Source organism: Cupressus sempervirens, chromosome 7, assembly GCF_028749045.1.
Source record: "Cupressus sempervirens isolate cs-2001-9-10 chromosome 7, ASM2874904v1, whole genome shotgun sequence".
Classification (NCBI taxonomy): Eukaryota; Viridiplantae; Streptophyta; class Pinopsida; order Cupressales; family Cupressaceae; genus Cupressus; species Cupressus sempervirens.
Window position 1 is genome coordinate 813,924,003 of NC_143124.1, and position 144,179 is coordinate 814,068,181.

A 144,179-nucleotide genomic window follows, 5' to 3' on the forward strand; every position below is an offset into this window, starting at 1 on the left:
TTTCGTAGCTTTCCATCAACAAATGCACATGTCTAATTATCGACCATCATGGTGGATATGGGGTATGATTGATTTTCTTGCTATTTTTTCTGAATTATTTTACAATCAGCAGGATTAAAAGAGTAACATTATGCACAGAGCAATTGCATAAGAAAGGATGATTCTTGAATAGATATATAGAAATATAATGGAGGAGAAATTTTTATAGGAAATCATTTGATTTAAAGATAGAGGAAAATGAAATTAATAAAAAAAATTAGGAAAAATTCACAAATGTAAAAAATAGACTGTTTTTATATAACAATTTGTAGTTTTATACCATTAGGATGATGAATCACTACATCAAAGTGTTTAAACATTGCTTCCACTTGCAAGGGCTTGAGCATTAATAGAAAATACAAGGAAATTTGGTTAAAAATTGGTCTGTTAAACACTAAAACTGTGGTCCGGAAGATCAATAAACTAAACTCAACCAATTACGCTAAGGTCTAAGAAGTATAACTAAACTCATAATCATAAAACATTAAAATAAATCCCACCATGATCAAAACACGAGGGAAATCCTTAACTATGGTCAGAATAATGGAAAGCGAAAGACACAAAACATTTGAAGGATATCTATGCAAACAACGAAGTATGGAAACCAATCTAGGTGTTTAGGGCAAGAAGATGCTAACCTTCAAAATTTTAGACCTTACTGTTTGAGATGGTTACCTCCTCTCCTGACAATGCAAATCTAATCTTAATGCAAGACAAAAACATGAATTGATTCAAATCTATTGCATAATTGAGTGCAAGGTGAAGTAAATATATAAGCACAATGCAACATCTTTTCCAGATCATTGATTTATCTATTTCCAAACAACAAAATTTCAATGTAGGAGTATTATTTTTTTCTTTAAAAATACGCTTAAATCATGCTCACAAAACAAGAAACCCCTCCATTTAATTATCCAACATCGGCCAATTGAATTTTAGAAATAATGCTAATAGTAAAACACCTTTAAAATAAATAGGTTCAAGTTCTTATTGTAGATTGTAATAACAAAACATTTAATCAGTCCATTTAATTTAAACTTTAAAAGTGAAAAATAATTCCACTCTCAAATATTTCAATTAAATTTTAAAAATTTACTTCAGAAAGGAGATTCCTTCAATGCATAAACAAGAATTAATCCATATAATTCTTCCAAAAATGGATGGAAGATGCATTTAGAAATTCTTAATCTACAATTTGATACCATTATTAGCAAAATAAATGATTGTTTTTTAATAGCATACAAGAATCTATTCTATCTGAATACTTAAATTCACTCTATATCTTACTATATGAATCATTTTGTTGGACCCGTAGAGCCAGATGAGAGTGATGTTTAAGAATGATTAAAGGAAATATCACAAAAGGGCTATAGATGTTGATTATATTTTCCCTCAGTATTGCAACATTCTAAGACTATGCAACATGTGGAAGGATAACAAAGGCACGTGGAGGATTGCAAAGACAGGTAGATTGTGAAGAATTGTCATCGTATGTAGTGGAATATTTATACAATGCCAAATGTCAATGTTTTTAGTAGTCCTTTTTTTTCTTAATTTTCTCACTAAAAATAGAAAAGACCCCTAGAAAAAAGGCCCACAATCAATAGGAGAAAAGAAACAAAAAAACAATAATTTATATTTAATAGGAAAATTAGCACAAACTATAAAATAAATGGTTATTTTTGCCATCTCTTGAGCTGAATTAATATAAAAAAGGCATTCAAAAACTTTAGTCTCTGCCTTTACAACAGGGACTAAAAATTAATTAAATTATTAGATATGCTAGTTATTAGTCCCTGCCTTATAAGGCAGGGAACTAATGTTTTTAGTAGACCCCCTACATTAATTTGATGGCAGAAATATAATGTTAAAATCTAATTTACACATGTATTTTAAAATTGAATTATTAGCATCAAATTTCTATTTTTTTATTGGTCAGTGACCAATTTCCTGAGGTATAAATGTTTTTTTTGAATGAAAAAAAGCTAAAAACAAACAAAAGATAAGCATGTATTTAATGCTTGTCAATGTCATACTATCATGTATTTAATGCTTGTTAATGTCATACTTTCAAAGTATTAAAATAAAAGTAGTTGCATTCGATCGCTTTGAAACATTAAAAAAATATGAAGATTTCTTCGTACTAAACAAAATCAATGATGAAATTCATGTCAATGTGTAGAGATAACTTACGAAGCCTCTTTGGTGGATTCTTCAGTTTTGACGTTCGAACTCCGCAACAAATGAAAAAGATATTGACTTTGTTAAAGCTAATGAACTGCAATTATACTAATGTATGAGAATCCAAATGTAGTTTACTCTTCTGAAATCCATAATTTTGTTAGAAGTGAGAAAATTGTCAGAAAATTTTGTATAAAAGAGATTGAAACTTAATACTAACTCCTATATAAAGATTAAATAGATCCTAGACTGCCACTTGCATTGCCTGAAAGGAGGAAGGCCTTCTGCTCTACATTAGCTAAGCTTGGCGTTGCTTTGCTTTTTCCTCGCCTCTGCAAAATCGGCCCCAGTTCTCCTGAATATTTTCAGGAGATTAATATACCAAAAAAAAGTGCAAGATTTACACAGAATATATATTCTTTCGACGAAGGCGTATTTATACACACATGCTTAGGTATTACAAAAATTAATTTGATTATATAAGTAAATATTTTAATTATAAACTTCAAACTAATAATAAAGTAAAAACATTAAAACTTGTTTAAACTAATTTGTGTCGATGAAAGATTTTAGTTTTGCAAATTTTATTGCAAATCATAAATGTTTTTTAAATTTATATAAAATGACTATTAAATGTTAGTAAAAAATGTTTTGTTATTTGATTAAAAATTAAAAATAATTAAAATATAGAACAATAATTTTTCGGTATTAGTTTATAGTGTTTTATTAGTCTTGTCTAAGTTATTTTATTTTCTCTTAATTGATTTTCATTTTTTAGATTTCTATTTTTTTCAATATTTCATTTATTTATATCTAATTAAAAAATTAATTGATGTTGTAGTTGACATTTTATAAAATAAAATTTGAAACTTTACTAATTAATTATTGTCTCTAAATATTGGCATAATATTTTATTAATTTTGAATGCATAATATTCTATTAATTTTGAATATAATTATTTATTTATAATTGGTTAATAAATTTGTTAAAATTTGTACTATTTTATGCATATATGAAAATCTTGAAATACATACAATTAGCATTACAATTTTTAATTAAATTATATTTAAATTTAACAATAAAACTACAATTTATTAAAAAATGTGAGTTCAGTCTATTGAAATAAAGCTTAGTCAACTTCATCGTTGCTCCCATTTTTTGCATAAGACAAGAGAGGGACTCCAGCTCACCAAGAGCTCTTGTTATTATTAGCTACGTTGTATGACTTAATATTGTTATTTACGACACCGTTTAGTTTTCTACTGCGTTCCTGATTAGTCGTCCTATCAAAGGTCTGCGGGTTCAAATCACCATTTCTTCTGTCCGCAGTAGATCAGGGGCAAGACATCTTTAAGCAATCAGCGAACTATTTAGAAATTCATTTGCAGATTCAAAGAAGGATTTGGCTGTTTCGAAAGTCTCAGCAATTCGATCCTTTTTAGGTATTAAATTCTTTTCCTGTTTCTTCCTTTCGTAATTTGCTTTTAAACTCGTTACACGAACATTAATACTAGTTTTTCAAAGCTACACTGATTTTTTAATATATTTTCGTAAGTGGATCTGGCAACTTCCATTGGAAATTAAAGCTCAAGAACTGTATATCTGTTTTCTGATACTTTAGTTTTAACCCAATTAGGTTTTTCTAATATATAAGCTGAGTTTGTAATTTCTCCGATTCATTATTTCATTATTGGGCTTTCTAAAATAGAAACTCATTGACACCAGGCTTACACTCGCTATCAAATTGTTATTTAGCCGTTGCGTGGCAAAAAGTGACCAAATTAGGTCAGTTACAAAAGGCGGCGGATAAAAAGAGTGTGGCAAGGGGGAATTGAGGGTTCGCGGCTGGAAGAAGGCTGAGGAAGCAGAAGATTTAGAAGACTTAGCTACCACGAGCACAGGTTCTTTTCTTTAATATGCTAGCTGTCTTATTTCCTTACTTCTTCATACTCGACTTATGAGAGCTGGATGTTATTTTAATTAATGTATGAAACAGTTTTCTTTGAGCATCATTATACATCTTTACTTAAAAATGTGCTTGAATTGTGAGGAAGATTGAATTCATTCTTTCGAGGGCAAATCTTGCCCTTGCGAAACCCTTTTTAACCTGTATTTCCTTTCTGCGACTGGTTTTTGTGTGTTAAATGAGAGACCATCTGCGCGTGAGTGTCGGTAGCCTCTCCCATAACAGAGCTGAACCTTAACCTTGGACGTTTGCAGTTCATATTCTGTTGGCTGACAATACACATTTCCCTGAGGTATGTGCTGGTGCGAAACCAAGCTGTATGGTTTCATCTTGGCATCATTTTTGTTTTAAACGGAAACCCCTCTCTTTCAATGGGTCAAGAGAAGAAAACCTCACCTTCCACCGAGGATTCTGATTGCATTGACACAGCTACCTCTTGCCATTCAACCATGTTTCACAGTCCCAGACCCTTAGCATAAAATACATAGATCGAATATTATCGTACATAAATTCAGTTGCTTAAAACGAATTCCTCCTTGAGACAGCTCTATATTGTCTAAGTTTGAATATTATAAGACAATCTTATGTGTCAAATTCAATTCTGGTCTTAGAAAGATGTGTTCTTGATGTAAATAGGAGGGTGGAGTAAATAACGGAGTTCTTGTTACTCTCCTCATAACCGGAACAGCATCTTAATTGAACAGCCGATGTGTAATTTGAAACTCTGTTCCTCAGAAATTTTTCATTACTGTTGCTGGAGATAAGGTGTATTGTTGCTGGTTTTAGAATTATAGTGAACCTTTGAAACATGCTAGTTGCTTAGGATGAAATCTTTGTTCGAAGTATTATATTTGTCATTAATTGTTGAGAACAACCCTTAAATTCTGGTTGTACCGAAACAAACATCCATTGTGACAATGAATCTGTTGTGAATTTGGGACTATGATGCAAATTTCTGAACCTCGACGTATATTGAACAAGTAATTGTAGACAAGTTTCCATAACATCTTGTGAATGCAAACTTCTCGGCATACTTCAAATTCCCACAAAGAAGAATTGCCTAACTGACATCTCATTCACTAGGACTGGGAATGAACTGTACCAAGTAAATACAACCTTATGAGTACCTAGCAGTTGGATGATTATTAAAGCATAAACTTTGGACAGAGGTGGTGTGAACCCAAATCTATTACAGCAACTCTGAATTTAAACCTAGCTACGTCCTTGGAAAGAAGCCTTAAACTTATGTGTTGTATTCCTTAGAAAGCATTAATTATAGAAGTTTTGGCATAGATACCTTCTTTATATTGCTGATGCTAATCTGTAAGTAAGTGAATGATATTGCATTAATGTCTAAACTGTAACCCAATGAGTACTTTTTGGTATTGTTGTTGCAATGTGCTGGGTTAGAATTGGGTCTTCTTCCTGAGTGCTGACTTGAATAAAGTTTTCTGTGTATAATACATTGCTGCTCATAATGCAATCCAAGTACATAAATTACTTTATGCTGAATATGAACAAGTAGATTCAGAGGTAGATGGTTATTAATTGCTGAAGGCCTAAGTGTTGATGTTTAATTCCTTATGGAAGGGTGTAATGTGGCATTTGGGAGGGTGGAGATGGATACATTGTATTTTTGCTTCTCTCAACTTGTCAGATTCAGAAGATAGGATTCGTTACGTTTTGTCTCTTATCTCAGTAATTTTGACAAATTCAGTGCTTGGCCAAGCTATTTATCTATTGCAATTAAGTATTCTTTTTCTGACATGAAGCATATGTTTGTGACTGCTTATTTTTATCTCGCATATAACTAGATATGCTATAGTTTTTCTTTCACTGCATATGAGTAGATGTGTAGTGTTCTTTTCTTTTCCCTGCCACATTTCGTGATTAGGCTACTAGGCACATGGTTATATGTAGTATGTTTCATGGTTGCATCAGATCCATTTGATCCATCGTGTTTTGGGAAGCTAGGCTTCTCATGTTAAGGTTGGGGCATTCTTCGTGTCAAGAAGAATTCCGGGGGAGTAAACACTCATGGTTGGTGAGGTAAAAGTGCTCGAGCCACACTCTCGTCTCATATAGCAAATGGACGACGTCCAATGACTTTGGAGACCAAATACACTGAAGGACACATGTCAAGATTGAGTAACCTATCTCTTGGTCTTGTACCTTCATCTTGATGATGAATATGGTGGTGTACACTTGATGTAAGTTTGATAAATGGATGATGGATGCTGGATGTGTAGATCAACACCATAGACATTGTTGTGTTATAGTAGATGACAAACTAATGATGCACTGGATCCATCCGATCCATCTTGTTCTGGGAAGCTAGGTTTCTTGTTTTAGGGTTGGGGCATTCTTCGTGTCAAGAAGAATCTTGGGGGAGTAAACACGTCATGGTTAGTGAGGTAAAAGAACCCGGGCCACACTCCCATCTCATATAGTAGATGGACGACATCCGATGGCTTTGGAGACCAGATACACTGAAGGACACGTCAAGATTGAGTAACCTACCTCCTGGCTGTGTACCTTCATCTTGATGATGAATATGGTGGTGTACAATTGATGTAATTTTGATAAATGGATGATGGATGTTGGATGTGTAGATCAACACCATAGACATTGTTGTGTTATAGTAGATGAAAAACTAATGATTATTGTTTAAATTTAATTGCTTAATAACAAATGATTTACTTGGCTTTTCAACTTTCTGTGATGTCCCCTTCTAGCTAGAGACATCACTTTAGCTGGTGATTAGCCTATCAGAGACCCTCGTAGGCTAATAAGATTGGATAGAGGGTCACCTTGGTGTGGAGATCCTCCAAGGACCAGAGCAGGGTACTCTTCTGGGTTGCCAGAGTTTGTTTATGATGAGTTTTGCTTTGAGTTTGGCTTGGTCAGGCTATTTTTAGCAGTTTTGGAGTTATAAAGATAGACCCCTGCTATTTTTAGAAAAGGGGTATGGTCATATGCAGTTCTATCATGTTAGCTCCCAATCCAAACGACATTCAAAAATGTTGAGTAATAATGGAGATATTAATGTTTATTTAGTTAAAATAAACATTATTGGTTTTGAGCCTATATTGTTAAGTTATAATATATAACTTAAGTGAGGGTCATGATATCATAAAAGGGGCCATTGTTTCAATTAATTGTGGGTCCAAGCTTATGGAAAAATTAAAAAAGATTTTCTAAGTTTTAATGTAATAACATTTTTTATGTTATTATTATATCTTTTATCCCACATTGAGCATGGAGACTCATTCTGGAGTTGAGGAGTCCTTATAAACAAACCTTGTCTTCCTTCAAGAGCAGGTTATGAGAATTGCTTAAAAACTTTGCCTTGTGAAATTTCTTGAAGTTGTGGCAACAGGGGTTTCTACAAGTTTGAGAAGAATTCAGACTGTGGAGAACGTAGTATCTTCAGAGTTGATGCAATTTGAGGGTGTGAAATATCACTGGAATTTTGCCTGTGAGTTGACTTCATTCTGGAGTCAATATTGTGTTTTAGTAGGAAAAAAGTGAATGAATCTGTTTACAGGTTGGAAGGGGTTATAACAGCAGCTACAGTGCTGTGAACAGTACAGCGCTACAGTGAATTAAAAATCAGAGATTTAATATTGCGGTTTTTGATAGGCGCTGCCCAAGGAGGAAGCAACCAGCAGCGTGGTTGCGTATTGGAGACAAAAATCAGGTTTTTTCCAACTATTAATGATGATGTTTTTAATGTATTCTTCCAGCAATAAGTATTGTACATACATTAGGAGCCATCTGAATAAATGAATTTGATTAGCATTATAACCAGATTTGAGTTATAATTTTAGGTAAGATTAGTTTTCAATATTAGTTTTTTCTTTTCATCAACTCAAAAACCCAAAAACAGCTTAAAACATTCAAAAACAAACCAAAAACAATCATTACACCCAGGGAAACAAACAGTGATCAGCGTAGAGCCTATTTGGGGTTCTTACATTCTGATTGGTGCTTTTCTGCATTTTTCGTATGTATGATGTGGCATTCTTTAATAGGACATGGTTCTTACATTGTGCCTGATGTGACTTGGTCGCTTAGTTTCTGAGTAGTATTCTAGTCTAGACTAGGGTTCAGCAGGATACTATCACTTGTATCCAATTCTTGAAGTGACAGATATGAAAATTTCCTTTGTTCAAATCCACACAATTGCAATTGGATTACCTAGAGAAAATTGGTCTTTGTTTTGGGGTCTCTATTGTTTAGGTTTTGGGTGGATGCACATTTGGTGTATGCAAAAGCCATATAATGTGGAGGCATAGACAATGTACACGAATGCCGCTAACAAATGATGTCTCGTTAAATGCTATGGTTGGAGGGTATATACAAAAGGAACTTGTTGAACTTTCAAACAAATGCAATCAGCAAGTGTACAACAAGATTTCACCACCTTTGCTAGCATATTGCCAATACGTGCCAAAATGGGAGCTTTGGAACAGTGTACGAGCATCCATCAAAGCATAATGGAAGAGGGTTTCTTTACAAAGCATGTGAATTGTTTAACAAAATGCCTCAAGGAAATGTGGTATCTTGGACTACAATAATTGTAGTATATGTAGAAAGTGGATTGTTGAAAATGCTTTAGAATCATTCAAGCAAATGCAGTTGGTAGGTGTAAAACCAAATTCCACAATAATCACTAGCATCCTACCTGGGTTTGTCAAAATTGAGCTTTTGAGTAGGGTATGGCCATCCATCAAAAAACAACTAAATAGGAATGTTTAGTTGCAATTCTCAAAAAAGAAATGCATCCTATCTATTTGAAAGATGAGCTTGTTAGCCTCAACTTAACTATCATCTTGAATTTCCTCATTGAATCTCAAACCAATGCTCTGAGTGCTAAAGTGTATGTCACAAATAATAATATTCTTCAAACCTCATCTTGCAAGGAAACTACCTCCAAGTGGAACAATCTATAATTGTTAAAAATTGGAGATATAAAGAGAAGTAGGTGATTAGAGCAGTGAAAGATGCATTCATTAAATGGAAAGAAACTTTAGACCTAATCAAAAGCCATAATGATTGGTTGGAAGAAATAGAAAGTGGGCTAGTTCTTGCTTTGTCTGAGCTTTATTGCAAGAGATCTAGAAAAAAATTCCTCTCTTCTGATACTGTGTAGTAAAACAAGGCTTTTCATTATATGTGTTTTGTATTTCGGGACCAGTTTGAAAGGAAGGAGAATGACAAGTATGGACATATTGAAGTATTTGTGGAAAAATATATACCCCATTACTTGGAACAAGAAAATTCTAAGCCTAGAAATATCAAACCTTGCACTTGCAAGTACAATATTAGTTTGGATCCTCCACTCACTGATCCCCATTTGACTTAGTTGCTTCATAATCATCTTTATCCAAAAGATTGTGTTAGGATAGGCAAGGGATGTATTAAATTAATTACTTCTTGGGCTCATTGATGTTTTAAACTCTCCTCAATTCTACTTTTAATTATTTCTTTCAAATCAATTGCTTAAGAAAAATGAAAACTGTTCCTTCAAAATAAATAGACACAAAAAAATTTGTTCACTTTAAAACACAACCCTAATGCAAAATGCACACAAATAAATACATACAAGCCATTCATGTAACTAAAGTCCCAAACTTAAAGGACAACCCTAATTGGTGATACCCCAAAAACAAAGTTCATTGAAGCTTTTTTCCATTCTTTCTAGTACACTAATATTGGAAAAGAAAACCATTATTTCCAAATCAATGGATAGATATTGTTATTCCAGTAACTAAAACTAAAATACGAAACATAAAATCTGAAATCAAGTGAACAACCATAAACAAATATCTAAGCTAACATCCATTTCCTCTAACTTAATAGATAGAGAAAACAAAATTTGACTTCACAAGCAAATGTAATTGATAAAATGAAATCGAAAACATAAAACAAAACCCCCCAAATAATGATTTTTGTTTGTAATTGTGTGTTAGTGTTCTCCTACGTCCTTATTTCCTTACCTTGCAATGTGCCATGTTTAGATAGGTTTGCAAAATGTTGAAGAGTAGAGGGCATATGGATTATCAATAAAAACCATCTAGTACTTAAACAGATTGAAAGAGATGTAACAAAATTCTTCATTGATAGTGATCTTTTTTTTGATATTTAAAATAACGTTGTTAATATGAATTTGTAGTTTGGTTTAAAATAATGGAAAACACACGGTTTATATAGAGAGAAATATATTTTAAGGTTAAAAATAAATATATATGATATTTTAGGTATTGATTATGTATTTTAACGTGTGAATAATATTTGGGTGTTTGAAAAAGTGAAAGAGTTGTAAAAGTGGATTTGGATTAAGATTGTATCTATAGGATAAGAAATTAATGTATATTGGAATGAGTTTAGATTGTTAAATGGATTTAGAAGGTTGAAGGATGTGTCAATTTTTTGTATAAATAAATCTTTTCATTTATATCCTTTTCTTTGTTTTCATTTTTGGTACCTTGGCATTTTGAAAATAAAATACTCTTCCTAGACTATTTCTTATAGTTTAATTGTTTGATTGATATTTTGTAAATAAGACTGAAATTTGAATAAAAATATTAATACCATCTTACACTAATTATAATAAATTCACTAATTTTTAAAAAATAAAAAATTTATTTGGTTTGAATTCAATTCTAGAATGTATTCACTTTGGTTCTTAGAATCTATTGATTGTGATTGTTATGTATATTTTGAATATTTAGTACATTTCTAATTAAAATATATTTTCTTTCTATCATTAACATATTCAGACATTTTACAAAATAAGAAGTATAAACTAATTGCAAATTGTAAATTAATGATTAATTTTATATTAATAAATAATTAATACAATTTGATGATATTGACATAAATAATATCTAGGCACTTAAAGAATAAAACATAATTTCTAGCTAGAAATTTTGTTGTATTCATTAGAAAATATATAGGCGAATTACTATACACCCAAATAAGCAAATACACAAAAATTACACAATCAAAGGCTTTTGCAGAATAACATACCATGGCAAATGATATCACCGAGACAACTTGCGGGATCACCTAGATAAGAGATAACCATTGCCAAACTTACCCCTTCTGAAACTACCACCATACACTTGATCTTTCGAGAAGAAGGGTCAAGTCTGTTTGGGAATTCTCTGCCATAGTTGACTATATAAATGATTGGTGTCGGTGTAGTTCACAGGATCACTTGTGTTTTAAAGGCTCCATCCCTACTTTGAAAGTCCTCAAGCAGGCGTGCCTGTAACCCCAATGCCCACTAATTGTTTAGTGTCATCAATGTATGTATATGTCTTTCCTCCGCCATGTCTAAAATCAAAAGTGAACAATACTCACGAATTGTACACAAAATGTACTTCACAATCGCAAATGTAAAATAATCAATAGATTATTTCTATTTCTAATATTATGTATTCTTTAGCAGTAAACAAATTTATAAATACATATATACATGACTACATGCATATACCTAAATGAATACACCTTCACAACTACCCTACTAAACAATATACAAATGTGTGTAATTATGCCTCTCCTTATTTCACAATTGTATATTCTTATTGTAAAATTGTTTACTTTCCTATATGACACAAGGTAGAAGGGGATGAAGACCCACTCCTAAGCCACTCTTGCTAGAGTTATACACAAAATCCAACAATATAGGAGAAACCACAAGAAATTATATAGATATCAATGCAGATATGATGAGACAACATTCTTTCAACGCACCAGACATAAGGCCTACATGGTTGCAGTCATATACGATCAAATTACAATCTTCGAGCTTAGAAGCTTGGGCTTAGAGAGCTAAATCTTTATTATTTTCTTCTATCCAACTTCATTCTACTTTTCCTAATCCTAGATCTCTAATTATATAGGCAACAAGACCACAAGTTGATCTGTTACGCAATTTATTACAAAATATAGGTCCTGCCTCAAAGGAGAAATCAACAATCTTATAATTTAGCAAATTAACTTGCGTGAGGACAAAGATAGGTCTACACATGATCCAAGAAGCAAACCCCAAGGTCGTAGAAAGCCTTGATGCCACACGAAACCTTGTTGAAGCCAAACCTACACATCATTTGAGTTGCTAGCAAACAACATGCCTCAAACAAAGAGAAGGATAACTCCCACATATAATTGAATTAGTTTTTGCGAGCTTAGGAACAAGATGCACGATAGGTCCACATTAAGTAGCCAACTGCTCGGAAAGAGGAAACACGAACAACAAAGGCCATTCTTTGAACAACAAATAGACACCAACTCTTCAGATGCCAAATTATCAGAATTGCAACTATCAATGATTGCCTTGCAACATTTTCCTTCAATCTTACATCCAGTCTTGAAAAGACTTTTCCTCCAAACAGGTTCTTCATCCAATTGTTCATTCCAGAAAGGTTCGTCCAATCATTAGTGTTTATCCTTTCTTTCCACAAAGGTTCTTCTAACTATTAGTTTTTCTCCTTTCTCAGGTTTATTAGGTGCATCAATAGCTTCTTCTTGGATCAAAGCGTTTCTGCTACTACTCCCTGTCTTCTTACCAGAAAATGTACATTCAAAAGCTCTATGCCCTCTTTTACCACACTTTAAACATGTTCCTTCAAACCGAGATCTATCTTCTCTCTTGCCAATATTGTTATTCCTAGAGTAACCAAAATAATTACCTCTAATGTAGCTACCTCTTCCTCTGCTTCCATTGTCTTCTTTCCATTTTGATTTGCCTTTGTCATTAGGTGTATTATTAGATCTACTACTTTCTCCTTAGGATCTTTTTCTACTTCATTGAAATCTTCCACCTCTTGCTCCTATCTATGCTCTTGCTTCTTCACCAACTTTTCTTCAGCTTTGAAGGCATAAAAATATGCTTCCTCAACACTTTCCATTTTCACAAAACTGATTTTATCATGTATAGAAGTTCTTAAACGATTTAAGCATCTAGCAACCTTTTCAACCTCATCATCAATATGTCCATATCTTATGTCCCACTTATAGAATTCTTAGTGTAATCTTTCACAGTCATGTCTTTTTGTCTCAAATTTTGCATTCTTCTCAACAAATTAACTTGATAATCAGCAGGAAGGAATCTATTTTTCAACTTAACAACCATTTTCACCCAAGTCTTGATCTTTTCTTTTCCTCTTCTTTGTCTATCACTTTTCAAGTGTTCCCGCCAAAGAGATGCATGCCTTTTCAACTTTGTAACTTGTATCCTCACCTTCTTAGCTTTAGAAATACTTTAATAATAAAAGAATTTCTCAACCTTAGAGATTTATTCTAACAAAGCATCATTGTCAAGCTTTGCACTGTACGAAGAAAGGTCAAAAACAAGTCTTGAATTCGTTTTGGCTAGAGCCTTAAAAAGCCTTTCATCATCCGTTTTTCTTCAGGTTTAGGATTGGGTGCTGCTTCTTCTTCTTCATCACTAACATCTTCAAGATGCACTCCTCTTCCTTGGGCTGTATCTATAGCTTCAAGTCTAGCTGCAATTTTTCCCAACATGTCTATGATAGCATTGTCCGCATTTCCTCTACCTCGAACCATTTTTACAATAGTTCCTGGAAGAATTGTAACCCTCTGCAATTTATAGGTAAAAAATTAGATCTGCCACCCTACAACCAATCTAATCAGGGTTCCCCACGATCCCAAAACTTCGCAAAGAATTATTCAAAATCAAAATAATAAAAGTGACATCATGGCAAGAAATGTTAAAGAGTTGAGGCTAGGCCTTATGCCTAGCATGTTGAAAGAAGATTGTCTCATCATATTTCCATTGATATCTATATAATTTCTTGTGGTTTCTCCTATACTATTGGCTTTCCTGTGTAACTATAACAAGGGTGGCTTGGGATTGTGGGGAACCCTGATTATTCAAAATCAAAATAATAAAAGTGACATCATGGCAAGAAATGTTAAGAGTTGAGGATAGGCTTGAAGGAGCAACAAGTTTCGTCTCATGGAAAATTGGAATTACAACTATCCTGGAAGAATTGGAATTAGAATCATTCATTGAAAAAGACACTCCATACTTCAAGACGAGATAGAAAAATCCACTTGGAAAAGGCGAAATAATAAAGCCAGAAAAATCCTTGTTGATTTTGTAAAATATCATATTCTTCCTTCCATATCAAATCTCAAGAAAGCATTTGAAGTATTTAAAACAATTAAGGATACATTTGAGATTAATAGCTCAAGTAGATTGCTCACATTAAAAATTCAACTTATGAATACAAAAATGAATAAAGGAGAGTCAATCTCATCCTACTTTGGATTAATTTCTGAAATAAAGAATCAACTATCTTGTATTGGAAATAAAGTTGAAGATCAAGAATTATCCATAATAGTACTTAGAAGGCTACCTATATCTTGGGAAGCATTTATCCAAGTCGTCAGCACTTAATACCAGCTTTTGATCAACTTAAAAATGATTGCACCTTAGAAGAATCAAGACTAATTTCTAGAGGGATCATTTTGAACCAAGAGGGAGAAAATCAAGCCCTTTTTTCAATCTCTAATAACAAAGGGAAGAAGAGGAAATTTAATTTTAATGGGAAGTAAAATGCCCAAAGAAAAGGAAACAATAATCACAATAGGAAAGACTTCTCCAAAGTTCAATGTTATGAGTGTGAGAAATTTGGACATACTTACAAATTTTGTCTAGAAAGGGAAAAAATTCTAGCCACCATAGCCGAAGCTAAAAAGGAAGGAAATCTATTATTTTACTTAGCTCTATCAAGTGAGATGAACTCCAACGAAAATGTGTGGATAATTAATAGTGGTGCATCTCATCACATAATAGGATTCAAAGATAAGTTTGAAACTTTTGAAAATTATCTCATTGAAGGCATCACCAAGGAATTAAGACTTGTTCTATACAACTAAGAACTGAGATCACTCTAAAATTGAAATATGTCCTCCTTGTACCTGGAATAAAAAGGAATCTAGTATGCATCTCAGGACTTGCAGATGAAAGGTATCATGTTACCTTTAATGAAGACAAAGTATTGTACTGGGCTAAAAATTGTTACCTTAAGAATGCCATCACCATAGGGTCTAGAGATGGAACTCTATATAAATTGTGTAACATTCAAAAGCAAGCCCTAAATCATGATGTATCAAACTCTAATGAAATATGGCATAGAAGGCTTGAACATTTTGGATTTAGTACACTATCGAATATAGAAAAAATCACCACTGGAACACCTAACTTAAAATCAAATCATATAGGCATTTGTAAAGGATGTGCTCAAGGAAAGAATGTAAAAATATATTTTCCCTCAAGTGAACACATCTAAATCTGTTCTGGAACTAGTTCACATTGATTTGTGTGGACCTATGCCAACACACTCTCTAGGAGATACTCATACTACATAATCTTTATTGTTGACTTTTCTAGGAAAACTTGGATTTACTTCCTAAAAGTCAAAGAATCAAATGAAGTTCTACAGAAATTTAAAGAGTTCAAATCAATTGTGGAAAATCAAACATCAAAGAGAATAAAAACTCTTTAGACAATGGGGGCGAATACACCTCTGAAAATTTCGAAGATTTCTACACCTCTGTTAGGATTAAGAGAGAGTATACTATACCTTATAATCCTCAACAAAATGGAGTGGTAGAAAGGAAAAACATAACCATTGTTGAATTAGCAAAAGCCATGTTACATGATCAAAATTTACACTTCTCATTCTGGGCTGAGGCCACTAATATTGATGTATATATTCAAAATAGATGTCCACACTCTATCCTAGAAAACATAACCCTTGAAGAAGTCTTTACAAGAATTAAACCTGACCTAAATCATCTCAGAGTATTTGGTTGCCCTGTTTACATTCATATACCTAAAGAAAAGAGAAGCAAGTTGGAACCATTTGGGAAGAAAGGTATATTTGTTGGATACAGTGAAAACACTAAAGGGTATAGAGTCTATATACCTGGGAAAAGATCAGTAGAAATCAATAGAGATGTCAAATTCGAAGAAAACACTACCTTCAAACTATCCACAAGTACAGAAGATGAGCCTGTTGCTCATTTTTGCGCCCCGCCAATATTCAAATTTTAAATGCTTGCCCGTCCAATGACTAGTTCCCAGATTTAATGTTATTTTAATGCTTGAGAAACATCGAAAAAATTAAATGATCAAACCTTATGATTTGTTTTCGCTGCGAGGATGTTATCTATAGCGACATAGCGCCTTGGTGACGTCATTTGCCCGCCCTCCTCGTAGGAAGAAACTTGATGAGCCCTCACTGTCCGATGTGATCTGATCCACGTTTGGCGTTATGTCACTATGGAAAGTAGCACGTTGTTTTGCCATAGCAACATAACGTTTTGTTGCCACATGTCTCTGCGGGACCAATTTCTCTGTGGATCGCTAGTTGGACGCTGTGTGTTGCCAAGTGTGTTACGGATTGCTGAGGTGGCACCAGGTGTGATGGGCTCGGGGCAAGAATAAGCGCAGATCTTCCACGATTGTTGATCTCGTGGAGATCAACGGTGGGCGCTATCTCGCTATGGAAAGCTGCGAGAATTTTAACCATAGCGACATAGCGCCTTAGCGACACGTGGCAGGGTGGGGCCGAGTGTTATGAAATTGCAGGGATGGTACCAGTTCGGACCGAGTCAGATGCCAGGTGTGCTGAGTTGTTTCGTGGGCCCAGAGGTTTTGAGGGCAAAGCGCAGTAATTCGGCGAGTCTTCATGATCGTCAAATTTGTCTGGATCCACGGCAAGCGCTATCGCGCTATGGGAAACTGCTCGGAAGATACGCATAGCGACATAGCGCCTGGGTGACACGTGTCTTTGCGGGCCTGGCCAGGGTTGACAGTTAAGGGCTGGCGGTTATGTTGTAAGCCGTTGCGGTCAGGGTTTAAGAGGTTGGCGCAGTTAGTAAAGAAAGGGGGCGGTCAACTCAGAAAGACCCCACGAGGTGGCAAAAAGAAAGAGGTTTTTTGGCCCACGTGGCTCCTCCTGCTTACGAGTCTCGTTTGACTTGCTGACTGTGTTGACTCCCAGTCCAGAAACAAGGGAAATCAAGAGTTTTACACGAATTTGATCTTCATGATTGATTCCAGCTACCAGAAGTGAATGCGAAACATACAGGAACACTCTACCACCTCGACCTATCTATCTACCTGGTTAGAGTGACTTAATGGCGCCGTTTCTGTCCCCTCAAGGCATTATTTGACACAGAGGATCAGATCTCCTCAGATCCCCATGATTGTTCTTGACAGAGCCTTGATGGCGGTAATTGTAGAGTAATTTTAGCTAGGGAAAATCTCAGTTATGCCTACACTATAAAGGCAAATTTTGTGGATTTTGTTCGGGTCGATCATTCTCTGTTGTTCTCTGCTATTGCTCTGCGATTCCAGTGTAACATTCCCTTTGCCTTTGAACTGCATGATTTCTGCCTTATCTCTTTCAGCCATTGGTGTGAAGTGCAAGAACTTTTGCCTCCACTAGTGTTTTGTGGAAATCAGTAATCTGCATGATTGTATCTCCTTGGCCTAGAATGATAATATAAGTGAATATCTCTTCCTTGTGTCATTCATCTTGGTTTCTGATCTGCATGTGGTTATTTGATTAAAGCAAGTCTGAATGTGTATATCCTTAGTTTCATTCTAGTTCAATAGTGCATATATGGGCAGAGATTGGTCTGAACACTCTATTTTGGTGCATCACCTCTTTAGATTAGATTAGGTAGATTTGCTTTCATGCTCTCCTTCTCCCTTTTCCTCTCCAAGAGTAGTTAGGTGCATCCTGATAGTAAGAGGAAGCCGGCCTTTTCTGGAGACTCAACCTCACAGTTCAAGTCGCACAGCTTGGAGGTTGTTTCCATGTTTCACTAGGTTGTCCTCATGCATAGGCTTTGGACAAGGGTGCAAACCTAAGTGACAACAGAGCCCATCACAGAATTGGATGAAAATCAGCAAACTGAAAATCAAAGGGAGAACATATCAGAAGGAAATGAACTATTATCAGATGCTAAAAATAGGGACATCTCTAATATCAAGAAAAAGGCCACTATGGGCAAGGAAAATGATTGAAGAAAATAATGTTGAACCGGATGAAATCTCCTGAGAAAGTAAGAAAACCATAAATAAATCATGCTACACTGTAGCAGTAACTGAGCTTACAAAATCTGAACCATCAATTGTTGCAGAAACTCTATCATGTCTAGCATGAAAAGATGCTATGGTTGAAGAATATCAATCCATATTACAAAATGATGTTTGGGTATCGTACCTAGGACAAAAGACAAATCAGTTGTTTCATCAAAGTGGTTATACAAAATCAAGTATGCTTCAGATGGTAGTATTGAAAAACATAAAGCAAGATTTGTTGCATGAGGTTTCTCTCAAAAGGAAGGTATTGCTTATGAGGAAACATTTGCTCCAGTTGCTCGATACACTTCAATAAGGACAATTATTGCAATTGCAGCATCCAAAGGATGGAAGATACATCAAATGGATGTCAAGATCACATTTCTGAGTGGTGTCATTAATGAAGAATTATGTATCGAACAACCTGAAGGTTTTACTATAAAAGACAAGAACCTATATGTATTTAAACTAAAGAAAGCTCTTTATGGCCTTAAACAAGCACCGTGAGCTTGGTATGGAAAGATAGATTGCTATCTCTCCAAACTAGGATGCTCCAAAAATGAAGCTATTCCTAACATATATTTCAAAATATCTTATGGTGACATGTTAATTCTTGTTCTCTATGTTGATGACTTATTAATAATAGGTGAAGATTATCTAATTGAAAAATGCAAACAAGATCTTGTGGCTGAATTTGAAATGAAGGCTCTAAGCCTACTACACTATTTTTTTGGTCTAGAAGTATGTCAAAAGAAAGATCATATTTTACTAAATATAGGGAAGTACACCCATGACATCTTGACTAGATTTGGTATGATGGATTGCAAGCCCCTAGCGACTGCTATGGAAATAAATCTAGACAAGTTAAAAGAAGCAACAAATTCAGAATCTATTGATACCACTCTCTAGAGTTAGATTATTGGATTACTTATGTATTTAGTAAACACTAAGCCTGATATCTGTTATGCTACCAATGTATTAACCCATTTCATGTGTGAACTAAAGAAGATTCATTTGATAGCTGCTAAACATATCTTGAGATATATACATGGTATTGTTGGTCTTGGTTTGAAGTACAAAAATGTTGAGATAAAACTTGAAGGATAGACTGATTCTGATTGGGCTGGTTGTTCCATAAACCGCAAGAGTACTATAGGGTGTTGCTTTAGTCTTGGGTCAACGATGATATCTTGGTTCTGTAGAAAACAACCAACAATTGCTTTAAGTTCCACCGAAGCTGAATATATGGCAGCCTCCATGGAAGCTTGCGGAGCAATATGGCTGGGAAAGTTATTATTTGGACTTTAAGAAAGAAACTAAGTCACAGTGATTTGTTGTGATAACCAAAACTGCATCAAACTTTCTGCTAATCCTATCTTTTAAAATCGATCAAAGTGTATCGAGACTCCATATCATTACATAAGAGACATGGTTGATAGAAATGTTATCAAACTGATTTATATCAGCATTGATGAGCAAAATGCAGACATCTTCACCAAGCCTCTTGCAAAGTTAAAAATAGAGTATGTCAGAGGTAAACTTGGCATGGCAAGTTTGTAAATACATTTTTAATTTAATATGTTCATAAAAAAATTGAAAATTGAATTTTTGCATGTGAGTTATGAAAGGTGACAATCTTTCATGTGTTTGAGGTCACTATTGTAAGGTGACGACCTTATCAATAGTTTGACCTATCTCCTAGATACACTACATCAACTTGTAGCACCAAAATGTGTTGGATGTCTAGGAGCAAGTTTTATTATGGTTCCTTGGGCCGGACTTTGCCGGACACCATGATAACCAACTCATCATGGTTCTTTGGGCTGGATTTTGCCGGACACCATGATAATCAAATTTTTATGGTTCTTTGGGCCGGATCTTGCCTGACACCATAATATAGTTACAAATCATAGATCACACTTAAGGTGGTGTTTTAAAGTTTATGGAAATTGCTTCAATTCCCTCCTTGCTAAAGAGGAAGTGTTGAGGAAGTTAGCCTCATAGTAAATTGAAGCAAATTCTATATATATATATATATATAAAATATATGGTAATATATATGTTGATGAAAATCTAATATATGAAAGTCTGATCTAATATATATATATATATATATATATATATATGTCATTATGATCAACTTATATATTTACATATATTATATATTAAAATACATTATTGAAATCATAATATGTATCAGTTGTTTTAAAGACTGAATGCCGGTCAAGAATGTCGATCGGAGTATTGACTATCGGGTATAATACATTGAAACGACGGTGACTTGGAACATGAGCACGTAGGGTCATGCCCCTTCGTGGGCATGTTACAATGTATTATATATATGCCCTCTTGAGACTGCAGATAAACATCAATCACAGCTTTAATGTAAATCTCAGTTCAAAACAAATACAGTCTGCTATATATCACAAGTTTGATCTGCCATATGCTTTCAGTATAGTCTGATATAGATCTGCACTTATCAAAGACAAAGTTATTATTCATCAGCACAATTGATTTATAAAAGAAAATCAATCAAACTTATATCAGAATTCAGAAAGAGAATTGTATACTGCTCCTATCATTATAGTATTCTGCCAATACAATTTAGTTTAGTCTCCACCAACAACAATGTATATATATTTAACATAATTGACAATCAAATATATTTAGTATTTAAAAAAAGTGAACTCTAGGTTGCTGCAAGCATGTCTATCCCTAAACAAGCTTGGAAACCAATTTAGGTAAATGTATAACAATGGTATATACATCATGTTGACATTTATTAAAGTCTAGATAAACCTGATCTTTTATTTTACAAGGTACACCAAACTAGATTTCAAGCTTGAAAGCTTGAAATCAGCTCAATTAATAACACCACATCTTGCCTTATGGGTTAGGCTCTCTTGATAGGTGAAGCTCCTCTCTCTTTTGACGTAGAGGCCAATTGCTAATTGATTGGGGGGTCCTTCATAATCTTAGCAGTATTCTTCAATTTCTTTGAATACAGTATTACTACTAACTTCTCACAGAATTCGTTAAATGGGGGGCCCTTCATAATCTTAGCAGTACTGTTCAATTTCTTTGAATACAGTATCACAATTAACTTCTCGTACAATATGTTAAATACAATATTTCAGAAAAACAGGCTGCAGGTCTCTGCAATTGTAAGTATATGTCTAAGGTTATCATAATAAGTTAATACCCCATTTTGGATAAATAGTTATGCATATTATTAATACTTTCATGGGTTTTCCAGTGTGTAATTGCTCTGCTACAACTAACTTCTCATACAATATATGTTAAATGCAATATTTCAGAGAAACAGTCTTCAGGTGTCTGCAATTGTAAGTATATGTCAGGTTTTCCAGTATTGTTCAATTTCTTTGAATACAGTATCACAACTAACTTCTCATACAGTATGTTAAATGCAATATTTCAGAAAAACAGACTGCAGGTCTCTGCAATTGTAAGTATATGTCTAAGGTTATCAAAAAAAGTTAATACCCCATTTTAGATAAATAGTTATGCATGTTATTAATATTTTCATGGGTTTTCCAGTGTGTAATTGCTCTGTTGCAATATTACCCTTTGCTTTTTTTTCACATAGGACAATTGTATGTCTAGATTGAAAAAGCAATGTTGCTCAATAAGTCAACTCTTTTTATAATTATAAAAGTTGCAGCCTTTGACTATAGTATTGAAGTTTCGAGTGGAGTTTTTAGCTCACAGAAGCTGCATCTTTGTTGACTAACAACTTTTCTTCAGGTGGTAGAGTACTTCATCAAAGATGGGAAAGTCAAAGAAGACACCCAAATTTGCGAGGATGAAAAAAATAATCAGCCATAAAGCAATCCGCAAGTAATACTTTTAATCCATTTTAATTTATTATAATGCCACCAGTTCATTTTTTTTGGTTTGGAAATATTTGAATATTTAGAATTTTATTTGAAATTGTTTCATTAGTATTTAATAAGAGTTTTGTGAAATAACTAATAGGCAAATATAGAGTTTTTAGTGGTTTAGCTAAGCATATAAATGCAGGGATTATTTTCTTCTTATAAGCTCTTATATTTTCTGTTATTGGTTGACAGTTACAAAGAAGAGGTTCTTAATCCAAACAAGAAGAATACAGATAAGGAGAAGCTTCCTAGAAATGTGTAAGAATTCTTATTCTTGTCAAGTCAATTGCATGTTGAGTCACCTTTTCTAACACTGTTGAACATTATCAAAAGTGTAGGCAATAAATGTAATGATAGTTTATATTATTATAATCCTAATCCTAAATCCTGAACCCGGAGTTTGATCCTAAACCTTAATCTTAATCCTAAACCCTAAACCCTAATCCTAACAATAATACTAAACATGATGTATACCCTAACCTCAACCATAATCCTAACTATAATCCTAAGCTTAAACCATAAACCCTACTCTTAACCCTAATTCTAAATCTAAATCCTAATCTAACCATAATTTTGACCATTATGTAAACTCTAACCCTAATAATCCTAATCTATACCCTAACCTTAGCCATAATCCTAACTATAATCTTGAGCTTAAACCATAAACCCTACTCTTAACCCTAATTCTAACCCTAAATCCTAATCTAACCATAATTTTGACCATTATGTAGACTCTAACCCTAATAATAGCCTTAATCAAAACCATAAATCTATCAAAGGGCCCTTGGACTACGGGTGAAGTTGAAAAGCTCACAAAGAGCCCACCAAGGATCAAGTCTTGTTGAGTGCAAGGCCCTAGACATCTAAAAGTAATGAGGTTGGGATCGTGCCCCGGGCGAATTTGGCGGAATGGATACCCCTCAATCCTTGGTTCTTAACCAAAGAGGCTAGGCGAAAAAGCTAACGGACAAAAAAAAACCCATAAATTTAATCATAATATTAAATCATGTAAACCCTAACCCTAACAATAATCCTAATTCTAATCCTAAACCCTAAACCATGTTCCTGTTGATGTTAGTTTTGTACCACTACATAACATATAGCAATTGAATACTCGATATGGAATATCAAACACTCAACCCTCTCTTGAAAAGTAAATACTCATGAAGAACATGAGAAAACTCCAAGTTTCCTTACGTTTGTGGATACTACCTCAGTTATATTAATGTGATTTGTTGGTTAATCACGTAGGTAGGCTTACGTTATTCATTCGAAGATAACTTGGTGGTACTTCACTTTGCTTGACTTGTTCTTTTTCTCCTTGATCACTTTCACTTTCAACTACTCCTACCACTAATTGCTTACTGCTCTACTACTACTCCTATGAATAAATTAGCAAATGGATGGGGATCCAACCAAATGAAAGCTTGTTAGCGACGCTACCTCTATTGATGCAATGATTCTAAGGAAAAAAGACTAAATTACCACGCAAGGCTTCCTAACAAGCTGCTAGGATGCTAGTGGGCCTAGTTTATGGATCCCTTTTAAACATCCACTAACATCACCATACAACTATCCATCTATTCTTACTCTTATTAACATGATATGAAATCTTACTCTAATTTGAGAGATGAGAAGAAACATGCAAATACACCAAAATGATCATGTATATCCACCATGCAAGCCACAACAATGAATAAAGAACAATTTTGACAATATTTTGGCAACAATTCTCCAACGTAACTCTCTTTTACAAATGAGAACAAAATGGCCTTATGTAGATTCTCAAAATTACGAGTGGCCAAGAGAGGCAAAATCAAGGGACAAGATTAAATCTTACAAACCCTAATTAGGGTTTCCATCATTCGACCAATTACATGAGGGCACCAACTTTGTGGGCCAATGAGAAAATTACAATAATTTGTCAGCCAATGAGAACATAGGACACTTGGCATGATTTGATTGCATGCACAGGAAATTGCCACCTCATCAACCTTATCTTATAAATTTATTTAATCTTTGAGATGAGGTGAAGCCTTGGATGCTTGAGCTCGTCCTTAGAAACTTTCTCATCACCACTTGAACTTGCTTGTACCTGATGTCTTAACCTTGAAAGGGTGAGGTCTCCATGCACTTGGGGTAATCTTGCCTTGGCCTCGGTGGCTTGCCCAGACGTGAACCTCCTTGCAATTTGAGAGTCTCGCTTTCCTCCATTATCCTTGCCTTCCATAACCTCCCTGGTCTTTTCTAACCTTCCTATTCGAATTTGGTTTGCATGAATAGCCAAGCCTTGTCTAGCCTCAAATATTTTCAAATCACTTCCTCCAAGTTTGCTCTTCCTTGAAATTCACTCTTCCTTGAGATTCACTTTTCAATTTTCACTGCTTCTAAATCAAATAAAAGAGGTAGGACCCCATATAGAATTGCTTTTGATTATGCACTGTTCTAAGTTGCAACTCTAAATTTTCACTTATAATTTTAGCCCAATCAAATTTTCTCTTTCCATTTTCAATTTTATCAATAAAATAATACATCTAGTTCTCGAATTGCATACCTTGAGCCATGCCCATGATCCGGCTGAGAAGCACAATAAGGTCGCTATACTCCGACTTGAAATTTGATCGGGTGAGCTTTGATGGCCTAGTAACTCCCTTCTTGCCTTTGTGTAACCAATTTTGCCTTAGATGAATGAAGTAGGCATCCTGATTATTCTGAAAGAACTTGGTTGTTTGATCCATCATTACCACTTTCATGCTTTTATGCTGGGGAATATTGAATACTGTGCAGATTGTTGGTGTCACTTACTTGCCTCACTTTCGTGAAGAAGGTGGTCTTTAGCATCATGTCTTCCTTGTTGTTTTTGGTATTCATTCCCTTTGGGTTCTTGCTTGTACTAATATCCACCATCCTAAACACTTATTTCCGCCCCTTTGTTCTAAATGATATGGACTACACTTATCATTCTCCAAACTTCTTTCTATAGATGGAATCTAGCTTATTTCTCCCTTTCCAAATCCTATCTCTATACTTATCAATTTCCAAACTTCAATCCTAGGGGTTGGACTACCACTTATTTTTGCCTCTTCGTTACCTTAGGATGGACTACACTTATTTCTTCCAACTTCAATCCTAGGGTGGTCTAGCTTATTTCTGCCTCTCCAAGTGTTCTATCATGAAATCTACACTTATATCTCCCAACTTCAACCTGCAATGGAAATGATAAAGTGGTGGATGAATAGTGCAAGAAGAAGATAAGGGGAACGAATCAAGCAAGAACAAGGAATAAAATCCGACTTTAAAATCAGTCTTCACCTCGAAAGATGAACCAAAATCTTACATTAAATCTGCATTCTACCAACAATCGAGCCTCTTCAAGTTCATATCTGATCTTAGAAAATTTAGTCCTCTTTGCAAATAATGAATCTCTAGCAAAAATCATGTCTTCTTTGTCTTTTTTGGTATTCGTTCCCTTTGGGTTCTTGCTTGTACTAACATCCACCTTCCTAAACACTTATTTTTGCTCCTTCGTTTTAAATGATATGGACTACACTTATCAATCTCCAAACTTCTTTCTATAGATGGAATCTAGCTTATTTTTGCCTCTCCAAATCCTATCTTTATACTTATCAATCTCCAAACTTCAATCCTAGGGGTGGGACTACCACTTATTTCTACCTCTTTGTTACTTTAGGATGGACTACACTTATATCTTCCAACTTCAATCCTAGGGTGGTCTATGTTATTTTTGCCTCTCCAGGTGTCCTATCATGAAATGTACACTTATATCTCCGAACTTCAGTCTATCAATGGAGATGATGAAGTGGGGGATGAATAATGCAAGAAGAAGATAAGGGAAACAAACCAAGCAAGAACAAGGAATAAAATTTGCCTTAAAACCAATCTTCACCTCGAAAAATGAATGATAATCTTATCTTAAATTTGCCTTCTACCAACAATTGCACCTCTTCAAGTTTAGATCTGATCTCAAAAAATTTAGTCCTCGCAAATAATGAATCTCTAGTGAAAATCAGAATTCACTAACCTTGTCTCTCTCGAAAGTTCTCCAATATGCAAAATCAGATTTATGCAAATTCTGCCCCCTTGTGAAATTCGCCCAGCTCTACAAAAATCAGACTTTTCAAGACAACCTTGCTGCCCTTTAACCAATTTTAGACCTTCAAAATCGCCCAGCTATGGCAGAACAATATTGCCTTAGGAAGAAATTGCAATCCCCCCAAGCAAAAATCGCCAACCTCCAAGATTCTGCCCTTAAAATTGCACCTTTACTGCAAATTCGGGTCTGCACTTTAAAACTCTGCCATACTGCAAATGTTGGCCAAATAGGGCAGAAAATTGCCCCCTAAAAAATCAGAATTGCTGCCTCCAAAATTCGCCCAGCTAGGGCAGAAAATTGCTGCCAAAAAATCGGAAAATCAGACCTCACAATCAACCATGCTCCCCTCCCAAACAAATTCGCTACTCCACAGAATGGAAGAAGTTGGAATGAGAAATGAAGAGGAGGAGCCTCTTCTTATACCAAACTTTTGCCTCCTTGAATAGGGCCTACCTGCATTGGAGGGAAATAAAATTAAATAAGGGGTTTAAATTAGCCAAATCATAAATTACCACAAACCCTAAAATTAATTTAAAAAAAGAAAGTCATGTGGACCCAATAATTTACCTTGAATTTCACACCTCTTAGGCCTTAAAATACATTGAATTTAACACACAAAGGCGGTCAAATTAAATTTCCAAATTACAAACACTCAAACCAAAAATATGATTTTAATTTCAATTTCACTTCCTTTTAAAATTTCAAAATCCCCCTCTAGGCAATTTAATATCAACTTAATCAAATTTTGCACTTCAATCCAATTTCAATTTTTGCTATACAATTTCAATTTGCAATCAAAATAAATCCTTATTTGGCAATTCAACTTCATTCAAAATTCAATTCCACCATAAAAAAATTCTTTTCACCATCAAATTTTTTTTTAAAGATTTCCAAAACAACTAAGTCCACAAATTCATTTTGAAAATGCTCAAGCTTATACAATTATATCAAATTTTCAAAAATCCATGATGTCCAAAATTTGCAAATTTATCTTGCCAGATATTATTTTAACTATCAAAAAAATGTTGTTGTTGAATTTTGTTTGGCCTAAGGACAAAATTACATGTTCCGGAAAATCAAGTTTAGCACCAGGTGAAAATAAACCGAATCCCTCGTAGAGACCAAGACGTCCAAGGTGTAAAATTACCAAATTCAAAGCCTCTGGACAACTCCGAAAATTCACTAAGGCAAAAAAAGACTTACAACACCCGCGAAAATTGCCAAGGCCTGCCCAAAAAAAGGGGGGGTCCCCAAAGTTTTGGTTTTTGGGTGATGGTGTGAAAACCTCACAACACTAGCCCTAACCATAATACTATCCATGACGTTAACTCTTATCCTAACTGTAACCCTATCCCCCATTATAACCCTATATAATAATGAAAACCCTAATTGTAATCCATAACCCTAACTATATTCCTACTCTTAATTCTAACCCTAACCTAAATTGTAACCTTTATCGAAACCCTAACCATAATATTGACTATGGTGTAAAGCTTAACCTAATCTATACTCCTAATCCTAACTCCTAACCGTAAATTCAATCTTGATAAAATCTAAAGCTCATTATATTCATTATATAATATAGTTATAAATTAAAGTTTATTTGATGTCTTCCATGTTACATTGTGACTGCAACTAGCACATATATATATATATATATATATATATATATTCTTGAAGTGTCTATAGTAGCTTACAAATTGATGAAAGTTGGTGCCTTGAGAAGTATATCTCTTGGTGTATTTTATGTAGTTACTGTTATAATATTATTACTTAAATCAATAGAGGTTGAACAGTCATCTTGAAGATGAATTGAATAGTCATTTGCTATTGATAAATATGTATTCCGTAAGATCATTTGAATTAATGATTTAAGTTTCACTTTTCCATTTTTTAATTCATTCATGATCCAATTCTTGACATTGGTATTAGAACTAGAACAAATTTTCAGTTGCAGTCAATTTATTTTTGGCACTTTTTCACTCCCCCAATTCTTGCTGTCAGGAATTCTTATTCTGGCATTCATTTTAGTGATCATTCCTTACATTTTTCCTTGTATGCTTTCCTCATCTTTATTAATGTGTAAGGGAATGAATAAAGGTAGTAGTAATCTTCAGTTAAGAAATCAAAAGATTGAATATGAACTCAAGCAGTGTTGATGGTCAATAAGAGAGCTGACTGAAATATTCCTTGATAAGAGTAATCAGAAAAATATTCAAGCGAAGTGATCAGATCCCTGTAGATGCATTGTTTTTTTTTCCAAATTATTTTTTGTATTTCAATTTTTTGTCTTCAAAACCATGGAAGCTGCATTGTTGTCTTTGAAAAAATGTTGTGTTACTTGGGGATGTGTCCCCGGCCTAAAAACCCCTATTCCCATACCAAAAACCTTTTAGGGACTTGGGGACGGCTAGGGGACGTCCTCACCCCGTCTTCCTTTTAGGGACTTGGGGACTTTGGGAATTTTTTTTGGGGACGTTCCTATGTCTCGGGGACGTCTTGGAAGTCCCCAGGACGGATGGGCGTCCCCAATTTTATAGACAACATCAGCTTTTATAAAATATTTTTCTTTTATAAAACATTTTCTTTTTTAATTTTAAAGTGGGCCCCTCCTAAGTTCACTCTAATGTGCTTATTACAGTTTGGTAGTTAATTCTTGCTATTTGAGGCCCTATGATTATTATTTGACAAGATTACGTTAAGAATCATGGAATTAATATTGTTGTTAGTCACGCTACGTGCTCAAAATTATATAGCAGATTGTTTGCAAGGTGCAAGGTGCTGGGAAAGTCTGGAAAGTGCATCATAGACTTGGAACATGCATTTTTATGCCATTTTTTGGCAATATATCAATGCTTGGTTGGTCTTTGGGTTGATTTGGGTCCTTTGTGGAAGATATGATGAATTTTGGAAGTTGCATCAAGATATCGTCTTAGTGTAACAAACTTATATCATGGTCAAAATTGTATATAGGACTTTTATTCTATTACTATCAGTCCACTTACAATGAACTAGAAGTAGTTTCAGAATTAAATGATAGTAGTGTGTTTCAAATTGGAAGGTGGGTTATTGTTTTTGTTGCTATATTGAAAATGAATTATAAATTATGTTCTTGGGTATATTTCAAAATTTTATGTTATTATTTAAATATTACATGCACATTGACAATAATGTTGGAAATATAAGAGGAGTAACTAAGAGGGGAGGGGTGAATCAATTACCACAAAAACAATTCCAAATTCCTTAGATGTCAATAAAAACTCCCTTTTAACTCACAACTCAGTTAGAACTAGACATTCACTATAACTCGGTTAACAAAGCAATCTTAAGATAATAATGTGTATTAACCTTTAGTAACTTAGTTGCAGAAAGATAAAGCAATAAACAAATAAGATGAACACATGAGACACCAAGATTTAACGTGGAACCTCAATTTGAGAAAACCACCAATGCAACTAGTTACAGCTTTTCACTCTTCTGAAGCGAGCCCTGTTAGGAGCCAACCCTGTTAAAGGTTACAAACACTGTTAGGTGTGACCGTGTTAAAGTATTTGAATCAACCCTGTTAGGAGTGGCCTTGTTAGAGGTCTTAAGACACTTCAATCTAGAAATGCCACCTAGTTAGAGGATTTACAAAATGACTGTTAAGTCAACTTTGTTAAGAGATTTCTTCACTGCTACAATTGTAGAGTATAACAATGATTGACCTGATTTATGAAGCAACTGGATTGCAGATTCAAAACATTGTTTTAATTTATCCTCTGGATCCTTCTTGATCAAAATATTCTTTGCAACTCCTTGGATATTCTGCCCTTAACCAGATATCCTTCTTAATTCGCATGTTATCTTCTTTATTACTATTCTATTTCATCCCACAACTTGATCTTTCATAATATGAAATACAATGTCAAGTCAGCTTGAATATCCTTACAGATAAACAATTAACATCCATTAAGTCGGTTTGCATAAACAAAATAAATAAAGAAAATTATTTTGATGCAGGTCAGTTTGAACTGAAACTGAGTCACTCGGTTACCACTGAGTTCCTTGGTAACCCACCTAACTCGGTTTAAACTGAATTTCTAACTTGGTTACAATTGAACTCCTTTGGTGACCGACCTAGCTTGGCTTCAACTATATCACTGAACTTGTCTTCTACTAGGCTTATACAAGAGTCTTCTGAGCTCGGTTGCAATTGGTAGTGCTCGGTTAGAGTATAACATTTGTGTAACATCAATGACAATATACAATTGAATAATTGTTATCAACAAATAAGTCCAAATTATGAATGCATTATAACATTTTGAGCATTGAGTTCTATTATTGAGATATTGTATGCCAAGGTTCTATGATGTTTAAATGGCATGGTTTATCCATGTCTTCATATGAATGTAATGTATATATGCAAATTTCCTTATATTTATGTAGCTGTCCCCAAAATTGGCAAAATTTTTTGCCATCCCAATAACTTGTCTCATCATCCCTTATTGTCCCCGTCTCGGAAACTCAGTTTAACATAGGAAAAATGGAAGTTGAATAATCATCACACATTCAATATCGTGTATAGTTGGTACAATTTTAATTGAAGCCATATGATAAGAGCCTTTGTTGGTAGAGATATATTTTGCCACTTTCAAGGATGTATCTTGCCATGGGAAGTACCTAAGAATTGATGGATTCATATGATTTTATACAATTAAAGTTGAATTTTTATAATCCTGGACTGGAGAATGGTGATGTTTTGAGTTTGGCTTTTAAGATCTGGGGAATCAAACATAATACTAATGTTATTGGTGGAATTTTTTATGTATAATATGACTGCCTTTAGAGAAGCTCTTTATCCTACATTTTTAATCTATTTGAAGTCATTGCAAGCAAGTGTACAATTGAAGCACCCATTTTTGATTGGTTGGCTGAAACATTAGCTGAATGAGAAAAAGGCTTTAGAAAAACCTGATAATGTGGGGAAAAACGTTTTCTATGTGGATGGTTTACATATTGCCTAGGTCATTAATCACAATAAACACCAAAAGATGCAGATCAAAGAATGAATATAGGACAAGGGTGAAATGATAGACTAAATATATTTTGCAAAATATGTGGTAGAAAGGGAGCTGTGAGGTTCATGGGAAAAGTTTGAGGCACATCAAAACAAAAGATTGCTTGCAAAGAAAAAGTGAGTGTTCATTCAGACCTGACTCAATTTGCTAGCTATCACCTTGTCCCCCTAATTGTAAGATGGTTCAAATTCAATTTAGTTTTTTAGTTTGCTAGCTTGACAAGTTGATAATTGTGCCTCGATGGAATAAATTTGATATGATGCTTGGGTTCTTGATATTAGTGCTACAACAAACTTAAAAAATCTGTTTGAAGAGTTTGAAAGCAGTTGTGGATCAGCATTTTTGGCAGCTAAATGTTCACCTTGAAGGAAGAGAAACAATTTGATTGAAGCTACCGGGTCTTATAAATTTTAGACATTGATAATGTATTATAACTTCTTCAACTAAACAAATCTTGTTTGCTTTAGTGGTTATTCAACAATAGAGTCACTTCATTGCAAGACAATGGAGACATACTAATTAGAAGGAAAAGTTGATTTTTCATTCATTGTGATTGATTTTGTTTAAGGAAAACTGCTAAAGACTCAAGATAGGCCTTCAGTTTCAAGAAAGTTCAGTCATCTTGTTGAAGAATACATGCTGGCTCGTCTTTTATTATTTGCATGATTTGGGCATGTAAATTACAATAGCAAACAACACAATAGAATGATTTTGTAGGTTTTCCAACTTTGCCGAAGGTCCAAAACAATTGAAAAATCAAATTGGAGAGCTAAAGAGAAATTGTAGTTCATTCACTCTAATTTTTATGGTCCAACACCGACTTCTTGTCTTGTTGAAAATAATTTCTTCATAGTGTTCATTCATAACTAAAGCTAAATGACCTAGGCATTGTTTTTGGCAGCACAACTAGAAGCTTTGAAAGTTTTCAAGTGGTTTTTACAGTGGATGAAAGTGATGGACAATATTATATTGGTACACTGAGGGTTGGTAATGGTGGTGAATTCACTTTAGATGTGTTTGAAGACTATCTTAAGAAAAAAGGGATCAAGCAATCTCCTCATAGTCCAATTCATTTCTCAACAAAATGAAGTAATTGAGAGGATGATTAAACTTGTGATGAAATGGTTTGAGACATAGATGTGAGTATCGCCGATTAATCGGCTATACGAGATAAAATCGCGATTTTTTGTGGCCGGCGATTTAGTCGCCCCAAAAATTGCGATTTTTTTTTGCAGATTTTTTCCAAAAAATCGCAGATTAATCGCCTAAAAAATCGCCTAAAAATCGCGATTTGTTGCAAAAAAATCACCCGTGCCCAGCAGTCACATAAAGTGATGAAAAAACACATTTTTTTCATTCTGTTTTTACATTGCTTAGGGCATTTTGGAGAGGAGAGGATAGAGGAGGAGTTCTTGGCAAGAAACAAGTGGAATCGAGTGCATTTGGAGGCCTTTTGATTCGATTTCTTCATTACTAGGTAAGTGATTTGAATCTTTGTTTTTTATTTTTGCAAGAGATTGTATTTTTTTTTTCTTGCATGTAAATGGATAAAAATACATTCCTAATTAGTTAGGAATGCATTTGATGAATGTAAGCAAGATTAAATGCATTCATTTGCATTTTTTTCCATTCTAGATCGAATTTATGTTAGAAGTTTGCACTTTTTTGAAAAATTTGAAACCCTAGCAGCTAGTTTGTTTGAATGTTGTTTGGATTTCAATTTATTGGCACTGTTATTGGAATGTTGCTTGAATTCTTTGTTTAATTGTTAACTTTGATCTTGTTATAATTTATTTATAGTTTTTTAAAAAAAAATTGTATGTGTAGGTAGCCGCAGCAGTCTTAAATGGCAAACAAATGGCCATTGACTCCATGCCCCTCAGGCTACATTGGCACCAGGCCAAAGAATGCGAGAGATCAGGCATGGAAATATGCCTATGAAGCACCCGATAAACCAACCAAAGTGATTTGCATTTGATGTGAAAAAGTAATATCCGGGGGCATTTACCAGTTCAAATATCACATCGTAGGGATCTCAAAACATGATACGAATCCTTGTGAGAGTACAACAAAAGAAATAAAAAGGTTTGCAAATGCCTTGCTCGCAGCTGGAGAGCAAAAAGAATTGCAAAGAGAGCGGAATAAATTGCATGTCTGGGCAGCCATAGTAGAGACCCAGGGCAGTTTCGTTGATGTTCAAGAGGAGGAGGCAGCCATTGAGAGCATGGCCGACTCTTATCGTGGGCTGCGTGTTCGCAAACAGGGTGGTTTTTCTTTCATGAGTTTCACTCCCACTCCCACTCCTACACCTCCTAGCACTTCCGCATCATCAGGATCAGTAGGTGCTTCTGGGATAGGGAGCTATTTTGTGCCGAGGCACACACCTGGTGCACAACCTTCATTAGAGGCCACTAGATGGAATAAGTAGGCCCATGACCAGTTGGACAATGCACTAGTTGATTCTTGGGTTTTCAACAACCTTCCTATTAGTGTTGTTGACAGTCCCTATTGGGAGGCTTTAGCCACAGGGTTGACAGTTGCAGGAAAGGGGTAGAAGTCCCCTTCTCGTTTTGTGTTGGGTGGCAGGTAAGCGAATAATTTTATTACACTCGATTTCCTTTTAATTTTTAACTTTTTACTTAGTTCTAAATTTTAATTAATTTATCTAGAAATTCTAATGTTGATTACTAAAGTCTAAATCAATTTTAAATTACTAAGAATCTAAGACAACTAAATTTTGTTTTTGTAGGCTTATTGGAAATGTTGTTGAGAGGGCCAAAGCATTTGTTGAGGAATAGAAACAAGAATGGACAAAATTTGGTTGCACCATTCTTTCTGACGGGTGGACGGATGGGAAGAGCAGGACCATAATTAATTTTTTGGCCTGTTGTAATGATAATGTGGTGTTCCTAAAATCAATCGATGCCTCCAACAAGGTAAAAAATGCTCAGACATTGGCATTGATGTTGGAGAACATGGTCTTAGAGATTGGCATTGAAAATGTGGTGCAAATCATCACAGACAATGCTGCTGCATATGTATCAGCAGGTAAACCGTAATTTTATGTTGCATGTGCATTGTGAATTTCACAAGAAGAATTTTTAATAGTTTGATATTTTTGAAAAGTTGGAAACTAATTAGTATTTTCTTTTACAATTGGCAGGAAAACTCCTATAGCAGAGGCACCCCACTCTCTCTTGGACCCCGTGTGCAGCACATGTCCTTGACCTTCTTTTGGAGGACATGGGCAAACTTGAGTGGGTCACTCCAATTGTGGAGGATGCAAGGCGGGTGACAAAATACATATACAATCACCCATGGGTCCTTAGCCTGATGAGAGAGCACACTGATGGCAAAGAAATTGTCAGGCCTGCCGCCACAAGGTTTGCAACGATTTTTTTGACATTGCAAAGCATTCTTGATAATTTGGCTTCTTTGAAGCAAATGTTTGTTTCCAAAAAATGGCTTGCTTCCACATTTTCAAAGAAGAGTGAAGGAGAGAATGTTGTGCGGATTGTGTTTGATAAATATTTTGAAGATAAGGCTGATGAAATAGTAAAGGTAACTACAAAACTTTAAGTTTTAGTTTACACTTACAAGTTTATAACATACTAAGTTTGTAACTCAAGTAAATAATAATTTTGTAACTTGTCAACTAATTTCAAATTTATATTGCAGATGTTTGAGCCTTTAGTCAGAGTTCTGCATTTGGTTGATGGAGACCAAACGCCAATGGGTGAACTATATGAGGCCATGGACAAGGCCAAAGAATCTGTCAAAAATTACTACAAGGGGGAAAGCATCAAATATGAACCCATTTGGCAGATCATTGATAGAAGGTGGAATAATTAGCTCCACCAACCCATTCACGCAGCAAGATATTTCCTCAACCCACGTTTTAGGTATACCGTAAGCTCATTCTTACTCAAATTTAAGTTAACGAAGACTTGAGTTCATTTTGCTTTTGTAGGGTGTTGGGTGTGTACTAAAATTGCAAGACTTATTTGTTTTTGGTTTTTGGTTTTAGGGCTGATGGTACATATGCAGATCCTGATGGAGACGTCATCAGAGGCCTAAGTGAGTGCGTCGAAAAGATGGTAACCAGCGAGGAACCAAGAGATAAAATCATCGCTGAGCAGGAGATCTTCACTTCAGCAGGGGGCAAGGTGTTCTCCACTTCTCTCTGCAAGAGAGCAAGGCTTACACAAACCCTAGGTAATACATTTGCAAACTTCTGAATCTCAAATGCTAAATTAACATTTATGTTTCACTTTTTGTTGTCTATTAGTATTTTCTAACTTGTACAATTTTTGTGATGAAGTGGCTTGGTGGACCACTTGGGGTGCAAGCACTCCAAATCTTGCAAAATTTGCTCTCAGAATCCTATCACAGCCTTGCAGCGCATCACATTGTGAGCGCAACTGGAGTTTGTTTGAGGCCATCCACACAAAAAAGAGAAACAGGTTGTCCCAAAAGAGGATGAATGACATTGTCTATGTGCAATATAATCTTAAATTGCGCATGAAAAAGGCACAACAAGATCCTCCTAGGCCAATCGATTTGGATGAGATAGATCCTTATTATGATTGGACGGCGCAGGAGCAGGCTCCCTTATTTACACAGGAGGACATCTCCAATTTGGAGAGGGAGGCCGCGGAGGAGGCTGTCGAGGAGGAAGGGGGTGGAACTGGATATGACATCGATTTGGATGACATCGAGGAGGGCGATGATGAGGATGATGACATTGAGCTTACTGCAGAGGACCTTGACATCTTGCGCGCAGCGAATGTGGAGCTACCGACATCTAGTTCTATAGCTACACCATCTCCTGCATTGGTACAGACACAGACACTGGCACAAACCCTACGGGGTTCTAGTTCTAGAGCTTTACCCTCTCCCGCACTCGCTAGTAAAGCGACTGGGAAGAGGAAGATGTAGTCCTATATTTGACATTTGTACTTATTTGTAGTCGTGTTGATGTGCTTATTTGAACTCTTTACACTTGACACTTTATTTATGAGAATACTTCTCATGTGTTGTGAACTTGTTAGTTGTTAGTAATTTACAACTTTGTCACTACTTGTTAGTAATTTACCGATTAATAACTCTTTTTGCATTGATATATATCTAAACATGATTGTTTCTTATGTATTGTTAGTAATTAAGTCATTAGATGCAAAAAAACATTGAATTCTGTAAAAAAATCGCATTTTTTTATTAAAATTTAGTGGTTTTTTAGTTCCCGATTTTTTCTCAATTTTTCCCGATTAAACTTTTTCAGGCGTAGGCGATTAATCTCCTCAGGCGATTTTTACATCAATGGTTTGAGCAATGCTATATTTCACAAGATAAGAATTGCCTTTCTATGTAGCGGCAATTCAAACAACAATCTACCTTGTAGCAAATAACCTTAAACTCTTCAAGATTCCATATGAAATTTGGTGTTATCATCTTCCATCAATGCGACATCTGTGGATTTTTAAATTTGCACGCTATTCGTTGATTCCTAAGGCAATAAGGAACAAGGTGGATCTCCAAGTGTCACAAATTCTTTCTTTTGGGGTATTTAATAGATTTCTTTCAAGGAATGTGGTATTTTGTGAAACCATAATAGATTTAACTAATATTGAGTGACAATTTAGCCCACTTGATAAATTTCCAAAAAATATATCAACTCATCATTGAGGTTATATGTTGGATTTTGAAAGGTTCAGTCCATCACCAAAGTGATAATTAGATGTTGACAATAGCTTCAAGCATTGCACAAGGATAAAATTATTGCTTAGGTGATACCTTTTACTGATGATTTTATTTTAGCTCTCGCACCAAGTGACACCTCATTTTGTTTCATCTATTCACCTAATGTTTTTTTCTCTATTTTTGTGGGTCTATAAATATCTTGTGCTGTTTGTAAAAAATGGCTTTAGAAATATTGCGCATCTATAAAAAACAAGGTTAAAAATGATTGCAAGATGTTTGCAAAACCATAGATTTTAATGTGGTTCTCAAAATTGTGACATCTGCATATACTATTTAGGGTTTGAATAGGCATAAAAAATTGCAGTCTATACCACTAGTTAGATTCAATACGGATCTCCAGAAAGAAGCTTGGAATTTTGGATATGTACGTAGTTAAGAATAAGTGTTTTAAATCAATAAGTTATGAACATAAATAGTGATTATTGTCAAAAAATAAAAATTAATAGTCATATTGGTTAATGAATTTTTGAATTAATAGATTATATACCATTAACTTTCATTTTAATTATATTTATATATATATATTTTGGATTAATGTCTGGTAAACTTTTTAACATTACTAGTGATGCTGGCATGGCATGTTCTATTACTCCTTATGGAACATTTTGATTTAGAGCTATGAATCGGTGATGCCACAAACAAGGGATCTCATCCCATCACTTGTTCAAACCTGCGAGCATAATGGCCCAATGAAGGCACAAGGCTTGTGAGAGCGCATTGGCCCCAACAAGATTTTGAACTCTGACCCTTGATTGCCGCTTAACCAACAAAGTGTGTAAATCGTGACACTACATGTCTGAAGCCTACTATTATATTATAATATTATATATAAATTTTGTTGATATTTCACAAGGCTCACAAATGTTATTATTTATAAAAAAATGTATATTTTCTAGTGTTCTTGATTTTATGTTGGAAATATGTACACTGATTTTTAAATGTTTTCGTCTCAACAAACCTAAAACTAACCTAGCTGCCAAATTTTTTTTGTCCAAATTTGCAAATTGAATTGGTGAACTTGAACTACAACCAATACCAGGATTGGTAAGTAGGAAAAACAAATTTGCCAAAAGGATTTGGAATGACTTGCATCGGAGACCTTCATTACTATTTGGGTTTAGAAGTACTTAAAAATCCAAGTATTTCATCTTTTAACAAAAATGCATCAGTGAAATTTTGATCAAATTTGGTATTTAGGCCAGACAACAAGACCATAATGGGAAGTCTGTTCTGCACAACAATTGACAAATCCATTCAACTCTTTAGTTATTGGGGTCTCTCTAGATTCATGCAACAACCTAAAGAAAATCATTGTGTAGTAACAAAGTGAGTTTTTTGATATCTCAATGGAACTCAAAAACAAATTAGTTGGATGTTCAGATTTAGGCTATGTAAGCTACTTGGAAGAAGGAAACTCTAGCTAAGGTTTCAATACATATAGGATTGATAGTCATTTCTCAGAAGTCAAAAAAGAATTCAGCAATTATTCTCTTATCAGGAACTAGATTATATGGTAGCTTCAAAGGCATGAAGATAATTGGCTCAGAAGGATTCTTGAAGATTTGTAAGAGAGACAAGTTTCTTGCACATCTCTCATTGTGGATAGATTTTGCAATCAAATAGCATGTAATCCAATAATTCACAATTGACCAGAACCCATCAACACAAAAGTTCATTTGTTTTAGAATCACGTAAACAAAATTGGCAACATATAGCAGAATTATTGGCCAACTATAGAACAACCAGCTAAACTCTTGACCAAAGTGCTTGGAAGAGAAAATCAACAAATTGAAAAATTCAAGGACATGCTTGGTCTCATAACCATACCTACAGATTTGGGATGAAATACTATTCTACCCTTTTTTTGATTTGTAACACGGGAATTTTTACCTTGGCACAAGCTAGGAGAAGCCACAAATGACGTACCTCATTCTTGGCAGGAACACATTGCATTAATGTGAATAGTCCAGAACCCATGAGCACAAAGTTAATGGCATGAAGGCAACAATTTTAACTAAAAGGGTCAAACTTGAGAGGACAATGCTTGCAATCACAATGGTCTAATGGTATTTGAACTTTGGTGGCTACAACGACAATGCCATGATTTGACCATCACACTATGCCATGAGTGGGTGTATTCCATATAATTTGAATTGTAGCCATTAAATGCAATAAAAACATTGTATATGATTATTATATTTAATAAATACAGTACTAGTTGAACAATCATTGTGAAGCTGAATTGAACTATCATTTCACGTGGATAAATGTTTCCTTTGTAACATCATTTGAGATTTTAATGAAAATTGGTTTCACTCCTCTGTTTTCAAAATTATTCTGTAGTGTAATTCTTGGTTTGACTCCTTTTATGTTCCTAATGTACAGTGTTTAAAGTTTGATTCGACACAAAATTTGTCTCTTCTATCTTTTTTGAACTTCAAGACAATAATTTTTTGTGTATTGAAGATTTTGTAGATGCCAGTATAGCAAAATTGTGGATATTTATTAAACATGATCAATAGCATGGCCATGTTTGCTGCTGTTATGGTTACCTTACTCAAGTCATACAATCTGGTAAAATGACAATTACATCATATGAAAATGTTAAAAGCAGCCTTTCCTAGAGATAAACCATAATGTCGGAGCTAGTGCATTGATAAATTGTTTGTGATTGTTGCAACATTGAGTTGTCTTTAATATATATAAAGAGTATGAGTTATTTTGCTTAATCTTGTGTTTCCAGACCAAATGTCTCCTCAGCACTCTTTTTTAAGTACAATACTGCACTGGGGCCACCATATCAAGTTTTGATAGATACCAATTTTATTAACTTCTCAATCCAGAACAAGGTATGTTTACATTCATATATGGTTTTCACTTTTGTATCCTGTTTAATTCAGAAAAGCTAAGCTTAGTAGAGTGTAGTTTTTCCTCATTTCACTGTTTCTGAGTGAAATGTAATTCTTACATTAATAGTGTTTTATTTGCATCAAATTATTGCTAAGAGGTTCTGGATCTGCCCTGTAATGTTTGGTACCTGATAAATTTGGCTCTCTCTCACTGAATCACGTGAAACATTGGATTTCAAATATTATATTATACACCACAATTGTAGAATTTCATAGACATAATATTATATTAGGTAATTCTCTTCATTAAATAATCTGGCATTGTATGGAAGTATATTTTAAATTTCAATGTTTTGATGGGGCTGTCCTTTCTGAAACTAAAAGCAGGCTTGCAATGTTCAAAACCTGATTACTCCATAAATATTTCCCCAATTGCAATAATAGAAAGTCAATACTCCATAAAAGGATCTTAATTGGTTACTTCCGTATGAGCTTCTGTTGTTTGAGCCTAGCTAGCTACTGCCTAGGATGATGGTCCAGAATCAGATTCAAAGGCATCAGGGGAACTTCTATAAAGCATTGAAAGCTCCCAACAAAGAAACCCAAGAAATCTGTAGGAACCTAAGGGCCCATTTGGTGAGCGGAATAGGAATACGTATTCTGGAATAGAACGTATTCCTGTTCTCCGTTTGGTTCAGCCAATATTTGATGGGAATTCGTGGACCCGAAAATTTATGTTTTCTAAAAAAAAAAAAAATGGAATATGAATACGTATTCCAATAACACCTATTTTGGTGGAATTGCAAAACCCCATTTTTGTGCCAAAAATGGAATACATATTCCATTTTTGCTTCGTATTCCAATCCCGTTTTGGTGCATCCAAACAAGGAATTCAAAATTTTTGGAATACGTATTCCTATTCCGCTCACCAAACGGGCCCTAAGAGTTTAAGATTCAAGAAAACAGCGAGTTGAACTAGCATATCCTATTTTAATTAACTTAGGCCATTGCACTAGGTCTCTTATGGTTGGTCAGAAGTGGTAGTTACAAAACTTGGACTTGGTAGGATGATTGTTGAGTTGGACCTGAAGTGTAGTTGCAAAACAGTGAACTGTAGGATTTTTTTAAAGATTTAATTCTTTTACTAAGCATCCTTCACTAACTCAATTTTGATCCCCAGACCCCAAAATCTGTCGCTGTGCCCCTCCTTCAGGAAACTCCATTGAACTATGGTCACCATTTTTCAGAAAGTACAACCCTTTGAAAGAGTTACATCCCTTCATCATTGCTGCTGTTTGGAAGAGTCACTTCCTTGCTTTCTTCATATTCCTTTCTTCTTCCATTAATTCTTCTTTAATTCCAATGCTCTCTTCTTTCCTTCCTCCATATCTCCTATTAAATGAACTCTTCTCCCTTGTATATCTTATGTTGAAGAAATACAACTTTTCAGTATAGATCTCTAGACCTTTCATTAACTTAATTGACTTGTAATTATATTATATATCTATTTATTTATTATTAAGTCCTCTTTCACAAAGGGGACATTATACATGTGTCATATAGAAAATGACCTGGCAGCATCCCTAGCAGAGTTAGTAGAAGTGCTGGAAGTTGTGGTGTTGTGGAGGGACATTCCTCCAAGCCCATAAGTCTGGGATTGGGTACGTGGGTTTCTTTTGGGGTGGTTGCATTTCCATGGAACACTGGTTATGACTCTTCGAAAGGTGTGTAATCATGAAGGGTTGTGACTCTTTCGAAAAGGGTTATAATTGTTAAGGGTTGCGACTCCTTGAAAGAGGGTCAATTATGAAGGGCTGTGACTCTTTCAAAGGGCAGACATGTTGGAAGTTTGTGATTCTTTTGAAGGGTGGTAATGTGGAAGGTTGTGACCATTGCGAAGGGACAGACATGAGGAAGAGGTGTGACTCTCCCCTACATTGGAAAATATGAAGGGGAGAATGTTTCATGAGGAGGACATCCAAGGGAGATTGATTTGGGGAATAATATATTGTTCTTAACGGCAACAATCAAAAGTGTGACCAATAAAGGAGGAAAAATAATAGTCTGCAAAACTTAAACCTTGGGTGGATTGAACACATGAAAGAGGGCATCATAAAAAAGGCTGCCCAAAATTGCACAGAAAGCCTTCTGGTAACCCGAAATTCCACAAGAGATAATCTGGATGCAGTCCTTATTAAGTGTATTACAAAAACTATACCAATTGGTAATTCCAATGTTGAAGGTACTGTTGGTAACAACTCTACTGTCTGTGAAAATATTGCCTCTTATGACTGAAATGTAACAGAATCATAGAGTTGATGATGATATTGGTAATTACAGAAGTAACATTGATCAGAAACTTTTTAACTCTTAAGACCTGACTAATATTGACTCGGCACAGAAAAATGATCAGGATTTTTGAACTTATGGAAAATATTCTGTCCTCTCCTGTTATTCTGAACCTGAGGGACCAGCAGGAACATTGTCAGATGATCTTGTCACTAAGGAAGAATTGAATAATGCTGCAATTGACATTGCTCTTTTCAAGTAATGAAGGGGTTCCTAAAGATTCTAATAAGTTCACTCCAAGGTTGATGAGAGAAAGAAAAGGAAGTTAGTATTCCTGTCTTTTCAAGTAGTGAAGGGGTTCCTAAAGATTCTAATAAGCTCACTCAAAGGTTGATGAGAGAGAAAAGGAAGCTAGTAATCCGGACTTTTCAAGTTATGAAGGGCTTTATAAGGAGTCCAATAAGTTTTCTCCAAGGTTGAGGAGAGAAAAAAATGGAAGCTAATAGAGAAGAATGCGAACCCTAGTCAAAAAAGAAAGGAAAAGAGGATAGTTTGCCCAATTGTTTTGATAGGATTTGTAGAAAATCAGGAGCTTTAAACATCTCTCAATCTGCTGAAGAGCCTAAATTGCTTTAGCTAGAATGCCAAGGGGTTGGAATCCCCTGACAGGAAATATAATACATAATATTGGAATCCCCTGACAGGGCAAAGTTACGAATTTCACAGTGGGAACAAATTTGATGTTTATATGCTAGGAGTTTATGCAATTCTGTACCAATTACGGAAAAGGAAAGAGGGGAACTGGCATCCTTATTGCGCAAGACATATTGACAATTCTGGATGCTTGCCCTGTAATAGAGTTGTTTGGGTGATCCTGGAAGTTGACAATGTGAGGTTTGCCGTTTGTTCAATTTATGTACCTAGTGACAGTAGAAAAAGGAAACTTTTGTGGAGCACTGGCACTATCCCAATGCCCCCTACGAACACATCGTTTGAAACGGCCCCCGTAGAGCACCATAAAAGGGAATTGGTAGGAACAGAACCTGCATCCGATATTGGCAAGCTCTACGACTTATTTCTACCTTTTTTTAGCCACCATAGAATTGTAGGGTGAGCAGGATCTTATAACGAAGAAACAGATTTGCCCGGCACTTAACAATCACTTGCCATTCCTAAATGATCTTAATGCAGAGTCACTGCTAAATGATCAAATGTGGTGATATAATTTGTAGAATACTCCTAGGTTTTAGGTGGCGCTTTTAAATTGTTGGAAAGTAGTGAGGACAAGGCTTGAGGGTTGCATATGGATTGCAAGGGTAATGGAAATTTCTTTTAGGATAAAATTAAAAATAGATTTAGTCTGTTTGATTCTTTGGAAGCTTTGAAAGAAGAAAATAAGAATACATGGTATAAATGGTGTAATTCTTGAAAAGGCACCAAAAGGATATCCTGTAGATTGGATAGGTTCTATGCTGGTAAGAACCTCTTCAGCTTTGATAGAATTGAAGTGTATAACAAATGAAGGTCCATCTAGGTTCTATGCTGGTAAGAACCTCTTTAGCTTTGATAGAATTGAAGAGTGTAACAAAGTGAAGATCCATCCCTTCACCCCTTTTGACCATCTTCTGATTGAAATAAAGTTTTGGCTTCATAGTGGGATTTCTTTACAAATCAGGAGGGAATAATATCTTGAAACTTAACACTAGTCTACTTTATAACGATGACTGTATTAATAATATTTTTTCTCAGGGAAGTCAATTAATTTTTGCTAAAGTATCTCTCTGCTATTGATAAATGGAATACTAATGTGGAAAGCTAGGCCATTCTGTTTCAAATCATTGGGGAAGAGAAAGCATAGGACAATAGAATATGGGAAAATGAACTTGAAGAGAAATTATCTGCTGCTGAATCTCTATTGCAAAATGGTATCCATAATGTGATGCTTACTGATGAATTGAAGAACATCAGATATGATTTGAGGAAACCTCAGACCAATCTGTGGAAATCATCTAGAAGGATTCCAAGCATAGCTACAATTACATTAACACTCCCTTTTAGCTAGGGAGGAATCCTCGATAACTTCTGGTTCGTCCTCCTGACGCTAACAACAACACTCCCTCTTAGCTAGAGAGGAATCCTCGATAACTTCTGGTTTGTCCTCCTGAGCTAACAACAACACTCCCTTTTAGCTAGGGAGGATTCTTTCTGAACAACCAGCTCATATGGTGACAACCAATATAGCTGCTCCCAGAGAATGGGTTCTTCATGGTTACTAACTTACTACCATCGATGGAAATGAAATAAAGCGCAATTTTTATTTGTCACGCTATTCCCAAAGGGTGAAAATCATGGAATTTCTTCAATGCCTACTTGCAATGGATGGAAAAGGTCTTACACCTCAAACATCTCCCAAAGAAGAGTGCCACCTTGCCTACTTGGAGAGGGTGGTTCCACTATACTAACTCGCAGAGGGTGGACAAATGAGGGCCTGTGTTAAAACAAGTAGCTTCAGTCAGATAAGCAATGGATGATATAACCAATGCAATGAATCATAGATCATATGCATGTATATGCATCAATATACATATCAAATTCCAAAACATTTTATTAATTGTAGTAATCATCCCCAATAATCTGATCACGATTTCCAAGTATATATCTGAGATATGGACCCTGCCTTTTTGATAGGTCTACATTGCCATTTAATGGGAGCATTGATGTATGTCATAATGCTTTAATCAACTCATCAGATCCGAGTCTGATTATATGTACAAATCACTGTTTCTAATGTGCATGAAGAAACCGATTCTAATTGGTATTAGTATTAAGGAAAACTAACAGTGATTAGTCATGTCTCCACCTACTTGGAGACATGTCTATTCATTGACATGCCCCTTGTAAAATGAAGGAATATATATCTTATCTAATCGGGCTTAGATGGCAATCACATACAATAACAGTGCAGAGCTATTTCTAGAGCCCGATCTCTATATTCATATTCAGCATTTCAAATACAATGTTCAGAAATATTATTCTTGTTTCAGACTCATATTCTACTCATATTCATTCTGATTAATATTTAACATTGTATTAGAGCCTAGTTAAGGAGGATCCGATTGGATTTGAGAATTCAAATTACTCAAAACATATATTTATCCTCACTTGAAAGTGCAATCACATTCCATTCTTCATAACGTCAAGTGTAATCGGATTTGAGGATCGTCTTGAAGGAGCAACCAACTTTGTACCATGTGTTGGGTGGATATTTTGCAAGCGACAGTTTTTGGGTAAAAATTCAGTCGCAAAATAGGATGACCAGCCACAGCGTGTGAGATGGAGTCTCTCCTACCTTAAAGGGAAGACTCCCTCTTCTCACGGTTCCTTGGATCAACTCAAGGTAAGCAAGAAATTGAGAGATTTATAAATAGGGTGTTACTATTATCCTTTCTAGGGTGTTACTATTATCCTTTCTTTTTAACTTTCAAGAAAGGATTCATTTATTCGTAAAGCGAATAATGGGCAATGTGAATCTTTAACTACACTTCTATCAAGAGCTTGAAATAGTGATACCAATAAATTTTAACTAACTCAAAGGCTAGCCAAAATGTACCAGTTTGGCTCTAAGTTTGGTCGTACTTCTATATGGTAAAAGCTTTACAATTAGGGCACAAAGACCCCTAAAAGTAAGAACAATCTAACTATTTTGTGAATTAAGACGAAAATACAAGCTACAGACAAAGCTTCTAGCTATGGACTTTCACAATTGTTCCTGGTCAAAGCTCGGGCTTCAATTGTTTCTTAACTCTTTTCAATTCAATTCACTAGAACAATTACCAATAACACAAGATGATGAATCAAAGACAACTTGGATGAATCATAGACAAAGTTTACAATTCACTCAAATTACAATTTCACTTAATCAAAGTTAAGTCTCAAATGCTCCTTTGTATTCACTTTCTCTCAAAATAGTGTTTTACACAAACAAAGTTATGCTGGCACAATTTCTCCAGAGTTTTCTTGCATAAAGATAATGATGATTTTACAATGAGGGGTCACTCCTTTATATAGGCACAGGAGTTGAGAAAAAGGTGGAGGAAAAAGTGGGGGCAACTCAACCAACTTTGACCTAGTCTAACTACAGAAGAAAATAAAGGGTTACATGCAACTGCACGTGCAACTCACATTACATTTTTTACATACACATGTAACTTGCATTACATGTAATTACACATCTTCATGCAATGCATCCTCTCCAACTACAAACATGAAAGAAGAAGGAGACGGAAGAGAAGGAAACAATCCTAAAGGGCCTTGTACTTGACGATGCAATCCTGAATGATCACAGGATCGGGAGTTCCTGTACTTTGTAACGCTGCATTCACTTTGATAACCATGGTGTTGCATCTTTTGATAACCTCTGACTGTTGTTAGCTAGGGTTTTGGAATCCTAAATATTTCGAAATTAGAAACTTCAAACTTACAAATTATTTTGCGTTTATATTATTTAATTCTTTAATGAATTAAATATATTCAAGTTAAATGCAAAGTCATTAATTATTAAAACATTACTCTAATTTCTCATATGATTAATTCTATGACAAATTAATTATAATATGAGGGTGAAAGTAGAAGATTTAATTGGGTAAGTTGATGGAGCAGATTATATTTGGAAAAGAATGATTTAAAATAATTAATTCTTTTTAAAAGAATTAATTATTATTATTGTAATTTGTATTAATTAAGGTATTGGAAAGTTCAAATATAATTAATTCTTTAAAATAATTAATTATCATTGTAATGGGAAAATGGGTTCGGTAAGAAGTTAGGGCAGTTGCCAAAATTCTTGGCAAAAAAAATTTATTTAATGGGAGAAAATGATTGTACGAGGGTTCTTCTTTTCCAGGGGTTGGAGTTCTACAACTGCTGCTACAGGGAGAAGAATATTTTCTATTTTGTGGAGGGAAATGTAGAGAGTTGATTTCTTTTGTTCTCTGTATTTGATGGTAACAGAAGGGATGAAATAATACTACTGTTATTTTGTTATGTGTTAGAAATGGAAAGGAATGTTTGTATGTCAGATCTTAAGGTCTGAATATTTATTTTCTGATGGAAAAAGATCCTGTGGTTTTTTCTATCTTGTTTCAAATACAGTCCTATGTTGTTGTCTTTTGCAAAAATGATATGTTTGATTCTCTCTATTCTCTTCTAGTATTGTGAAAGACTTGGTGAATAGTCCTATGGCTGTTTGCTGGTTTTTCCCTCATAATCAGCTTATTAATTTGATAATTGCATTTATTCCATATTGATGGATGAATGTCAGAAAACCCTTCGTGTCTTCAGGTTAAAGACATAATGAATTTATTGCATTCATTGTATATCTTTTATGAGGGAGTTGTACCTCTCAATTCAGAGGAAGCTTATTAATTTGATAATCGCATTTATTCCATATTGATGGATGAATGTTAGAAAACCCTTTGTGTCTTCAAGTTAAAGACATAATCAATTTATTGCATTCATTGTATATCTTTTATGAGGGAGCTGTACCTCTCAATTTAGAGGAAGATTATCAATAGAATGATAATCTATCCATTTGTTAGTTCGTTTTGTTCTTCTTTTGAAACCTATTGAGTCATTGTTTGCATTTCTATTTGAAGGACAAAACTGTTTACTAACAGTTTTTGGCGACTCCGCTAGGAAAAGAAAGCAAGTTCTAGTGCTTTTCTTTTCGTGGAAATCTGAAGGTTACCTCCTTGAGGACGGAGGTTGGCGACTCTGATTGATTGTGGTGAAAGAATTTTGGTGTTATGGCTTTGGTTGTAGCCCAACCATGGGGGGCTTAGATTGGGCCGTTTTCTTTATCTCAATACTCAGCCTTACCTAAGAATTCATTAGAATATCTCCCGAAGTTTTCTGGTGATACAAATCAAGACCTTGATGATCACATTAAAGCAATTACAGTTGCCTGCGGGATTCTTGGTGTACAGGAGGAGAATGTCTTTGTTAGATTATTTGTTGGAAGCCTCATTGGAAGTGCAGCAGATTGGTTCTAGAATTTACTTGATAGTTGCATCACTTGCTAGAATGATCTTGAGGTAAAATTTCTACAAAGGTTTATGCCTGTGGTTGATGTTGCTAAGATGTTATTTAATTTCTTTCAAATCAAGATCAAAGAAGGGGAAGTCATGAGAGATTTTATTGATAGATTCAATAGAACTGTTGGTAAGATACCCCTAACCAGCCAACCAACTGAAAATAATCAGTTGTTTGTTTTCATTGCTGCCATGCAAACAGAAATTAAATTCTTGCTTCTTCGTTTAAAAGTGCAAACATTGCAAGATGCACAAAGGGAGGCTATTAGTTTAGATGATGATATGATTCTAAGTGGAATGAAGTGTAAAGACTTTGCACAGGAAGGAGTTTATCTCTGTGAAAAACAGAATTGTCTAGAGGTAAGGCCTAAACAAAAAAGGCTCATTCTCAAAGCAATTAAATCAGCACCTCCTATTTATCAAAGTCTAACAGTTTTCAATGATAAAGATCTTCAAATCCCTCCGGTGAGTGAAAGTACTTCTTGTAGTGTAGTTGGAGCCTACCATCTACATGTTGAGTCTAAGGATGAATATGTCTCCCAATCATCTGACTCAATGATTAGCCTAGATGTACCTCGTAATGAACAAGGGTTGCAAGGTGGAAGATCAAATGAAAACCTGTCAGAGGATGTTTCAAATGCAGAGTTTGATTCTTTTATATTTGGGACTGTTATTGATATTTCATCAAATGATGTTATTCAGGAGGGTATGAAAGATCAACATACACAAGAAAAGATTGAAGCTGATTATGAATTGTTTTTGTTTGATCACATTGAAAGGAATGAAGAGTCTTTTCAGCCGAAGGCATTCAAAGATATTGAGAAAGATGAGATGGAAGTTAAAGGAAATACTTTTAACCCTAGACCAATTCCATGCACACAACCCGAATTAGAAGTGTTTAGGTTTGTTTGTGAAGACGGGCTAATGGATTTTGGTCCTATGCTGGAATCTTTTTGTTTTGAGATAGACTTCATAGACAGATTCTTGGAACCTGGATCTTTGAAGGAGGAAGATGCAGACTTACCTAAGAGCTATGTGGGTGATCATTCCGGCAATTTCAAGAAAAGCCTTCATCATAAAAGCCCCATTTCATTTTCTGATTATCTCATGGAAGACATCAAAAGTACTGATAAGAATCAGCCTCCCACAAATCTTTTTCACTATCTTCCTTTGGAGGAATCAATGCAGCAGTTTGCAGAAGAAACATCACATGAGCAATCAAAAATCTAAGAAATTCAGGGTATGGAAACCTTTATTGGCATTTCATCTACCTTTGTGAAAGATGCTAATTTGAAAAATGTAGGAGATTATAATTCTGCATTTATTTTTCCTCCCATGCATATATCTTTCATAGAGGAGATGAGCTTTAATTTGGCCATGTTACTTTCCCTTCAACCAAATATGCATTTATCTTTCCAAACATTGACTCGAAAAGGCTCATTACTTTCTCAAGCCTGTAAATGGTCACATTTAGTTTTTAGGGTTTCCTCCTCTCCATTGTAAATAACCATTTCCTTTTTTCGCAAATTTTGGCTTGTGTTCATTTTTGTTTAGGTTGGTGTCTCCCTTCAATAAAGTTGCATCATCTTTGCATATTTCCCTTTCCCTTTAGTCAATCCATGTCTTGAAACTGTCCAAGTTCAAATCCAAGTTTCAATTTTAAACATCAGCATGTAGTTTCAAGGTTTAGTTCAAAGTTTGAAGATTCAGATGGATAGCCCGAGCCTCAGATTTAAGTGCAGATTCAAATACACTCAATTTGCATGGACCTGTGTGATTATGAGGACATGAAGTTGAAATTACTGTGTTGTGACTGATAGGGATCTTCAATGTACTCACCTGCCTTCAAATTATCTTATCAATCAATTCCCTTATGAAATAAATCAAATTAATAGTTATGGGGTGAGTAGATAACACACGGGCTTGCAGAGGCATCCAAAAACAGCCTATGATCACATAATTGCGATGGTTGTAGCAGGAAATTTTGAGAATTTTCTGAATCAGATGTCATGATAGGGAATTTGGTGATTCACGGGCCATGGAGGTTGCTTGAAGGCAATGTGATTCCGATCCGTAAAGTTTGACACCTCTTCTCCACTCAAAGGAAGAGAAATAAGCAAAGGAAGAACCCGTAGGCTTACAGTTGATAGTCTCTTTTGCAATCACCATAAAAATATGAACCCTAATCCAGTTTATAATTGCCAGATAATGAGTAAATGTGATGACAGGTAGTGGAGGCCCAAAACCAAGTGGCAACACTAAATTGGTAGGTGCCCAAGGCTCAAGTGTTAAGAAGTTTGCGCATCTCATCAGAATGAAGGCTCTTGTCTCGAGCTTCATGGGATTATTCTCAAGAACACTTCTCATTTCAAAGTTATTCCACTGAGGAGGGAGTCTAGCTTTGTAAACAACATATCTTTGCCTATACATCTCGCAAGACATCATCTAAAGTGGGAATGGACCTCGTCCCCAAATTGTCATCGACGTAGATAAGTGCCACGTCCCTCCATTCGTAGTTTTTAATGAGCTTTGCAATTGCACGCACCTGCATAGATTTATTGGGCATCGTATGGATGAAGTATAGGTATGTGTGCATCGACAGGGACGGATCAGCTGCAGCACCCAGATGCCCCACGAACTCTGCTGCAATGGAGGTCTGTAGGTTGACTATGCTCACAATTCCCTTTCTTATCAGCTCCAACGCTGCTTTGTTCATTTCAAAACCGTGGAGGGGATGTAGTGCTCCGTGACTTTGAGGATGGGGTTTTGTTGAGCATACATTGCACGCTGCCCCTCTCTCTATTGCAATGCATGACAGTGAACTGGAGGATATGTGACTCTGCGCAAGTTACATGTAACTCATGCAAGCACTTACCTCCATAATAATAACACCACAGGTTAGTAGATACTAACTCCACTATCTACAACCTTTGTGAAGCGCTGCGATAAAAGTGGGAACCCTAATTTGATTTATGAAGAATAAGACGAAGAATTAACAACTATATCTGATGAGAATGTGATTTAATATAAGGAAGGTTTGGCGGTTCTGTATTTGAAGAAAAATGAGTATGTTAAATTGCTGACAAAGCATTTATCCAGCCAAACCGACATTGCCCATACGGCCCGAATATTTACCTTGACTAAGCAAAATAAATATGTGAGCAAATAGAGAAGAAGTGTCTGTAGTGGACAAAACAGATGTTTTCAATAGTTATATCTTCTAGCAAAATGTGCATGAATAATGGCGACTTGATTATCAATGAGTCAACCCAACTTATAAGGTTGAGACATGCCATACTTGTAGGAGATCAAAATCGATTGGTTGGGACAGTTATCAGCGAGATATCATTGGAGAAGGGACACAGAAAGCTAAGCATGCAATTGAGTCATCCCTTGACAACAATAGTAGTGATAACACCAGGATACATGCATGGATAGCTCTGCAGATTCACAGCCACTTTAATTTTGAGTTCATCAGGAGATGCTAAATGTTAGAATAATAATCCCAGTGCACATGGCAATGCACCAACTCAAAGAGTCAACCCTGCAGTCAGAAGATTGTGACAATAATAGATACCGCTCAGAATTGCCCTAATATTTCTTATCACAAATATAGAACAGTTGAATGATGACTCTACACCCAATGGACAACACTGGACAGTAGCAGATAGAGATTCTGGAGTTCTCTGCAACCCGGCATAGAATGCAGCCCCCAGAAAGAGCCAATGTTAGCTAGGGTTTTGGAACCCTAAATATTTCCCCTCTTAGCTCAACAACATGAGAAATTAGAAACTTAAAACTTAAAAATTATTTTGCGTTTATATTATTTAATTCTTTAATGAATTAAATATATTCAAGTTAAATGCAAAGTCATTAATTATTAAAACATTACTCTAATTTCTCATATGATTAATTCTATGACGAATTAATTATAATATGAGGGTGAAAGTAGAAGATTTAATTGGGTAAGTTGATGGAGCAGATTGTATTTGGAAAAAAATGATTAAAAATAATTAATTCTTTTTAAAAGAATTAATTATTATTATTGTAATTTGTATTAGTTAAGGTATTAGAAAGTTCAAATATAATTAATTCTTTAAAAGAATTAATTATCACTGTAATGGGAAAATGGGTTCGGTAAGAAGTTAGGGCAATTGCCAAACTTCTTGGCAAAAAAAAATTATTTAATGGGAGAAAACGATTGTACGAGGGTTCTTCTTTTCCAGGGGTTGGAGTTCTACAGCTGCTGCTATAGGGAGAAGAATATTTTCTATTTTGTGGAGGGAAATGTAGAGAGTTGATTTCTTTTGTTCTCTGTATTTGATGGTAACAGAAGGGATGAAATAATACTACTGTTATTTTGTTATGTGTTAGAAATGGAAAGGAATGTTTGTATGTCAGATCTTAAGGTCTGAATATTTATTTTCTGATGGAAAAAGATCCTGTGGTCTTTTCTATCCTGTTTCAAAAACAGTCCTATGTTGTTGTCTTTTGCAAAAATGATATGTTTGATTCTCTCTATTCTCTTCTAGTATTGTGAAAGACTTGGTGAATAGTCCTATGGCTGTTTGCTGGTTTTTCCCTCATAATCAGCTTATTAATTTGATAATTGCATTTATTCCATATTGATGGATGAATGTCAGAAAACCCTTCGTGTCTTCAGGTTAAAGACATAATCAATTTATTGCATTCATTGTATATCTTTTATGAGGGAGCTGTACCTCTCAATTTAGAGGAAGATTATCAATAGAATGATAATCTATCCATTTGTTAGTTTGTTTTGTTCTTCTTTTGAAACCTATTGAGTCATTGTTTGCATTTTTATCTGAAGGACAAAACTGTTTACTAACAACTGTGATGAATTGCCCGTTGTCATGTGGACACTTGATGTGATCCAACATTTCTTGCTCAAGTTGTTGTGACTTCTCTTTTGTAGATCAGCACAAACTGAAGTCTTTGACGCTTTGAAAACCTTCTTGACGATGTCCGGATGTAAATTCGGAACAACTTTCCATTAGCATCTTTAATTTTTAATTTTTATTTTTAAGTACAGTGCTTGGCGCATGGAAATGCATGCAAATGAAGATTGCTAGTTTTCAAAAAGTGACTTGGACTTTCAAGATGTCATTGCATGGAAAATGGATTACACGTAAATGCAACATGCAACAAGGGATAAAGGATGAGATGGAAAGATGCGGAAACATGTATTTGCTCATGGAGGCGCGAATGCATATGTAGAGGCGAAAATGAACTTTATAGACGCCTTTGAGGAAAAGTAAGGTCAAAGTACATCGAAAAACATGCACATGACATCTTTTTGACTTTTCAAAAAGTGACTTTTAATCAAAATTGGACCTTTTAGATGCAATTATACACGTAAGACATTTCATGTAATCGTGTCGTGTGAATGGAAGCGAAAGGTGAGATGGATGAAAATAGAAGTGAAAAATGGAATTACATGCATATGCGGATGGCGAATGAGATGAAAAACATGTAATCACATTTTGGCCAAAATCTTAAGTTATGGCCAAAATCGGATTTTTGGGGAGCAAGAACACATTTCCTTCTCAAATCATACATTTTCATGGTCATTGCATATTTTAAAACATGTCTTTATGTAAAATCGGACCTTTTGAGATCAATTACATGTTTTAAAATGTGTCTTACCTTTTTTATGCTTAAGCACAAAAACTCTACTTTTCATGTCATTGCATCAAAAAGGTCTACTTTCATAAGCTTTTGATGTAATGGCATGAAAAGTATCCTCAAAAGTGAATTTTATATGTAATAACATAAAAAGTTTCCACTTTTCATAGTATTAACATGCAAATGCACATAAAAAGTCCACTTTGAGGCCTTTAAGTCATGTATTTCACTTAAATTTATAAAAATGTTATCAATATGTGTCAAAAATAATATTTATGTATCATATTATTCAATATAACATATAAACATTATTTTAAAGTTACAGTTAAATAAGTATTTGATTTTAAAACAAAAAATTTAAAATGTAACTATATAGTTCTATAGTTACTTTAAGTGAAAAATTAAAAAGTAACTCAACTTAAGATTATAACATAAAGTGCACTATAGTCGCTTTAAGTTATAAATTTCAAATAAAAGTAATTTCAAAACATAACAAAAAGTGAGTAAAATGTTATATTTTTTAAAAAGTGAATGTTAGAATGAAAATATAACATCATTTTTTTAATTTGTGGTATTGCACCTAAAATGTCCACTTTTGAGGCACTAAAACAGGCATAACTCTTGATTGACAACTTCGATTGACCTTTAGGTTAGATCGAATCGAAGGGGAAATCGAAAGGCATGACATGAGCAAAACTAAAGGACTAAAAACAAACAAACGCAAACTCAAAAGCAAAGAACGAACTGTGAAGGCTTCAAAAATCAAGAAAAGGCTCGACAGAAAGCAAAATGAAAAAGACTTGACGAAGGCCTTCAGTAAAAGGATTCATCATATCAATTGGTACTGATTGGTTGATCAATACTAACCAATTAAATAACGAACTAAACTTAGAGAAATGCAAAACTAAGCTTAAAAAAGTTTCGTACTGTTACCTACATTTTGTGGTGACAAGATGTAGGACAACACCATGGAAACTTAGAATCATGATGATATTGAAAGAAAATAAATTAGATTAATTTGTGAAGGAAAACAAATCAGAACTAGAGAATGATTCTGAGAAAGCCCAATGGATTGAGAACAATGAAAAGGTAGTGAAACTTATTGTGGATGCAGTTAGGGATCATATAGGACTTATTCTATTAAAACATAATACTGCATATCAAATGTTTAAATCTCTTGAAGGTACATTTGAGATAAGTAACACTAGAAATTCCTTGCATTAAAAGAACAACTTCGCCATGTGAAAATGAATAAGGGAGAATGTATCACTTCGTATTTTATGAGATTCATTGAATTAAGAGATCAACTTGCAATAGTTGGAAATTAAATTCATAGCAAAAAATTAACCTTAATAGTGCTAGGTGGCCTACCAACATCATGGGAATCATTTATTCAAGGAATAAGTGCATGGTCAAAACTCCCTAAATTTGATAAGTTGAAAAGAGATTGCATACAAGAAACAATCAAAATCCCATAAAATGAGGATATTCATGTATTAAACACTAACTCCCATAAGAAAGGAAAGAAGAAGAATTTCAAAAGAAAGAAGAATACACATGGAAAGGGATCTTCCAAGAAGGGAAGGACATATCCTAAATACAATGTTTTAGATGTGATTAGTATGGATATTATGCAATCAAGTGCTCTGATAGAACGAAACAAAGCATCCTTTGCTAAGTTGGAAAAGCTGATATAGAACATGATTCTGAGAAATTCGTTTTCTACTCAGCCCTATCAAACCAAGTTTCAAACAAACACAACACTTGGGCGCTTGATAGTGGATCCTCTAGACACATTATAGGATTCAAAGAACACTTAGACACTATGGTGGACTAATTTTACGAAGAAGTATCCATTGGGGATGATTCAAATTATCTAGTAAAGGGGATTCAAACTTGTACCATAAATTTTAAGTTAGGCCTCTCCCTTCAACTCACTGTAGTATTATATGTTTCAAGGATAAAGAGAAACCTAGTCTCCATTTTTGCTCTTGAAGACAAAGGGGTATAGAGTTACCTTTATGGATGGAAAAATCCTAACATGGACAAAGCACTCCACTATAAAGAAATCATAAACTATAGGAATAAGACAAGGTTGTCTTTACAAACTTTGCATTGATCCAAACCAAGCCCTAATCCACAAGACTTATGACTCAAATGCAATTTGGCATCGAAGACTAAGAAATCTTCATTTTAATTCTCTACCTTCAATAGAAAGAATGGTGAGTGGGTTGCCTAGACCGAATTAATCACATGGAGGAGCATGCAAAGGGTGTGCCCTAAGAAAGAATACAAAGGGAACTTTCCAAAATAGTAGGAGTCAAACTAAAATGTACTAGAGTTAGTTCATTCACTCTAACTTATGTGGACCTATGCCTGTACTCTCCATGGGAGGATTTGTATATTATATAATCTTTGTAGATGAGTTCTCTAGAAAGACCTGGATATACTTTCTTAAACGTAAAGAGTTTGAGGAAATCCTTATAAGGTTCAAGGAATTCAAAACTCTTACAGAAAATTGGTCTAGGAAGAAATCAAAGTACTAAGAATAGATAATGGGGAGAATCACACTCCAGAAATTTTTGAAGAATTTTGTGTGAATATTGGGATTAAGAGGGAGTTTACTTGACCTTACAATCCACAAGAAAATGGAGTTGATGAGAGAAAGAATAGAAACATTGTTGAAGTTGCTAGAGGCATGTTGCACTGCCAAAACATAGAAACTTCGTTTGAGCCGAAGCCTCTAGGAGCTTTCTACATTCAAAATAGATGTCCACACTCACACCTGGACAACAAAACTCTTGAAGAAGCATTCCATTAGTGTAAAACATGACATAAGCCACTTAAGGATTTTTTGGCTGTCCTGTCTTCATTCATGTACCTAAATAAAAGAGGTTTAAGTTAGAACCCACTGACAAGAAATGGATTACGAGGGCTATAGTGAAATATGAAAAGCCTACAAAATATACATACTTGGACAAAAATTGATTGAACTTAGCAGAGATGTCATTTTTTTAGGAAGATGTTGCCTTGAGGAGATCCAAGAGCTCTCATGAGATAGAAATTCAAGATCTTCCTAAAGATATGGAGGAGGATCATGCTCCTGAGGTTTAGTGGGAGTTTCTCGAAGAAACTATAATGAAAATCGGACTACTCCAGTAGATGAACCTAACAATAACAAAAAGTGACTTCTTTGGGCCAGAAAGATGATTGAGGAAGCTGAAAATTATGCAACACCCAAGGGAACTATTAGATAAAGTAAGAGAATTCATAGATTCTCTAGCTATGATGCCTTGATGAGTGAGATCATCAAATCAGAACCAACTTGTGTCACTGAAGCCTTAAAACATCGAATATGGAAAGATGCTATGACAAAAGAGTATTAGTCCATTGTAAAGAATGATATATGGGACATAGTACCAAGACCAAAAAAGTAATCTGTTGTTTCTTCAAAATAGCTCTTCAAAATCAAACATGCTGCAAACGGCAATATTGAGAAACACAAGTCCCAGTTTGTTGCCAAAGGTTTCTCATAGAAAGAGGTTATTGGTTATGAAGAGAGTTTTTCACCTGTTGCTTGTTACACCTTAGTTTGGGCAGTGATAACTATCACATGTATGCAAATTGAAGAAGGCTTTATATGGACTTAGATAGGCCCCCAGAGCTTGGTATGAGAGGATTGATTACTATCTTGTGGGACTAGGGTTTTCCAAGAATGATGCAGATCCCAACCTCTACTTTAAGGTAATTAATAGTTATATCTTAATGCTTATTTTATATGTTGATGACCTTATTATAGGGGAAAATCACCTAATCTCTCAATGTAAGAGAGATTTAGCTTCAGAAATCGACATGAAGGATTTGGGCATTCTACATTACTCTCTTGGATTAGAAGTCTGGTAGAAATCAGATGGCATCATTCGTAATCAAGGAAAGTATACCTACTCAGAGGATCCAACAACCTGGGTTGCACTTAGGCAACCATGGAAGGCTGCAATGCAAAATTCAAGAGCCTCCAAGCAGACTGATCCACCTTAGATAGACAAAAGTCCAGCTCTTCCAAATTTGATAGAAGATCATCCACCGAGTTCTCGGCCCCTAACTGCTATCCCATGATGTACAACCTGTTTCCTATTGTTTTTTCCTTATGCAGGTTTCTTATGATTAACCTCAAAGGTGTCGTTAAATTCCTTTGAGAAAAGAGAACTTTTCAGATTTTCCATTGACTCCATGCTGTTTCAAGCTGAATTTTACCAGATCTGATGCACAATTGTTTCGAATTGAAATGGGGTCACTGCATCTTTCAACTTGAAGAGGACAAGTCTGTTGCCGCAGTTTTCCAAGTACTGGAAAGATGGTTCAAGGTTCTAAATTCTGAAATTTATGTGTTGTTTACTAATGAAAGATATGATACTGTCATTCTGACCCAATTTTACCAACCACTACTGGAGCATTTTGTCAATCAGTTTGTATGCAGCCATTCAGACTGAATTTCCTGGTTATTCTGTGATCAATAGCCTGGTTTAAAGAACATGCAATTTACGATAATATCTGAAGTTTGAACACACTTCTCCAAATTGTTTTTAAACAAATTCCAAGATACATTTCCAGAACTCCTCATGTAGGATTAAATAGAATATTTTCAGAACCCAGTTCTTCATACGCATTTAGATTTAATTGGGAGGACTCAATCAATACAAGAAACTCATCGGAAACCATAGTTACACCGCCTCGCGAGATGGGGGGACGGCGAGACAAGTTTCCGAGATGGGGGCACAGAGGGGTCTTGATTTGGGGACGGTGGGGGGCGGGGGCGGGGGTGCGGGGCTCGCAGGGGGAGCAGGGATGTATATACTATACATATGGTACTTAAAATGCTAGCTATGAAAAAATGTACTACAATTATACAATATAACTTGATATAGTCATATAAAGATGTAAAAAATGGTAAACTTCAACAATAAAAAATTAAAATTGAACATTGCATTGAAGTTTTGAACAAGAGCATCATGATTCATGATCAAATGACAAACAAACAATGAACATTGACATTGAACATCAGCAAATATTAGTCTATATATCAGTCTTCGGATCAATATTATGAGTATCTAGATTCTACTATCTAAAAGTAATCAATGATCATATTAGTCATGACATAAAGTTGATTACAATAAGTATCATGTGCCATATATCATGATATCAAAATAAGTATATAATATTATAATGCAAACAAAACCTACAAGTCTCCCTGCACCCACAATTTAACGAGACTCTGTCGCGTCCCCCTGCAATAAATGAGACTCTATCGCGTCCCTGCGCACCCACACAATAGATGTCTTGCCATCTCCGACGGAGGTGGCGCTCTAAGTGGCATCACCCAAAATGCCGAGACGCTGCCCCCTGTCCCGAGGACGCCCCCATCTCCGAGACGGCCCAGTTTTGAGGGGGGGAGACACGTCCCCGTGTTACACTGTTGGAAACCCAAAACTTACACCTACATTTCAAAGCATGAAGATTACATGAGAAGGAAGGAAATCATGGCATGTCTTGGAGTTTCATAATTATATCTGCACTCTGATTTGAACCCGAATGCTCCAGTCTGGACTTCACAGCAAATACCAAAGTTGTTACTTTCTCAAATTCAGAATTAGCAGACATATTAACCTCTGGTGCAAGGCTATATCTGTTCCCATTAGATTCATAGGAGTTACAACAGTTTGTTTCTCTGACCTTCCTTTGACTGCTGATGGCACACCCCTTATGTAGATTTCTGATTGAATGTTTCTGCTGTATCAGATTTTCACGGCACCTGACTCAGTTGTACGTTGTTCACACTCTGCCACCAGTAGAATCACCTTGTCAACTTCTTGTCTGTCTTGAGACTCTAGTTATATTCTAGCTTTGACTTAACTGTAGGCATTTCCAGAACAATACAGACGGTATTGGCAAAACACTTGCAGACGTGTCATGGTTGAATGTAATCTTCACGGGGATGCTATCATGTTAACTACTCGAATAAACCTGGGCGTTAAACGTCACAATGTGACACATCCAAGAACAGTCAAATGACCCGATACTCCTTTAACATTAACTCAATTCCTCTAACTCCTGTGACTCCACTAGTAATCTCAGTTGAGTATAATTTCATCTTCATCATTTCTCCATTCTTCTGCAGACACCTTCATACCTACAACTCCAGGCAGATGCAGAATGACTCAAAATCCACACATTGCACAAATAAGACACTATTTCAATTTATTCTGGGTTCTGACTGCCAAACTTTGCTATCGCGGACTCTCCTCCAGTAATGGTCCAAAATGTAACAGTAAAGGCTTAGATAATATTAAGTGCTGCGGTGTAATTCTAAGTGCCGATTGAGATTAAAAATTAGGACACCAATTTTTACTTTCTCAATATTCAGCAAATGCCAACTGGGTCAATGTAATGATATTAGACTGCAACGTTATCACACAGCTCGCTCATTCCTCATACTACCTACGCACCATACTCAGATGCAGAATGACTCAAAATCCACATGTTGCACAAATAAGAAACCTTTTTAATTTTATTTTGGGTTCTGACTGCCAAACTTTGCTATCACAGTTTCTCCTCCAGTAACTGCCCACATGTAACGGTAAAGGCTTAGATAATATTAAGCGCCACAGTGTTATGCTAAGTGCCAATTGAGATTAAAAATTACGACGCTAATTTTAACTTTCTCAATATTCAGCAAACGCCAAACTGGGTAAATGTAATGATATTAGACTGCAACGTTGTCACACAGCTTGCTCATTCCTCATACTCTCTATGCACCATACTGACATGCTCAGAAAATTCACTAAAGGCTATCTTGGGTATAATTATCAATGCAAAAAACAGTGTTCTTCTAGAATTCATGCGTTCCTCCAGAAGCTGTTAGTGCACAACCTCAGGATTCTTCATGTAACTCTTCCTTCTCCAGTCTGGTAGTATATGTTCACTGTAACACTCCAGACAGATTTAAAAAATCCCTATAATCACATTCAATCTTCTTGCTTCCTGTAACTGATGCCCTCATGGGACCAATAGAAGGTGAGGTTTTGCAAATAAATGCTTCTGGACTATATTTTCAGCAATATAAGATAAGACTACAATGTTTCCTCTTCAATTTATAATCGAAACTTATAATCGGATTTGGCAAGAAAATTTAATGAAATATTGAGGATCCAGTTCATGTGATATTAATATTTTCCACAATAATATGCTAGGTAATGCTCGATAGTGTAATTCCCGATTTAATATTGTCATACAAATATAGCTGCTGCTATAGTTTGTAATATTAATACCTAGTGATAAGTCTGAGAGCCCAATAATCTCAGTGCAATAAATATGAAATTTTTACCACTGCTTGTGAATGAATGGGTCCCACGATTGGATAATATACCAGAACATTATAAAAAGACTTTGTTGTATAATCAAAGCTTTAGAATGTATTTTTGGCTCTGGCAATCATGGAAATGCAATGTAATATTGAAAAATATATAAGCTCACCCAATTAAATAAACGGGCTTCCACATATAAGCCTCAATGGCTAAATGGCAGAAATATTTAATCCTTAAACTACTCTGCCAGGTGATTATGTGTTAATCTCGAGTAGATTCAAACCCAAGCCCTCCCCGATGAGAGGCTCGCAATTTACCTTGACAAACTAATCTTTTTAATATTAAGAAGTAAATAAAAATAACATAATTATAAATATAATCCTAAAACATCAAATATAAATAATAAAACCTAAAAATCAAAATGAAGTATTAAATTGAAAGATTTGATGACCTCCCTCCATGCGTTCTTTGCATGGCAACAAGAAACCCCGAAAAGACAACACCAACGATCATTCTCATAGTCAAATTTGGTCGCGAGTGAAGGGAGAGCTTTCGAGTACACCAAAAGCCCTTGCTATAGTCAACCAACTATGCTTGCAGTTTTGTGTACACCAAAATGCCCTGCCACAGTGAACAAACTATGCTTGCAGTGAAGGAATTATTGTCATGATAGGAGAAGAGAAACCTTGAGGAAATAACTAGGCAAATCTCTAAGTTTGGCAAGCACTAGACAATCTCGAAGTTGGCTCAGATCTTCTGAAATTTCAGAGCTGTCGATGAGAACCGGATCAACTTGGGAAATCCTAGCAACAAATGCCTTCAAAAGACTACTATTTCACTGAGTGAAGGGTATTATTTACAAACAAATCTAGCAAAAATACCTTTAAAAATGCTTAGTAAAATATGTCTTAAGAGCCTACAACACAATGGTAACTTGTGAGCCTTTCATGTCGAAGGTCTTGGGTTCGAGTCTACTCCAGCTTAACGCATAAAAACAATTAATTACAAAAAATAATAATAACTAATCTAGGCTTCGGCCCATTACCAATAAAAAAAAGAAGAGAAATGGAAGTAATTTTTTTTTTGCCATACGAATTTTAGCCGAATTAATATTTTTTTTAATTTTTTTCATTGGTTTGCCAAATTTCAAACTTGAAGCTGAAAATTCAGCAAACCTTGTGACACAACTCTCTGTACTATATTTGAAACATAGATTTTAAATCCCTTTTATTGCTGAAGATGAAATCTCCCAAATTTAACTCAATGTGTAAATTAATTCTTTGATCTCCAGTCAAAAAGTAAAACTTTCAGGATATTCTATTTCTGCAATTTGTAACCATTCAGATTGGCAGGATACACTGCTCTGATAACATCGTAATATACCTAACTGTATATGTAACCCAAACTTTTTCACAAACAAATTTCAGAATACAATAGATACCTCATGCAATAAAAAGCAGTAAAATAATCAGCAATTTGCCCACATGAATATCTTCATAAATGTTATGAAGGTATGTTTCTTGGTTACTCATTAAAAAGCAAGGCATACAAATGTTTTAACTATAGAACTAAGACAATAGTTGAATGCATAAATGTAAGGATTGATGAAAAGTTTGGAACTAAGGAAAAGATGGTAGATTGTAATTTAGATGAAGAAGAAGATAATTCTAGAATTGTTAGACAGAATGCTGAAGTTTTCTTTGAGACTAACAATGATTTGCAGAATGATGTACTAACTGTTGAGCAAAGAGGAGAGCAGAGTTCTGAATGTAGAGAAGAGATAAGAGTTGAGATGTCAACTCCTACCTCTAACAAGAATCTAACAAAGAATCACCCTCCTGAGTATATAATAATTGGAAGCAAAAACAAAGGTGTGATGACAAGGAATAGAGTAAATGAGGAGATATGTTTGATATCTCAAGTTGAGCCTAAGAGCACAGATGAAGCATGTAAAGGTGATCATTGGATTCAAGCAATGAAGGAAGAATTAGATTAGATTGTGAAGAATGATACATGGGAGTTAGTTCCTAGACCTAAAGACAAGAATGTGATAGGAACCAAATGGGTATTCAGAAACAAGATGAATGAGCAAGGTGAAGTTGTGAGGAACAAGGCTAGACTTGTATGCATGGGATATTCATAGCAAGAAGGCATATACTATGAGGAAATGTATGTACTTGTAGTCAGAATGGAAGCAATAAGGATGTTCTTGGTTGATGCAGCAAATAAGAAGTTCAAGATTTATCAGATGGAACAAGGCTAGACTTGTATGCATGGGATATTCATAGCAAGAAGGATAGACTATGGGGAAATGTATGCACTTGTAGCCAGAATGGAAGCAATAAGGATGTTCTTGGCTGATGCAGCAAATAAGAAGTTCAAGGTTTATCAGATGGATGTTAAATCAGCCTTTCTAAATGGAGAACTTGAAGAAGGGGTATATATTGAGCAGCTTGACGGTTTTCCTTTATCAGAAGACAAAGACATGTTATGCAGACTAAAGAAGGCTTTATATGGTCTGAAGCAAGCACCTAGAACTTGGTATGCAAGGTTGGACAGTTATTTGGCAAAGCTTGGATTTGCTAAAGGTATGGGAGATAGTAACTTGTATTTGAAAGAAGTTGAAAATGGTTTGTTGATTATTGTAATATTTGTTGATGACATCATTTTTGGAGGTAATGATGAAGCAAGTGATAAGTTTGCTGAAGAGATGAAGAATGAATTTCAAATGAGCATGATAGGAGAAATGAAGTTTTTTCTAGGATTTCAGATTGTTCAGAACAATGATGGTATTTTCATTTCACAAGCTAAATACTTGAATAATTTGTTTAAAAGCTTTGCTTTGGAAATTTGTAAACCTATTGGTACACCAATGATAATTGGTCACAAGTTATCCAACAAAGATGAGACACCTGCATTAGAGCAGAAGAAGTACAGATCCATGATTGGATGTTTGCAGTATTTGACTTACACCAGACTAGATATAGCAAATGCAATTGGGATTGTATCTAGATTTCAAGTTGGTCCTTAGGAGTATCATTTTGCAGTAGTGAAGAGAATATTTAGATATTTGAAAGGGACATCTGACTATGGAATTTGGTATGACAGATTAAGTGATTTCATTCTATGTGCATACACTGATGTAGATTGGCAGTATGGATGACAGAAAGAACACCAATAGTGAAGCATTCTTTTCTTGGAGGAAGTTTGGTTTCTTTTTTAAGCAAGAAGCAAGATTGTATTTTGCAGAGTGCTGCTGAGGCAGAGTATATTGCAGCAACAAATAACTGTAATCAAGTTATGTGGATGAAGCAGATGATGAAGGATATTAGAATTGAGTTTGAAGAACTTGTTATCATTTATTGTGATAACACAAGTATAGTGAGTATGTCTAAGAATCTTGTATTGCATTCTAAGATTAAGCATATATCTATTAAGTATCATGTGTTGAAAGAGAAAGCAACAGAAAAGGAAATTAGATTGGAGTATGTGAGTTCTAAAGATTAGATTGCAGATATCTTTACGAAGCCTTTGCCTAAAGATACATTTGAGTACTTGAGAGGTATGCTTGGGGTTATGCCTCTGCCTACTTCTGAGTTGGTGGTGTAGAGAGTGCATCAGTCCAGTACTACAAAGCACTATTGTTAGCCTGGACTGAATGTTGATGCTTCTCGTATGGGGGAGTATCTGTGATGCTCTGAGTCATTGAGGACTCTTGGTATTTGGTATTGAATAGTGTCTTTGGATACTCGAGTTGTTTGAAGACTTGGAGCAACATATTAGCAATTGTTATGTAGTAACGTTGAGATTGAGGTCCTTGACATTGATGTCAATTGGGGAGAGTATGCATGAAAAAACATCTCCCAAGGCATGTGGGAGAGTATCTCCTAAGGTATGGGGGAGAGATATCTCTTTAGAGAGATTTAGAAAGATTCATGAAAGGAAGCAGGGATATGTATATGATGTATTGTGAATTGTTTAGTGTGACAATTGATGTCTAAGGAGTATGCACCTGTTGTTTTGAGATTCTTTTTAGCGTGTGGATAATTGATGTTGGTCAACAACAACAACAACATCAGAACACTGTTTGGTATTCTTGGAACTTAGATGGTTTTTTTATCTATGTTGCCATCAATGTGAAAGGGGGAGATTGTTAGCATGAATGCTGATGATACTACATTGGGGGAGTACCCTAAGCATTGGCGAGTATTGACATGTTGCATTCATGACTGTGTTTGTCATTGATGTCAACATAGCATGGTTTCTGTAAAGATTGGCTGAGTAGCAGACATAGGTCTTGATGGTACGAACAATGGTTTGATTCTTTGGTAATGCGCAGTTATGGACATGTTCAACACAATGTCCCGATGATGTGGTTAAGTACGTAGAGACCGAGTCGAAGATGTACGGAAGATGTACCTGATTTACAGAGAGCAGTTCAAAGACAGAGTATTGGGAAAGTAGTTCCTAATGTTTGTTTTCTAGATTACATTTGAGAATGCAATGAGAAGATGCGCAATCAAGTAGTGACAGAGGACAGTCAGTTGATGATGTCAGCAAGTGTGCAAGCCCTGGTATCGAACGTGTGAAGTTTTGTATAGACTGTGAGCCGATAGTGCTATTGGAATTGAAATTAATTAATTATCTTATTATAATTAATTGAGAAAGCCTCAATGCCGACTTAAGGAATTATTATGAAGATATGTTATAAAGGAAAGATGTTTTCCTTGTTTGTAATGTGTATCCATTGTTGCAAGAAGTGCGAAGTGCGAAAAGAAGCAAGGTGCATACTGAATGTGTGTAAGCTATCCAAGGGATTATTGGATGCGAGATTTGTGATTTGGTTACAAGATCAAAAGGAGTAGAAGTTCAGTTGACAGGACAGAGAAAGAGGAAGGAACAATACAAAACAATTCTATTATCCTGCAAGGAATAATATAGAGATCATTTGGACAGTGGGTTCATTGGTCTTGTCCTTGAAGCTCTTTGGGCAGTGGGTCCAACTGTCTTCCACAACTCCTAATCGGGTTGGAATCTCCTCACAACTCCTAACAAGGTTGGAATTTCCTAATAGGGATTCAAAGTCTACTAATAGGGACTCATACGTGCTGCATGTATTCACAGACTCTTAATAGGGTCCATCCTTTAACAAGGAATATTTAGATTAGTACATCATCTTGTGTGTACCATCCCCACCAGGTTTTTCCTTCTGATCAAGGGTTTCCCTAGTTCACATATCTAGTGTTATTGTGTATGAGTATCTTGTTGTGGTTTTAGTTTATATTACTCATGTTTAAGTTTGTTTAAGGTTGATAATAGTGATAATAGTTGGATAATTGATTCACCCCCCCTCTCAGTTATCTCAGTGGACTATATATTCTAACATATTTATTATAATTACAGCCACTTCAATGCTTGTAATAGCACTCACTCACACAATCACACATGGCACAATCACATGTCCATTTATATCATTTCAAGCATGGCAGTATGGTGGAATGTCCCATGGAAAACCATAAGTCTCAAGTTTCAATCATGCTAGATGGTGCCAATACCATCATCAGCATACACAAGTGCGAACATCATTTCCAAGTGCAACTCTTGAACACACAAGACCTCATCAAAGGGTGAGACTCCAATTTGGGATGTTCACAAGATTGGTGCTACCATCTAAACATCATAAACAATGAATTTGCATAGAAAGATATTACCTAGAAAGGCAACAAGACTCCAAAACCCGGATATGGATTCCCAAGCTCAATTTTCACCAAAAAAATCAACTTTTGAATGTGAAGAAAGTGAGAAAATCCTTGTCTCCATGCTCAACACATGCCAAAAATACATTCAGTTAATTCAAAAACCTCAACAAGGAAACTCTACCCATGTTTTTAATGCAAAAACCCTTATATTAAAGAAATGCTTCATATTTAAATAGAAATCTCTATAGTTCTTCCACAAATCCCTAAATCCTTCAATTAAATCCCTTAGGGCCCGTTTAGTTGCTGGAATATAAATTAAGCATTGGTATTTAGAATGCTGGCTTTGGGATTCTGGAATTTGGAATCCAGATTATGACTAGGGAATTCAATTTGGGACTGTTTGGTTGACCAAGAATTGATTGAAAGAATACAGATTTCCTTCGTTTGGTTGCACATTGTGGAATTGGAATACTAGCCAAAATAGGGGATTCAATTTGGGACTGTTTGGTTGATCAAGAATTCATTGAAAGAGTACAGATTTCCTCCGTTTGGTTGCACATTGTGGAATTGGAATACTAGCCAAAACAACCGTAGGAGTTAAAAAGTGAATGAGCATACACAGCAGCAATACTAATTGGTGAAGGCCTGATATTATTAAAAGTTTTGCTTCACTCCAGTAGCAATGACAGATACTAGCCACGATGGAGTCAGGTGTTGAAATAGATGGGTAAAATGCTGAAAGTTATGGCAGAAATCCACGTCTTTATAGACCATGTCAGATTGTTGACAAAGCCCGATGAAACATAAGCACCATATTCAGTAGATGGGGATTAAGAAACATTAGAAACATTATGACAAATAAAATGCAGATATGTTTCAGGTGTCTTTGTTGCTAACAACTAGTCAAAAAAATACAAACAGCAAAAAGTATGGAGGATATATATGAAGGTAGTGATCTATGTGGGCAACTCCAGACGCGGCAAACATATGAGCAAGTAATAGCGGAATATTTTTCCCCCCATTTAAAAAGATTAAATTTCAAAAATTTGTGCAAAAATAGGCACCCCCAGATGGTCATCTGGATGTCAAACTTAAATTTTACTTTAGTTGAAATTCTCATTTTCAAAAAATGGGATTTAAAATGGGAATTCCAAATAACAAGTATTTTGAAGGAATTTAGAATTCTTGTTTTGGGGGTCAAATGGAGATACCGAATTCTACTTTTTTCCCAATTCCAATTCCGATTGTGCGGACCCAAACAATGGATTAGAAATTTTTTAGAATTCCGAATGCCAATTCCATTCTAATTCCAGCTACCAAATGGGCCCTTAGTTTTAACCCTCAAAAACAATTCAAACAATTAAAAATGAATTGAGAAGAAATTTGCATACATACCTTTTATCTCAAGAAAACCTTAGTTATTGATTCATGATACAAATCCGATTTGGGCACATGAATCGGATATGTGGATTTGCAAATTTTTTTCCCAATCAGGATTTGTAAATATATATAGTTTTAAAATTATGTATATTTCTCTCAGTTTTTACATATTGCATAAAAAGGGTATTTTAGGGTTAGAAAGCAAAATATATATTCAAAAAGTCAATAAATAAGTTAGACCCACTTAAAGCTGTTGATCCTTGAGGATTCACATTGGATCCTTGAAGATCTGTGCCAGATTTGTGTTGGATTTGTGCTGATCTAGATAGGATCCTTGTTTTACGCAATGGATTCGTCTAGATTTGTGGCTTGCGAATCCGAACAAATCCATAGTGTAAAACAAGGATCTTGTCTGGATCAGCACGAATCTGGATTCAGATTGGATCTGATCCGGATCCGACCCCTAGGGCATAAGTCTAGTAACTAAAGAGGAAGCCTCTTGAACTACTTGCAAAAGGAAAGATTCTTCACCAAATCGCATTAAACTTTGAGAAGCTGAAATCTTTCCAAATAATAAAAAGGGTATTTTAGGGTTAGAAAGCAAAATATATATTTAAAAAGTCATTAAATAAGTTAGACCCACTTAAAGCCGTCGATCCTTGAGGATTCACACTGGATCCTTGAAGATCCGTGCTAGATTTGTGTTGATCTGGACAGGATCCGTGTTTTACACAGTGGATTCGTTTGGATTTGCGGCCCGCGAATCCGAACAAATCCATAGTGTAAAACAAGGATCCTGTCTGGATCCAGTGCGAATTTGGATTAAGATTGGATCCAATCCGGATCCAACCCCTAGGGCACGAGTTTGGTAACTAAAGAGGAAAACTCTTGAATTACTTGCAAAAGGAAAGATTCTTCACCAAATCGCGTGAAACTTTGAGAAGCTGAAATCTTTCCAAATAATCCAAAGTCCAAAAGCCCACAAAAATCTTTCTTCAAAAATTTGTCCCCCGAATTTTTCCCATTGTTTTTGACAAAAACTCTCAAAATCTTCTAAAACCAAGTTGAGTAAAAATGAATAAAAAATGCCCTTTAAATTTTTGTTCTCCACATTTTAAACTTTTTCATAAAATATAAAACCAACCCCTTTATAAAATTTCATCCCCCATCAAGATAAATCCAAAAGCCAAAATAAATATGTAAATTCCAACATAATAAAACTCCCTTTTGAATTATCCGGTTACAACAATTATGCTAAGGCTAAACATTCTGGCAATGAACATGGAACAATGATTAATTATGACATGGGATTACACACAACATGTACAACCATACAAAACATAATATTCATGGCTGTATGTCGCCTCATTGCAACTGGTGCATAAAAGCATCTCGGGGAAAACTGTTCTCTTAAAGCTGGATCGACTATACTGGCTAATGTATTTTGGCCACATAATGGCCTCCATATTTAACCACTGTTGGAGTTAATATATATCATTTAGGCACGCTTTCAGGGGAAGTTGATGCCCAGTACCTGTCCACGTTAGTATAATAGCCAAAGCACGTGTATATGTAATAGCCAACAACAAAAAGCGATCGAGGCATTGTATAAATCCCACAAATGAGTGACTGTGACTTTATCCCACTTTGCACAAGCACATCAGACAGGATCCGTAAATCATTAATATAATCATAACCATGAACAACCATCTAACTCATAGCATGAAATTGAACATCATCAGGTATCACAAAAAATATGTATGCTAATCATCGAACATGCAGATGTCATCACATAATCTCTAAAATACCATAGTTCTCATATAATACAAGAATATTTTACCAGATCACATAATACAAGAATATTTTAGTCTGAAAACCAAAATATCACCATGAAATATAAATGCACCAGTCATCATCATACAGCATCATGGCATCACTGACATACACATCATGCATATATGATCACTATTGAATCAGCTGAATGATTAACTACTCACAACAGCAATGACATCATATGGACAAAAGAATAGATCAGCAATCAATAGATATATAACAAGCACATCCTGACTCTAGCTCGGATCAAAAGAATAGATATATAATATATCAACACAGTAGGCACTACAATTACAAACTATACAATCTAAAAATGACAAACTAATTAAATGTAATTATATTAATGGTGAAATTTGTATACTGTGCCATTTTTCATTTAGTTTTATGCTTGTTTTGAGGAGAGTACCTTGATACATTGACATATTGACAATTGGAATATTTTGTGCAAATTTTAGTCTCTTGCCCTGTGTCACCTATGTATCCATTACACACATTTCTATATGGTTACCCCTTGTACCATTATGGTCACACGCTCCTATACATTCCCTTTATCTGCTTATCTCTTACATATATGCACACACATATTTCCCTACATACGTTACCCACTTGGCTTTGGCCCATTTCATGTTCTAGGACAAGTTAATGGTCTTGTGAATATCCTCACAGTTGCAGACTAGTCTTTCCCAAATTCACAATTTAGAAGTCAAATTTATCTCATCTTTTACTAATCTATTTCCTCCAAGGGCTACCTAAACACAAATTTATGTGATTTGTTGCTATGTCCATGTGTTCAAAGGCATTGATGCATTCATTTTAATCATCCAAAATTTGAGAGCTATGTTTGCATGAGCATTTTTATTGGTGCAGCGTCAAAAGTATGAACTGTATGGAGCCTACCAAATTTTAGAATATATTGCCTCCACATTATCCTTGGTGACAAAGACACATTTTCTAGCTTTATTGATTCATTTGCCTCAATTCACATATAGGCAAGAAGTTGGATATCTTTCTCATTAACTTTGCATTTGCTTTCAAAAATAATTCCCTTTTTGCGTCCATTGTGATCACATTGGTGATGATCTGCGAGACTTCTCAAATCAAATGTCTACATGTTGAAAGTATAGAGAATTTTAAGCCTTTCAGCCTAGTTTTGAGTTACATTTCATTTTTTGATTTCTTCCCAAAGAAAAGGGAGCTATCACCTTTCCTGAACTTGCTAGCCTCATCCCTCAGAATGAAGCCAACTACTGGGAGGCCTAGTTTGTGGCATATTCTATTTGTTTGAGCAGTGATATTACAGTGCAAGTGATATGGTATAATGAAAAGTGACAGATACAAAGTTAAGAAATCTTATTGCAATCAGACTTTGTAATTACCATGTTGACAACTTGTGCAGCAAAGTGCTTTTCCAACCTGGCAAGGAATTTCATCTTTGTTTTTTTAGAAGATTTCTACGTGGATACATTCTTGATTTAAATGAATAAGGCACCCAAATAGTTGCATTGGAATTTTGTGGAATTTAATTAGAATTATGTTATTTTGGCTCCTCTGATGTGCAGTTGGACTTGGAGAAAGCAATGATGGACTGCTTGTATGCCAAATGTGAGTTGGCTTTAACGTTTTCTTCTTACTGGATTAATAATGCTGCATGCAAAATTACCTTGCAGATCTAATGCATGTTATACATGGTTCATCCAAGGTTTTGAATGTTCTTTTAGAGTGCCCATAAGATATGCTTCTGCACTTAGTTAAGGGGACTACTGGACCATGTGGAAACTTATCTTACGGGTCTAATGCATGTTATATATTGCCCATAGTTTAGTGGTTGTTTCCACAATTAGGACTGTTGGACCATGTGAAAATTGCTTTTACAGCTCTAATGCATGTGATATATGGTTCATTCAAGATTTTTGAGTGTTATGTTCCAAGACTAGATATATGATTATCTGCTGCTATTTTAGTGGATATTTTCAACTTTGCATAATTGGGATAACTGCTCACTAGATTAATTGCTGTTGTTAATTGATACCCAGTTGCTATCTGGGAGGTGCTTTACACATAATTAAATATATTGCTTTCAAAATTGTTGTGAATAATGTCACCAAATTGACTATTTACTTTTGTAATTAGGTACTCCTTGCATCACAGACTGTGTGATGGCTGAACTGGAAAAGCTAGGACAGAAGTATCGTGTTGCCTTACGGTATATGATGCATCTTGTTTTGTATCATACATGTGATCAAAATTTAATCTTTAGCATGAATAATATGTCCACATCAGGCATTAATGTATTCGGTACTTACAGAATATGAATTATTTTAATACGAGAGCTCTCTTATCTGGCCCAGTTGTTGTGAATTGATTGAAATGGAATTAAATTGATAGATGTACTTAAATTAGGTAAATATTTAATTATAGAATTGTTGGCTTTCACTTGAGTTGAAATTCTAACAAATATACTAATAAAACTACTATTTCTACTAATAATATTTTTACAGAATTGCAAAGGATCCTCGTTTTGATAGGTTGCCTTGCACTCATAAAGGCACTTATGCAGATGACTGCATTGTAGAACGTGTTACCCAGGTAATATCTTTTGAAATTACTCTCCCAGCATTTGTGCTGTTTTTTAATGGTTTGTGAGTGAAGAAAGTGTTTTGTCATTGGTATATTTTGGTTACATGGGCTGCTTATTTGGATTAATGGCTGTGGTATTTGTATTGCAAACAGCATAAGTGCTATATTGTGGCCACATGCGATAGGGATTTAAAACGTCGAATTCGAAAGGTATCTTACTTTTACTGATGAGTATCGCCTATTGGTGGAATGAATTTCCATTAATGCATATATTACTAATGTATACATTATGGCGCAGATTCCTGGTGTACCTATTATGTACATTACTCAACACAAATATTCTATTGAACGTTTGCCAGAAGCAACTATAGGAGGCGGTATGCTTATATTTTCATTATGTAATATTCTTTGTATTTTACAATGTTTTTGGGATTGCCTTAATTTTTTTCTTATTTGCTATTTCTTTTTTATATATGCCAGCACCACGATTTTAGTGCTGATGGTTGTCAGGAATTAGATGAACCATGCACAATTCTGTAAGTAGAGTCTCTTATTCTTCTATAATCTTTATTCTCAGCAGTGTGGGTAAGTCATATTTTGATTAACCTGGTAACAATTTCGGTAATATTCTTCTCGAGGACATGAACCATATTTTGGGGCATTTGTTCCTCTTGTAAAGCACATTTCAAGGAAACTAGAAAAAGAGTCAATTTACCTCAATCTTTATATGATATATCCAACAACTATCCGAGCAAAGGGTACTGCACATTGAGTGTTCTCCAGAATTACTTTTGGAGAATTCTAAGTAATTTAAGGTCATAATGGAGTTTCTGAGAAAATGTTGTAGCCTAAAAGAACTGAATAATTTTGGTATTGCAATGAAACTGATTTTGTTTTATCTCAAGTGTCTATAGTGTAAGCTATTTCAAAATGCTAAGTTTATTTTTGTTGATTGTGTAGGCTGGTCCATTCATCCGTGTGATTTTAACCTCCTTTATTATGATCCTTTTTGTTGGTGTGAAACATAACCATTTAAAGTAGGCTTATTGTGGTTAAATGGAAGTAAATTGAGTTGATTCAAATTCAGAATACAAGAAGTTACAATATTCTCATAGTGCTTATTTTTCAAAATTATTTCCTCTATTTTGTTTAATGGACAATATTATCATAATTTATGCATATTATTTCATGAGGACACATCATTTATGCCATAAAGATTGCATGTCTTTTCTGTTGAAGTGATCAACCTCCCAAGAAAACAACCTGCAGGATAATCTTCAAGAAGAGTCGAATATTTTGCCAGAAGGTGAAAAGTGATATTGAGATATGAAATAATGTACAGAGCCTTTCTAATAAAGGCAAGGACAAAGAGAGCCAGCAATAAGCTGACAAATAACAAATTAATAATAAAAATGTAATAATGCCTAAGTTAAACAGCTGGGATATTAATTTACTCAACATTTTCAAACATTTTTCTTCTTCCAGAGATTAAACTTTGACATCACTGGATCCCTCTGATATGCCCCAGATCCTGATCCCGGTACGATCTGGATCCTGATTCTGCTCCAATTCCACTTAGATCTGTATGGGAATCTGGATTCTCAGTGGATTTCCAGGTGGATTCTGGGCATGTGTTGGCTCTTTTAGCCTTCAAAGGACTTAAATGATCACTGCCAATAAATTGTTCTATAACTAGACATCCACTTTGTATAAATATATTGAAATTTAGAAGCAAATAACTCAACAATAGCATGGAGGGGCATTTTTGGAATGGCAACCAGACCTAGTTTTTAAAAAATGCATACCAGAAAACAAAGAAATAGGTACAAGAATCTCAGAGCGGAACAGTGTAATGAACAAGTAGGAAGAAAAATTCAACAGAAGTGTCAGATTCACTTTTACTCAGTTACATTGTTGTTGGGGACGGGGGATGCCGGAACAGGGGAGAGGTTTCCGGGATGGGGGGATTGCGGCTAGGGGGCTGCAAGAAGGGGTTGTATATACTATATACTATACATATGGTACTTAAAATGTTAGCTATGAAAATTTATATGAGACTATTAAGAAGTAAAAATACTAATTGAGTAGCATGAAGGGAGGCCTCTAGTCATCCTTCGAGAGGCCAGGCCTCAGGTGCCTGACTGGTGGCTAATGGGTGGTGCAGCTGGGGACTCCCGAAGTCCTGGGGACACTAGCACTTTTGGGGTGGGAGGGGCATGTGCTCCCTTGGAACACTGTTTTCCTGTAATGCTCTCAATATCTATTGCCAAAATCTTTCCAGCAAATCTCCTTCACACCCAAACTAAAAAAATTCTATTGAAATTCTCATCTTTCCTTTTGTGCATTGTAGACATGATTTCTTTTGTCCATGGAAAATAATAGAACATGCTTTCAGGAAAGTTTTGCTATTTCATATCTTTAATATTCTTTAGTTTGATCAGAGAATATATCTGTAGTCTTAGATAAAGTTGAAGAGGAGCCAAATGTTGACCTTGACGTACTGAAATTTGCCCAAAATTTTGTTTTGCCAGATATGAACCAATACCAGGATAAAATATGGTTTTCTGCTTACATACTTTCAAGAAGGCTCTACCTAATAAGACCTTGGAAAAATACATGTTTGTAATTTCTGTCATGGTTTAGGGCAGCAGCATCTGTGAGGAGTCACATTCATGGAATTTCCAAGCTTGTCAATATTTCTAAGCAATTTCTTTTGCTTGTTCAAGTGTTTAAATGATCATTTTGTCATAGTTTTTAGCAGCCAAATCATTTCACGACAACACAAGGATTACACTTTTTTTTAAACCTTCCTTTTGGTAATTTTTCTTTATATAAATTATATATCATAGAGACAGCTGACCGTTTTAAAGATTTAATGCGTTTTTGGGGGATCAGAGTATGGTTTTCGTTGACACAGGCTCAAGAAAGGTCTACCAAATAAAACCCAGGAATAATTTGTGTTTGGTGTATAAATGTTGTTTTCTGTAGAAACCAGGAAGAGTATCTCTAAGGACTCGTGGAATTATCCATGTCTTTTTATGAGATGTCTCTGAGCAATTGCTTTTTCTTGTTCAGTTGTTGAAATGATCATATTGTCAGGCACGTTTTTTAGTGACCTAGATGTTTACAATTTTATTTTCTATACGTTTTATAAGTTATTACTTGTTCTTCCCCTCGGTGGATTTTTTTTGCAGGATATTTGTTGTGAATCCTGAAATGTGTGAAGTCTATAAAATAATCTCTAATTTCATGCAAAGACATGATTTTAAGAAATAATTTGGCTCAGGCATCAGTAGGCCAAAAATGTAAATATGTATTCTGCAATGCAGAAGAGCCGTCACATGGCTCACATGGCTTGCCTTGATTAATACCGAAACGGATTCTGATAGTGATAACTGCAGAAAACATAGCTTTAAATACGCTTTACATTTGTGTTAATTGACTTTTAGGTCAGAGGTCATTTGTCCATCTCTAGAAGCATACCTGCATACAGTCTCAAAAGGGAATTCTTATACAAAACTTTGTTAATCATATTAACACAACCTAATTCTGTTTCAGTTTTTTCAACTTGTGATGATGATAGAAGAAATGAGACTCCAATGAGTCAAAGGTAGGATTTTAAGACTTGTGGCAGGATTGGGTTAGCAATCAATTCAAATTGAATTACATGTGAAGTCTCCACTAGTGAACATGGTGCAGCATTGAGACAGAGTAATAACGAATGCCTGGAGTAAGAAAGAAAAATACTTCACATGCAGTTAGATCACAAGGACGAAGTTGGTTAGGAAGGAAATTCCTTACATCATTTTAGTTTTTAATTATGATAGAATGTTCTGTGTGTTGCTTTTTAAAGTAATGTTGGCAATTGATCTGTTATTGGACTTTTAATTTGAATGTTATTGCCATGTCCCCATAAAATGTCATCTGAAAATGGATGGGATGATAAAAAATGTATTGCCATCATTCATTTAATTGTTCAAATTTAGAGAATAAAGATTTAATGTCAAGTTCTCCTTTAACTGCATCGATAGTTATATCAACTCAAGCATATATAAATTTTTTTATTTGAGAGACATGAAATAGTTAAATTAGTGGGGTTGCTAGGATGTCAAAAATTTGATCTCGAAGTGTGTGCTGCTAGAGATGCACTCAATAACCTATTTCTTAATGTTCTCGAAAAAGCTTCAACATGACAAAAGGCAGCTCAAAAAATGGAACATAGAATGTTTTGGGAACCTTCATACTATGAAGGGGCGAGCTCAAGAGTGCCTTGATGTCATTACCAGGCAAATTAGGTATCTTGTTGAGGCTTTGGGAAAAGCTAAATCCCTTGCCTCTAGATATATGGAGGAATGGGAACTTTGAGAGGAAATATATTGGAAGCAAAAGGCCAGAGTTGATTGGCTCTAGGAGAGTGATAGGAGCACTGCTTTTTTCATAAAGCTGTGCAATCTCGACGGAAGGTCTTCAATTGTCTTCCTTGCCAACTTCGTTCTAGGAGGCTACAGAGTACTTTCTACCCTCTTTTTTGAGGACTCTCCCCCAACTGTCATTGAAGAGAGTATTATTTTGTCATGTATTATCTCATGCGACCACTCTCTTTGGTCGAGGTGGAGGAGGTGGTCTTTGGTATGCATAAAGGAAAAGCTCTTGGCTTTGATGGCTTTCTTGTTGAATTCTTCCAAGAATTTTGGGATATTATTAATTAGGATTTGCTGGAGGTGGTTAGGGAATCTTATTCTAGCAAACAGATGCTCTGGCCTGTTGAATTCTTCCAAGAATTTTAGGATATTATTAATTAGGATTTGTTGGAGGTGGTTAGGGAATCTTATTCTAGCAAGCAGATGCTCTGGGCCTTGAATTCTACTTTCTTGGCTCTTATTCCAAAAAATGATGGGGCTAATCAATTGGAGTTTTTTAGGTCTTTTGCTTTGTGTAATGTGTTTTACAAAGTTATTACTAAGTTGGTTGTTGAGAGGTTTGTAAGGTGGCTCCCTACTATTATCTCAGAAGAACAAGGAGTTTTTGTTGTAGGAAGACAAATTTTAGACGAGGTTGTTATTGCTACTGAAGCTATTCACTCAATGGCTAGCTCAAGGGAGCGATCTATGTTTATTAAGTTGGATATGACCCAGGCCTATGGTAGAGGTAAATACAATTTCCTAAGGAATATTGTTCTTGTGTTTGGCTTTAGCTTGGAGTGGGGAAGTTGGACTATGAGTTGCGTTACTACTGCATCATTGTCTGTTCTTCTTAATGGCCAACCTTCCCAGGTGTTTTGTGCCTAGGGGTCCACGCCAGGGTGATTGTCTTCCCCCCTATCTCTTTATTATTATGGCTGAAGGCCTAGGCAGATCCATCAAGTATTAGGTTTCTCAAATTCTATTCATGGTTGGCATGGGGATAATGGGTTACTTACTCTTTCTCACTTTCAATTTGTTGATGACACTGCTCTTGCGGGTATTGCCTGGGTCCAGGAAGTTGAGGCTATTTGGCAAACCCTTGACATTTATTTGGTGGTGTTAGGCCATAAAATTTATTAACATAAGTAAATATTTTTTTTTTAACACTCTCAAACCTATTCAAAGGAGGATTGCTAGTATCTTGCGATTTAAGATTGGGTCGCTCCCTTTGACAAATCTCGGCATTCCTATCGCCGTTTCTAGGCAGACACAACTTTTCTAACAAATTTTTCTTAGCAAGCTTTAGGAGAAGGTAAATAATTGGACTTATAAATGGCTTTCTACTATTGCATAGGTTACCCTTCTTCAATATGTTATTCAGGATCTCTTTATTTATAGGAGCATGGTGTAGGCTGCTCTTGTTTATTTTCTTGGTAATTTGCGTAATTCTAAGTAGAGTCTAATTAGCTGGGAGACTGTTTGAAGGCCTAAGGAGGGCAGTCTTGGTTTGTGCTCTACTATCTTAAGTAGCCAAGCTTTTGCTGCTAAACTTTATTGGCAATGGCGCTCTAGACACAATCAACTTTGGGTTCGTATAATCACTCATAAGTATTTTAGGGGTGTTGATCCACGTTTTATTCCCTTGCTTCCTTTGGAAGGTTGTGGCTTTATGGTGTGGTAGACTCTTAAAAATGGTACTTAGTTAAGAGGGGCCTTTTCTAGATATGTAAAGGAGGCTCTGAGGCTTTATTTTGGTTCAATGCTTGGGATGGCAACCCTCCTATTTTGTCTTTGTACCCTCATCTTCAGACTCTTTGTGATTCTTTTCTTGCTGTTGGATGGGATAGGGTGGTTCATTATAAGACGCCTTATCACATGGGCCTTGTTGTTGGCTATAGATGGAAGGGCTATAGATGGAAGGGCTCTTGAGATTGGCCACCTGGAGGCTCATAGGAGGACTGACAGGAACTCTCCAAGATTCTGGCATCTAGGGAGTGTTGCTCATTGCTGGGGCCAGATGTTTTGGCTTGGGGTGGTGCTCCATCTGGTAAATACTTTATTTCTGCTGGGAACCAAGAGCTTACTAGACGATTGTTTGGAGATGTTGTGGTGCCTTGGTAGAAACCATGTTGGAATAAATTTCCCTAGTCCAAATGTAATTTCCTCACGTGGCTAGTGGCTCATAACTGATGTCTTATGTGGTATAATCTTTGTAAGCATGGATTGCAAGACCCCTCATTCTATGTGCTATGCGGTAATGGAGAGGAGTCTGTCTCCCATCTTTTCTTCCATTGTTCTTATTCTACCTAGATTTGGCACCTTTGGTGGAATGCTTGGGGTTGCCCTTGTAGGCATGCTTCCTCCTTGTTTTCTTTCTAGGATCACTTGGGGAGTGCCTCGACTAAAGCCTTTCCTCTTGAGGCTGCATTGGTTGCTGTTCCTTCATTTATTCTTTGACATATTTGGTTGGAGAGGAACAGGCGAATCTTTCAAAATGTCCGGACTAGAGCTATGCAACTCTGGTGGAAGATTTCCCTCTCTCTGTATGAAACTATTCAGGCTAAGTGTGTGTTAGATGGGGGTATGGCTCCTAGTGACCTTACCATTTGCAATCGCCTCAATTTTCATCTTTAGGGAGAGGTCCAGGTGGTTGCAAGTCAATGTTTAGTCAATTTGGATGTATTTATCCTTTATATATGTGTGTTTATTATATGAGATAATTTAATATAATAATAACATATAACTATGGTTATATATATTATTATTATAGTTTACTATAATTATATAATAATAATATGTTTTAATATTAATTATATAAATTATCAAATAGACATGTCCCTAATAGGGACATGTCTATTCATGACTTATGGTTATTAATAAAAGGAGAGATGCATTTGGAAAACACATACCGAATATAATGGCAGTGCTATTACATCTCAAGTGATCACTGAAAATTAACATGGTATCAAAGCCTAGTTGCAGATGTAAATTGAATTTTCAAAAAAAAGAGGAAGAAATTATTCTGAATATAAAACATTTTTATATATCTTACCAGGTTGAATAGCGACTGTGGTGGATCCATAGTTATTATGGAGCATTGGGCCAGATTTAGACAGAGTTAAATGAGCTCCAACAGTTGGAATTGGAAGATATGTATATACATCTATAAGATACCCTTAATTAGAGGTAAAATAACACATGATTACAGATGAAGGCATGAGAAAATTAACATATAAAGTTTCAAATTTTACATGTGAAATTAAGAATTGCTATAGGATCTAAGCATAGAACGAAGATAAAGACTTACCTTAGTCGAAAGCTATAGATCAAACAATGGTTTTCAGAAAAGAAAAAAAAAAAAAGAAGGTATTTTGCGAATTCAATTATAGCGACCCTTGTTTAGTTTGCTTGATAAATTAATATATGTATTGAATCCTGATAGACAACAGCACATATTTGTGGAGGCCCCATCATAAGGTTTACATAGAGTAGTACCTGAAGAGAGATGTGGTGGGTGGGAATACAAGATTATGTGGATTTTAGGTAAAAATGGATGCGAAAGTGGGGGTGGAAGGAATGTGCCTTGTGGTTGTGTCATGTGCAGACATACTTGCACTCGTTGCACACAATGTAGTGGTTTTGAGCAATGGTCAGTCATGGGAGGTGTCGTTGGGATGCCTGGACGGGAGAAGATCTGTGGACTCCGATTTTGACAACATTCCCTCTCCCACTAACTCCCTCGCTATTCTCATCTAGAAACTGCTTCTCGTCGTCTCAATATACGGGACCATGTTGATCTTTTTGTGTGCTCCTGAGTATGCATGAACAGAGAGTGGAGTTTGAAACCAATAAGTGTAGGTGTTTTTTACTGTAGAGATTAAAGCCATTGATAGAAGGGAAGGTCTTAGGCATCTCACCCCCAAGATCATTGATCTCGTAAGACCCATACTTAATATGAAATAAATCACACTAGATATACATGATGCAATTCCTGTGAATGACCAGTATTATACATGTTGATGTATTTTAGTCTAGTCTGAGTACGATCTTAGATGTATGACAAAATCATAGAACCAATTATTCCGATCCTAGCGCAGCAAGTAAAGAGTACATCTCTATGGTAGCGATGGATTAATATTTTGCATCCAGTGGAAGAAAGAAACATATACCAAGTTGTGTTCTTTAAAGAGCTCTTTGAATATAATGGAGAAGAAGAGAATGAACATGACAAATTAGAGAAAGACAAAAGAGTTACCAGAAAATAAGTAGAAATTAAAATTTAGTCATTGAAGATTATTGATGAAATGAGTATTGTTAATGAAACCTTCATTCAAATATGTGCTGAAAAAAATAAAATAAAAATGATGAGACACGATATTCAACAAGAAAACCTATGCACAAAATATATTATATGAAGGATGCTCTGACGATAAGCAAAATAAAGATTTTGCAATACCATCAACAAGAGCAAAATGTCATGAATGACGTAGGTGGCAAGCAATGGAACATGGATGATTAATTAATGTATTTCATGTCAAATGAATCTTGTTACACCATACCATCAAGTCCATTCGATGATAAAAAAAGATTTCTCTGTGCAATTGTAAGCTTACGTGAAGGGAATAAATCTTAGCGTCAAATAATGGTACAAATTGATATCATTTTAAAATGACTAGATCTCATATTATCGATTATAAGTCATTAGAAAATTCTTTTATAAAGGTGTTCTGATTATGAAAAAAGGTGCAAGCTTTTGTGAAGGTTGTGATTATTATGTCGTGCGTAATACCTAACAAGATTTAGGATTAACTGAAAAGGGTCATGACTATTGAGGAAAGAATCGACCAGGGAAGGCAAGCATTGAGTTTGGAAGTGATAACATCAAGGATTCAATACGGGACATCATACTTTAACATTAAGATAGGTAGTGAATTGAATGAGCTTCTACTCTCCAAATTATCAATCGTGTCAAATGCGGTTGTTTGCATAGATGTTGATGTATGATGCAAAGAAAAGTTAGAGTTGTGTGTCGATTACAAGAGTCTTATTTTGAAGAAGACTTGGAGGTGTGTGTAGAACACACGTAGAAACATAATATGGGAAGGTTGGTAATAACATTCCGTTAACTTATTAAATAGAAGATAGAAGAAAATCAAAAGGAATATAATAAACAACATTACACAATAACATGAATGTTAATGCCTAGAGAAAAACAATCTTTGTATGTTTAATACTCCAGGCACATTTAACTATGAAATATCATATTAATTTATTTCTTAAGAGTGGTTATTGATTAAAGATGACGTGTATCACAAAAGAACTTATTATCATTATCAATTTGGGAGAGAGCTTGATTATTTTGATCGCCTTCAACATATGTGCGATGGTTATCTCTACTAGTAACAATTATTTCCTACATTTAATAGTGATAAAGCTAAGGTTGAATGTCAAAGTGATCAAAGAGAATATAAATCCTTTAGGTGGAATATCATTCTCTTTAGGGTGCTAATCTATATATGAAGTAGAAATGAGCAAGTAAACAAAATAGTCACTGCTATCAGGTACATGAAAAACATGTTAAGCTCTTACATGACCAAAGGGTGAATGGATGATGCATGAATGCCATCAAACATGTATTGTATGTATAATGCAACATGTATGAGTATGTCCCACCACCAAATAAGAGGAGGTGCACTTTAATACTATAAATTAGCTTTTGTATTATTGTAATTATTTATATGGATAAGTCTATATACTTTGTTTAATGATTAGTTCGATATATGAATTAGTGAAACTAATTTATTTGACAAATCATGGATTATATATATATATTTCTTGATTTTCATAACTATATGAGTAATATACCTATCATGCCAATGCGAGAGAATAGTAACTCTAATATAACTGGCTAGTAGTGTTAGAGTAAGAGGTCAATAGAGTCTACATATATCTTGATTTTCATAACTATATGAGTAATATACCTATCATACCAATGCGAGAGAATAGTAACTCTAATATAAGTGGCTAGTAGTGCCATAGTAAGAGGTCAATAAGTTTACATATAAATGGCTATATAAGAATATGAAAGGTTCTAACTTTTTACTTCACCAAGTATTATTTTAGGGCATGAGGTAAATTACTAACATTCTTATGTACTACAAGATATATGTTATGATATTTTCTTCTAATATGTTCTTGTAGGACAATGATGACTGATATGAGATTTAGAGGAAGATTGATATTTCATTAAAGATAACCCTAAAAGAGAGGGAGATATAGAATATGTTTAATTCAACCTTCATTGATCATGGTCATATTGATTTAGGAGTAGACTATGTTGAGATGGTATCTTTACTAATCTGAAAATTATCACAATGATTCATGGAATGAAGTTCCATGTGAACCAAGGATATCTAGACCATAAAAATCCTAGATAAATGGATACTTGTTGAACCAAGGAGCATAAAAGTTTATTAGAGGAAACCTTGGACAAAGAGAGGGATGAAATAGAGGATATGTTTCAGATTCAGATTGAGTCTGACACATCTGCATGAGGGAGAAATATAGAGGATATGATTTAGTCAACCTTTGGTAATATTGATCATATTGATTCAGAGGGAGTAAAACCATAATAAGATGAATTCTCCACATGATTAGTAACTTGGAGCGGTCAAGAGGACTGTAATTCATGAATATATCTTGAGTTTATGTGATTTAATGGGCCTACCCCTTGTGTGCATCATATGGAAGTGATGACTTCCAAATGATGTTACTTACATTTGTAGAAGTTACTATAAGGCGACGACCTTACAGTAACTTGTATTATGTGATATCACACCTTAGTTGAGTACTTGGTGAATATCAGATGTCGATATTCTAGGAGACCAATACCCTTGATATCAAATGTGATATCAAAACCCAATTTGAGTAATTGGTGAATATCATACGTTGATATTCTAGAAGACCAATACTCTTCATATCAAATGTGATATCTTAGGGCTTGTTTGGTCTTAGGCATAAGAATGGAGAATAGGCGTGTTATATTGGGAATAGGAATGGCTATTCCAATAACAACTATTTTTTGGAATGGGTATAAGCTCATTTTAGAGGCAAAATGAGAATACGTATTCCTATTCCCTATTCCAGGTGACGAACCAAAAAGAAAATAAAAAACGTATTCCAATTTTTCTATTCTTATTCCATCAACCAAATGTGCCCTTAATGATGAATATTTTTTGATCAAAGATATCCTTAAAACTTATTATTCCTAATATTACCAATGGCATAATATATGTCTTGGGTTTAGCCTTCCTAGCTAAGATGGTGTGTTGATGTTTAGCAACTTTGGTTGGCTAAAACTCTATGTTATACATTTTGAGTAAGTGTTGTACTTAAATCATGAGAATACACATCTTGTGAGACTTACAACTGAGTGCCTAGATGTCATTAAATTGATTGTCTTTGAGTTGTCTGTATAGATGCATATTGGGTATGAGATAAGCATGCATTTTGTGAGTCCAACAACTAAGAGCTTAGATGCCATCATGTTGATTATCTTTGAGTTGTTTGGTAAATGCATACTAGTTATTTTAATAACTAAGAGCTTAGACGACAAATGTTGATCATCTTTGAGTTATTCAAAATATTGATCGTCCTTTACCTTTGATTATCAAAATCTATTTATTCCTTGACTAAGAGGGAGTGTTAAAGATTTAGTCAATTTGGATGTATTTATCCTTTATATATGTGTTTTTATTATATGAGATAATTTAATATAATAATAACATATACCTATGGTTATATATATTATCATTATAGTTTATTATAATTATATAATAATAATATGTTTTAATATTAATTATATAAATTATGAAACAGACATGTCCCTATCATGTCCCTTATAGGGACATGTCTATTCATGACTTATTATTATTAATAAAAGGAGAGATGCATTTGGAAAACGCATACTAAATACAATGGCAGTGCTATTACATCTGCAGTGATCACCAAAAATTAACACATGGTTTGCCTAGACAACATAGGTGGTAGATGAAGCGACAGGTGAATTGTGATGGGCATTGGACTCCTCCACATAGAGTTCTAAAAGTCAATGTTGATGGTTCTTCTTGGGGGAATCCAGGATACACTGGCATTGGGGAGTGCCTTGTTGTAGTTCTAATGATGTCCAATTTCTTTTCTCGATGCATAAGGGTTGTCATACTAACAATCTTATGAAGGCACTCGCCATTTTACATGATGTGGAACAATGTGGTTTGAGGGGATGGTTAAGGATCATCTATGACTCTGACTCCCAAGTGGTTGTGAACTTGCTTTACTTTTAAGGCGTTTGATGATGTTAGTTGGCCTCTGGCTTTAGTTGTTAATCAAACTTCTCTTTTGTAGAACTCTGGAGTTTGTTTGTTTTACTTACATCCCTCAGAAGTGGGCTGTAGTTGCAGATTGCTTGGCTAAATGGGCTTCTGATCTTATCTAGGATTGGAATGTTACAGATAGGGGGCAATTATCCCTCAAATTATCTCATGAATTTGATGACCTTGTTGATTGGGATGGAGTTCCCTGCTGAGCTCTCCCTTTTGTATCTCTTCTTGGAATAAAATTTTCTACCCCTCTTTAGTGAAATATCCAATTTTTTTTTATTGGACTAAAGCATTCCACTAACAAAATTTGTGGCCAACATGTTTGTCTAGGTTATTAAACCACAATTGTTGCATAAAATTGAACTTTCTAATAGGAATATGACATGATGTCATGAAATTTATTCTAACTATAGTTCATGTTTCTATATCAATGCCCCTTGGGCATGGTAAGGTCCCATGAATAACTTTCATGATGCAAGCTAGGGACTTAACTATGAATGTACACAAACCAAGGAACTTGCAAAGTTTTGAATTTGTGATAATTTATTTGTAGTCCCAAGTTATTGAGATTGAGTGCTTTTCATATATCTTGCTATATTCTTTTGATTTGATTTGATTGTGTTTAATGGTTTTTTGTATCAACGTTTCAAATCACACTTTGTGATCCATCATTAGAACTAAAATATAAGAGAGCACTAGGAAAACATATACCTTGTTGTTTGATGCATTTTTGAAACCTACTATGAAAACATACATTGTGTAATTGTAAAATTATGCTTTTGACATATCTTGCTATATATTTTAGCCATTGATAGATGTAAATTATACTTGGAATTTGCAGTCGAAATTTGCAATCTCTTATAAGATGAAATATTAAGATAAAACATTCATGATCTATTGAATATGACATATAATGAGTTTAAATATTATATGGGGACATTATATCAAATTTAAGTCTTATGTGGCCAATATGCACATGGAGAAATATCTTTGCATTTTTATAATTAGTCGTAACAAAATCATACTTCCCCACAAGCGAGGAAGAATTATAGGGCACAAGTTGCATTTTATTGGAATTTTGCTATGTAGAGAAAATTATCTCATGCAAATTGAATTGGAAAGATGAATGTTTTAGACACTTTTCAAATTGAATTGATTAATGAAAATCTATTAAATAAAAACAGATGAGCATATCAAAATAATATGAAAATTTTATATCAAATTTAAATCCTTTTTTTCGATATGTTTTAGATTAAGGGGGTAAAACAAGTTTTTTTTACAAGGAACCTAAAAAACCCATTTATGTCTAATATATTAATGGATAATTATCATTGCACTTTCTTAATCAATCTTTAACAAAAGTATACTTACCCTTTAAACCAGAAGAGATTTAAAAGTTTGAATATGCAATTGAATTTTGTTGATCATAGTGACATGACAATTTTCCAATCTTCCCTGAATCACAAGATCTCTTAAAAATCACCATCATGGGGCACAAGAAGATATATTTTATTTGAATTTTTCTTAGTACAAAAATATAATCTTTGCTCACATTGATTTGGGAATTTTCATGTCTAATAACTTGTTCATTTTAGTGGGCACTCTAATGTCCTATGCAAAAGAGTCAATTTTAGGTTGAACAATGTACTTATCAATTGTTACTTTATTACAAATGTCAATATACTTCATTTGTGAATTAAAAGCATGACTTGATTAAGCCATCAACATATAACTCAATTAATGACCTTTTCAATTTATTTTAGGATGGTAAATATATCTAAATTAGATATGGAAATATTTAAGCATTTTTTTGTTCTTAAGTTTTTGAAGTTCAAGATGAAGGATTTAATCATAGATCAAGATATATGGATTATATATAAAAAATACACTTAAATGAAATATTTAAAAACTATTTTTTATTAGAAAATCAAGAAACCTTATTAAGATTTACTTAATAGATTTGAAGTAGATAAAAGTTTTTTGTGTTGACCAAAATCTATACATTAATGGTGAGTGAGAGTGATTTAGTCATTGATAATCGTTAATGCATTCACCTTGATTTGAAGCTTGTGATGGTTAGAAGAATTGCTTCAAATCTCATGCTTGATGATGAGATGGATGCTTTACTCTAGGAGGAGATGGTGTGAAGAGATTTTCAAATTTTCAATGAAGTTTAAAGTCTTTGTAAAGTGTTGAAGGTGAAAATATTTCAATTTTCCAAGGAAGTTTTAAGTATTTGAAAAGGGTTGAAGGTGAAAAGATATGCAAGTAAGATCCAAGTCTTTTGGTAAAATTAAAAGATGAAAGTCTAGGACTATGGCAACATAGGCCATTATAAAGCACCTATTAGGAGGTGAAATCAAAGAAATATGATGGTGAGTTCAAAGAAAATTATAGAAAATAATCTTAGAATGATGCGAGGGATATGCTTGTTGTGTCCTTACCTATACATGCATATATGAAATAATGATTGATCTTGGAAGTATCTTTTTACATTTTAGTCTTAGTATTTTGATGAAGGGAAGGTGGGTGTGTGTGTGGGTACGCGCGCGCATGTGTGTGTGCGTGTGCGCAACAACAATAATAATTAATAATTTTACTATTTTGGTTGTAAGAGAGTTGCTACAATACAAGGATCAAAAGGGCATTTCTAGAGTTCTAGTTTGTTATCTATTAGTAAAATGAATGATGTAGATGTGTACGCTATCTTTGAAAAAATGGGTGTAAGGTGGCTTGTGGCTATGGTTCTTGCAAAGAGAGTTTACTTTATAAATATTTTCTTCATTGATGTGAGCGCATGGGTTTTTGGTAACATTTTTAAAGTAAGGTTGAAATTCATTAGTACTCACTTTATTGTCAAAGTTACTCAATAGTAGCTAGATAAACATGGCTACCTAAGCATGTTCTTTTACTTATAAAATAGAGTAATTTATAATAAGATAATGCTATGGAAAAAATTATACATGTTTAGAAATGTCTTCAAACATTTATAAACAAAAATAAAAGAGTTTGTTAAAATTTTCTTAACTTTTGTGAGCATTAGACACATATACACATTCTTTATATTATTTATTTATCTTTTTACTTTTTCTCTTTTTATATTTCTCTTGTATTTTAACTTTTGTTTTGTTGCATTTAGTGGTTCATATTCTAGTTTTTTTTGGTTTATTTATTTATTATTATTATAATTTCTTTTCTTACTCTCTTTTTGAATTCTTACTATCTTATCTTATCTTATTTTATCTTGCATCTTTATTTTATTAATATTATTTCTATTAATTTTGTTATCTCTTATTTCTTTGTTAATATATTTTTGTTTTGATTTTTTGGTGTTTGATTTTTTAATTTTTTTGTGATCGTTCAGGGGCTTCCTTTTTATCCCCTTTTTATTTGGTTTAGCTTTACTATTTCTCCCCTTTGTTACCTATTGTTTGACCTTAGTTGACTTGTCATTTTGTATTCATTGATTTTTTATCTTGTTTCTTTTGGTTTCTCTTAGTTCTTTTTTCTATTTTGTATCCTTTTATTTTAGCCTCATGCCACCTCTCACCCTCTTTCCTCTTTAACATGTAACTATCATATTATATCTCCTTTCTCACTATTATCTTAATGATGGATCACAAAATGTGATCTAAAATGTTGATGCAAAAATTATCATGTAATCTTAATCTTGTTGATATTTTGGTAGCTTTAGTAGGATAAACCTGTGAGATCAAATAAGAAAAGAAAAATTTATGAATGTCCAACAAGAGACCAACAAGGGTCTAATGGACTGGAAACAATACAAAGGGGAAATGTCAATAGGGGGAGCACCAAACAGTGTTCACAAAAAGAACGTGAAAGAAAAACAACAAAAGAACCAAGAAAAAGGAATAACAGCAGCTAAGAAATCCTCATAGTCGAGAAGTAGTCCAGAATGGAAAGGTGGACATTAGGGCAATTAGGTACTCTGGAAGGTCGCCTCTAAGGTCTACGAGAGGGACATTGCTGAGTGTAATCTCTACGGGGTCTCACAGATCTGGTGTGAACCAAGATAGTGTAGAGAGGCCACTTCGAACTTCGGGCAGGAACTGTAGGACTAAAGAAAGAGGTGATGAACTACGTAGGAGTCAATGTCGAGAAAAGTTGGAGCTGTATAGTGTGCTCACGAAGCCACATGGTCTCCTGAAGGTAGAGTGCAAGATAGTGCTAGTCAATATATCTGAAGAATGAGAGAAGAGACCGACACTCTTTGAACAAATAGTAGAATCTCCCTTAGATTTCATAGTAAATGGGACAACGAAAAATAAAGTGAGACTTGGTCTCGACCTCCCTGAGGTGACAAAGCTGACAGATCCTGTCCTCCCTATCAATCTGGTGATTAGTTTGAATACATAGTCGGTGAGATACTACCCTAAAAGATACCAAGGAGATTCAAAGAGCATGAGCCCAATGATGAGTGAGGTACCAGGGATGTAAGATGATCCCTCCTGGATATCAAGAAAGTGCTCAGCATCAAAGGCCATGCGTGAACGAAGCCCACCTAGGGGATTACTTCAGGTCATGATAACATACTGTTTGTAGATGTCAAGTCTAACATGCTCATTCAACTCCCCTTGAGGTGGAAGAAGATAGAATGGAGCGTCCAAAGAAAACTAGAAGGGCGAAAGATGATCTAAATGAATACCAACTGAGCCCAAGAGAGTAGAGACCTGGGTGTACCAACAACAAGACCTGTGACCAGAGTTTGAACCTACAAACTCCATAGAGGAATAGTAAGCCAAGTAGGAATATTTGTGATAATCATCAGAGGAATCAGTGAAGCCCTGGAGCTGGTGAAGAAGTCAAACTAAATCAAAGATGGTCCCCAATCTGAAAGGGTGAGCACCAAACTCAGCCAGAATGATGTTGTGTGGTGTGAACTAGTGACATCTGATAATGTGCCGAAGGAAAAGAGTTTGGACTCTCTCAACAGAGGCCTAGTCAAACTCCAAGAGGGAGGGACCCCAAACAGTAGAGCCCTAGAGGACAGTCGGCTTGACCAGGGAGTCAAGAAGAGACATCTTAGTCATGGTGTTGAAAGCACTGTCGCTCAAGAATAACGAGGGAGCCAAGCCCCTTGTTGACTCTGGGCTACATGGCTCATCTTAGGCTGAATTGAGGTCTAGAAAACTTAACCCCCAAGTAATTATATGAAGATGCAATCTCGATCTCGGTACCCTGGAAGTAAAAATGGAGATTTGACGTCCTTAAACAATTGAAGACCATAACCCGAGTCTTGCCCAAATTTACAACTAGCTTGCGTGAGTTGCAGAAAGAGGCCAAGCTATCAAGGAGCCGCTAAAGACCATTGAGAGAAGATGCTATGAGAATCACATCACCAACAAATAGGAGAATAGAGATCAATACTTGATGTAAATAACAACCATCGCCAGGGAGCGAGCAATCATAGAGAAATGCCTCAAGCTCGTCGATGTAGATGCCAAAGAGAGTGGGGGAGAGAGGACAATCCTGTTTCACCCTAATAGTGCTCTGGATAAGGTCAAAGAAGTCTTGTGTAGTACTAAATCTGCCCACAACACGCTCGTATAACTGCATAATAGCTATAAGGAGAATTTATGAGATCCCGATGTCCCTAAGATGTTGAAAGAGAGCCACCTGAGGAATAGAGTCAAAGGCCTTGCGAAAGTCAACAAAAGAACAATAAACTTTCGTCGAGCGATGGCGAACCTCCTCAAGGATGGCCCTTAAAGTCAAAATGTGATTAGTGGTCTGAAAATCTATACGAAACTAAGCCTGACCTCTAGCCCGACAATGTCATTGGTTGAGCTCTCGGGACAAGATACCGTTCAACACAATTGCATAGAGTTTGGCAAAGGTATGCCCAACCATGATGGTCTTGTAGTTTCTAGGGTCAGAGGTTGGCCCAGATTTATGGATCGTACAAATAATATGTCGTGACCAAGGGTCGAAGAAGCCAACACAAACCACTCGATTAAAGAGCACTGTAAGAAAGGGACCTAGGACAGAGATACCCAACTTCAAGAATTCAGCTTGAAATCCTCCCTCATTTGGAGTTCTGCTACTGCTCATAACTCTAATTGCCTCACTAATGTGGGAAAAGGAGAAGAGGTGACAACGGGTGGGAGGGAAGGATGAGATGGAGAGGGGGTTAGCCAGGAATATCACAGAGGGTGGAGGTGTGGGAGTGAAGATCCAGAGTAGACGAAGGGGGGAGGGGTGGCGAGGAAGCATGGTGCACAAAAAGAGCATTGGGGACTGGAAGAACATGGCACAAAGAGACCTACATTGCAGCAAAGTGAACTTCTGTTTCTTATGGCGAAAAAAGCGGCAGTAGTTGAGCCTCAACTGAGAAGAAGAGGAGGAAGTAGTGGGTGGAGCAGAGTGAAGCATGCAATGAAAGGATTTGCAGTCCTCATCAAACTATTGGTTCATGGGGTAAGACCTATGAGTGGGGTGAGGGGTGAGGTGCAATGGGGAATGGAGAGAAGGGCAGAATCCCATAAGGTTAGACCCCAGTGAGTGGAACATTGAGGTGACGTCCCTAGATTTGGGGAAGGGGTCTTGGGGGAGAAGTCATCTAAGGTGATGGATGAAGAGCTCTGTGTCACCATCAGAGAGGCAAAAAGAAGTGCGAGCATGGGTGGAGGGAAGAGAGGGGCAAGAAGAAGAGGATAAGCAAGGGGGAGAAGGTTTCAGGGGTCCTCGAAGGGTGATGCTAAGGACGACATGGTCAACTAGAGGAAGGTGAGAGATGGTAAAGCAAAAAATGAAAGGAATGAAGGAGGCAATGGAGAGAACATAGTTTACAATGCTAGCACCACCACCATGTGGCCAACAAGTGAAGAGTTCGGATCTAGGAAAGCAAGAGAGCCCATTCAAGATCACTATGTTAGAAGAATCACAAAGTTGTAACAAATTATGACCATACTTGGTGAAGGGCCCTTGACAATCCACAGAGAGCCGAAGCAAATCTACAAAACTAGGATTAGAAGCAGTCGTACACATGGGATCAAACCTACGATCATGGAGAGGAGGTTGTAGGTCTCTGGTTCGCATGTTAAAGTCTCCTAAAATAATGATGTCCCCCATGGTAGAGAATCTGGTAATGTGCTCAAGAAGGTCCTCATAGGGGTCCCCACCCTTAGTGCTATGAACTGCATAGTGGGAAGATATTGGCGGGAAGTAGCAGACAATGATATAGGTATCTCTATAGAGAAAGGTTCCTTGATCAATGTGAATCCACATGAATCTGGCATAGCTGTCAGAGTGAACTAAGGAAATTTTACTGAAAAGGTGGTCCCAAATAAGATAGGTGACCCCACTAGAACCTCTGACCCCACTAGAGCACTTGACCTTGTCTCTAAAAGAGGAAAGCCATTGATAGTCAGAAATACCAGGAAGAGGACACATAGGGCTCTAATGTGTCTCTGTAATAAAAAGAAGGTTGGCAGAACCAATAACATCATTAAGTAAGCCAAGCATAGACCAGAGGATACCATTACCATTCCAGTAGTTGAGGCACAAAGACCCTGTGTTCAACTGCCATTGAGCCCGTCATTTGACCTTAGAGGTAGTTGGCTTGCAAACAATAGGCATCAGTGTTATGAGTTGCAGGGTGCTCCAAGGGTGATATGCGTATAGACTTATGACTGAGCAGTTGTGCAAATTCTATGGTATTGGCCAGAAATGAAGGTTGTGATCTCTAGATGGGAGATATATTTGGGCAGGCTTTGTCAGGTCGTGAATATAAAAGGAAAATACATCAGGCTGCTGGAGACTATAGTCAAGCACAAACCCATTGTAATATTTGGTGCAAGATATTGAAATTATTATTATTGAGATGGTACATCTACCATGGGAATTAAGGATTATATTTGAAAATTTTTGTTGAGAATTCGATAGAGGCAAATTGACATAAACATAGTATCAACATTTCTTAATTAAGTGTTGGTTGGACAATCTCAAGCATTTCCTCTTTACAAGGACTGAGTTGGTTTATTGTGTTGTGGAGACCATTGTATTTTCTAGTTTAGTGTATAACGATCTCCATGTAGGTGCAATATTGGTTTTGTGGCGTGAATAGATTCACACAGAAGAATCAGTATCATTGGCACTATAGATGCATATTGAGATTGTTAGGAGGTTGCATTCACTAGGAGAATATCAAGGGTTGCATGAACCTAAATTGAAAAGATAAAGGTGTATGCTATTTCCAAAGCAAGTTACCTACACATTGGTGTAGTTCATTAAGAGAGACATTTCTTTCATGTGGTTGTGTTTGGAAACCTGAAGTATCATTTCTAAAATTCGAGTAGTGCAGTATGCCAATATGAGAGGAATCACCTTATATTTATAGAAACAAGTCAAATCCTAACTTGAAAGCAAAAGAATGAAAGTGACTTTAGGTTGGTCTTAACTTATTAAGGTGACGTGACCTTGATTGGAGTAGCTTATATTTGGAAGGATGTTGATAAGCATTTGCTCCTAAATAATGAGATATTGAGTATTTTTTGATTATTATATTTTGAGAACTACTTTTTCGTTCTTGTAATTAATCTCTTATTCCTATATGTAGTATAAGAGCTATTTGTCTTCATCCTTTCTTTTCTCTTTGATAATGTTCTTGCAAGAGAAAAAGGGAGATTGAGATTTAGAGGGAGGTTGACATTTCAAACAATCTTGAAAGAGAGGGGGCAGATAGATGATATGATTATTTCAACCTTCAGTGATCTCGATTATATTGATTTAGAGGGAGTAAGCCATGTCAATGTTGATTTCCAGTAATCAATAAATTATAGCAATCAAGAGGACTGCAATTCATGAATATGTCTTGTGACTATGTGATGAGCCTACCCTCTGTGTAAATCACGAGGAATTGACGACTTCCAAATGATCATCACTTGAAATAACAAAATTTCTTGAAAGGTGATGATCTTACAATAATTTAATTTTCTATCATGATGGATATCTTACGATGTCTATGCAGATGATGATAGATTATACTTTTCTTAGTAGATGTTTATATGGTAAGCACTATGAGAATGCATGTGCACATACCTTATAAGCATTTTTGAGTACATGGTGATATTCTGGGAGGCCATTGCATTGAGTACTTGGTGAATATCACATGTCTTGATGTTTTGGAAGGCCATTACCCGCAACGTATTTGGTGAATATCACACATCCTGATGTTCTGGGAGGTCATTACTCACAGTATTTGGTGAATATCTTGCATTTTGGAAGGTCATTACTCAAAGAGTTTTTGGTGAATATCGTTGATATTCTAGGAGGCCAATACTCATGATATCATATGTGATATCAAAAGTTTTTGAGTACTTGGTGAATATCGAATGTCCATATTCTAGGAGACCAAGATTCATCACATCAAATGTGATATCAAAATATTGAATATCTTCTGATCAAAGATATTCATATATTACATTGAGTTAATATATTATCATGTGTTTATCCTCCCTAGCTAAGAGGGAGTATGGACGTTTTGGTAGCTTTAGTAGGATAAACCTATGAGATCAGATTAAGTTTGTTATTATATTAATTATATTAATGAATAGACATGTCCCACGAAGGGACTGCATTTGGAAAACATATACCGAAAAACATGCAGGCAGTACCATTACACTTAAAGGGATCCATGAAAATCAACAAAGCCAAAAATTTAACACTATCAAATTATGAATTGTGGAAACTTGATATCATGAATAAATAAATCCTTATTACTATTCTACAATATTAGATCCTTAATCTTTTTTATGTATTTAGTTCTATACACATATTTTTAATATTTAAATCTATTTGTTAATGGTTATTGTGAGGTTTTAAATTTATTGTTCAAGATATAATTTTGTGAAAAGGGGAAAAATATTAGGTTCTTAGTGAAATTATAAGAAACTGTATTGAAAGACCAAATTTTGCAACATATGAAATGTTTTATGAAAACATAGACTTGGATAGAAAAAAAACTAATCTATAAATCTAATTCATTTCTTGCCATTTTTCTAATGTCGCACTATTTTTTCAATGAAGAAAGAAAGTTATTGTATTTTCATATTATATATCTAACATGACTAATGCATACATCTAAATCATGCTTTGTCATTTTAAAAAACATTTCACCAAAAAATATTAGAATAAAGATTTTAGAAAAATATGCTTTAAAGAGGAGAAACAAATTAAGTTGATTCATGGATCTATGTTTTACCATATTATATGTTGTATAATTAGAGGGTTTTGATCAAATTCAGAACTTGAGACCATGAATAAAGACGATTTTATCTAAGAGTTGTAGTTCACTTGTATGAGTGTAGGTAACAATATGCTCCTTGATTACTTTATCCACGAAGTTCGAACTCATAAAGTTATAAAGGATTAGGCTATAATCCTTCATTGAGTTTGATGAAATAGATATCTTTTATTCATTGACTCTAAATTAAAACAATACTATCATAAGCTCACACTCTTACATCATTGAAAATAAAAAAATTAGGACAATTAATTTCTAGTTCTACAAATAGCCTATAGTAATATAAAATTCGTTTCAAAAAGTATCTAATTATACTCCAAATGATATCTTTGTCATTTAATACTAAGTTCATGTTCAAGAACTTTTTTTAATTTACATTATTGGTGAAGACACATATGGTTGGTTGAAATTGATACTGATATTTTCAGAGAAATGATGTTTGATATTGAAGGCTCAACTAATGATAGGGAAATTCCACCTTATTTTGAAAGCTTGACTTCAATTTTTTTCACAAATACGAAGAAACCAATTTATTTTATATTGAAGAAATCAAAATGGAAACAGTTGCAACAAAGCCTAGAAAGAGAGCAAATCATCATAATAGCCATTCAAAAGCTAGTTTCCAACAAGTGAACCAAATGGGTATACTTGACTAAATAATAGTACAGCATGAGAATACAACTATAGGAGGAATAACAGCAAACACTATTTCAGATGTTTCACCTTGAGCAAGGAAAAAAAGAAACAAAAAGACGTAGGATAGTGTATTTGTTTTTAATTGATTAAAGCTGGTAGCCCACAACCGGAAGACTTGTTTTCATCTCCTTGTCTAGAACTAGAAGAGCTGAAAACTATTTCAACATGTATTAGTTGGTATTCTTAAAGTTCATTACATAAACCATTGGTATTCTTAAAGAACATTAAATAAACCAGAGAAGACATAAAAAAGCAATGAAAAACATGAATTCCCATACCATCCGTCTAACAGAAAAGATCGATGAGCATAAAAAGCTGTGAAGCTTGTTGATTGTTGATGTCAATACAAATACCATAGAGAAGCATAAATAGAACGCCTGGCCTAATGTTTTTGCTTATGGGAACACTAGGCCAGACCGCTCTACATATGTTTCTCCCACTGTATCCAAAACAGACCTGCAAATGGCTTGAATGAGTCATGGCCAGAATGCTCTAGCGGTCGTTGTATTCTTTAAGGTTTTTGGTAAAGTTGGAGATCGACTAAAGTTTGATCCCTTGTGTCGGCCATGGAGTTTTCATCCCTTTGCATGTTGGGTCATTACAAGTGCATCCCAAAGCATCTTCTTTAAACGAGTTGCTTTCACATTGGAATTGGACTTTTATGATTAGTGTTGAACTAAAACTTGGTCATGATATATGACACAAGTAAATAGGAATTTGGGTTTATATCATGAATAAAAGTTATTTAGAGTCTTATGTTGAATATAATGATTTCGGCTTTAACAAAGTTTGATTTTAATGGATTCTTTTAGAAGCTTTCGACTCTATCAAAAGATCAAAGACCAAAGACCATAGACCAAATACCTATTGACTATGCATTAATTTTACTTTGAAGTTAAATTTTTTTTAGTCCTTACCTATAGATAAGAGACTTAAATTTTCATTTAAACAAGTAGACATTATTGTTCTCTTGAAAAGAGAGAGTGAGAGAAAACATAATTATTTTGGTGAGGTCTATCTTCCTAAATTAGTTTCTTGGAAGTTTAGAATTGTGCAAAAGTTGTTTTGAGAAGCTTTTTCAATAGAGAAGAAGAAGAATAAAGTATTTAAAATGCCCTCCTAATGTTTGACATTTTCTGAAAGGAGGGCACACATGTCTACAATTGGCTGTGGCATTGTAGAAGGTGGTTAATGTGCATTGCCTATGCTTCTATACTTTGCATTCATGCATATCCAAATTGTTGTGTTTGGTTTTTCCCATAGGAGTGAAAATACATTAAAACTTAGAAAATTGAATATATTCTAGTTTTTCCTTGTTATCTATGTTACAAACATTGATTTTTTCCCCTAAATAAGGATGAATGGATTTTAAACACATGCTAGTACCACCAAATATAAGTAGGGGGAAAGCACATTCATTCTATTTTAATACATGCTTTACCTTCTATCCTCTATCTAATTCATAAAATTTGGGCTTTCTAATATTCATATCGTGTCCTTATTAAGTTTCTTATATGTGATATTATTTATTTTGCCTTGCTTTGGCATATGGTCAATTGGTTCAAATAAGATGTAATTGTTTGCATTTACCTAAATTTAAAAGGTAGTTGATTTGAATTTGGTGAAGCCCATGGACCCAAAGCTAGCAAACTAGAATGTATTACTTCAAAAATTCATTGTTGATACCTATTGAGCAACAATTGCACATTGGTTATTTGAGGAACCAAACCATTTGATCAATCATACTTGTCATATAAGTAGTAAAAATTCTTGCGGTGATTATGCTTCATTTATTCTTCAGTTGAACTTGAAAATCTCTTCCTCATTGGATAAATTAATCTTTAAGTATTTGATATGTTTTTCAAGACTATTGTCCTAGTTTGCGACCCCTTTATGCTTTGATGAAACCCCATAACCTCTTCTTAAGCCACTAGTTTGGCAAAGAGAATAGGAACTAGTTTAACCTAAAAGATGTGGAAAAAACACTAAAGAATAGATAATTTCGTTAATTTTCCCTAATTAAGGTTTTGTTCTAGATCAGTGAAACCTCACACCAGGTTTTGTACCACTACTACTCTTACTCCTCAATGACACCACTCCTGTGACTCACAATGACAAACCAGAGGTCCTTAATGCCCATCTTGTTCAGTGTTGGAATTCTTTCAATGGAGGAAGTGTCCCTAGTTCTTAACTCCTTGTTGGCCCCCTTGTTGTTTTGTTTTATTTTGTTCTTGCTTGCTCTTTCCTAGACATCGTTTGGTGTCTTGTTGTCCGTTGCTTCCTTGCTTGTATGCTCTCAATCCCTTAGACCCTTGGTGGTCTTTTGTTGGACATTAATAGATTTATCTTATCTATCTTATCTATCTTATCTTTAAAACATTATTCAACTTGTACTAAAATAGGAGCTTTGAAACATGGTATTATTGATGGTCCAAATGACTTAATGCAAAACATGTAGAATAATCTATCCCATCTCTCATGTAGAGAAAATATATCCAAATGGTGCACTCCCTAAGATATTTGTAGTTGCGTTTCAATTTGTTTGTTTTTTTCTTTAAAAGACCTTAATGGTTATTTAAATATAGAATCAAATTTCTTTGCAACTAACCCAAATTTCTAATTTATCTTATATTTTTGGTTTTTTAAGATATCCAAGATGATCTATACCACTAATTTAGATAAAATATCAAAAGATTAGGGTGGTAGAAATAAATGAACAAAATTGTGGACTGACTTTATTAAAATGATTGTTTATATAATGACATATAGGGAAACATAAGTTTCACCTACTTAAAAAAAAATTGAATTTGAAAAAAAAAGAAGATAATTTTTTCTATAGAATCTCCAAATTAATCAAAATAATAAAGAATCACTTTAGTACACACAAATCTAATGATAATTAATTATATTTTAAAAATAAAAATAAAAATAAAAAAGTATTCATTCTCTTTAATCTTTCTATAAATTTACCATATAAAAAGTTAAAATGCACACTATCGTCCAAATATAATATGCAAATGATAGAAAACAAATATTTATTAGTGTAACAATAATTTCTACATCAAAGTTTGTTTGCTCCATTAAAGTCTTTTCTCACAAACTTGAAAATTTAATAAAATTTTGCCAAAAAAAACTTACTATCAAGAATAGCAACCCTGGAAGAATTGTTCTAAGAACTTAACTAAAACACAATAAAACAAGGGTTAAATGCAACTAATCCTAACAAAAAGAACATTAAAAATAAATACCACTTCAATTACAAAGTCTAGCGTCGAGACATGCATTTATGCTCCATGCCAACTAAAGTTTTTTCTAAACTTAAGACAACAACATAAGGAGTGTAACCACTTTATTTTTTGAGTGGGCCCATCATTAACAATTATTTATCAAAGTAACTATAATTTTTCTTGCTAGTTTGACTTGGTGTCCAAAAATTATTTGAATTCAAGTTATAAAAATGTGAATCAGGAAGTATTACTATTGGTTGGCCTTTTTCTTATAAACAAATTAGTTCATTAGACATTTGATGAGCTTGTCTAACCTTTTCATCAAATTAATTTTGAACCTTGCCATTTTTATCAACCTTCTCCAAAAGTAACTAAATACATGTATGATTTTAACCATTAATCAAGTAATCCAAGTCTTGTACATTTAATCCTTGACGATGCATTCAAACTTATCCTTGATATCAAGTGATGTACTTCTTGTACTAACTAATCACATGACTAATCAATTAACTATATTACGCATAATCACTTATGTGAGGTGGTGGAATAGGGATCCACTAGTCTAAGCTAGGAATCAAGCTCATTCACATCATCTTAATTCAAAAAATAATTTAATAGGTCCATCTAAAGACCTATTCGCAAGAGCTAGGTACTGTTCATTAGGATTATTCTTTCTTTTGTGTTAATTTGGTTTATTAATTGAATTGATTATATATGATAAATAGGGTAAATAATATCAAATTATCTTAAATTAGTTTAAATAATAAGTTATAAATTAAATATGAAAACTCTAAGTACAAAGTTGAAAAGGGGAATTTGTCAATGAAGTTTAGACCTAAAAACCCGAGACTGTTCCTATTGTAAGGTTTGCACTCTTGGTCTCCTTGTAACGTGTAGCACACTGATTGAGTTCACAACATGGTTAACCACCTCCCATGTTCTATAAGTCTAGATTTGTATTGAACATTAACATGTTGATCTTTTGGTATACATACAACCGACAGTTGGTTATTAAAGCCATGTGAAGGTCCGAACCCCATGGTTGGGATGAGAGAATTTTGGAAGGTATACAACCTTGGTCTCCTTATGACATGCACCATGGTGCTCGGTTCATGACATGTATTAACCATCTTAAGTGCTCTATTATCAGTCTAGTGGTTGTGTTGGACATTAACAAGTTGATATTCTGGTGCAATGACAACCAACAATGCTAATAAGTAACTTATTCCTAGTGTTTTTGAAGAAGATTTGTCGATGGATTTTGACTCGAGATGTTTTTTTGATCATCTCCATAAATTTTTTTGATAGCATTTCAAACTATGTAGGTAACCAAGAACAATGAAAATATTTGATAAATTTAGGACCTTTTGCATCTTCAAAATTTGTTTCTCTTTCTCTTTGTCTTATCTTACTAGAACTCTAAATATCATTTCCAAGATCTGGAAACCTACACATAAAAGAGGAAAAATTGACATCTTATCCTAGTCAAATTGCATAAGGTCTAAACCTTCTATACAATGATGATGATTAGGAATATATTTTAATTTGAAGCACAATGCTTAATATCACAAGATCATAGCTCAAGATTGATAATGTTGATGAACCCTATTCTCTTTGGATATGACTCTCAAGTATTGGTGCAAAAACGAACACCACAAAAAAATTAATTAAATAAACTCATTGATATGAAGATTACAATAGTTTGATTCTACTTTGTTGGAAAAATGTATCTCAACCTTATAGTCACAAGTAATAGCTAATTTTAGGTGGTATGAAAACTTTAAACTCAACTTCCAATGCCTTAGAGGCTCGGGAGGGGTCAAAACTCATTAAGGAAGGAAATATGTTATCCTAGTTGTAGAGAACTTTGAGAGGTTTAAAAAAAGTCGTTATAATAAAAAAAAAAAGGGTACACAATTCAAAAATTATGGTCTCCAGAAGTTGGGTCATTTGAAATAGGAAAAGTAAAAATGTTTGAAACATGTAAATGAGCCATAAAAGGGAGTTACACATGTTGGTGTGTATAATGATACATCATCAGGGATCTTTTATTGGAGACAGGTGCCTCTTTTTGGGGTGGTTTTAGCCCATTGTTTTGTAATGTCATTTGACAATTTCTTGTATTGTATCTCTTATTTAGTAGGTTCATGGGATGAAGGTCATTTGAAATAGGAAATGTAAAAATGTTTGAAACATGTAAATGAGCTATAAAAGGGAGTTACACATGTTGGTGTGTATAATGATACATCATCGGGGATCTTTTATTGGAGACAGGTGCCTCTTTTTGGGGTGGTTTTAGCCCATTGTTTTGTAATGTCATTTGACAATTTCTTGTATTGTATCTCTTATATAGTAGGTGCATGGGATGAAGGTTTTGTGTAAGCGTCTTGTATATTTCTAGATAAGTTTAGATCTATGGTCAATGATACTCCTAAAAGAAGATTTCTCTGCATGTATATTGTAATTTTTTTCCTACTAAATGATGTACTGAGCTTTCTTTAGAGTGTGGAGTTTTCTCCAAAAGGGTTTTCCCACATAAATCTTTTTATTGTTGTATGACTATTATTTGTCCTTATGTTTATTTTGGTTAAGTATCTATATCTATAAAACTGATCTTAGAATTTTAAACATTATTCTCCCATTTGAGTTACAATTAAAAGGTTTTCTGCTACTTAAATTCCTTGGAAGTGGTATTAGAGGTTGATCGCCTTTGGTATCAATTGTGGGTTGTTGAGTTTTTTGAGCTAATCCAAAAATTGATGAGGAGCTTGTGTAGAAGATACTCTATGATCTTGTTGCATAATTTTTTGATGGATAATTCATTAAGAAGAATAGAGGTCAAGAAATATCTAAGGAATAATTTTGAAATGTGAAAGCTAAAGATGAAGGATCTGCTAATAGATCAAGATCTATGTGAGGCTATTGATGAGGGTATCATGAAACCCAAAGATTTGGATGAAGTTGCTAAATATATTTTTATAGGCCATAAATCTAAGGGTCTAATTAGATTGTACCTTGCATATTCTATTTTAATCAATGACCATGAAGAGTCCTCTACAAAGTGCTCGCAAAATAAGTTTGGTGAAATGTATCGGGTGAAATATTTAGTAAGTGATGCATGAGCATCCTTGGATTAGTGGAAATATTGCATCATCCAAAGATATTTACTTTCTATTTATCTTCCTATTTTCCAATCTCAATGTTTTAGGCAACAATTGTTCTAGTTGGCTTGTTATCATATGTGATCCTTATGGTGTATTCTAAACATTATGAAGATCATATGTCTAGCTTTGAAACTTGATTTGTTGTTTCCTAATGCAGACATCTTATGATCAGTCTAGTCCTATATATTCTTTCCTATTCAAATGGAAAGGTAGGCATGAATTGACATACAATGGTTTTTCACAAGAAATAAATCTAATTGGCACATTATTCTATGTTCTTTCACTTGTGATTAACCTCCTTATGTGTTCACATGTCATGATATATCCAGCTAGGGTGTTCTTATGGATTTGGGTCTTGGCCTACACTATTGTAAATCATTTTCTTTACCATGGGGATTTATGATCAGAAGCTAACTTATGGTTGGTGATCTTATATAAATGTGGTAGTAGTTGTTGTTTATAGGAGTAAGGATGGTTATAGCTAAGAGATCCACATAGTTCAACATGGAATAGCTGAGAGGAGAAAAGTTATTCGCTTGTCTTTTATTTGTTGATGTTGAATTATGGTTATAATTTTGTGATTTCTACTATGTTGACTCTAGTTGCAAGGCTTGATAACTTTGGGGGAATCTCTTACCTCGACTGCATCAATATTATTTTCTTGAGGAAGAAGCTATATACATTGAGAATGGAGGAGTGTAGACAAATTACATACCACTTAAACACATTTAATATGTTGATGGGTTAGTTGGCATGTGTTGGTATCAAGATGGATGAGGAAGATAAATTTTAGATCCTTTGTTATTATTTACCTAATTCATTAGATTCTCTTGTTATGGTCGTTGGTAGCACTTTTTCCATTTTGAAGATGGAATATGTGGTGGGTTCTTCATTTTTTTAAAAGATGAGAAAGGTATCTGTTTGTGCTAAGGAGGCCTTATTTTATTGTGGAAGACCTAAGGAAAAGTGCAAGAAGAATAAGAAGCTTAAAAATTCCAAATCTAGAGGGAGACCTAAATATGCTAGAAAGTCCAAAGTTGATGCAGGAACATCCTAGTGTAGTCAATAATTCAAATGTGGGAGCTTCAAGATTAGATTTATGGAATTATGGTTTGCATAGTTGGGATGTGTTTGAGGCACATTTGAGAACATTGTCCTAAGCACACATCAAGTTTGGAGTTGTGGTCTTGGAGTTAGAGCCATTTTAGTGACTATTGGTCATGTGTTCCTGATTTACTAGAAAACTTTGGAGATTGTTTTCATGACCTTTGATCGAGGGGAATTGGTCCGTGCACTCTTGGATTTGGATCGTTGGATGCAACATGGACCTATGCTTAAGGGCGCACAATATTATGTGGTCTTTTGGGTTTGTTATGCATTGTAAACTTGGGGCATGTTCTAAGTATTTAATTATTTCCCGTATTTAATGATTGTTGCCAAGTTGACTTGTGGCTTGAGAGTGTATTTAATATGAGAGTTTTATTTAAATTTACTTGTTATGTTGATAAGTGAATTGGTTTATTATAAGTAGGGGGTCTTGTTTTGTCTTGAGGCATCGACGAATCATGAGTTCAACATGGAATAACTGAGAGGAGAAAAGTTTAGAAAAGCTAGTAGCTAAGTGTGAACTTGGAAAAAAAGAAGGATGCTTGGAGGCTTGCAAGCACAAGTTTAGATTCTTCTTGAAGTTTCTACCAGATTGTGTGTTTGGGCTAGCTAGTGGATGGATCTTGTGAGGTCGTGTAGAGCTGTTATTGTAATTTGATGATGTATTTGGTCGTAACCTAGAAGGCCTTACAACTAGGCATGCTAGATGTAGATCTTATAATTCTAATATGAGAATTGGTGTTATTCTGGATTTAAATCTCTATGTTGTTGTTTATATTCCATTGCGTGGTTATTGCTGTGATGTAGTGCAAGGCATGAAAATCCCCAAAGGAGATATCCAAACCCCCATCAAATACCCACACAGTGGAAACACAACAACAAAACAACAATAATGCAAGATCTGATACCAAAGTACAACTATTTATTCATAGACATAACTAATTACATGCAATATGCCCAACTATAAGGCCTTTTGGGTTGGGGTCAAATACAAACAACAATTAAAAAATTAGTTTTGCAAGATCCAATAAGATCCACTTACAAACTCGATTCCAGGTAGTCTAGATCCATAACTAGATAAGAACACCAAAAACATCCACACTTGTACCCTTAGGTTCACCAAGAAAGTTCTTTGGTTCTCAAGTCGTAGCCCTAGCTCTTCAAAATTTTCATCTACACTTCATCCCTTTCTCCAAGCTAAAATGATAACTTCTACCTAAAGACTCCACAAAATCCCTTACTTATACCCAACTAAGCCTCAAGTCAGTCCAACTCATTACAAACTAAATTAAATCCCTTAAATTAAATATAGGTTGAGCCATAAGTCAGCTAAAACATTGAATTAAATACCCATACATAAATTAAATACCAAAAATTGTCTCACAGACAACTCGGCATGAATAGAACCAAAACAAATACTAGCACTTGACACATACAGGAACACTCACCATCCACTAGCTACAGTAACTCAACATCCACTAAGAGCTACAATAACTTGGCATCGACTAAGAGCTATAGTAACTTGGCACCCACTAGAGCTATAATAACTCGACATCCACTAGAGCTACAATAACTAGACACCCACTAGATCTATAGTAACTCGACATCCACTAGAGCTGTAGTAACTTGGCATCCATTAGAGCTATAGTAACTCGTCACCCACTAGAGCTATAGAAACTCGGCATCCATAAGGAAACTCAACAGCAATAGAAAATTAAAAACCACTGGCACTCAGCTCCAACATGAAGGATAGCAAGAAAGCCTAGGATGCTCCTGCATTAGACACCCCAAGTTCAAAAAGATGTTCTAGTAATTGGAAGAACATCTTTGGGGATTCAATGCATAAATCCCAAACTGGTTCTTCACATATATATCCTCCTAATCTTCAACTTGTACACTCTTTCCCTTGTTTTTATTCTGCTTCTTCACATCCATCTTAGGTGTGCTACAGGTTTTCTTTCCACATTGATCTCTAGCCTTCTTAGTGTAAGGAAACTCAGGAGCGAAAACAACTTCCTACACTATTCTCTTAAGAGAAGTATGGTGCAAATCCTATTAAAATCTTTTACACTTACAGATTCAATATCATGTAAACAACAATATTTTAGCCAAGCAAGCATAAAGAAAATAGACAGAGAAAGAAACACATAACACAAAGATTTGTCAGTGGGGAAAAACCTTTCGGTAAAACAACCCCACCCCTCCAGAACCTGCACAATGTATTATCTTCAACACAAGGTTACAATACACTTGCAATGCAAGTTCAATAGTGACAATAGAAGACTCCAGTAGCAACTCACAGTACCAACAATACACTTTTTTGCATCGCTCTTCTTCGCAACCCTAAAAAATGCTTATAACATGCGCTTCACTTTTAGGGTTACTCCCAAAGATAAACCATATTAGGGTTTTACCATTCTTCGAGAAAATAGGAACCCCAAAAAAACCCCACTATTTGGGTAGAGTGTACAGTACTCAAATTTATCAGTTGCCACATGTCTTCACCTGTCATTGAATCTTCGTAACATAGCTCTTACGTTTCATAGGAATCTGTCATAACCGTTTTAGCTATGATCTCCTTATACACAATTCAAGATGCCGACACATCAACATTATTTGCAAGAAATACATTTTACAAAACAAATAATAAGAATAGGAATTATCCAAGGTTGAGACACCTTATTCCTGACACTTAGAATCTGCCAACTCAACTCGTTTGCCAATACTCAGGTTTCTCCTACTGAGCTCTTCATTCAGCAAAGGAAACAGGGAAACTTCTTGTCATCTTTCTCAACAGTAAAAACATTCTTGACACAATTAAGCACAACCCTACAATCATACTGCCAAGGTCAACCAAGCAACACATGACAACTATTTGTTGAGCTATCGTTTGCATGATGCTTAATGGCATGAATTATTTTGAACTCCTCTCTTGAAAAGCTAATCCGAGATCAACTCCAAGGTTCTGGGTGATCTTGTGACCTACTAGAATCTGCTCAGTAGAAAATGTCACTATTCATGAGGAGATCTTTGCTGGTTCTGACTGATTTTAGATAAGATGCCCAATCTGCTTGCTTCAAAATTAACCACAAAAAGATATATATTTTTGGTATTTTCTATTTTTAAATGAATGCAATCTAACAATGCATCTATATGATTTCCAAATTTAACCAAGGGTTAGCAAAGTAGATAACAATGATAAGGTAACAAGTAATTTAAGAAAATTACTTAAAAAGTAAATTCCTAATGGACATAAGCTACGAAAACAACACGTCTATGAATTAAGCCTTTGAAAAGATTAGTAGGTAACCAATGAAAATAGGAGTAATGCTTCCTTAATTCTACTGATGCAATTGTCGATGGAAATTCAATAACCATAAGATGTTTCACTTTTCATTAGATTGCAAAGCCACAGAAAGTGCACTCATACCAGACAAAAAGCTATGTAGGAACAATAAGGTGATCTCTTCTCAAACTAAGTACGTCAACAGAACTTTTAGACCCATAGCAAACACCATAATTAAAAGATCACACAATCAAAATAACACACTAAAACTATTGACTTAATTACATTCCATGAACATACATTCACAAAATATAACACACTTAGGCAAGAATCACTACACTCCAAATATGAGCACCAATAGCATATATTATTGCATCAAAATAACAACCTGGAATACATATTACATTCCTAAATTTATAAGAAATTTTCTCCTCAATTTGTGTTGAGAGTGAGAGATATCTTTATGCAAACATATGCTTCTAAATTAATAAAATAAATCTATTTATGTACAAATTAACTCTCTAACTGGTGCTTAGTAGGACTCCATCCATATTTATATCATTAAATGGATGTATGAGCCTTTACATATCTTAAAATAAAGAAAGCATAAGAAAATAAGAAGAAGAAAGCCATTAGATGATGTAGGAGTGTCTAGAAGTGCCAAAAATAGAAGCTCCATCTTTACTAGGTGTCTGTAGGAGTTAATCTGCTATCAAAATGCATTTCTGATGCATGAAAAGCTCTAAATTTATAACTGATAGTTAACTATCAGTGCACCTCTAACTTCTTCAAAAACTTATGGTGCACCTTTGAAAAGGTGCACCTCAGAAGCAACGAACCTGGTGCACCTGCGCACCTCAAAAGTAGGTTTGAAAAATGCAAAATTTCACCATGTGTGAAAACTGAAATTCTAGCTTCTAGGTTTTATTCACCTTTATACCAGAGCTATGTCTGGGTATTTGCTCTTGAGTTTCTCAATAATCTCCATGACTTGGGTTGCATCCGGCAAATCTAAAGCTTCATATTTGTCCTTCACTTTTTGCCTATAATTTCCTAGCTTGATGCGAGTTTCCGCAAAATCTCCTAGTTTCACATCAAAGTCTATTAATGCTTATTCAGTCCTGAATGCCTATCTAATATCATCATCATTAGAAGATTCTTCAAAATTATTTCAAAATTGTGCAAAAAATACTTCTATAGTCATCAATTTGTCCCTTGAATCATCTTCAAAAATATCTAAACACACGTGACTATAATGTTTCTCCGCCTCCAAAGTTTACTCTTGGGTTTGATTCTTGAGCTTATGAATATCCACGTGTAATGTTTCCATTACTTTATTGCCATCTGCAATCTTCTCTATCCAATCATCAATTTTATCTAACTCTTCTATTGTATATACCTCCATTAACATTTGATAGTTTTTACCCTTGATCGATTGTAGTGCTTGTAGGTCTTTGCCCCTGGTATGTACTTCATCCATTAAACCAAAATCCTAGTTCAAAATGGCCACTAGCTTATCTACATTATTATGCATATGGTGGAGCAGTTTAAGATTTCCTTGTATAATCTGCACACCTTTCTCTTCAAAAATTTCTTGCCATTGCTGACAAGGTTTCAAAAATGGATCTAACTGCATGGTCTCCTTATCTCTTTTCTCTAGTGTCGCATTCAAAGTCTCCTCAAGATTTTCAAGATCTACAAACCAACAACTTTGTTTAGATACCCCTTTAGGATCTCATTCTATTTCTGAAATGTTATCAATTTTGTATCATCTTGCTCTAAGTGCCTAAACACTTCTTTGATTCATGTTGTCACCATTAACTCAGCAGTGTCCAACATGGGTTTCCCAAGCACAACCTCCCTGATTTGATAATCTTTTGGAGTTAATTCCTCAATATCTGCATGTAGAGGAGGGATAACAACATGAGAAAATAAATCTTGATTATGATCACTCATGATAAAGGCCAATGCCCATGTATCTTTTGGAGCTGACTCAAGTTTCTTGAGGACTTCTATCAATTTTCTCATTCTCTCTTCCTTAGTATCATACTGTTTCCTTTTTTTTGTAAACACCTCTTTCCTCAACCATATCGGATCATGTTACATCAGAGATTTACCTTTTGACAACAAAGGAGTTTGTTCTTCTATGCTCTTCCCCTTGTCACTTCTCTCCAAAGTCTTCTCCTTTTGTGAGAGATCCACATCGGGAGTCTCTATATCCGTTGAGTCTATAGTTCTCACCTCTATATCTTGAGAAGTCTATTTAGGTTCTTGACATATTTTCCCTTCCTCTAACACTTCATTAGTGGATATTTATCATTGCTCCTCCTCCTGCACCGCTTGGACCTATTCTTCTTTATTGTTCGAAGGAAGAGGAGTAGCTTAACCTTTATCCATGAAAAATGTTACTTGATTTGGCAATGGTGGAGCTACTTCAGGTCCTTGTGGCTGAGATGGCAACTAACCCCAATCCTCCTATTGAGGTTGATTAGTTGGAGTATCTCTTATCTTATCTCCCACCAGTTTAGTATCAACTAGCATAAAGTCAAAATCAGACATCTGAAAGACATCAACCCCTTCACCCTCTTGCTGATCAATCCATTGCTACAACTCATCCTCTAAAGTGGTAGACTGAATAGGCTGCTCGATAGTGGCATAATGGTGGATCTTTGTCTCCATTCTAACTTTGATGTTCTAGCAAGATGAGACCTCTAACTCAAGGGAAGGTTATCTTCTTCATCTTCGTCATCCTCTTCTTCCTCTTTTGGAATGACTTCCAAGACTGATGGAAAATGAATAACTCTTCTAATTAGCTTTTGTCTCCTCTTGACTAGAGTTTTGATCTTTCTTCTTTTAGGAGCTAACGGGGAGGCTTGCACCTCTTGTTGAGGAGGAGACACTCTTTGTACTTCTGTTTCAATTCCTCCTTGCCCTTGATCTTTTGGTGGCATTTGAGGATTATCTTGGGTCTGCGTAGCTTCTACATTCTCTGACCTTTGTGCATTTTTTGCCCCTTGTAGTGGTGCTTGAATTGGTTCTTCTTCTATCTTATCTTGTTAGGGAGAAGTTCTCTTCCTCTTTTCTTTACCCTTCTAAGCCCTATAATATCCAACTTCTCTGTCAAGTTGGCCTAACTGGGGACTGAACTGTAAAAGTGGGTATTGTTACCTTGGCTCCTCTACCTCTTGTTGGGTAGGCTGTAGCATAGAAAACTACCATTTAAGGAATTGGATCCAATTTGAAAGGTCTTTTAATCCAATCGTTGGTCAATTTGATGATCTGGCTGGCCCTATGATTAATATTTGAGTTTTTTTCCTTATCAATCTCTGCATTCATCATGGGTCGATAAAAAATCTTGTCTCTATTATACAATGGATCAAGGACATCCTCAATATTTTTTTGTACTACCTTTAGTGGATGTCATGTAGAACTTACAATTTTTCATAACTGTCACCAACTACTCATCCAAGTTCTCACTAAGAATTGAAGCCCAATCAATTGGCATCTTCACTGTTTTGATGGTCCCAATGAAATGCACCATCCATATGTTCAAGTGTCCTGATGATGGTAACCCCATGACTCTACTCAAGAGTATTATAGAATATCTGATATCCTCTTTCATATAACCCCTTGTCATGTCCACTTTGCCTACTTTGCATCTAAGATGATTTTTCTTGATTAGGTATGAGAATTGAATGATTTCATATGCTTCCTCTACATGTTCTCTATACCATCTTTTTTCCTGGTGATAGGTTAATCTGATAAACTGATTTTCTCTTGAGAGATGGAACACCTTTACTATGTTCTTAAGTCAGAGATCTAGCATGATTTCTCCAGTTATACTATTTACAACCCTTTCCTTAGATGCTTAATTTTCCACTAGTGCCATGATCAACTCTGAGGACTGTACCGATACTAGTGTGATGCTACGTTGACTAGTCTTGATCAGATAAGAGCATATATCAATGGGGACCTTCTGTAGGTTTTTTATACAATACTAGGAATGCGTTCTAGTCATATGACCAAGTTCAGTGTCCCAGATCTCTAAATAATCATCTTGGAAGGATGACTTTGCCGGAACACTTTGAAACTTGAAAATCATTGGTTTTGGGACCATTTTTGTAGTGAGGGAGGATGATGAAGAATCCATTGAATCTGCACAAAATCAAGATCCATTAGTCTGAAGGCAATAAAAAATCAATAATATAAACCCTAATGATGACCAAAATACAAACCAAAAGTTTCAACCATAAAAAAATGTTAAAAACATCTAAAAAAACACTAAAAACCCTATGAAAGTCAAAAAAGAGTGCACCTGGCACACCTGAGAGGTGTGCTAGGTGCATTTTACCTATACACCAACTCTATGAAGGATGCACATCTAGCACACACCATAGGGTGTGCTAGATATGCACCCTTATAACTCAAGGGGGTGTTTAAGTTTATGCAAAGGTGCATAGCTACACACCTTAGATAGGTACATAGTTGTGCACCCTAGATAGGTTCACAGTTGTGTACCTAACCCTAAGGACATGTTAGTTTAAATTTTTTAAATGTTTTTTTAGTTTTGAGAACAAGGTGCACAGTGAAGATTGCCATCAAAACAGTGAAGATTGCCATCAAAACAAAGAAGATTTCCATCTTCACGCATAGTAGCACATCTAAGGAGTTGTGCAATTGCAAGCGATGAAGACTTGGAGCAAAAATAAGTTAAGGAGGAAGGGGGAGGGTCCTGGGTTTTATAGACTCGAGACTTAGCGTACCTCTTAGAGGTGCGTAGCTATGCTGTTGTGCATTTGCAAGAGGGAAATGCTTTCCTCATTGTTGTGGCACACTAGCACATCTTGTGAGGTGCACTAGGTGCACATTTTTACTTGCAAAAAATAACTTTCTCCCTCAGATGATGGTTTTTGGAATTTGGGTTTTGAGGTTGGGACCCAAATTGGACAAAGACATTAGGAAAAACCCTAAAAAAGACTCAGACCCTAAACTAGGGATTTGGAAAGCTAAAAAAATAAAGTAGGGGGTACCCATTTCTAGGAGAAATAGGGCGTGTGTTGTGAAACCACAACACTGTTCATGTCCATAATATCACAGAATATTTGATCCTTATATTGCCTAATATGGAAATCAACAAGGCATTGCTCCCTCACTTCCAAAGCATGCTTACCTTGTAACTAGCCAATACTATGAGGATAAAGATGTCTCACTCTCTTCAAACCAAGGTTCCGAACCATCTCCTCAATAATAAGGTTATCAGGTATACCACCATCTACAATCACCTTGCAGACTTTACCACCAAACTTACAACAAGTCATGAAAAAACTAATCCTCTGACAAGAATCCAATGTCCTCTCACCAACTAGTACTTGTCGAGTGAACAAATTTTCTCCTTGATTAGGTTGACTGTCTTGAACTACAACCTCATTCACAACAGTAGTTTTCCTACCAATCAGATAATCAAAAGATCTATGCCCTTCTTTACCACATCTAAAATTATTACCTCTAAACCCACCTCCACCTGTCCTCCTTTTCTAATCAATAAGTTTTGGTTTACATTTTGCACTTGCTTTAGGTTTTGCCAAGCTATCCTACTTCTCCTTTCCTCTAGCATTACCTTGACTTTTCCTCTTCAACTTATCCTCTGCCTTTAGGGCATATTGATAAGCATCCTTAGTTGAAGAAATATTTAGCATACCAACCTCATCCTAAATATTGAATCTCAAACCATTAATGTATCGAGCTACCTTTTTCCTTTGACAATACTCTATGACCAAATCGAATAGTCAACTTGTAGAACTCCTCGATATAATATTTCACAGATATATCCTTCTATTTTAGATTTTGCAATCTCTTAAACAACTCAAGTTCATAATCAACAATAATGAACTTAGCCTTCAACTTAGTCACCATCAAACTCCATCTAGTGATCTTCATTTCACCTTCCTCTTCTCTATCTCTTTGTAGTTGTTTCCACCAAAGAGAAACATGTCCTTTCAACTTAGTTTGTGTCAACCTCACTCTGAGTGGATTCTCAATATCCTCAAGCTCAAAGTAGTCTTCTAATTCACTAATCCAATCAATCAGGTCTTCAGGAGTCAAAGTACTCGAGAAATTAGAAACCTCCATCTTATGCTTCAACTTCAACTAAGATTTAGGTCCAACAAACTAACTGTCCCTAGTTCCAATAGGTCTCTCCACTTCATTAGTTTTTTCCTCGATACTTGATCCAACAGCTTCAAAGTCTTCAACAACTTCCTCATAACTAGCTTCAGTACCCACATGCCTAAGTACACCACCTAAAGCACTTACAATTTTAGTGATCATGTCACTCTTCATCAATGCAATCTCAGATCTGAACTTTGCTCTCATCTTCTCTGAGATCCTTTCTTTGACTACATCAATTAGATCATCAATTGCCATAGGGCCCAATCTTTTTGGACGCATCTTTCAATTTTTTTTGTAAACCCAAAGCAATAGATCCACCAATCCAGAAGATCAATCAGCCACAAGATCAACCTTCTCTGCGAGTCCTGGTGTAAACTGTCTTAGCTTCGACGATCTGTCAATAGACTTAGGAACAACCTCACTTGGATACCATCTGATGTAGTGTGAGGCAAGACAGGAGATGTCCAAACCCCCAACAAATACCCACACAATGAAAACACAACAAAAAAACAACAATAATGCAAGATATGATACCAAATCATAACTCTTTATTCATAGACATAACTGATTACATGTAGTATGCCCGACTATAAGGCCTTTTGGGTTAGGGAAAAATACAAATAGAAATTACAAAATTAGTTCTACAAGATCCAATAAGATCCACTTACAAACTCGATTCTAGCTAGTCCAGATCCGTGACTAGATAAGAACACCAAGAAAATCCAAACTTGTACCTCAGATTTACCAAGAAAGTTCTATGGTTCTCAAGCTACAACCCTAGGTCTTCAAAATTCACATCTACACTTCATCCCCTTCTCCAAGCTGGAATGATAACTTCCACCTAAAGAGTCCACAAAACTGTTTGCTTATACCTAACTAAGCCACAAACTGGACCAACTCATTACAAAGTAACTTACATTAAATATAGGTTGAGTCACAAGTCGACTACAACACTAAATTATATACCCATACATAAATTGAATGCCAAATGTCAGCTCACAGACAACTCGGCATGAACAAAACCAAAACCAATACTAGCACTCAGCACATACATGAACACTTGGCATCCATTAGCTATAGTGACTCAGCATCCACTAAGAGCCACAGTAACTTGGCATCCACTAAGAGCTATAGTAACTTGGCACGCACTATAGCTACAGTAACTCAACATCCACTAGAGCTATAGTAACTTGACACCCACTAGAGCTACAATAACTCATCATCCACTAGAGCTATAGTAACTCAACATCCATTAGAGCTACAGTAACTTGACACCCACTAGAGCTATAGTAACTCAACATTTATTAGATAGCTCGGCATCAACATAAAATTGAAAACCACTGGCACTCAACTCCAATATGAAGGATAGCAAGAAAGCCTAGGATGCTTCTACATCATGCTAGGGGATAAGACATCTCCATTGTGACTCAACTGCCTTGTACTGCATCAAGTGGTATCAAAGCGAAGGTTGGAGCTCATTGATCTTGTGAATTTTTTTCTTTGGGTTTATGAAGATCTTGAAAGATGCCTCCAAGAAGATTGGAACCTAGGGAAAGTAATGATCTTTGGAATGCTGTGGAGACTAGGTTTTCAAAGTAGGTTAGATTAGATTTCAGATTTGAGATGGAGTTGATAAAGAATGAGACATATTTTTGGTGTACCAAGGAATGTGGGTACTGAAGATGGTCATGAGGAAGCTATTGAAGACTCTAAAGCTATTAGATCTGGTGGTAAAGACATAGTTGATTGCATGGAGAGACCCATGGAAGATAGAGCTACTCAATTGGATAGATCTAGAGCTCACTTGAAATTGAAGCATAAGATGGATGTTGCTAATTTCTTAGGTATTTTGAATCTTGGAGACTTGATTGATTGGATTAGTGAATTGGAAGACTGATACAAGTTAGAGGATATTGTTGATCCACTCAGAGTAAGGTTGGCAGAAACTAAGTTGAAAGGACATGTTGCTTTATGATGAAAATAATTGCAAAGAGGTAGAGAAGATGAAGGTGAAATGAAGATCACTGGATGAAGATTGATGGTAAAAAAACTAAAGGCTAAGTCCATCCCTTTTTATTATGAACTTGAGTTATTTAAGAAGTTGCAGAATCTAAAATAGAAGGCTATTACACCAAAGATTTCTATAAGTTTACTATTCGATCTAGGAATATAGATATTTCTAAAGAAAATGTGGCTAGATATATTAATGGTCGAAGATTCGATATCCAAGATGAGATTGGTATGCTAAATATTGCTTTAGTTGAGGATGTTTATCAATATGCTCTTAGGGAAGAAAAGATGTTGAAGAGAAGACATCAAGGTAATTCCCAAGGGAGGGAAAAGAAGGAACACTTTGAGAAGAATAAGCAGATTGCTAAAGATCAACCAAAACCTGATGAGCAAAAGGAGAAGAATAGTTAAGATTTCATTTATAGGTTATTGTGTCAAATGGGGTGAAGAAGGACATAGAGCTTTTGAATATCCCAATGCTGACATGAAGCTTGGTGATAAAAAAATTGTTGTGGTAAAAGAGAATGTGAATTGAGTGAATGAATCTAAGGTATACGGGGATAATTTTATGATTTGAAGAGTGTTGAATGGTAAGAAAATGCTAGAGCCTTGTCAAAGAAGGAATTTGTTCAGGAGTCGATACAAGTCTAGGGGTAAATTCTAGAATGTGATTGTAGATGGTGGTAGTATTGATAACCTATTTGCTAAGGAGACAGTTTAGAAACTTGGTTTGAAGAGAGTGAAACATCCTTGTCCTTATAGGATTGGTTAGTTGCAAGATGAGCATTCTTTGGAAGTGAGTGAGCAGTGCCTTGTTGATTTTCAAATTGGATAGTATGTTGATCGAGTTTTGTGTGATTTTGTGGACATGAGTAGTTTTCACATGTTATTTGGTAGACCTTAGTAGTATGATTATAGGGAAGTGCATGACTATGTCAAGAATGTGTTTATTGTTGAGAAGGGTGGGAGGAAGCTTTCCATGAATCAAAACTTGGTAGAAAGAATCTATTTTTTGGTAGGTGAGTTGAGTTGCACACTTATCAAAGGGTCAAATATCAACGTGGAAAGAAAACCTATTGATATATGTGGAGTTGATAGTTGCAGAAAAGGAGTTGCAGAACTAGTTCCAAATTTACGTATGTGAAGAACTAGTTCCAAGTTTATGTGTTGAACCCTAAAATATTTTCTTCTAGCTAGTAAGAACATATTTTCTTCACACTTAGGGTGTTTAATGCAGGAGCATCCTGAGGTAGTGAAGAATCATGTATGAGGGAACTTTAAGGTTATATTTATGGAATTATGGTTTGTACCATTGGGGATGTGTTTGAGGCACATTTGGAACCTTTTCATAAGTGCACATCAAGTTTGGAGTTGTCATCTTGCAGTTGGAGCCATTTTGGTGACTGTTGGTCATGTGCTCCTGATTTACTAGTAGACTTTGCATATCTAGGGGAGTTGACATGTGCACTATTGGATTTGGATCATTGGATGGAACATGGACCTACACCAAAGGGAACATATTCTGATGTGGTCTTTTGAGTTAGTTATGCATTGTAAACTTGGGGTCTATCCTAAGTATTCAATTATTTATTGAATTTAATGACAGTTGCCAAGACAACTTGTGGCTTGAGAGTGTATTTAACGTGAGCTTTTTAGTTAAATATACTGTCTAGGGAGAAATGTAGCTTGGTTTAGTATAAGTATGAGGTCTTTTCTTGTCTTAAGACATCAACAAATCATGAGTTTAGCATGGAATAATTGAATGGAGTAAAGTTTAGTAGAGCCAGTAGCTATGTGTGAGCTTGGGGAACAAGAAGGTTCATTGGAGGCTTTGCGAGCACAAGTTTAGATTCTTCTTGGGGTTTCTACTAGATTGTGAGTTTGGGAAAGCTAGTGGTTGGATCTTGTGAGGTCTTGTAGAACTATTATTGTATTTTTTCGATGTATTTGGTTGTAACTTTGAAGGCCTTACAACCAAATATGTTGGATGCAAATCTTATGATTCTATTATAAGAATTGGTGTTATTCTAGATCTAAATATTTTTGTTATTATTTATATTGCAATATGTGGTTACTATTGGGGGCTCAAACATCTCCATTGGGGATTCTCCTTCCTTGTACGACATCAAAAATTACTTGTTGGAATTGTGGTAAGTCTAGAAAAATCTATAAGAAACACAAGGAGGATAAAAAAATTTTAAATTTTTTTTTTAAAATTTTGATTCTAAATTTGAGAAGGAAGATAATGATGCATTCATTGTATCTTTAGCTACTCATGCATGCAATGATGCATGATCGATTGACTCAAGTGCATATTTTCATGACCTCTAGTAGGGATTAGTTTTATGAATATGAAAAATTTGATGGAGGTAAAGTGTACTTGGGTGATAAATTTCATTTGACTATTGTTGGTTGTGATATAGTTAAAATCAAGTTTCTTGGCGGTAGAATAAAAAATATAAATGGTGTGTTGCATCTCACTAGTATAAGATTATATTTGTTTTCTGTGAGAAAAATGATAAATTTGGGTATGCAAGTAGTCTTTTATGATGTAAGATGCAAAATGGTAAAAGGTTTTATGGTGGTTTCTATAGGTTTTAGAATTGGCACTTTGCATAAGTTGGATGCATAAACTGCTGAGTGTAATAATACTTTTTTATATGAAGATAAAACCTATGGATACTTTTCTAGAAAAGGTGAGGGTTTCACCTATTGTTTGGATTTTGGATAGCTAAGGGTGCTTTGTATTTTGAATCAAAATTGCTTGCATATAATAATATGTTATGACACCAAAGGCTTGGCCACATTAGAGAGAAGGGTCCTAGGACCTTGAAAAAGAAAAACCTTGTTGAAGGTTTGAATGATTGTAATATTGACTTTATTTTCTATGAGCATTGCATTTATGGAAAAAGAAAACTCATTTAGTTTTACTCAAGTCCTCATAAATTTTGTGGTATATTAGATCTCATTCATGTTGATGTGTTAAGTCTTGTAGATGTTCCTTCTATTGGAAACTTTGCATATTATATTTCATTTATTGATGACTATATCAAGAGGACATGGGTATATTTTACACAGAGTAAATATGAAATTTTCAACCAATTTAAATAATTTAAGGCAATGGTTGAATTATGGTCTAGAAAGAAAATGTAATATTTGAGAATTGATCATGATAATGAATTTATCTTTAATGATTTTGATAGACCATATAAAGATTGTGGCATTCATGAGTGGGAGACAACTTTATATTCTCCATAGAAGAATAGAGTTATATAAATGATGAACACAATATTGATGGATAAGACTACGAGTATGCTAAGTGGGGCTAGGCCTTGAACAAAGGTTTTGGGTTGAAGCTAATGACATTACTTACTACCCAATAAGGAAGTATCCTACATAAGCTCTTTTTGATATAAATTAAATAGATAAAATGTACAAGAATGTAGCTTTTATTTTAATCAAGATATCACTTTGTAGATGTCAAATATTGAACATCATAAAGCTAAGAAATTTTATTTGCACTATCTTTGTTTTTGTAGGTGACATAATTAACTTACTTTGTAGACACTCTCATGAACTTCTACATAGAATTGAACACGTATGATATATGCACTTGATATGATTAAAATTTGGTGCCTAAAACTTATTCGCATGTGTACAATAAATTTGGGAACAAAGAAACAATATTTTATACCACTTGGAGAATTAGCATAATTATGAGGATCACATTTCTCTTGGATTGATTGACTACATTAAAATTGTATACATGAAAATATAATTTTTTGGGAGCATGTGTAAACAAGAAAACATTAGTAGCATGTGCATATAAAGATTCAAATCAAAGGAACTACTAACTATCTTGAATTTTACTACACTAATGCAACCAATAAAATACAATCCCCACGCAACCTCGTAGAAGCTCAACAAGGGCACCCAAATGGACCTTGTTAGTATGCTCAAGATTGAGGGATGTGGATGTTCTCTCCCCAAACACAACTATGGAATCCCAAGATGATTGAAATGAAGTTCAATGTGTATGAATCTATACTAAATGATGGAGAACACTTCAAGAAATTACTATGGAAGCAACCATTCTTGGGAGAATTCAAGGATAATGGAGATGGTATGCAAGAAATAAAACTAACAATGCAAAACTACCATGAGGATGTAAGAACAATGCAATAATTTTAAACAACTACCAAAGGGTTAGCAAAACATAAAAATCTCTAAAAGCTCTAGCACTAAACTAACATGATAACAATGCAAATGAGGGAGATGAAAAATGCTTGAGACAAGGATTATATTTATAGGCTTGAGGGAGGAATTGAGGAGGTGGCATCTATGTGGGATCCACATAGGTATTACAAGGGAGACACATGGGTTAAAGGACAAGCCATGAAAAAGTTAAAAAGATCCTTTAGGGTTTAAGTGGCTCAAGGTGTACTCACACATGTGTGTGCAACCTCAGGGAAAGGAGTGGGGTATAAAGGTGTAAGAGTTCCTTTTGGAAGAGTTAATGAAAGGGGCTCGTAGGGATTGAGTTGCTCATACATGTATGAGAAACCACTTAGGGGCTAAAAGGGGATTAAAAGGGGTACCTAGGCTAAATAAGTGAGATTAACTAGTTGGTAGGATTAGATGGATGAGTCTGATGGGTGGTAGGCTAGGCTTTAGGTAGGATTTAGGATTAAATTTAATGGTGGATTTATAAATTTAATCATGTGGAGTGATTTTAAATAAATAGAATTTTTTTAAAAGCGAATTTATGGAGCATCATGCTTTGAATACATTTAATAAATTAGGGGGATGTATTTGAATTGAATTCAAATACCTTAGGAGGGTGAACATATTTAATTAAATACGTAAAATAATATGACAATAATAAATAACTATAATATCATAGGAAATATTAAATAAATTAATATAGCATTAGGGATGATTTTAAGTGTTCACTTTTTTCCCCTCTTTGGTGGAGTGTCAGAACGACATTGCATCAAAGAAAAAAAATATAGATTTCCCAATAGAGGGGAGAAGTCTTAAGAGTCAAGTTATAGTAACAACAAGGGAGGAGACCCCCTCCCCCAAAGAAAACAAGGAGAGGAGGACACATTTTGCACAATTTTCTCAAAAAATGCATAAGGAGGAAAAGACAAATTTTAGAACTTTTGCATGACTTGTGGGTTGGATAGAATCAAATGGGATAATGATCACTGGTCTTGAAAAATATGGATAATGAATCTAAATGCATCCTAACTACATGATATCATGGGATTCAGTTGTGTTCATATGGGAGAGCACACCCTGTTTAACATTGCAAGATGAGTTATGCATCAGGTGTTATAGGAGTACATATGACAAAATTCCTTTGCCTGGACTACTATCAAACACAATAGATACTTTAGGAACATAGATGTAGATCTCAAAATCATAATAAAATATATGATGCATACACATTGGAGAGGTCTGGCACAACCAAATTATTTTCAAGGATCTTGGTGGAAAGTGTGTTAATCCACCCCCCCTAGTGAGAAATGCATAAACATAACTCAGAAACTAACACAGATGTGCTAACGAATCAGGAAAATGGACCATACTACAAACGATACATGTAGAAAAGTGTTTAACCATTTAAGAGAAAACCAAGATATTGAAGATCAAGGCAATCCTAAGGAGGTCGTAACTGACATAGACAACGATGAAATCAATAAAATACCTCTTGACCAAGTAATCATTTAGTCCATATTTCTTGCCATGAACTTTATTTTGATGGTAAAATTTGATAAGGAAGGAGTCATCCTGAAGGGAAAAGATTGATTGATTGATTGAATTTTGTTGAAATGTATGTCTCATACATGATTGATCATTGGGAATCATGGTGAAAGGAATATGGTTCTTGAATCATTTGGTCTAAGTGAAAATTTGTGTAAGTTTTGTTCCAGTCTTTTTTTTGATAAACTCAATTTGATGGGGTGAATCTCAGTGTCATGAGATTAGATGATGAATAGAATAATTTGGATAAGATATGATAAGATGATGGAAGAAGGAAGAACTTGTTTGGATTAGAAGAATGATTTTGATAAAGTTATGTTAGAAGAAAAAAATATTTAGGTAGGATAAAAGTGGATTTGAGTAGAAGATACATCAATTTAATATGAAAGGATTGGAAGAAGGGAAATTCATTTAGACTAGAGGATAGATGCATTCATCAAATTTATGAAAGGTAGAACATATTAGAGCCAATGATAAGGGAGAACCAAGGAATGGTAAATGGTTGGGAAGAGTGGAAATGTTTTTTTTATGCATGGATGGTAGAAGGATGAAATAGAAGGTGAACTATTATTGGGGATCAAAAGATATGGTACAAAAAAATGGGGAGCCAAGGACTATGTTTCAAAGGATTTGAAATGCCCCATACCAAGGATAGGAAAAATGGAAGGAAAAGAAAGGGGGAAAGATGCATGAGAATAGAAAGGTGGTGTGAAAGCTATTGTATGGAGGAAGTAGAGGATTTTGTATTTCCATGACATGTATGGACATTATTTTTATTATTAAATGTGCCTCTAGTTCCGATCAAAATAATAGGTATGAAAGTAGAAGATATATAAATAAGGGATGTGGGTTGGAGGGTATGAATATGATAGGGATAATGATATGAAGGATATGGATAAAATTTGGAACATAAAATGAAGGAAATGCATGGGATAATCAAGACCAAGGACATATGAAAAGAGGATGGAATTACTTAGGATTATGGATGGGGGATGGAGGAAATGAACATGACAAGGACTATGGGATGCAAGATATGGATAGGATGCCAAGATCAACTATGTGCAAGGATGATGGAAGTATGTCAGATAGTGGGTGGATATGAGGAATGGATATGGAAAGTGAGCATGGATGGATGGAAGGAATACGATAGTCAAGATCAAAGATAGAAAAAGATGATGGACAATAGATAGAAATATGGAAGATATGTAAGGCAATATGGTATGGATGGATCTTGCCCTAGTATAGAGTGCAAGTGGAAGAGGACAACAAAATGGATGTATAAGTGGACTTAGAAGACAATGGATATATGATAGAGAAAATAAGGGAGGACTTAAGAATCTAGATACATGGATGGTATCCCTTGATATTTTTTTCCTTTTTCTTTTTATTTCCAAGGAATTTTTACTATTTTCTCATAGATGTTAGTAGAATGGTGAAATAAGGATTAAATGGGTTGGGAAACGGAAGACAAGGTCTTATGAAATTTTTTGGATTAAGGGGGTGGAAATTTTGGGAGAAATATATTGTTGATGGATGCTAGGTTGGAAGACTTGTGAATGAGTGGATGAAGGAGGTGGAAAGATTGTCATTGGCACACACCTTCAAGGATGGTGGAGAGGAGGAAATTTTGGAGGAGAAAGTTTGAATTTTGGGATATAAGGACCCAAAATGGAGTTGGAAGATGGAAGATTTGATGATTTATGGATAAGGGAAGCCTTCAGATTGAAAAAAATGCATGATATTTTGAACTTTTCTTTGAGAATCAGTGCTTCACTAAGTAGTTTTTGAATCCACACGAATTTTGAATTTTCTATTTTGAGCCTTTGCAACCTTTTGAAACTTTCCTTCTTTTGGATCAAAAATTTCTTTTCTTGAACATGTCTTTTAAGGGGGACATGTTGATTCTTAGATTTGTGTGGATTTTGTCTTTATTCACTTTATCTTTGGCATCCAATTTTCTTCCATTAGACATGCTATGGGTGCATGGGGATAAATAGTATGGAAAGATGGTGGATGAAATAGTAGAGGGTGAACATTGGAAGGAATTCAAGGTATTTTCCTTTGTTGATATTTGTTAGGATCATGAGGGGATGAAGTGGAAGACTTGGATATGGTGGATGAATGTATGTAAGGACCAAAAATGGATGGACATGGTGAAGGTTTTGTATTTTGGACTTAAGGACCCAAAATGGATGGAAACAAAGAGGGAATGAGATTATCGATATAAGGTCCCACAATGGACTTCGAATATGGATGATGGGAAAATTTAGATTCATATGGAGGAATTTTGAATTTGGAAGTAGTGGAAGGTATACAAACATCTTGAGATATTTTTTTTCAATGAGATATTTATTATTTTCAACACAATATACGAGTCCATATATATGGGGTTCATAAGTGGATTAAATATGTGTGATGGGGTGTTGTGGAGGATTAGGATCATAAGGGGAATTATGAGGAATAATAGGAGATTGAGGCAGATTGAGATCTTGAAATACAAATGAAGGGATAATTTGATCTTGACTTATAAGAGTATTATGTAGTGGAATAGAAGGAATGATTGGAACATATAATGTAGTGGAAGGAATAGAGCCATGAGTTTGAGTGATTTGATCTTGAAATGCAGGAGTATTAGTAGATGGAGTGGAAGGAACATTTTAATGAAGTGGAGATCAATGGATGTTAACTCTTGAGATGGAATGGTACCATTAATGGGTGTGGTAGAGGGAATATCTTGATCTTGATTAGGAAGAAATCATGAGATGGATTAAGAGGGATACTTGATTCTTGAGGGATAACAAAATAATGGGGTGGATGAATGATTGAATCTAGAGGAGAAGAGGAATCCATGGAGACATGCTTTGGAACAAGGTCTTGACATGACAGTGGGTGTATGACTTTGGATGATTGAATCACTTTATTTTTAGTTTAGGATTTAGACAACCTTTCTACCAATGATTGTGGGGAAAAGACATGCTTATTACAAGGTGAGCATGATGTGGATTTTGGAGGATTAGGACTGTGTGGCAATCAAGGATCAAGTAGGGGGTTGGGATGATGGTTTTGGATATTAAGATTAAAGTATGGGGAACTATATGGAAGGTTTTGGTTGGAAGAGACTTGAGGATTAGGTAGGGGATTGAGATGATATAGGTTTTCAAAGGTGTATACCTAGTTTTGGCCCCCATTGGGTAGAATAAGGACATAATTTTAAGTTCCTCAAATTCTTGGGCAATGGTGTTGATGTTTAAAGAATTATGTGGGCTATGGAGGGAATCATATGTGGATGAAGGGTAATGAGTTAAATTTCCATTGTCAAAGGTAGAAGAAGGATATGCCATGTTAGATGAATCATAATTGGTTATGAAGTTTTGAGGATTGATTCAATACATGGGTTGAATTGGAGTTATGACTCCATATTGCCTTCGATGATCCTCAAAAATTTGGTTAATCCAATTATTATCCATGAATTTAGATGAGGAGTGATGAAAGATTTGATGATGTATGCAATATAAACATAGGACTAGGAGGTTTGAACTTTTAAAAAAAAATTAATTTTTTGATTTTGATTTTGATATTGGATGAAGGTTTAGGACAACCTTGATGTAGATAAAGGCCTTATGATATTGCAAACAATTTACATGATGGATTTAGATGATGATAACTTCTTCCACTTGGAGATGGACAAATGATTCCAAGTTGGAATAGTATACAAAATATATGACTCAATACTTGTCGATGGACAAATGATCCCAAGTGAGAGAGTGCAACTATGCCAATGTTTACTAAGGATGAAGGTATAATATCAGATGTTGGATAAACCTTTCTTCATAAAGATTGGATTGAATCTTGATGAAGGAGAAACATGATAAATGATATTTATTTGAGTTAATCTTGACTATGAATGGATGTGGATCAATCAATATAACTAGGATTAAAGTCCAAATATTATGATGGTGCTCCTAAGTCCAAAGTATTTTTTTTATGAAAACTTGAATTAGAGAAACATTTGAATAGATGAATTTTGAAAAATAGATTTTGGATGAAGAAGTAGACGAATTGAACTTGGACTGGATTGGAAAGATTTGATTTTGACAAGGGATTGGATTAGAATGATGATGATTTGAAAGATTGTATTAAGGATGAACTATGATATTTGATGAAAAAATTAGATCTTTGTGTATATAATGAAAGATTGATTAGGATGAAGACTAGGACTTGATTGAATGATTACAAAGATGAGAGACTGATTAGGATGGTTTGAGGTGATTGAGATTTTGAGGAGTGATTTGAATTATTAAGAAGGTGATTAAGATGAGATGTATGATGATGCTGAAATGGATGGATAGAAGAAGTGATGTGGAAATGATGTGGACAACTTGACTTAGTGGACTTAAAAAAAATCCTTCTTTTTGTTGTTTTTGAAGTGTTTTGACTTTTTAAAATTTTGAATTTTACGGTGTTTTTGGATTTTTGAAGTTCTACAATATTTTTGGATTTTTGGAATATGAAATGCAAAGAAAAATAATAAAATATATACATGATGAGTTTTTAAGGTTTGATTTGGATGTAGTGTCCCCTTTTGGCTACAAATGGGGAAGGTTTTAAACAATACAACACATCAAACACACCAACAATCCTATCAAGCTTCAACTAGGATATACAATCTAAACTAGGGTTGTCCTTTATATATGTCAGGCATGTGCGACCAAAATCCATAGATGAAAGATAATAATTCTGCATAGCTAGGAGGAGATGGTAACTTGAATCTCCACCTTCACTTACCAAAGGTATAAAGTTCTCTGGGGCTTAGCCAAGAGTGACAAGATCCTGCTTCAAAGAGAGGTGTCTTTAGATTCAACCCTCACTATTTATACTCCATTGAAACATGAGAATTGAGGTCATCCCTTGAGGTGATGAAATCCCCAAGCAGGCCTCCTAAAAAAAAGAAAATCAAGATCACTTATTTCTTACACGCTCAAGATCACCCAATGGCATGAGATGAGAGAATATTTAAGTAGCGTTAGGGTTTAAAAGAAAATTGCTCTTTCCAAATTGAACCATTAAATTTTTCTATCTATGCTTGAAGACACTTGTGATTAGCATGCAAGGCTCTTTCCAAGTAAAAGTGTGTGTGGTTGAAAATAAATCATGAAAGCTTTGAAATAGGAAGGGATAAGAACATATTTCCTTAAGTCATTCAAGATTATGTTTGCTAATTTTAAGAAACAAGTCCAAATGTTTTGTTTGCAATGTTCTTTACCCCTTAAGAATTCAAGATTGTATGATTTCATTTTAAGCCCATATTGAAATGTGTACCATAGCATTGCTCTCTTAACCTCTATGCATTCAAGAGTGTATTCAACTTCTAAGAACTCATTCCAAAAAAATGTTTGTGAATTTCTTTAAGGCATTCAATATTGAATTTGGATTGTTTTAGCTTCAAAACATGAAAGAGTTTTTTGATTTATCAAATTAATTGCAACATTCATTCGAAGACAAGTGTTTAAGAATTCAAGTTCATTCCCAAAAATAACAAAACTTTTAAGAAAAACATCCAAGGCACATGGTTAATTATTTCTAGAATGCTCTAATCTGCAATATTACAAAAAACCAACTTGATTAGTATAACCAAAATCTGCAAAATGAAAATTTTACTATGATCAAGAGAAATTAGAATCAATAGTCCACTAGAATGATGTTTGAGGCAACATGCAAGTTTCCTAAAATGTGACTTAGTCTGCAATCTCTAAAAATTCTCAAAAACTAGAATCTTTTATTTTAATTCCTATGAAGCTAAACCTAGTCTCAAACATCTTGGAATGTATATACATAAAATATAACTTGAAGTATAAGAAAGAAATAATATGCTACTTATACTTAAGTGTGATATTTTATGTATACTACTAATTCTGAAATTGGCCTGTTAAGACTTGAAATATTGTAAGAAAGACCAAAGACCAAGTAATATCTCTAACAGGTCACATACGACAAAATTCAAAGAGACCAAAACGTAGAGACTCTAAACTATGCAGATGCTAAAATGTAGAGAAGCCAAAAAACAAAGATGCCAAAATACGGAGATGAGAGTTTAGAACCAAAAGAAAGTTAAGAAGTAGAGGAAACTGTTAATATTGCACAAACGATAGTTTAGAAAGCATATATGCCAAAATATGTAGATGATAGTGTGTCTCTAAAGACGATACTACTCGTAAATGCAGAGAATAGTCCACAAGTTTTTCTAGAAAGTTGTGAATTTTAACATTTTTAGGTGTGAAAAAGGGAGGTGGGTCCCACTAAGCATGCCAAACTGTATATGTGAAAATGTAATCTATTGGGAGCACAAGTAAATAAGAAAACATTAGTAGCATGTGCATATAAAGATTCAAATAAAATGAACTACTAACTCTCTTGAGTTTTACTATACTAATGCAACCAATAAAATAGAATCCCTATAATGCCCCTCCAAGGAAACCCAAAAAGAATAGGTCAAAGTTGATAAGTTGGATGAGTAATTTTTTTAAAGACCTTTTACTTACTAAGTTTACTTAATCATAGATGTAAATTCCTATTCAAGTTCCCTTAACATTTTTTCTTTATCACTTAAGTTATTCCATGCATTAGTGTTATTGTCATGGAGATTGAATAATTCTTAAATTCAAAATGCAAATACCATAGTATCATCATAATTAATTGATCTAATCTTATGATGAGGATAATCAAGAACATCAACTATAACAAGATATACATTAATATATTTAGTACAAATAAGCATGATTTACATAAAGCAAATGATAACATAAGTAATCACCATCATATATATACCAAGCTACATTTTATAAAAGAGAGACAATAGTTTTTGTACTTTTACTTTACAAGATCTCGATACACCAAATTCATTTCTTATCGACCCAGCCCCTATACATGGATTAAATGCTTCAATCTAAATCCCCTCTTTCATTATTACATCAAATTTCGTCAATTACATCAATGCAAGTAATCCTTAAATATCTTCAAGCATCATCCAAACATCTTTCCAAGAAAGAAATCCAAAGCAAGTCATCAACAAGCTTTTTTTTTTTTGACGAACCATGTGGAACCATAATGAACCACTCCCCCAAGCTAGGAGAGAAAATGATGATCCAAAAGAATAAAGGATAGACCTTAGGTTAACTTCCCAAAACAACCCAAAGTGAGAGTAAGGGATTCAACCATCTCTAGGTGAGTGTCATCATGCATCTCCATAGTGTTGGGATCATTCCCTTGAGCCAAATACTATCCTTCCACACAAATGTCTTTTCCCTAAGTACTCCAATAGAATATGAATGACCTAGCAATGTTGGGATCCTTTCCTTGAGTCAGGGACCATGATCTTCATAGATTGTCCCCTCTCTAAGTACTCCAACAATACTCAAACTTAATATTTATTAATGTGTGAAACCCATGCCCAATCCATTCATTTATTATGTTATCACTTATTATCCAACTCACTTATAGAGCCATCTTATGTAGGGCACTGGTCTCTAGGCATAAGATCCTTTGACAACCACTTCTAGACCCCAATACCTATGGTTAACTAGTCAACTAGAATTTCGTACCCTACTCCAAATCCAATATACAAGCCATGCAAAGTTACACAAGTCAAGGCATCTCATAAAAGTCATGTAACAGAAATAAAGCCAATAAGATAACCCAACAGAGAAAACTAATTGCAGAATATCAAACAATGGTCCGCAAAACCAAGAAAACAACAAAACTACATCAACTTCTTATAACTGTGCATCCATTCCACTCTGTCATGCATACGTCACACATAACTATACATTTGTTTAATATAATGACACATTTATCAAGAAAAGTGACATGTTTTTATTGACATGTGAACATAAGGGGTTAAATGCAGGGTTGCACACATGCTTAGTATAACTACACATATGTGTGGTCTTCCTTTGCATTCATTCTAAAGAACTCAAAAAATATAAAAAGAAGGCTATAGATTGAATTTTGAGACCTGTTTGGATGGAGGAGCATTTATCAGAACCTCGTGGGTTGAGATCCTAGGCCGAAACCCCCACAATCATTCCTACTCAAGGAATTCAATTCCTAGCATTCCCATTAAACATGACCTCTACATAGTGACTCCACCATAGAAAATCATGGGATGCAATCAAATATAAATTCAAACACAACAAACAAAGATATAATTTCATTTAAAACAATAGTTTATCAATTTATTTCTCCCCAATCACAAATTCTAAAGTTTCCAAAATAAAGTGGGGTAACATGGCCTACTTGGTTTCTTGTGCCAGGATGAAATGAAAACTTGAGTGTGTGAGGGGTGTAAGCTTCCAACCTCCAACTGAATGTTGGCATCTATCTCCTTCCTTTCCCTAGCCCCAAGTGTCTACTTGTGCAAGTTTCCTTCAGAGTTTCTATAGGTTTAAATCTCCAGATAATTTCTTTATAATTTTGCTAAAATCTTTTCCTGTTCCTAATTTATAGGGAGAAGATGTCATTTCCAAATAGTTGAGTTCATTGCAGTCAACATGTAATGCCCACCCATAGTTTTCTTTTTAGTTATATTTACCAAACTCTTTTATGCCTATTTCATGCATGTGTTAGTTTTAGGGATATTGGATTTATAGTTATATGACATTATTCCATAACTTGATTTTATGTCTAGATTGAATACTTTCATAATGATGATGCTTTAAGGACTTCTATTTAGTAATTGCAATTTCTTTCATGATTATGTCTTACAATGTGTCTTTAAACAATGATTATTGTGTATTCATGAATATGAATATTCATATAGAAATATGATGTTCCTTGTACTCGTTATTAATTATGATACTTACCCCATACTTGCATGTGTATGGTGTGCGTGTCTATTTTACTTTTTTGTTTGACTTGTCTGATGTGGTTAAGGGAGAGAGTCATAGTCACTTGCTAGTCAGGAGATACATGATGTATCACCTCCTACCATTGCCTATTTAGTTTATATGTGTGTGTGTGTGTGTGTGCAACTGTACATGCTCATCTTTTATGTAGGATAGAGACCCTGAATTGCTAGGATGAGCGACCCTATCGCAATAACTCAATGGTAAGAATGAGAAGATAATAATTAGGTTCAATCCCAACCATAGATTAAATACTTGTCCTACAAGGATGAATCGTAATTGACTGTTTTCCCTTTTCAAACCCATGAGTCTTTTTGTGCATATGTCATTTGATTTTCGCTTTGGCTGATTTCCTTATGCATTTCATGTGGCTTGACTTTGTGATTTGCTTGGTATATTTCTTATTTATGATATTTGTATTAATCATTAATATTCAAATTATTAAATATTATTTGATTAAAAAGAGAAAAATATTAAAATAAGTTGACATTTCATTGGTTAGAATTATTGGAATTATGTGAATATTTATCTAAATTGAAAGATTTAATTTAAAGTATAATTTAGAAAATTACATTAAAATGATTTAAAAATTAAAATTAAATATTAAACTTTAAATTTTAGGTAGCATTATTAATTAATAAGGATTTAAAATTTAATGGCAATTAAATAATACGCTTAATTTATCTTTTTTAATTAAATAATAAATAAATGCCTTTTTATGAATTTTCTTTAAATAATAAAGTGGAGAAATAAAGAAAATAAAAGAGTATTTTAATTAATATGTTCTTTAAGTGTGCATGAAAGGATTAAATAATTGTAACACCCCGCCATATGACCCAAAAGAAATTAACCTAAAGTTTTACTAAGGTTTCCAAACATTTTTTTAATATAAAGATAATAACTTAACAACAACAAATATAAATATAGCGGAAGCAATAACATACATTCATACACAAGCAACACATAAACATATTACATTCCTTAAGGATCCTATGACGTTGAATCACATTTAAATTTAATTAATATTAAATCCAATCTATAACAAATCTATATTAAATAATAACTACAAGTACAAATTCTATTTAAATAATATACAATTATATATGATGCTACTTAGCAATAAACAAAATGCACAGTCATCCATTGTACAAGTCACAAGGTGTGAAAGACTGAAATAATAGACATCATGAAATAGATAACATCATCTTGTAAGATCTATGAAATCAAATACAATACACTAGGTATAACCATCCATCATAGAAATATAGGAATAGATAGAAAGGAACATCTGCACAAACACATTTAGTAGCAACATCAAATGGTAAGATCTCAATGATATAAGAAAAAGCACTACCATTCAACCTTATGGAACCCAAAAAGGCCCATTCCCACTGTGTTGAGGATAGTCTCAAGTCCCAAATGGATAACAAACTCAAAAGTCAAAACGAAGAACTAGGTTCAAGGAAACACCTGAAAGAAAACTATCTCAAAGGGTACCAAGACACAAGTATCAGCTAACCCTAGAGGCAACATAGACACATAGGAAATCTATTATGCATGTGAGCAAGTGTTAACGCATGAATCAACTATAGGGTTACCCAGTTAGTCTTTTAATCCTCTGGTCCCTTAGTGACTCTATGCGGCACTAGTATCCTTTCGTACTGACAAGGCATACTAACGAGTCAACTCTAAGGTTACCCGACTAGTCTTTTAATCCTCCAACCCCCTAGTGACTTTTTGTAGTACCAATATCTCGTTAATTCATTTTAAATCCATTTAATGAAATGTTATCACTTATTAAAAAACCTACAATGAGTTACCTGTCAGCCTCTTTAGGGCCTCAACCTCCATTGCAAGCCACTTCCCAACATGACATATAGATAACCTACCCTAAGCTCAGTAAAATCAAAATATCACAAAAGACCACATATCATACATCAGTTCTTAAACAAACAACTGACAAGTACCAAAAATCACTGATCATAATCATGGATAGCCTGAGTCTCCTTCATCTTTTCTTTATGTACATGTTGGATTTTACTTTTGGTGGTGTATTTATTGTGAGTTATTATTTATTGATTGGATGTTAGTTATCGTCGACAGTTAACTTTTATTAATTAATGTTAGTTATTCATTGGTGGTGTTTTTTCATTGTTGGAGTTAGTGATTGGTGGTTTAGTTTTATTGATGACGGTTTTTATTTATTCTTTATTGTGCTTGTGACACTTGATATTGATTTGGAGGTGGTTGTATCTTTTTTGTTTTGATATTTTATTTGTACTTGATATTTGTTGTTGATTTTGGTATGTGATGTTAGTTTAGACTAGTGTCTTTTTGACTTAGGTTATCTTTTGTTTATTAGTAGTTTGTATTACCCTTGAGGTAGATTTGGCTATTAAGATTCCTTAATTATGATTTTTTATGATTTGATTATCTGGTGTGGATCGTACATTATCTCTCCTACACGGTGGGAGTGAGAGCTTGATTAGGTGACCACATAGTCAGAAGGTAGTGTCTTTTACCATTTGGGACCCCCTTAGATTGACAAATGTTGGATGCTTGTTGATACAGTTGTACCATTACCATTCTTATTCTTATCTTGTAAAATTCTATTCATTTGATTTATCTATGTATCATGTGTTTTGATATCCTACGAGATATTATATTGTATATTGATGTACTTGTATTTAATTTCACATACCCTATGACATGTGCAGTTGATGTTATTCATTACACGTATTTTCATATTATTAGTTTTACCTATCTGCATTTTCTTATGTGATGATGTATTTGCCATTTCTTTATGATCAGGAGACTTTGTACTTGAGACTTCAACTAATTAATAAAATTTTCTTAAATGTGACTCAACATGAAGGAAAGTTTTAGGAATGAAATTTGTATTGTAATTACATTTGTGTAAATGTTGTGTATGTGTATATTGCTTCAATATTGTTACTTTTATGTTGTTTAAACTTTAAAAAATAGTTTCATAAACTTTGTAACATATTAGGTTTATCTCTTTTGGATTCCTAAGTGGGGTGTTACATGACACCCTCACTAAGTTTTGATTAAAAAAATTAGCGTTTAATTTTTTTTTTTTTTTTTTGCTAACCTATAGTTTAACTAGTAGGTTATCTATGTAGCAACAATGTCCTTACTCAAAGGATTCATATGGCACAATGTTTAAGTCTCTATGATCATCATCAAGAGGTCAAGGTTTCAATTCCCACAACCTTTTACTATGGTTTTAATAAAACATGGGTTAAAATCCATTATCCATTTTAAATTCCTTGAAGAACTATGAGGGTGAGTTGGTGGAGGGTGAGATTCGTAGGTGGAAGGTTCTAGGTTCCAAACTCTAAAATTTTTTAATTTCCTTTAATTAATTATTAATTTCCTCTTTTGTTAAAAGATTGCAATATCATTATGCCATAAACCACATCCAACTACACACACACATATTTATTCGGGTAAATATGTGTGTACCCATATATATACTTGAATAAATATATATAAAACTAAAATCACAACAAGGACATAAGTAAAATATTACTAAACCAAACGAGAATATAAATCCCCAAGTTTCCAATTTGGATAGTTGATTCCCCTAATAGGACTTCTAGGTTCAAGTTGCTTATTTGGACCATGGTTCATCTTAGAATCAACATATTCTATAGAGGCTTTTAGTACCCATTCTTGCTCAAACCTGCATCACCAACAAATACAAGGAGTATCTCCATAATAATAGTATCAAGTAATCATATAAACCTAAGATGAGTTAGCAAGGTTAGAAATCTATAGAGTTTAAATCCACACAAGAAAACATATAAATACATCATAGAAGCATAGCTCAAAACTCAACATAGAAGTATCACATAAATGATATCGTTTAGTCTAAAGTAATTTTAGTGTCTAAACAAATTCTAATCCTATTGCTAGGGTGGCATTACAATCCCCATGCAACCTCGAAGTAGCTCAACAAGGGCACCTAAATGGACCTTTTAGGCATGCTCAAGATTGAGGGATGTGGATATGCTCTCCCAAAACAAAACTATGGAATCCCAAGATGATTGAAATGAAGTGCAATGTGTACGAATCTATGCTAAATGATGGAGAACACTTCAAGAAATAGCTATGGAAGCAACCATTCTTGAGATTATTCAAGGATAATGGAGATGGTGCATAATAAATCAAACTAACAATTCAAAACTATCATGAGGATGTGAAGACAATGCAAGAATTTTAAACATCTACCAAAGGGTTAGAGAAATGCATTAAAATCTCTAAAAGCTCTAGCACTAAACTAATATGATAACAATACAAATGAGAGGGATGAAAAATAATTGATAAAAATGATCTATTTATAGGTTTGGGGGAGGACTCGAGTAGATGGCATCTATGTGGCATCTACATAGGTGCTACAAGGGAGACACATGGGCTAAAGAACAAGCCATGCAAAAATAAAAAAGAGTCTTTAAGGTTTGAGTGGCTCAAGTTGTGCTCACACATGTATGAACAACCTTGGGGAAAGGAATGTGGGACAAAGGTGTAAGAGTACCTTTTGAAGGAGTTAATGAAAGGGGCTCTTAGGGATCGAGTTACTCACACATGTGTGAGCAACCATTTAGGGGCTAAAAAAGGTTTAAAAGGGGTACTTAGGCTAAATAAGTGGGGTTAACTAGTGGACAGGCTTAGAGCGATGAGAGTGATGGGTGCTAGGCTAGGCTTTAGGTAGGATTTAAATTTAAATTAAATAACATTTAATTAAAAGATGGATTTAGAAATTTAATCATGTGGAGAGATTTTAAATAAATATAATTTATTTAAAAGGGGATTTACTGAGCATTATGCCCTAAATAAATTTAATACATTAGGGGGATGCATTTGAATTAAATTTGAATACATTAGGAAGGTGAAAAAATTTAATTGAATAGGTAGAAGAATATGAAAATAATAATTAATTAATCACAATGTCACTAAAAAGATTAAATAAACTAATATAGCATTTGGGATGATTTTAAGTGTCTACAACAATGAACTAAGGTTGAAAGCAACAACTAATTATTCAACATACTCCTTACATAATGTCTCAAAAAAATAAACACAAGTTCCTCTAGCTTGGACATTTCACATTTGATATATTAGATTAAAAAAAAAATAGTACCCAATTACGTTCTCTTTGTAAATTATTTAAATATTCACAATTTGGATGGCTCATAAAGAATAATGAAAAGAGGATTAATTTAAAAGTTTGAGATCCAACTTCATTAATATATTACATATATAGATGATTGAAATTAAATTTATACTTATGGGCCTAAAGCATAACAATAATTTTATAATTAAGAATACAAATGTTTTAGTGGATAGAAGCCATATTCTAAATGGAAAAATAAAAGAAACACTTTAAAAACACTGAATAAAATGAATATATAAATAAAAAATAATGAAATACTAGTTAAATTATTGATAACAGTATTTACTTTATATATATATGCTTGAAATCTAAATCTAATTTTATATAAAATAAATACAAATATAAATTAAAAATAAATACCCTCAATCTAAATAGAATCCTAGTAAGTACACATTTTCACATTATCCATGTTAAATAAGCACCACATAGTGACTAATACTTGTCGTCGTAAACAATAGTGATAGTTCAAGTAGAGGTCTATTCGGTAATTATATAATATTATTATAAGATATATTATTCTATATATTATAGAATAATATATTTTAAATATATAAAATTGTAATATTTATTTAGAAAATTTATATATTACAAATTTAACAAAATAAATATCTTAGAGCTTATAATATTAATATATTATGATATTGTTCAAAATATAACAGTAATAAATTAACATAGTATTCTATATATTAAATAATAATTTATTTTAAATATTTTAAATTGTAATAATTAGTTATAGGATGTATATTTAAAGTTTCATATAATATATATTTTCAAATATATAATAGTGATATATTATAATATTTTTAAAATATAACAATAACATATATGATTTTTAAAAAAAAAATTAATAGAATTTGTTGTAATATATAAACTATTAATAATAATATCTATATAATTTATATAGTTTTATGATATATAATTATATATTTCTCATTTCATAGTAAAATAGACTATTATTTAACAATTCATAAACAATGTCTATCTAATATTCAGTCGAGAAAATGTAATATGGGAGTACCATATGAAAAAGGGCTCCTATAACACAAAATTAAATGAGCCAATTAGATAATATATAAAATTTATAAATAAGTAACCAAACTTTAGAAATATTACAATTACTCTAAAATAGTTATTAGTGATTAGTGAAAATTAATTCTTTTAGATAAAGTGAATGCATATAATAAAAACAAGTGCTACATAATGTCATATATTTGGCATAAGATATAGTTTAATTAGGTAGAGTAGTAAAATTGAAAATTTGATAATATTTAATGAAGTAGAAATCAACAACTTAGTAGTAAAGTTAATAGTCTAATTTTAAAAATTTATAAGTATTAAAGTAGAGTAGAGTAGTAAGTACTTAATCAAATTACTGAGTTATAATATAGTTGTTGAAGTTGATGAAAGATCAACCCCATAGCTCCCAAGAATCATTGCATGCAAACAACTGTCATAGAAAGAGAGGAGCAAAGCTATAGAGGCTCAAATTTAGAGATCCACAAAAGATGAGACATTCTTGATATGTAAAAAAGTATTGCAAATAGCATTGAATGAATGAATATTACAAAGAGAGATCAATCCTTATAAAAGGAGATCAAAACCCTAAAAGAAACTAACCTAGGTTGCGTGATAATAATTAATAAAATAATTTATTATTATATGCCCAAAGTTTAGCTCAAGTAAACTAGAGATAATAACTAACTTAATAATTAAATCAATATGATTAAAATAATAAGAAAATATTTTATTACTCTAACACCCCTCATTAAGATAAACTTAAGGAGTAGCTAAAAACCTAGAAACTACTACTGAAAGTAAACTTGGGTCTCGACAACAAAGCTTGATGAGGTACCCAAACACAACCAGATCTCTATAAAAAGGAGAAATAGAGAAAATCACATGGGAAAAACCCTACTCCAAGAAGAGATGGAAAAAAAATGTTGAAAGAACTAGTGAAGGACTGAAGAAACCTCAAAACTAGGGAATGTCCCAAAAGATAGGAACAAAAGAATGATCATGTAGAACACCACTAAAGCATGTAAAAGCTACAAAGCTCTATCAAAAAGTAATTATTGATCTGAAGAACCTCCACTAAAATAGAACTTAACCAAGTAGAGAAGATTGTAATTTACATTAGTACTCTCAGAAGACACTACTCAAATCAGGAGGCACACAAAGGCAAACAACTGAACTCAAAGATACATATGGCATGAAATACCAAAGTCTGAAGAGTTGATCAATCAATCATAGATGGATGCATCCAAAGTAGGAATGGAAATAAAATTGTTTATATGGTAAATGATCCATCTTACTGAAATGCATAGGTACACAACCATTGCATCCACCTAGTACATAAGAACACGTACTAAATACATAGATCACTCCATAAAGTCAAGGAAGCATAAGAACCAATAGAAGAACACCCCTAATACAGACAAGGGTGAGGTGACAAGGAACTAGAAAAGTGGGCCAATAGAATTGCATATCGAGGGAACCATGATAAAAAAGAACAAAATAATACATATCTATGTACTGAGGTGATCAATATTAGACACATCATGAGGCTATTGTCACAAAAGGAAACTTACTAGACAAAAGAAAGATGACAAATAAGGGAAAAACATCAACCGCCATGGCACTTTAATTAGAGTAGTGGATGTACAATACGACACAAGATATAATGAATTACAAGAATACAATAATCTGCATGAGTGTCCTCATGTGACACTACTTGAATCATAAGGAAAACAACTGAAACAAAAATATAGATGTAATATGTCACTTTACCTCAGTGCATTTGCAAGAATACATACAAATGATGTCTAAATAGACTAGATGAGACATAAGGCTGATACAATAGGTAGTAAAACCCATGATGAATTATCTGAAGCAATGAAAGTGATACCCAAACATGAAACAATCGAGATATTCACCATAATGCAAAAGAAGAAGAAGAAGAATAGAATGTACTTGGCCCAAAATTTGAAAAAACAACTAGCATCAATGGAAAGAGTACAAAAAGACCTTTCTAGTGATACAAATAATTCTCAAATCGAAGATCAAATGCTCAAGATATGTCTCTTAGAGTGCAAAAAAGAACTCCTAACTTTGACAGAAAAACAATAAAAAAGTCATAAAAATTAGAAACTACTTGTAGTACTATGCTGGGCTTAGAACTAGCTTTTCGGTGATATATTGTTTGTAGAAAATGAAGTCCGTATGTCTAAGATATGAGCAAAAATGCAAAGGTATGTCCAAAAAGAGCCAAAAGAGTAAACAAGAGTGATGATGTAGTGTTGACATGGCGTTATTGTCACCAAGTGACAAGTCTAAATTTGACAGTCAAATGGCAATCAAGGAAAAAAATGACAGAAAAATCCCCTTTCCATAAAATAAACATCTCACTAGATAATCATGGTGACTGGAAAAAAGAGCCAGAGCTGGGGAAAAAAAACTTGGTGGCCATAGTACTACCACATGTCACAAAGAGATTTGTTGACGAATAAAACACCCATGCAAATCAAAATTGTCAGTTCCCATCCATAAACCACCACAATATTGGAAATGCCAAAAAACCACTAATTAAAGTCTATGCACAAAAAGCAATGCTATTCAAGCACTTTCAATTTGCAATCAAAGTTAAGGTATATTACATGCAAAATTTGAACCCAAAAAGGGCATGAGAAAAACTGTGGACATTGATATAGATGTCGGGCAGTAGATCCAAGGTGGCAAGTGAAAATACCACATGGTCAATGTAGGTGGAGGAGCCTAAGGATGCCTAAAAAAATTTGATCACCAAAATCAAGGCACAGACATTAGCAAACTCCAATGCGCACACCATGTGAAAAACTCCAAACCCGACTTGCGTGAGGCCAAAAAAGGGCCCACCAAAATAAAATTGCATGTCCACAAAACCACTAGTGGAAAGAAAAAGATCTCTTGTCATGCAAAACCAACTTTAAGGTTGATGTTTGGCATCAAATCCGCTAGGCTCAAGAGAACCAATTTCAACGTCAGCCCAATGAGGTGGGTGAGAGGCTCAACCCACAAATCGCGTATGGAGTAAGTCACATGTGGGTGTCTGCCAATGTGAGAGCTTGTGCATATGTGGAGCTAGAGTGGGGACTTGTCTCCAAAAAAGAGCCACAAAAAAAGGTCACATGGGGTGAAATTTTTTAGGCATGGCAGTGCCTATAAAAAATTCAAGAAAAGAATAGGATAGCCAGTAGGTGGGATTTAGTTGGCATGTAGGTACAAAAAAATTTCCCCATCCATAAAGCCCATGCATGTCAAAAAATGGCGTGCTCATGCATGTCCATAAAATGCATGCATGTACCCAAACCTACCTTTAGACTGCATGCCCAATGAAAAAGATCTCACAAAAATTTGTCTCATTCACTAATTAAAGCATGTGGGGGGCACGAGAATCTATCTGGTGCACAGACATAGGCTCTAATAAAGATGAAGCTCCATCAAAAATAGAAAAATGATCTTCACCAAAAAAAGCAAAAGCATATTTTCTAAAATAAAAATAATATCGTCGCCTCGATATTTGAGCCTTCAACAACATCCAAACTGGATGTATTTTGTATGGAAATAGGAGTTTTTGGACACTCTGAGCTCAATGGTGATGTCCATTTGGGCTCAAAGTGCTCCAAAAAACCTGTCCCCCCAGATCCAATACAAAAACACTTCTGAAAACAAAAAAACTTTTGAAAGAAAAATCACAGATATGAAAACCAAGCTAAACTCTCATACAGGGAACAAGGGCATGAAGATATGGTGTTCTATTACCATGTTGAAGTTGATGAAAGATCAACCTCAAAGCTCCCAAGAATCACTGCATGTAAACATCTGTCACAAAAAGAGAGGAGCAAAGCTATGGAGGCTCGAATTCAAAGATCCACAGAAGATGAGACATTCTTCATATGCAAAAAAGTGATGCAAATAGTATTGAATGAATGAATATTACAAAGAGAGATCAATCCTTATAAAAGGAGATCAAAATCCTAAAAGAAACCAACCTAGGTTGCATGATAATAATTAATAAAATAATTAATTATTATATGTCCAAAGTTTAACTTAAGTAAACTAGAAATAATAAGTGACTTGATAATTAAATCAATATGACTTGATTAATAAGAAATACTTTATTACTCTAAGAGTAGTTGAGTTAGGTAGAGTAGTAAAATTAATAGTTTAATTTTTTTCATTTAGAAAGATAATAAATCATCGTTCTATTTTAAAAATTTAAACATTTTAAAAATTAATATTTTTTAATATGATTTTTAAAAATAAAAAACAATATCTAATTAATCATATTATAAATGTCATCCTACTATCATAATTAACTAAGTTGTATATTAGAATATTAATATTTTATTTAAACTAAAAAATATTATATAGAATATTACTTATTAAAAATATAATCCCTATACAACGTTAAAATGTAGAAAATTTGGCTTGTAGGATTTTGTAATAAGAAAAACATATTATTCATGTATATTTTTACATAAGTATTATACAATTTAATATAATGAAATATCATAGTACATATGCTAAACTAAATATTTAAAACTCAAATATATTTATTTCAACAAAGTTAAAATGTAGAAACTTTGGTTTTGATAAATTTTAACCTAATAACATGTATTTTTACCTTTTCATTTATTTAGGTGTATACTAATTGGTATGTGATAAATTTTAACCTCTAAAATATGGGTAATGTTTTCTCAAAATCAACTCCAATAAAGTTCAAGTAAACAAATTTTTTTGGTGTGTGCAATTTTAGCATTAGAATCTACGTAGATTCTTGTGTTTTGATTCGCACAGTTTATTACGTTATTTCAGTTTTTCTGTCTTCATGATTGTGAAATGTTTATTTGAAATTCCTTGTATTGAGTATTTCAATATTGTGAATTTCTGGTATGCATGTTTTTCTTCTGTATACTTAGAGTTTGAAATATCTTAGAATCCTCATTTAGTAATTTTACTAATTAGAATTTTTTTATTTTTAAAAAAAGATATTTTAAATTGAAAATTCGATTGATTGGCCGTACTTGCCCTATCAGTGAATTGTTAGAACTATTATTAAAAAAAAATTGAAATAAAAGAGGGTTTTTTAAAAAAAAAATTATATGAAATTTTCATAAAACAAAATATATAAACAAAATTATATATAATAAATATATTGGTGGGGAGGTGGGGCTATTAAACCTCCACCTCCCACCATGGTAGAGGCTACCACACGGCAGACCCTGCCGTGTACAACAATACCTTTTGTCACGATAGACCCTGCCATGGATAACAGTACTTACTGTCATGACAGGCCCTGCCGTGAACAACAGGGTTTCTGCTATCACAACAGCGGGGTTGTCATGGACAATAGACCCTAATTTCAAAGGGGATTTCTTTTTTTAAAATAAAATGTTTTTTATTTATTAATAAATTTATTAATAAATTTTATTTAATATTTAATAATTTAATAAATAATTAATGAATTTTAATATATTTATAATTATTAATTAATTAAATTAAATTTAGTTTTTTTATTAAAGTTTGATTAATAACGAATATCATCTAATGTATTTCTTTAAAAAATTACTTTACTGAAATTATTATTAATGGTATTGATTTTTATAAGATTGTGATTATTTTATTTAAAAATCAATAATTATTATTTTAATAATTTAATAAAAATAATTACCCTTAGATCATTTGGAATAATTGACTTGAAATCAAATTAGGGTAATTGAACATTTTATTCAAATATAAGAATGGGTTAATTTGTAAGGGTAAACTGCAAGTTTTATCTACCTAAAACATACATTGAAAAGAAAACTGAAACCTTACTATTAATTCAACCATGTGTTTTCAAAATCAAACCAAACTATGAAACCTACACTATGTTATCTTTATGTTGTCTATGTTTTAGGTTTGGGTTGACTAGAGTGTTGACTAGTTTTAGGACGTCTACTAGAGGCTTGGGAGTTCTGTGATTGTGGTATTATGTTGAATTGATCTTTGATCTTTTAAACTCAACCATGGTAATGTTTGGTATGCTCTTTGATGAGTTTTTTTATATTGTTGGTTATTATTTTCAGTGTTATTATGGGATAACAGGATGAAAGTTATGACCTACTTGACTTAACCATTTTGAGTCTTCGATCAATATTTTTGGGATACTTTCTAGTTGCTTGTAGAGAACTGATGGGTATTGGGATTCATCTTTTGATGCTTTTTAGTCACTTGTATAGGACTGAGGTGATATTATATGATTCTTTAATTTTTGATTTCATGAGCTTAAGGTAGGTTATCTATATGTAATGTCGGGAAGTGGCTACCAGGGTAACCCATTGTAAGTTGTTCAATAAGTGAAACCACTACACTAAATGAGAGTAAAATGAACCTAATAAGAGTCTTTGTATGTTCTCACCCATGCCTCAAGTGCTAGTACAGACTAGGATGGGAGTAGAGGGAACGCTTGGTTGCGACCATGCATCGTTAGTATGCCTTGTCAGTATGAGAGGATACTAGTGCCACATAGAGTCACTAGGGGGTCGGGGTCAAGTTAGACTGCCAAGATAACTCTAGTGTTAATTCGTGCGATGACACTTGCCTGCTTATATAGTAGGTTTCTTACGTGTCTGTGTTTGCCTCTAGGTCTAAATGTCAATTTATCTTGGAACCTTTGAGTTAGATTACTTTTAGGGTTTCCTAGACTTAGAGATTACTTTTGATTTTTGGATTGATATCATGTTTGGGACTTGAGACTATCTCCTTAGTGGGGTGGGAGTTGGTCTTTTTGGGTTGCCACGCGGTCGGGTGGTAGTGCTTTTTACTCTTACCATTAAGATCAATCCGTGGAAGTCATGGCTAGAGTTCCTTGTCTGCATTTCCTTTCATTCTATCTTTGTGTATTACGATGGATGGCTATATCATTATGATGGATAGTTATATCTTTATGGAGGATGATCTTTACCTGTTGTATTGTACTTTTTTTCATGGATCCGAAATGGATGATGTAACCTATTTTAAATGTATATTCTTTTAGCCTTTCATACCCTGTGACATGTACAATGGATGATTGAGCATTTCAAATTTTATTACCAAGTGGCATTTAGAACAAATGTATATTATGGACTTGGACTTATAATTATTCTTTCATGTGGATGTGGTATTTATTATTAGACTTAGTATTATTTAAATTTAAATGTGATTCAACGTCTTGGGATCCTTAAGGAATGTAATATGTGATGTTAGCTTAATTATGATTGTATGTTATTGCTTCCACTACTTTATGATTGATGTGTACGTTATTCTTTCTTTAAAAAAAAAATGTTTGGCAAACTTAGTAAAACTTTAGGTTAATTATTTTGGATCCCTTGGTAGGCCATTACAATTAATCACTAGTTAAGAGCAAGTGATTGAATAAGTTCTTAAGTACACATCTTACTATATCATTCAATTTAAATTTAAATTATAGATGTTGAAACAATTATAAAGGGAGCAAAGTCTATAAAAGTGCTAATTTTTTAATGTTTCCAAATCCATGTATATGAGGCTAAATGTATTCGTGAGTGAAACAAGTGCCACATAGTGTCATGTGCCTTAAAATATATTGTAATAGAAATAGCTATAAAAATAGATGTATAATTTTTTTTTATGTATTATTAAACATTTTATAAAATAATATAATATAACTTAGAAATATATTAGTTTGATATGT

The 144,179-nt window shown here is 34.5% G+C and overlaps 2 protein-coding genes and 1 long non-coding RNA gene across 5 annotated transcripts; 2 read left to right on the plus strand and 1 right to left on the minus strand.

The window, feature by feature from the left end:
- The first annotated feature begins 3,421 nt into the window (after positions 1 to 3,421).
- On the plus strand, positions 3,422 to 75,755 carry LOC149549884 (PIN domain-like family protein). 3 transcript variants are annotated; one of them, XM_089793102.1, is made up of 12 exons: positions 3,422 to 3,662; positions 3,946 to 4,121; positions 22,089 to 22,181; positions 22,415 to 22,480; positions 39,900 to 40,005; positions 71,862 to 71,904; positions 72,433 to 72,505; positions 72,801 to 72,888; positions 73,033 to 73,089; positions 73,178 to 73,256; positions 73,360 to 73,415; positions 75,411 to 75,755. In XM_089793102.1, the coding sequence occupies exons 3-11, from the start codon at positions 22,111 to 22,113 to the stop codon at positions 73,371 to 73,373; spliced, it is 597 nt and encodes a 198-aa protein (XP_089649228.1). In that variant the 5' UTR covers positions 3,422 to 3,662; positions 3,946 to 4,121; positions 22,089 to 22,110; the 3' UTR covers positions 73,374 to 73,415; positions 75,411 to 75,755. The 3 variants fall into 3 exon arrangements, with proteins under 3 accessions (XP_089649228.1, XP_089649229.1, XP_089649230.1); XM_089793103.1 differs by having other exon boundaries at positions 3,455 to 3,662; positions 3,976 to 4,121; XM_089793104.1 differs by lacking the exon at positions 3,422 to 3,662 and having other exon boundaries at positions 3,984 to 4,121; positions 22,078 to 22,181.
- On the plus strand, positions 34,746 to 36,516 carry LOC149549885 (uncharacterized). Its single transcript, XM_089793679.1, has 5 exons — positions 34,746 to 34,779; positions 34,935 to 34,957; positions 35,075 to 35,170; positions 35,395 to 35,611; positions 35,718 to 36,516. The coding sequence occupies exons 1-5, from the start codon at positions 34,746 to 34,748 to the stop codon at positions 36,332 to 36,334; spliced, it is 987 nt and encodes a 328-aa protein (XP_089649805.1). The 3' UTR covers positions 36,335 to 36,516.
- A 20,684-nt stretch (positions 75,756 to 96,439) lies between the features above and the next one.
- On the minus strand, positions 96,440 to 97,066 carry LOC149549886 (uncharacterized). The gene is made up of 2 exons (XR_016354500.1): positions 96,899 to 97,066; positions 96,440 to 96,768 (listed from the first exon to the last, which is right to left on the minus strand). It is a non-coding gene; the product is annotated as an uncharacterized LOC149549886 (long non-coding RNA).
- Positions 97,067 to 144,179: the final 47,113 nt, after the last annotated feature.

Excerpts from the sequence above, each read along its gene's own strand:
- LOC149549884 (XM_089793102.1), top strand. The coding sequence starts at position 22,111 with ATGGGAAAGTCAAAGAAGACACCCAAATTTGCGAGGATGAAAAAAATA. Across the intron at positions 22,481-39,899 it reads GAGAAGCTTCCTAGAAATGT|ACCAAATGTCTCCTCAGCAC; the intron begins GTAAGAATTCTT and ends TTGTGTTTCCAG. Across the intron at positions 71,905-72,432 it reads GGACTGCTTGTATGCCAAAT|GTACTCCTTGCATCACAGAC; the intron begins GTGAGTTGGCTT and ends TTTTGTAATTAG.
- LOC149549885 (XM_089793679.1), top strand. The coding sequence starts at position 34,746 with ATGGCAAAGAAATTGTCAGGCCTGCCGCCACAAG. Across the intron at positions 34,958-35,074 it reads AGGCTGATGAAATAGTAAAG|ATGTTTGAGCCTTTAGTCAG; the intron begins GTAACTACAAAA and ends TTTATATTGCAG. Across the intron at positions 35,171-35,394 it reads TGGACAAGGCCAAAGAATCT|ACTTATTTGTTTTTGGTTTT; the intron begins GTCAAAAATTAC and ends TAAAATTGCAAG.